The 144,179-nt window shown below is 40.0% G+C and overlaps 4 protein-coding genes and 1 non-coding gene across 5 annotated transcripts in view; 2 read left to right on the top strand and 3 right to left on the bottom strand.

Moving 5' to 3' along the window:
• Positions 1 to 1,167, top strand: part of swt1 (SWT1 RNA endoribonuclease homolog) — a 20,410-nt gene extending 19,243 nt beyond the window's left edge. Inside the window, exon 17 of the mRNA XM_062424539.1 lies at positions 1 to 1,167. This exon is cut by the window's left edge and continues 270 nt beyond it. The gene's annotated coding sequence lies outside the window, so the exon portion shown is untranslated.
• Positions 1,168 to 2,757: 1,590 nt separating this feature from the next.
• On the bottom strand, positions 2,758 to 19,609 carry ivns1abpa (influenza virus NS1A binding protein a). Its single transcript, XM_062424710.1, has 15 exons — positions 19,406 to 19,609; positions 13,350 to 13,646; positions 13,005 to 13,139; positions 12,085 to 12,254; positions 11,909 to 11,984; positions 11,614 to 11,787; positions 9,849 to 9,974; positions 8,150 to 8,260; positions 7,440 to 7,581; positions 6,482 to 6,706; positions 5,913 to 6,034; positions 4,720 to 4,846; positions 4,482 to 4,613; positions 4,203 to 4,376; positions 2,758 to 3,978 (listed from the first exon to the last, which is right to left on the bottom strand). Exons 3-15 carry the CDS (start codon positions 13,113 to 13,115, stop codon positions 3,716 to 3,718), a joined length of 1,953 nt encoding a protein of 650 aa, XP_062280694.1. The 5' UTR covers positions 13,116 to 13,139; positions 13,350 to 13,646; positions 19,406 to 19,609; the 3' UTR covers positions 2,758 to 3,715.
• A 23,457-nt stretch (positions 19,610 to 43,066) lies between these two features.
• On the top strand, positions 43,067 to 129,006 carry hmcn1 (hemicentin 1). The gene is made up of 107 exons (XM_062424708.1): positions 43,067 to 43,388; positions 60,032 to 60,102; positions 62,064 to 62,222; positions 62,302 to 62,424; positions 63,742 to 63,913; positions 64,696 to 64,802; positions 69,317 to 69,437; positions 69,580 to 69,843; positions 69,951 to 70,095; positions 70,925 to 71,046; positions 73,683 to 73,952; positions 76,960 to 77,101; positions 77,322 to 77,449; positions 77,588 to 77,701; positions 77,894 to 78,052; positions 79,293 to 79,484; positions 79,571 to 79,666; positions 81,886 to 82,013; positions 82,139 to 82,283; positions 83,898 to 84,010; positions 85,297 to 85,456; positions 85,702 to 85,873; positions 86,505 to 86,632; positions 87,036 to 87,287; positions 87,602 to 87,697; positions 87,920 to 88,114; positions 88,218 to 88,348; positions 90,042 to 90,189; positions 90,454 to 90,580; positions 90,684 to 90,838; positions 90,976 to 91,254; positions 91,561 to 91,842; positions 93,323 to 93,431; positions 93,521 to 93,690; positions 93,945 to 94,099; positions 94,666 to 94,789; positions 94,983 to 95,084; positions 95,979 to 96,155; positions 96,324 to 96,475; positions 97,185 to 97,308; positions 99,365 to 99,540; positions 99,709 to 99,805; positions 100,252 to 100,382; positions 100,540 to 100,687; positions 100,916 to 101,197; positions 101,323 to 101,490; positions 102,136 to 102,249; positions 102,506 to 102,592; positions 102,711 to 102,902; positions 103,019 to 103,192; positions 103,503 to 103,616; positions 103,738 to 103,883; positions 104,007 to 104,157; positions 104,425 to 104,619; positions 104,709 to 104,822; positions 104,939 to 105,126; positions 105,440 to 105,536; positions 105,649 to 105,810; positions 105,947 to 106,060; positions 106,166 to 106,368; positions 106,721 to 106,802; positions 106,905 to 107,036; positions 107,211 to 107,360; positions 107,545 to 107,698; positions 107,821 to 107,945; positions 108,078 to 108,261; positions 108,805 to 108,902; positions 109,290 to 109,568; positions 109,661 to 109,857; positions 110,024 to 110,105; positions 110,310 to 110,446; positions 110,533 to 110,674; positions 110,887 to 111,031; positions 115,382 to 115,509; positions 115,599 to 115,755; positions 116,018 to 116,139; positions 116,372 to 116,536; positions 116,845 to 116,952; positions 117,509 to 117,661; positions 117,748 to 117,867; positions 118,171 to 118,440; positions 118,736 to 118,926; positions 119,153 to 119,366; positions 119,620 to 119,754; positions 119,886 to 120,076; positions 120,238 to 120,319; positions 120,431 to 120,700; positions 120,844 to 121,014; positions 121,105 to 121,275; positions 121,443 to 121,613; positions 121,774 to 121,948; positions 122,102 to 122,268; positions 122,634 to 122,804; positions 122,963 to 123,109; positions 123,222 to 123,359; positions 123,489 to 123,610; positions 123,742 to 123,979; positions 124,200 to 124,262; positions 124,464 to 124,583; positions 124,705 to 124,839; positions 124,929 to 125,042; positions 125,185 to 125,310; positions 125,415 to 125,543; positions 126,746 to 127,111; positions 127,317 to 127,436; positions 127,567 to 127,693; positions 127,885 to 129,006. The coding sequence occupies exons 1-107, from the start codon at positions 43,133 to 43,135 to the stop codon at positions 128,249 to 128,251; spliced, it is 16,869 nt and encodes a 5,622-aa protein (XP_062280692.1). The 5' UTR covers positions 43,067 to 43,132; the 3' UTR covers positions 128,252 to 129,006.
• On the bottom strand, positions 92,823 to 92,904 carry trnas-aga (transfer RNA serine (anticodon AGA)). The gene has a single exon. It is a non-coding gene; the product is annotated as a tRNA-Ser (tRNA).
• A 170-nt stretch (positions 129,007 to 129,176) lies between the features above and the next one.
• Positions 129,177 to 134,837, bottom strand: arpc5b (actin related protein 2/3 complex, subunit 5B). Its single transcript, XM_062424593.1, has 4 exons — positions 134,590 to 134,837; positions 132,520 to 132,592; positions 131,971 to 132,147; positions 129,177 to 131,262 (listed from the first exon to the last, which is right to left on the bottom strand). The coding sequence occupies exons 1-4, from the start codon at positions 134,727 to 134,729 to the stop codon at positions 131,200 to 131,202; spliced, it is 453 nt and encodes a 150-aa protein (XP_062280577.1). The 5' UTR covers positions 134,730 to 134,837; the 3' UTR covers positions 129,177 to 131,199.
• Positions 134,838 to 144,179: the final 9,342 nt, after the last annotated feature.

Below are 144,179 nucleotides of genomic sequence, written 5' to 3'. Positions count from 1 at the left end.
TCAAAAAAGCTAAAAGCTAATACATTTGTTCAATGGTGCTATTAAACTATTTTCCAGTAGTTCAGGTTCATCAGGTACTGCTTTCAGTGTTTTCTAGCAGTCACTGAGCTGTTTGACACTTGGTCTTCATACCTCCCATCCAATAATCATAGTTGAACTGCTATTACAGTTCTTCTATATTTCAAGTTCGATTTAGGTTATTAAATTTGTAAATATGAATGCACATAAATGTTAAATCATAATATTTTACTATATATGATATACTTTTTTAAAATGTTATATTTACTTTTTGAAACTAAGTATGTTAAACTTTGGGCATACATAGAATTTATATATTTATTTTGTGATCTTTTTGGGCCATCTGAATGTGTCTGAAGGACCCAGACAACAGATTTAAAAAAGACTGCAATTAACTATATTTAATGTCTGTTGCACTTTCTTAAAAGGATACGTTCAATATTTTCAAATTAGACCATATTTAAAGTATCCTGTGGAATTTTTGACCACTTGTAGTGCTATGGAGCCATGTATTTAGGAGTTGGTACCAATTAGTACCAGTTTAGTTGGTTTTGTGCACACATACAAGTACACAGATGTATGCACCTAAGACACACAGAAGCGTAATAATGAACCAACAATGTAAAGCTATCTTGTAAACATGTATATAAAACATTTTTTTTTAAATGGCTTTGCAGATGTTTTGTATGGAGGAAAATACTTTCAGCTTATTTGTACTTCAAAAATACACAAATAGTTTTTGTCTGAAACATTTCATGTAAACAAAACTTTTTGTTGTTTTGTTTGTTTAAAATAATATTCCACAGGGCACCTTTAAAATATGTATTTATGTTTGTTAAACTTCACCAAAAGCTTCAGTTAGAAGAAGCTGCATGCAGAAGGCTCTCAGTGCAGTTTTTGTTTTGCCTGTTAAAAGGTCAAGTCATACTTCTAATTTCACACAACTAAATGAAGCAAAAACAGTTTGATGGACAGCGTGCTTTTACATCCTCTTTTTTTAGCAGTGGAAACTGGACATATCTGACTATGCCATGAGCTTCCTGTTTTCACAATCAGATTTTTTTTTTTTTTTAAGTCAACATTTTTAATAAGGTTGGCAAAAATGGAACTTGGATTTTCAGCTTTTCTCAGTTTTGGTTTATTTTTACAATTAAGTAAATATGTACATAATTTCAGAACTCATATATATTTGATGTAAAAGAGTTTATTGTTTACAAGAAGAAATTAAATGCTTTATCTTATTATAGATGTCTGTTTTTGATTTGCATTTCCTTCCATTGATCTCTGCATAGAGGTGAATTAAAGAGATTTCCTAACAGTTTCAGCCTGTTAGGACACATAGCAAACAAGATAAGATTCAAAACCGTACAGCTTTTATGTGTCTGGTACAACATTTTTTTAAAATTGAGTAGTACAGTAAATTTGCTGTGATCAAAACTGACAGCCTGAATGTGAATGCATGTGCCTGTGTGTGTATGGTGACTAAGGGGATTAGAGTGCAGGTGACGCCAGCAGGCAGGCTGAGATTACACCTGCTGCTCTGACACTCAGATAGGCTAAAGGATCAGACGTCATGCAGGAGGAGCCGGAGGGGGGGAGGGCGAGAGGGCAAATAACTGGGCCCAATGATGATCTGTAGTCCCTGAACTCCCTCTCATTAAATCGTTGCAGAGTTGGACAGAGTACTGTTACTGGACATTTTGTTCAGTTGTAATGTTAGACTCAGACATTGACATTTTTGTTCCAGATGCTATCTCAGAAATATCCAACTAACAATTTAAATGTATGTGCAGGGAATTTTCATTGTACTCTATATCTATGTGTATAATGGATGTAAAGGATAACATAAAACAGCAACAACCACCTGAGCATTTTCATATCTTGTTTTCAGAATGCCTTTGTCAAAATGTGGTTTGTAAACTGTGAAACAGGAAGAATCAAAGAGCTAAATATATTATAGTCCTCTCTGTGTAATTGCGTATCCATGTTAATAGATCATGCCTTTGGTTTTGTTAATGTATAATTTCTTTTGTTTTGTGTCATGCTCTGAGTTGTACAAATCAAAAGCAAAAAGAAGATGCAAATTTAGTCACCGTTTCCAGTAGCACGGAGCCCACATGCTGCCTTTTTTTTTTTTGGGCCATGACTGTCAGGTGTGTCAACAGAGATTAGCTAATTTGTGAATGAGCTGAATGTGACTAAGCGCAGGGTGGGGGGATTTAGCAGATTCTGACTGCCGGTGATGTCTGAGGTCATGCAGATGCAGCCTGCTCAGCTGGTTCCGGTTCAACCCTTTCCAGAGCCCAGAATGATTGTAGTCGTCCCTTCCTGCTGAGGTCTGTTAGCCAGCTTAGTATAATCTCCCTTGAAAGACACTTACAGGAGCAGGAAAAAAACCTGGTTTAGCGTGGTAGTCCCAGAGGAAACTGGTGGCAATGGAAGCTTAGACAGCATAGACCAGGACACCGTAACTATTCAACACTACGAGCAGTAAAAGAGTGAGACAAGGTGGCAGTCATTTCTAAATTTAGCATCGGTGTTTCAGCTGTTAGTAATTTAGTCCAAACTTGTGGCAGTTAGTTGAGCTGCTGATTTACTTCTGCATAGAGCCACAACCCTGAATATTAACTGTAAAAGCCTGCAGGCAGTGCACAATTTTAAATAATACTATCATCATACTTTCATTTGCATATTATTCACTTGATATATTGAAGAAAAGTGCTGGAGACAAAAAAAAAATCAGATTTAAATGATTTATTAATTAAGAAATGTTACAAATGTGATAATTTTCTCACTAACATTCCTTCCAGAAGAATCTGCCAATGCCTGACACTTTAAAAACACAAAAGAGAAAAAAAAAGGATTCTCAGTAAACTGCATCTCTACATACATCAATTCGTTAAATCACAATAACAAAAGTTAGATTAGCAGAAGCATGGTTGTGCGTGTGTGGTGTGTGCACAAAAAGGTAACTAAAACTGGCACTGGTTAGATTCATTGACTTAAGCTGTCTGCTACTATTTTTTTTAAATTTTATTGGTAAATCAGCAGTGTATAAAAAATATAAAAAAGGCCATCATTTAAGATTCAAAAAGCAATCCAGCTTGTTTAAATGACACAAAAAGCCATGACAGGTGTTTTTTTTTTTTCAACTCGCACTCTGAATAAGGCTTCAAACCACTGACCTTTAAATATGTGAGCAAAAATTACATTTCCACAACAGAAATATTCTTAAATAAACTTTGAACTTCCAAAAGTCACTCGTCAATACCCCATACTGCTACCTTCCAACTGACGAATAGTAGCTAGCTCATCTGAAAACCCTCAATGAAAAGTGACAAACCTTTCAACTAAGAAAAAGAAAAGCACTAAATGTGTATTAAATGTTGGCATATGACAAAAAATGAGGAAGAAACAAAATATGTACAGCACGTAAAACATTGTATGCAATATGCAAAGGCGTCATGTTGTTTTGGGCAACAACCCCACCCACCCCTCCCACCCGCAAAATATAAGCCAGTCTTCACTGAAGACCCCTCATCCCTGTCAACCCCCCCTTCCCCACCAGCTCATACACACGGAACATCACGAAACACGATTACGTCACTAAGCCTGTTAGTTTGGAAATAGGTGAAGCACTGTGAAACTCCGCGACCCCTCGTCCCTCCCGCCGACCTCCTCCCCGTCTCCCCCCTCTTCAGTCAGAGAGGGGAGACAGGGCCTTGGTGCAGTCGTTCCACTCGTCCGTCTCTGGGTTGTACACCTCCAGCGTGTTGAGAAACTCGTTTCCGTCGAAGCCGCCCACGGCGTAGATGGTGTCGCCCAGCATGGCCACACCTGCATTGCTGCGTGAAGATGTCATGCTGCCCAGCATCCTCCACTCGTTGCGGGCGGGGTCGTACATCTCCACGCAGCGGAGTGCATGGGAGCCGTCAAAGCCGCCGACGACAAACAGTTTGCCTGGACAGAGATATAGAGAGAGAGAGACATCAGCATCAACACAATGTGACAAATCATTGTGTGAATCACCTTCATTAAATTATTATGCATGTTTTTGTCTCGAGGCGACATCACGACTGTCTACACATGTTTGTGCACTGTTTATACGTTACAGAAGCTGCCACTTCCAAAACAAATATCTGGCTCCACTGTTCCCACACTATACCAGGTGACTGTTGGCTTACCAGCATGGACAGCAACGCCGGCCCCCCTGCGAGCCACGTTCATGGAGGCTATCAGGGTCCAGGTGTTGTTCTCAGGGTTGTAGCGTTCCACAGTGTTCAGGCAGTTCCACGACTCAGCTCCTCCGATCACGTACATGAAGCCATCCAAATCACACAGTGCTGCCTGATGTCTCCCTGAAAACAAAGTTACTTTATAAGTACAACTTTTCACTTCCTTTTTGCCTCCGACAAAACATTTGAGTTTTATTCTGAAGGTTAAATAACTGTGTGCACACATACTGATGTTGAGGGAGGCACAGTTGGACCAGATTTTGGTCACAGGGTCAAAAGCATCGCAGTTCTTCAGGCCCTTCTGCCCACAGGGGTCTGATCCACCAACAACGTACAGTTTGTTGTTCAAGGAGCAGACACCTTAAAACAGAGATGAAAGGAGGAATGAGTTAAAGCAGCCTGACTTCCTAATTTAAACATTTTCCTTGTTAGAGATGCTGTAAGTCAATCTTTACAGAAGGCTGACCTGCATTGCAGCGGTTTGTCCTGAGCTCTGGCACCTGAACCCACTCATCAGCGTGTGGATCGTATTTCTCCCCACAGCTCAGCTCGTCAGAATGTCCATTTGAACCTCCAATCACATAGAGTTGACCCTGTGTGGGTATAAATAGAAAAATCATTAGATAATCAACCAACATCAACCAGCTACTTAACACTTACATTTTAATTTTGGTTGCCTTGTGGACGCAAAGACTTACAGATATTCAGTTAAAGGGGACCTGTTATGCTCATTTATCTCTTTATCTATATTTTCATTTATGCAGTCCCTAAGTTCAGCCTCTCCCTGAAACAGAACGTTTTGGATTCCCCTCCCCTCTGCCCCCTCCCTAAAAAGCTTCCCCCCCTTGTGTTCAGCTCTCAGTACTTTTATGATAGCAGCACATATCAAGAGTAGTGTTTAGTTACTGCTGATGAAACCCAACATTTCCTGCTTCAAATTAAAGTTTTTATATGACAAAATTACAGGAGACTTTTATTGTTGAGTATTTACAATAAAAGAATGGGGCTTTATCGACCATTTTAGTGGCGCTTCATTAGCAGTGCTATTCTTCCAATAAAACCGGTTGACACAACAAGATCTAAAGATTTCGGCAACTCAGTTAAAATTAATGCAGGGAGGAAAAGTACGAGCAGCAATAGTCCAACCGCCACAGAAATGCCATAATGTTAGCGGAGCAGAGCAGTGAACTCCACCCAGAGCAGCTGCAGCTGCAGCAGATAACCATATAAAGAAATCTGTCACAAGTTTATTTCAGCTCGGTTTGAAAGTAGAAAAAAACTGTTGGAAACCGAATGTTCAGAGAGTCTGAAGCCGGTGCTTTTTGCTGAAAGGGATTACTTCTACATACGTTTACTTCATTATCTGAAACCGTGGCCACATTTAATATGAACATCTGACATTGTAACATTGTATATATGTCAGAAAATAAGGAAAAGCATAATAGGTCTCTTAACTAAATTTAGAAACAAAACTTATATAAAACCTCACACAACCTCCACAAAATGACTCACTTCACAATCAGAATGCGATCCAATTAATAAATAATACTTTCATAGATTGTTTTTTTAGCGTTCTTGATATTATAAATTGTTGATTTAAAACAACCCAGATATTTTTTAGTAAGTACATTTGAGATCAAGGCAAAAAGGAAAGCCTACCATAAGCACAGCCATCTGGAAGCGAGCCCTTGGAGTTCGCATGGGAGCGATGAAAGTCCAGCGGTCCTCTTTGGGGTCGTAACACTCCACAGTCCTCAGACATTCCTCTCTGTTGTAACCTCCTGCACAACATCAACATCCATCAAGGTTACACTGGAGCTCTGAGGTCCATCTGATGATATAGTGTTTTCCTTTATACCAACCACCACCACCACCACCACCACCACCACCACCACCACCACCACCACCACCCCCCCCCCCCCCCCCTTTAAAAAACAAAACAAAAAACATAATCCCCACATTAAATGGCAAAAATTAAAGACACTTACACACAGATTAAATTGTTCATCCATGGTTTATCCATGCTTCACTAAAGACTAAGGCTTTGGCTTTTTAATGGGTCTACGCAACAAGAGGTGCAACTAAAGGTCAGTCTGTTGCTGTAAATTGAGCTGAGAGAAAACAATGTAACCTCCATGTTTGTGAACCTCCATGTATGTCTACCAATTATACGTCTTACACATGATATATTAGTTTACTGTAATCTTGTAACCCTCTTGAGGACTAACCTGCCGCAATGAGTTTTCCGTTCAGGGCCGCGGTGCCCAGGCCGGAGCGAGCGTACTGCATGGGTGAGAGCGGGTGCTCCTCCAGCTCCTCAGGCTGGGCCTCGAAGCTGAGGCTCTTCATCAGGCAGGGGGTGGCAGAGGGAGAGGTCTGAGGGCTGCTGCGGCCATGCAAGAAGATCACACACAACATCCCGTCCAGCACAGCCAAACACAGGTAGGTGTTGTCTGAGAGAAGAATGAAAGTTGTTATTAGACATCATGAGAAAATAAACTTTAAAAAAAAAAAAGGTACACTATGCAGGATATTCCTATAAAACAATGTATAGACTCACTCATAAAAACCTGTCAATCACTTATGACCCACTAGAAATGTGTGGTGGTGTATGCATCATCAGAGAACCTGTCCTCTGTTTGTACTTTCTTATTAGGGGCCCAAAGGACTGAAACCATATTATTTTTGTGCCGTTTTATTACTTTTCTTGTTCAGAGATGTTTGCACCAATTCCCATGAGAATACCAAGCTTATCAAAAGCTGCATAAAGCTTGTTGATTTATTACTTAGTTTTCAAGTTATCGACCAATGAACTTCAAAAGGGCATGGCCCAGAACATAAATAGACCAAAGTTAACAACTGTTATCACAAAACTTGTAGCACAGGTTCACACAAGTACCTGAAACATACCCTGAAAGTTTCATTTAAATCGAAAAACTGCAAACATTGGGCATGTTGTTACACATACTATTAACCAACAATTGTCCAATCATTACAAAACAGCAAATCACAAAGTAGGACACATTTCACAACAATGTTAAACCATATGTGTGAAAATATTTTGAAATGGCTCAGTAGTAACACTGCTATCTCTCTCTCTCTCTCTGTGTTTACAAATACTGACAAGTCCTCTGCCCTTGTGATTGTGCTGTAACAAATAACATGCAGTTAATAAAACACACTTACTTGTAGTCTTTTCAGAGGCAATGTACTTCCACTCTCTCCTGGCGGTCTGTTTAGGGGCATTTGCTGCTGGGTTGGAGGGCGACAGGCTTCCTGAGGAGCTGCAGCTCATCTGTCTCTGGGTGCTCTCCCGTACGGGTTTCTTCTGCAAGAGCACAGTGCAGCTACAGAAGCCAAGCTTGCACCACAGGCCCACCATTGGCCAACACCAGGTAATCATACCCCCTTCCTACACTTTATCAAGCTGGTCTGATGTAGACCTGACATTACAGGCCTACATTAACTTTGTCCGAGTAGAAGCCAACAACACAGCACTGCAAAGTAAAGTCCAAGACCAGTCTGCATCAAAATCTAACAGCACACAGTTCAGTCACAACTCAAAATCGAGAAGAAAAAGCTAAGACAGTCATCACTGCCCATTTTCCTGCTGGTTTGAGATTAGCTTAAAGTCAAAATATGGTTTAATATATGCTCGAAGGCATAGGCAGGTAGGCATTATAGCTAATTTCTTCCTAATCCTCTGAAATTTGCCGTTATGTTCATTGTGGCTAAATTATGGCATTAAATGAGCCATATCTACTTCTAGCCAGGCGCAAGCCGTGTAGTATTTGTATGCATGGCCAGGCACAAGCTCTACAATAAAGCTACACACTGCCAAGCACTATGTGGTAGAGACTTCATTACGGTGAAGCCAGGCACAAGCTGTTGAGTACCTGCACAAACTGAAGGTGGTCCTCCTCGCCACCAAACACCTCACTGTGCCCCTCAATCACCAGCCCTCCATCCACCAGCTTATGGTCAGGTGAGTAGTACAGCGTTTGCACCTGCAAGACAAACAGGAACAACACCCATGTGGCTGTCTCCATAGCAACACACTGAGAGCCCCTGCATAAGGGGTAGAGGAAGGAGGAGGAGGAGGAGGAGGGAGGGCAGTGCTGTGAAGAGGAAGAAGGGGGAAGGGATGAAGGACTGGATCTTCAGTCGCTTGGATGCAAAGCTTCCTTTAAAAAGACACACACGCTGCTGCCACCACACAGAGTGGGTTAAATGTTTGCGCTCAAGAAGGTATCTGCCATGCGTGTGACAGTGGCTCCCCTTAATTTCCATCTAAAAAAAAAGAGGGGGCTGGTGAAGAATGAGAGGCTGCATCTGGAAAGATCTTCTGTGAAGAATGAAGAAGAGAAAAAGGAAGGGCCTGCCCTCTTTTCACCTCTGCTGCTTGGAAACTGGTCCTCTAGCTGAAGAAGTTGGTCATTGTGATGGCAGCCACAATAGGCAGTCAAGTCCAGATGACAAAACAGAAGTGCTAACTATCAAGCTAATGCGTGAACATTTTCCAATTATAGATTACATCCGACAGGAAATAAAAACAAACCCACATTTGTCTGTTCTGTTGAGGCCGGGGGAAAAAACATATATCATCTGAAACTATTTGTCAGACAGTTGACCATCTCTGGGGAAAATTATGCAAAAAAAAACGGAAAAAAGACTTCTCATTTTAGAAAAATATTTGCTCAATATTTAAATTTCATTTCGAGGGTTAATATTTAATTTGTGGGCCAGTGAAATATAATTTTTGTCAGAGAAAATCCCTGCGCTTATGTGCAATGCTGTTTTCTGTCCAATGCCTAATTTGAGTGGTTGTTGAATGTGGTATTTGGATAAGTAGGTATTTGTATGAGCACGTATTGTTATGTGCAGTAAAGGGGGCTTTCAATTAGATGTATTTATTGCTAAAATGTGTTGTAAATGCAAAATTGGGAAGCATCTGTATAAATGGCATGGACAGATGGGAGCACTGTGTTGCTTGGCTGCAAAGAGAGGCTGCTGAGAGGCAGTAGTGCTCCTCTCCGCTCTCCCTCTCTTTTCTCTGACTCATTACCCTGGTGGCTCAGTCCTGGCTCCTCAGTCGGGTCTCCTGCTGCTGCTAATAAACCTACAGGAGAGATAAATCAATGGGGAGGAGGGCCTGTTAGTGCTGGAGCAACAAACACGCAGCTGTTCAGATAGTAAAGTGGCAGTGAGACAGCAGAATCAAGGGTCAGACCTTAGAGAACCTGTTTTTGTGTTTCAGAGGAGAAGAGCACTGTCATACTCAAGATGGGGTTGTATGTAAAAATCAACCACAATAACCCAAAAGGAGAACAGCTGAAACAAAAAAACATGAGCAAACAGCAGCTCTTTTTTGGCTCACCTCTAATTTGTAGTATGGTTCAGGGGTACAGTTTCTTACTGCAAAACTCAACAAATCACAGGAAAACAAAGAACAATCCTGACATGGCAGCATGACAGTGGCATGCTATTTCTATTTCAGCCCCCTTAATGACTTCTTAACGTCAAAAACAGGAGGAGCCAGAAGAAGGGGAAGGGGAAGGGTAAGAATGTGTTTAGACGGAACGCCCTGGTACTGACCTCCTCCATCAGTCGTTCCAGTTGGTCTCCGTTCTCCCAAAGGCTACGCTGCACCCAGTTGAGCACCTTGGAGTAAAGCTTGCCATTGCTGGGCAGTGTCAGGTTGTCTTCTAGCATTACTTCTAACTGTAAACACACAAAGCGGGCGAAACAAGTGTTACAATCACACATAGTAGGAATAAAGTGCATAACTGAGGAAATTAATACAGTAGCTTTTATTGCTCATTGGAAACCTTAATCTTAGTGGCTAGGGCTGTTCAATAGAAAAACATTTATCATTACAGATTATATTCCTTCTTTTATTTCATTGTGTCATAAATCACACTCTTTACTGCAATATCTTTTGTCACTGAAGTACTCTTCTTGGCTTTTTACTCGCAAAGCTTTTCCCGCACTTACATTAACATTATGAGTGTAGTTGTCATCAACTCTAGTGCTTCATTGTCTCTGCTCTGCCGTGTGCGTACACACACGGAAGTACTAATTTACCTAAGCTTTGGACACATTTGTTTGTTTTGTCTGTATATAATTGCTCAATTTTGACAAGATTCATCTTAGTATTATGGTAAACTGCTGGGGAATCACCCACACCACATATTAAACCAGTACGCTCCAGGTGCAAACTTTAACCAAAGCTGAATTCATCACTGGGTTAATTGTATTTCAAACGTCTCAACAGGAATTTTGTTTACATTCGCCAAATTGTTTGGCTCAGGTTGGGTTTACAAATTCATGTCTAGTCTTACCTTAAATTCTTAAATCTCTCAATAGAGACAGCACCAAATTGGCTAAGTGGTCAAAAAACTCAGAGCTATCAGTGTCTCCCATAATGATCAATACAGTTCAGATTTGTCTTACAAATAAGGAGAATTTCAACATTAACAGTTATATTTTTAGTTGCCAACTAGGAGATTACTGATAAATTACACAGATAACCGACGAATGAATACGTTTTCAATTAAGTATTTTTTGTCAGTGTCAGAAGCCACAGGGATTTTTAATATCCAACAATCAAAAAACCTTAATATTTATTTATTTTTTTTAATTAAAAAAGGGTATTCAATGAGATTATGTGAACCCCAAAAAGCAGCAAATCCATAACCTACAAAAGTCAGGTTATTTTAGTAAATAAATTAATAAAAATCCCTGATGAATTTCTGTCAATTGACTTACATTTCAGTACTGTGCCCAACTCCTATAGAACTCTGAATCATGGGTCTAAAACCTGAAAGGGAGGCCCATTAGGATACTGTTTTACACAACATCAACCAGAGATGGATCAGGGGAAACAACCAGATGAAGTCCTAAGGTTGAACTTAAAGCTGACACACATTGTAACCCAACCACGCAAGGCCCTTTATTGCACATGTTCTAAGTCCCCTGCCATAAATCCACCTCAGTAGGCTTTAGCTGTAGGAAAATCTATAAGGAGGCACACCTTCATAAGTATTGAGCTTATCATGTCAAAGTCAGAAAGTTAAAAATATAAAGCTTTAATCCAGTGTCATTCAATCTAAAAAAAAAATCCACTACTGCCTAGTTTAAGTGTGAAAAGCAAATGGGGACGAGAATAGGGAACTCCCTGCAATAGATATCACCAGTTTGTGTATGCATGTATTTTTGATTGGATTGTTTAGTCATGCCTACAAAAACCTCTCTACTTTGCAGCCTCTGGCAACACTGATAACATACTTGTACAGACTTCTTGATTTAAGAGTAAACAACCTAGCGTGCATGCAAGTTAAAAAAAATAGTCAAGTTTTACCTTGAGGCGGGGAAGTTTGAGGAAGTCATCCTGTTCAGACACTTCCAGTAGATGGTCCTGGATGTAGGCGTCCACCTTGGACAAAACTCTGGCGTCTCCCATAGAGCTGGCAAAGTTACGGAAGGAGATGGCGTTCTGGGAATCCATCTTAGACAGCAGGTAGTCACCACAAATCTGAGGAGTGAGTAGGAGATATGACAGTTATTTACAACAGGCATCATCAAGTCAATACTCCTCAAAAGTCTCCCAGGATTTCTGAAGGCAATTAAATGAAGGCAGATGACAGAAAACAAACCTGTTTGACTCGCTCCATCTTGAACCGTTTGGCTGCAGAGTAAACTTCCTTGACACGTTCCTTGTCTGCCTTTAGCCTGGGTTACACACACAAAACAGAAAAGGAGGTTGTCAATCATTTTCAAAAGTTTCTGTGTGAAACACTGCAAAAGGTCAAAGGCCATAAAGGTTACTAACTGGGCAGTATAGGCGTAGTTGAGCAAGATCTCCACAGCCTCTGGATCCAAGTCCTCAAAAGTGACATGAGAGACTCCATGAGGCTCAATGTCACTATTGAAGATCTCAAACAAGTAGGGACTGCAGCAAGCCAGCACAGCACGATGAGCCATCAGCTCATGACCACACACCTGGTAAAATAAAGAAAAACAATAATTATTTTAGGCTCACAGGAACATAAAGAAATAAACTCAGGATAATGATTTAATTCAGAGACAACAGGCCTTTTTCACACCAGACATTTTGACTTTAAATCGTAGGAAAAGCACAGATGTTACTAGTAAAATTAAAGATGGCCGTTATATTCAAGTGTCCCAGCATGCCTCGACAGTATGACCCTGAGCCAACATGTACTATACCAGGAACCATAAACCGAAGCAGCTAAATGGAATTCAGCTATCATATTTTATTACCTGCACCTGTGCTTTTCCCATTACAACATGTCAAAATGTCCTTAAAAGCCATGTCTACTGAAAAAGTAACATGATCAATAACTAAAAAATGACAACTAAAAGTTCAAAGCTCCCAGGTTTCCTGTCTCAGAAGCAACGTCAAAGCCTGATAGGTTGCACAAATGTGTTACACAAATGTGTTACAACAGGAAACACAGAAAATACTCATGTCGTTTTCTTATTTCCAAGTTTGATGTGACTCACATGGGTTTTGAACAAAATACATACCATTCATCCCTTAGACCCAGTTAACTGTGCTCTATATGTTCAAAACTCGATATATAAAATACATTCAACCCCCAGTTTGAACTGATATCTTATGCATTTCAAACTGTATTGTACTCTTTATACCAAAACAAGTTTGTTATTTTAGCCCCTACTGTACCCTTCGCTGTCTCTATGTGTGTGTGTGTATGTATTGCATCATACCTGCAGTCTAACATCGCAGAACTGACCACTCTTTCTCAGAGCGTTCATTTTGGCCACGGTGGAATCCAGGAAACTTTCATCCTCGAAGATAAGATAACCATTTGGAATCATCTTGGGTAAATTTTGTTGGTATGTCTGGAGAAAAGACAGATAAAAATGAATAAATCTATACCAAGTCAGGTCAGGCTATAACACCCAGCATAATCTGTCCAACATGCTTTCAGCTGTGCAACATAGTAACAGCTAGCATTATTAATTGATGACCAGAGAGAGAGGATTAGGATTAGGTGCCTTTAATGTGCATTGTGCATTATAATCTGTCGTATGCATTAGTCGTGGCTTTACCTAATAGAGAATAATGCAAATCCAGGGGAGCACCACTGCTGAGAGTAGAACCGAAGGTAGGCAATAGGCAAAGTAGACAGAGATCACAGGGAAACTCTGGTCTTCTTCACCCGAGTAGAGGGATTGGGGGGGGGGGTTGTCAGAAGAAATGCCAGTTGACTAGACGGGCGTGAGCGGAAGGGAGAGGGAAAGCAGTCGCACCGACAAACTATCAGGCTTGAAGCGACTGTAATCAAGTCCTCGGGAACCCGTTGGCTATAGAGTTGTACTTATTCTCTGTTGGTCATACATTATAACCTGAAAGAAAAAAGAAGAGACAAAAAACACATTAATTTTGTTTCATATACGAGGAAAGAGGACAAACGGCTCATTTTGAAACAGATGCTGCCTGTTCTTGGCACTACTGCGTTGCTAGCATGAGTCAGTTCCACGTGGTAAGTCGAGGACACTTGCACACGGAATAAGAAAAGGACAACACCGCCTTCCCTCCTCCTCTTCCAACTTGTTTGGCAGTCATTTTCCAACAATGCAGTAGAGCTCACAATGTTTCCACACTCCCAACATGATCACAAAATTCAAGAAAAAAGGCGATCCGACTCAGGATACAAAAATCACTTCAGCTGATTAAATAATCCTTGTTGAATTCAGCATTTTATCCCAATATACTGGGCGCCAAAAATACACACAGTGGTATAACTTAGTGGCTAAGCACGCACACACACGCGCTCATCTTTTACGATACCCTCCATTTAGCGCTTTAAATCTCCACACCTGCTGCTACGTTCCAGAGGGCCACACAAGACCGTTTAATCTGTCTTATGCCTTCAGCTCCGTCTCCACTCTCTCTGAAGCCAGCCACTCCAGCTAAACCTTATGGACAAGCCCCTCCAACTGGCTCCACCCTATACGAACCGTTTCATACTAGCGTTGACCTATAAGGAAAGCGCAGAAGGGAACAATTTGAGACTGCGTTTCACCAGCCAGTTAAATGTGCCATTTCTCCCTGGTGCACAAATGCCACCCAACACAACCATGAAACATGATCCAATAGAGATCATCCCCATGCTGTATCTCTCTATCTCACGTTATTTCATTCTGCTATTTAAAAAGTTTGAATTTTACCATCTGTTTCCAGCTCTTTTATCACTATCCCATGTGGAGAGATAGCGAGGACGAGACAGACAGACAGCAGCTGCCCCAGTCTGAAATCATATCCACACTCCATGTGGCAGAGCTTTCCTGGGTATTCCAGCTTTGTGTGAGTGTTCAGAGACACAAACAGATAAAGGCTAAAAACCCTTACATACTGTTCAGGGTCAAATTTGACCCATTGTTAAATTTGAGAGCCGTACAAATACCCTATAAACATACGATACGTACATGTCTTTTAGGTGGACTTTTCCCAATGTGACCCCAAAAATACAAAAAAATGGAAATACAATGCAGCAGCTGATACACATTTGCGTATATGCAGATGACCAAATTTGACCTGCGTTCATGAAAAAAATGTAATAACCAGAATACACTCGGTTTGCTCTCTGACAGCTTCACTAAGGATTAATCAACCATTTATTAATGACTGATGGGGAATTTATGAATGTGAATTGGTATAGAGACTAATTATGAGTCAGAATATGAACAGTATGTAAAGGTTAATGGACTGAGAAAACCCACTACAAATAAAGGGTCTAGGGACATTCCCTTTACATGCTCATTTCTAGATACTTTTAGGTTTATTTTCATCTGCCTGAAAACTAACTCTGACAGCCATTATTGGGTAAAACAACCTTAAATAAAAACAATGTCATTTTAGTTTATGTGTTAAAAGAGGAAAAGAAAAAAAAGTATATCCTTCCTTATATCTGCATTTAGACTGTAGGAGCACGAAAATATAAATGTTTTGGCAGATACGGATGCTTCAAATGGCCTCCCACCCACCCGATCACCCATCCATCTGTCTCTCTAACAGGCACGGTGAGCTGAAGCAGAATAGGCAAAAAAAAAATAGTGTGGGTTTTTATAATATACAACACATCTAATCTAAAAAATAAAAAAAACGTCAAAACCATTATTATAGCAGATACAGTAAATGTATCTGCATCTGTCATTAGGGCTGCAGCTATGAAATGATCTGATGATTATATTCATGATTAATCAATTACTTTTTTTTTTTTAAATGTCTGTTATATTTTGAACTTTCTAAGCTGTGACTGAGAGACTGACGTTAGTGGAGCGGAGCTGTGAACTCCAGCAGTAACAAAAGGAGACCAGCTGATCGACAAACACTGCAGCATTAAACAACTTAAACAAACTCTGAGGTGAAAGAAAATAACTTGTCGATCTGTTTCACCCCAATTAACCAATAACTCCCCAATAACTATTCATGAAACTTGTAGGTGACTAATTTTGGCGTCAAAATGACGAATTTCACCAAAAAATTGAGGAGTTTGCCTCTCTGGAGTGTGTAACTGACTCATGTGTGATTATTCATTCATTCATTTTAGATTGCTATGTTTTCTTTTTCTTACACTATTTTTTGTCTTTTAAAGGAAACAATAATAAAGAAATGTGACAAATTATTTTTAGACAGCTGTTACTCAACTGGTGAGCACATAACGCATTTGTTGCTTCACTTGCTTTAAGGCTGCGTGGCAGATTTTAGATAACATTCAAATAACTTGTCAATGCTGAAGCACGAAAGTCCTGCAACAAATAACTGCAAGATACCTTGTAGGAGCTTTATATATACACACAGTTTTGTTTTTTTTTAGATCTGTTTGAACTCTGCAGAAACCACATGTACAATGCAGACTAAAGTTATCTGCTAGCCCAATACTGCAAGACTGCAAATCCACAGCCATGTGCGAAAGCTGCTTTAATAAGATATTTCGGGGAAGTGTGTCTTTGGCTAAAGAAAAAAAAAAGTGCTTGCAGTATAAGAGATCCGAGCACTTAGAAATGAACTGCCCTCAGCTACACCCATTCAATAAATTAGCCCTATAAAAACATTTAAATTCATGATGCCAGACTGGTTCAACAACACAAGGGGCCAAAAGCAAGCAAGCAAAACAGACTACCATTTCCACATTGAACAAATTAATTTGAGGCAACTGTATTATTTGCCTGTAGTGTGAAACTACAATGTACATTTAAGCATTTAAAAATAACCCACAGAGCACAAATATAATTGTGCACTTAGCCAGCTCAACAAAACAAACAACACTCAACCACGTATCAGATAAAAAAAAAAAAAAGAGGAATTATGTTGAGATCCGGTTACTTAGTGCCAGGCTGCATTTGACTCAATTTTCTAATTTTTACCCTTTTTTTCTCTTCTTAAAAGCATGATCTGCATAGTATGACGCAAAAGAGAGAAAGAGGACAAACTGTACGCATACTATATCAGTCTGATGGTGGAGATGGAATAAGAGGAACTATGAAAAATGTATTGTTTTGGATCAGGCAGTCAGTCGTGATGTTTCAGAGCCAGTTGTTGTTGTCTTTTTAAATCTCAAAAGATGCTAATCGTGTGCAGTATCAAACGCACACACACAAATATGCATATATGCTGTGAAAGGCGGATGTGTAAAAGTACTAAGCGTAGCACTGCTGGAGATTTGCCAGAGATTTTTTTTTATGGGTAAATGCTCGACCACAATGGCACATGCTAGAATATAGCCTTTGTATTGCACTGAGCCACATTTTCAAACCAGGGTTTGGCAACGAAGGCTATAATTCACCCTGTATGTGTAGTCTGTAGTGTGTGTATGTGTGTGTGTATGGACGGAGGAAACACTGACCCACTTTTATGTTATGCAACATCTGGCAGAAGACCCTCCTTGTGTAGCTCAACTCCTCCACATGGCCTGATCCAACTCGCTCGCCTGTTGCCTCGATCCCCCCCTTTCTCTCCTCTCATTTTCTCCACCTTAGCGGTAGCATTTTAACTCACTGCTCAGGCATGCCACGCCCTCAGCTTTCCAGATAATTCTGCCTTAATATACACACAAACGCACACATTTGCCCGCCTTTAATCGTAGCTGCGATTTAAACAACAATTTTCTGGAAACTGATAAACATCTTACACCATTAGGGCTCTGGAAACTAGCAAATGGCAATCAAGCAATTAAGTTTGGCTCCATAAAAGTGCAAAACAAAACTGTGATGTTAAGCATAACACACTGTTATTATGTATTGTCTTCTAGAGATACGGTTGCCCTAAACTGACACACAATAAAACTACAGTGATGTTGCAGAAATAACAAGTGCCCACATTAAGAATATAGAGATTTATTAAGTAAAACAACAAAAAACAGAATTTGTGAGCGTAAATGTAGATAGATACATGTGCATATGCTTGACAACCAGGGAACAAAGACGACTGAACAAAGGCCTGACAGAGAAAGAGTGAGATTATTCCCAATTTTGTCACAGAGGACAGCTCTTAATGTATTCTCCCTCTCTCTCAATTTTTTCCTCCGATTAGTCTGACACAAAAGTGCAGGCCTGACACTGAACAATCAATGCTTGTTAGACACCCCTCCGGTGGCGAAAAAGAGACACTGCAGAATATTTAACCCAGCCTATAACTGTGTGGAAATTTACTGCTTTAAATTTAGTCCTGAGCAAAGGAAATCTCTGTAAGGGTGCGACAATAACAACAACAAAAACGTGTGCTTTGATAATGTGTCTATTATAAATTCACACATAAAATCAGAAGCACTGACACGCAATAATATCTCAAATGAAGCGAGATTAAATTAAAATTAAAATGAGGAATATTGAAGATAATTTATGCGAAATAAGACAACCAAGAGCGGTTCGTTTCTACACCATATAAGGAAGTACAAAGGAGAATAGCTAAAAAAAAAAAAAAAGCATGATGAACCGGCAGTAAGGCTATTAATAATCTACAGAAACATTAAAAGCGCCTGCATAATGTTTCATTCTTTATACAACTATCAATCTGGATTATTTGGGGTATTTTCCACGTGGTTGTCAGGCTTCAAAACCGGATTAACAGCACAGTAGGTCAAATACTATGTGGCATGACACAACCTGCAGCCGACACACATTATATATTACACCCTATAATAAAGACATTTAAGAATTGGCTTGGACAATTTCCTTCAACAAGACAATCGATACAAGCAGAGCCAATAATGCGCAACAGCGAGGCATCAATATTAAGCCAAAAAGCCCCTAAAATCTGAGACAATATGGCACTATAAATCGTGAGTAGAGGACAGGATGTACCAATAGTATATTACCCCCCCTCCTGTCATTGCCATTCCCCCTCAAGTGGGCAAGTCTTTTGCACGATTGGACACCAGAAGTATATGTGTGCCTATTCATCCGCCTGTCTCCTCCTCTGACTACTAGTGGGGTTATGCGCCAGGGCCATGACGGCTGGCGGTGTGCCAAACAAGTCATATAGTCTGTGTGCATACATCCCGCCATCAGAAAGTGGGTCACGAAACAACAAGAGCCCACCCGCCTGCCTGCAAATTGACTTTTACACGGATTATTACGCACACTTTAGCTTCACAAATCAGAGGATTGGTCTGGCTTGCTCAGTGCATGTTAGCCTGCAAAGCTACGGTAACACAACCTGCTGCTTAGACACGATGGTGGAGACATGAGAGCGCCATGCCGGGGGTTAAATTGATTCAACTGGACCATGCTAGCCCCTTGACTGCACTCAACACAAGAAGCTGCTTCACTATTGAGTTATAATAGCCAAATACCAGCGACATTAGATATGCTATGTAATGCGGAAAGCCTCGGTTCATATGTGTGTGTGTGTGTGTGTGTATGACATTGTCCGCGCCACATGGATGTGGAGCCATTTCCAGGCGTTGCCACTAAAGACATCTTCTACCATTCATTTTATAAGTGCCAAAAATAAATGTCCCAACTCTATCTAAAGAATGACGACCACCATTATCATCCGCTTTGAACTAGAACTGACAACAGATTTAACCCATTACAATGTCCAAAAAAAGACGTCATTATTTTTCAAATATCAATAGAGAGGACACAAAAAAAGGTCTTACCTGGGGCGTTTGACAACAAATGATATTAGACATATTTAATGCGAATTCAGAGTCGGTTGGTTCTGGTTAAAGAGCAAACGACGCAACGCAGCTACAGGCACGGTTTGTGGAGCTGGCAGTAGTGTGTCTGTTCCCCCTCTCTTTCTCTCTTTCTCTCTCTCTCTTCACACACACACACGAGATGCACGTCCGCTCCCGGTTTAGTCTGAGCTCTGACTGAAAGAAGCGCGCTCCCGAGAAAAGCTCTGAGTCTGCCACGCCGTGTGACGTAGTCGACGTGGGCGTTCCCTTATTCCGCCTACTTTTCTTTTCTTTTTTTTAAACTACAGTGGAAATGATGAAATCCAGGATGTGATACAGTAAATGTGGGTGAATCACATCCACGATCACACAGGCCGCTGGGAAACTGTATTGTTTGGATTGTGTCGGTATGACAGAAATGTCTGTTCGCAGTTCTATTGAATTTATTTGCCTACTTTTTATTTTTATTTTGCAATAGCAATTCGTTGAACTGAAAATTAAACTGACAATCAAATTATTTTTTCAAAGTGGACATTGTCTTATTGAACATATTCTGGTTTTGTTTTATTTTGAGAAAGAAAAAAAACAAAGTGGTGTTTTGGTTTGTTCATTTTTGTGTTAAGGTTGTATGAAGTTTGGGTTACATATACATCCTGTGTGTTGGTTTTCTTTTGGAGTAACTAATCAAAATTGTCAGGCAAACACCTTACTGGCAACCCAAATATAAAAAATAAATAAATAAAATAAAATAGTTACACATAAAACGTGAAAAGGTATACACTCACTGGCCTCTTTTATTAGGTACACGTGTGCAATCTAATGCAATCCAATACAACAGCTCTGCTTTTAATTCTACATTTATGAAGCTTATACATTTTCAGTTTTTGTTGGCACTGTCAGGAAATATATAATAATAATGATAATTCTGCCTTATGTTTATTATTGAGGTTGAAGTGGGTGATGTTGATGTATTAGGGTGCATTATATTGAATAGTTTTCCTAATATTTTGTCCAGTGAGACCATTAACATAATAATAATGATAATAACTTTATTTGTATAGCACCTTTCATACAATAAATGCAGGTCAAAGTGCTTTACAACAAAACGAAATTACATACACCAAGTGCTTCACATAAAAGGAGCATAGAGCAAATTTAAAAAAAATAAAAGAACAGAAAAGAAAGAGGAACATTAATGTAATATAAGATGGAATATATGAATAAAAATAATCAATATATAAAATCTATTAAAAGAAGTGCAGTAGTGACTGATAGAAAAGGTAGTTAAAAGCTAAAGGGGAGAAATTCTAGTTTTTAGCTTTCTCTTTTAAAATATACATATATGAGGAGGGTAGAATATTAGTAACACCAGTCAATATAATTCATCCCAGTACGCCACCACCACGTAGTGCGACCTTAGTTATAAACATAAAGTTAAATTATCACCTTTTTGACAATGTCAGCATAAACAGAAAATGTATAAACTATAAAAAAGAAGAATTTAAAGCAGAGCTGTTGTATTAGATTGAATTAGATGGCACATGTGTACCTAATGAAGTGGCCGGTGACTGTATATTCCTTTAAAAACACATTATACAGCGTACAAAGACTGAGAAAACAAAAATAAATTCAACCATAAACAAACACACACAAAATACATCAGTCTGTTCATTGTATACTGTGTTAGTCATAAAGCCCTAATAGTCAGTACAGCAGCATGTCACCCACGCCTGCCCCTCCACACTACTACTGCTTCAATCAGGAATGATTCTTAACGAATTGGAAGAATGGACTGTATTTTCCTAAATATATTTCCTAAATATATTGGAGGAACCATTTGATAAAAGTTTATCTCAGAAGTTTAACTGCTGGACACAGGATGTTTCCTACTTCAATGAAAAATCAGTTCCTACTGCACTGGAGGCTTCAAGTTTCAACATGTGCAACGGTGCATTTACATTTTAATTGAAATGTTCATGAATGTACACTATCTCTTTTTAAATAAACAAACAAATATAAATACATTTTTAAAAAACCATCACACTTGGAGAAGGTGCATATTGGACCAGAACTGGATTCGAAATTAGTTGTGATGTCACATATCCTGCTCATATAGGCCTACCCCTTAAAATTAGATTTTCAATGAGCACAGAGGAACTTTCCACTTTCAGTAGATGAACATGAAAAAAGCCTTCCAGCACCAGACTCTGCACATCATTATGCACAGACATTCAACTGTAGGAGCAAGAAGAAAAACATATTTTTCATGGAGGGGAACTTTAAGCATAAAGCCAAAGTTTTAAGAGCTGACTGTTTGTTTGTGATTGCAGACACAAGTTATAAGTAATGTGAACTTGTTATATACTTGTTGCTCAAATAAAGAAACAAATGTACAACAGGAGAAAGAAAAAGATGGCCCTATGGTACCTAATATTACACAGTTTGATATAAATAGACATAGCTTGTGACAGTGGAGCTCATTGTAAACTAAACTTTAAATACTGCTGGGTAGTTTAATCTATCACGGTGCGTCACATACGATGAGCTCATCATTCGTTTGGGATAAAATGTTATTCTGCTGGTAGGCCTGATTTATAACTACATGTAGCTGCATTACTACTCAATCAATAGCTATTCTGATAATTGATTAATCATTTTGAGTTATTTTTTAAGCAAAAATACAAACAATGTCTTGTTGCAGCTTCTTGAATGTGACTATTGTCTGATTCTTTTGTCTTCTGTGCTAGTAAACTGATTTTCCTTGGGGGTGTGGACTGTTTGTCAGGAAAAAACAAGACATTTGAAGATGAGTGATTTGCATTTTTCACCATTTTCCAACTAATTGAATAATCGAGAAGATAGGCAGTTTAATCTATAATAAAAAGAATAGTTAGTTTAATAGTTAGCTAGATATACCCTTAATAACAAATGGCACGATCACCCCTTCAATACATTATCTGGTTGTCGATACTTTATAATGGAGAAGAGCTCACTTTGGAAGGAGCGTTTTTTCTTCTGCGTAGCAGTCATGAACTGCGTCATTGATACTGTTTATATACTAAGGGGGTATGAATGTATGTATGTATATCTGTATTTTATTTTATTTTTTGAAGAATATGTACAGGCTGTGAGAATAAATCTTGAAAGAAGAAGAAACAACAAATGTCAGGAGGACATAAATTATTAAAAGGGAAAAAGGGAAGCACATAAGAAAAGGTGATTTTAGATCATTTTAATAAGTGGATTGCCTCAAAGTTGTCCGTAAATACAGAAGCTAATATTAGTAAATGCACTTAATTCCCCTTTCAACAAGGAGGTCAGATTATAGCTCAGCCACAGAGCAGCGCCCCTGTCTGCCTAGTAGGATTTACCAGCTTGCTTAAGTAAACTCCAGCAGCGTGGGTGCTTGCTGAGTTTAATCTGTGTCCACTTGGTCCGTGGTCTAGCCTGGGATTAGCATTGCTCCTCTGCCCTTTTCTTTTCACCTCTTCATGGAACTCTCTTTCACAGGTTGTGTCCTCTGTCCTGACTGCATTTGTCATTTAATTTATTTTCTCACTGGAGCCAAATTTACATGCCATTTTTCATATTTTCTTCTAAATTTGACTGTGGGTCATGACAGCACACTGGGACGAGCACCACTGTATAAATCGTTTGATGTCCATTAAGAAGGACATCCGGGCTAAGCCCTGCACGCTACTGCACCGACGTCATCGTAGGGGAAGAAGAACCCATTCACCTGCCTTGAATGAATAGAGATTAGTACTACCTCAGCGCGTCATTAATTAGATTAGAGGATAAGAATCACTTCTGTACCAATGTATCAGCCAACCTTTAGGCCTGCATGAATGGTGAGTGAGTGTGTGTGTGTATTTGTCTGCATGTGAAAGCCTGACACTGTATGTAAGTCAGTGACAGCAGGACAAGATCATTTAGCACAGCCTTAGCCGCACACTGACCATTGTGTTGAAAACCACAGTGATAACAACCAAAGCCAGGGGGCCAGTCAACACAGATTAGGTTTATCAACACAAAGTAATCTCTTCATAACAGCTCTTGTGGTGGAATTACAACCAGGACACGTTGCACTTCCACCCATGTGGGGGTGACATTCCTGACAAGGTGAAAGAAGTTATTGCTGGCCCATGGTTAAGAAAATGAATGGCTGGCGGTCAAACCTGTATCATATTCCACCTCTATTTCTTCTGTGTTGCTGTATCTATGTGTGCCGGGACTGTAGAAGAGGTACCTCCATACAGGCGGGCCAGGACACCAGCCAGCTTTAAGGTCATTTCAGTTTTGACAAAACAGTTAGAGGAAAATTCAGTATATGTCATCATTGATGCATCATTGTAACTTCCACGTGATGTGCCTAACACATCCCTTTGAAAATTTAAATCTGAAAACCCAAAAGCTTATATGATTCTGCTGACTGAAAACTCCATATAAGCACAACTTCTTTATCTCAAGGACTCTTTCACTTCTTAGAGTAAGTTTTGTCTTTGCAAAAGCCCCTTTGGGCTATCTGACTTCAATATTCCCCTGATAGTCTGCAGAGGTGAATGAGAATCCCCTGCCAAGCAGTCGGTCTATCTTCCTAGCACAGCGCCTGAAACATCAGACAGAGACATGGTGATTTCAGCTGATGGAGTTCAGCCAACCAATCCAACTTGATTAATTAGTTTTTAAGGGGATGATTTTAGGAATTGGCTCTGGACCAAAAAGTGGGAAAGATGAAAAAGAAGAACTGGCTGCTATTTATAGTGCCTTTATTAGGATTAATTCTGTAGGCAGATGCAGAAGGTGGACTCAGTGGTCTTGCAAGTAATTCTACTTTTGTAAAAGTGTATAATGTTTAGTTTTTGTTGAGAATTTACCAGAAAGATGTTGATTCAACCCTGGCACTGTAATTTCTATATAATGGTCTTAGTTAATGTCTTGTAATAGTTTGCTATAGTTAAGGTGTTCATTCCGGCAACTTTTCTCTGTATGACCTTAAAATATAATGCAGTCTTGTACAGCAACGTAGCTAAAAACAACGTTGACTGTAAAATGTAATAAATATTTCAGATGTAGCCTCAAAATATTTTGAATATTGTAAACTTCAAAAAGATATATGGGATCTATAGCTGTTACATCAACTTGCATTTGACTGCATGTGTTCATTTTTCTCTGTTCTCCCCTGTATGTACTATCACACAGAATATGAAAATGTGTGCTTGAGAACTTATCCAATAATACTACAAAATTTGTTGTGAAAGATCATTATGAATATACCAACTCAACAGAGAAAAAGTGTGAAAGACAAATAAGCATCAGCTCCAACTTACTGCATTTACTGTAAATGCTACTCTTTATTACTACACAAACAGTTTGGCAAAAAGCATTAGGCATTTAGCTGATACACCTGTCAGTACATTGAAATTCATAATCTGTCCTAAAAGGTACACACTTCATCAGTGACCATGGTAGAAAAAAATCCATCATAAGCAGAAACTAACAAAAGCAGGTATGTACAGGTATCATTATTTTTATTTGTTTGGCTGAGGTTGAATTTAATAATTATCTGTCATAACGTAACTTATATTCAGTGTGCATTAGGCTGCATTCACACCAAACCCAGCAATGTGGGAAAAACGGCAGCCATTCTATTCATTGAGTCCAGGCAGTGCATTTACACTACAGGAGGGGTGACTGCACATAGACATATATACCTATATATACGTATATATGTCTATGTGACTGCATAGGACTCAGCAAGAAATCGTAGTGGCCATCCAGCAAGAAGCTGTACCGGAATCAACTTTTGCTGAAACACAACCCAACGTCACACAGCAATCATGTATGCCAGCGATCAGACCAAAGACACTTAAGGGAAGAAGAACTTTCTTTACAATGTTGCATTGCATTATTCCACTTTTTACAGAGCAAATGTGAAGAGGTCAGGGGGTTATTTGGAGTTCTCAGATTTGATGTCTTTGCTTGGCTTGAAGTCTACGCTGCAAAATAGCAATAGCAAGAAGCTTTCTTTGGTTTGTGTCCATTTTTTGAGTTTGCAGGCAGGAAATGGAGGAAAAAGCACAGGTTGGGGGTTAAAATTCACAGCATGATGTCACACAAATGTACCTTGTAGTGACATGCCCAGACCTCTGCACGACACTGGGCAGAAGTGTTTCTCCTACTTTCTCCTTATCCACATCAGCTAGTATGGCTCTGTTTTGTCATGCTTGCATGACAGTAAACCAACAGAGATGTCAGTTTAACATCCTCTGTGACATACAGTATCTTAGCCATTATTTTTGAACTGTTATTATTACATATTGAATAAACTATCAAAAAACTGTGGATGTATGTTGCTTTTGTCTAATTCCAACACAAAGGACCCAGCCTTCATTTTGCTGATTCATCTTGTAGACTCTGTCGCCCCCATCATTCTTTCGGTCTACACAGATTTGTTCAGTGAGGCTGCATAAATCTGTTCTGACAAGGACACTATGAATATTTTAGGTATCCGGGCCCAGCAGTAACACGTGTCCAATACTGCTGTGTGGGTGGTGTTGGAGACAAGCAAGAGGTTTAAGTTTTGTCAAGAATTTAGAGTGACACTGCAGTGTTCAAACGTTTTTAAAACAATTCTCCATTAATTAATACAGAAGTGAACATTTTGATGGTCTTACAAGCTATTTACTGATTTATTGTTCAGTATATGCTACTGTGCACAGGTAGTCTTTTTTTTAGTCTGCGTTAATCCGATAGAGTTTCCATTCCTTTGACACCTAGTTCTCATTTTTATGTCAGTGTGGGAATATGAGGAGACCTTGGTACATATACCTCTTGGAGTTGTGTGTGGATAATGAAGAATTTTGTTGCTATCACCTCCCCACCACTCACCTCCTGTGGCACTGAGGAATGAGAACAGCACCACGTGAGTGTGGAGTTACACAGTCCCCTGATAAGATACTGATAAACTGTGAAACTCATTAAGTTAACCTTCTCATGTCAGACCAATGACACTGACAAAATTGGGGCAGTGGGTTTTTAGTGAGGCCAGCTCAAAGGTTGCTGCCAGGTTGTGCTCTACTTTATGGTGAAGTCAGAAAGATTGCTTTACTCACTGCTTATGTGATGGGAAGGCCAGATCTGAATGAATGTGGATTATTTCCTAAGAACCCATCCTGCATAGTTCTTTAACAAAGATATGATCTGTGCTCCTCCTGTTTGCTTTGGGCTCAAAGGGCTTGCTTAAAGGAGAAAGAAATCAGTAAACATGAGTAGTTTGTCCGAACTGGTGATTTAATTTGCAAGTTAAACTCCATGCTGTGGCACTTGCAGCCAAATGAGGTTGGGATTATAATTCTGTTAGTCATCAACATCCTCATCTACAAACTCATTTTATCCCCAGTCAATTTATCATTCAGTCGAAACACCTACTTGTTATGATATATGTAAAGACAACCAAGTTGACAATTTTCTCACAGTTAACATAACTTTAGTTGGAGTTTAGAGGATTTTTTAAACTCCAACCAGCCAGATTTGCCCAGCTCCATTTTACCACATTAGCCCCAATTTAAAAAATGAAAAAAATGTTAGTCACATTTTGACAAGAATTAAAGACTTTTTCCTATATCTATTTTTATCTCACTATTTTATTTTACTTTTTCTCTTTTTTTTACTGTTTCTGAAAATAACAGTGTTATAGCCTTTTTAAAGTTCCATGGAACAAAATGTGAAACATTTAACTGTTAATTTGAGGATATACCTCTTCACTATCTGCAACAAATGAAACATAAACAGGCAACAATGTGAGCCATGAGTTACATTACACGATAATATACAGCTAACACCTTTTGCTGTGACTGTCCCACAAAGGCACTCAAACACTCGGTGTAATCTTTCCCACAGAACTGTGCCAGGCTCTCCTCTGGTCCCCGCAGGAAGAAGAGGAGTCACAAGAGAGTCACAAGAGTCATAAGAGTCTAACTTTCTGTCCCATGGAAGAACACAAAAATCCTCTCATATGGCCATGTGGCACAAGAGACTCTCTTTTCAAACCTTCCATTCTCCTGTCGTCTCGTACTTAGGAAGTGGGTCAGTTCAGTGAGAATCTAACACACACGCGCACACACACACACCCACACTCACACACACACAGACACACACACACACACAGGGTAGTTTTCTTTTTTTTCTGGAAGAAAAGATTTGATTAGGCCTGCACTGAGCTTCTGTCTTGACCTAGTGTTAGATTGATCTCCCCAGAGGCTGCACTGCTCTCCCTGTAAATGTACTTTGTGCTCTAATTAACTCAGAAACAACAGTGTGTGGGTTTTGATTAAAATTATGTTTAAGTCCTACTCTCTCTTTCTCTTTCTTTCGTCAGAAAGTGCCCACCTGTTTCAGATTCAAGGTATCTTTTCTAAAATAGAAGGATTTACACTTCTTCACTACTAAATAGCAACATTTCTGAGTAAGCTGGCATGCTTTTTATTAAGATAAATCCACAGCCTTGAATGTATAAAATTTACACTGAATTTCAACAAAAAAAATAACGTGCCCCATGTGCTTGCACAACCTTTTGGAGTGGAACAAATTAGCCAAGAGACTACATAACACCCTTCAGACATTCACGTGTAACTGTGGTTAGACCTGTTTGTTACAGACAGGTTAAGAGGTCATGCTCCTTGAACCCCTCTTGCATCATGTCTTGCCTTCAGACCACTGTGTTCAATCAGTGATGTAACAGCACGAGCCCTCCGACATCTGCTTGTATTACTTCAATACATGTGAAATATGACGACAAATCCAATCACAGTGACCATAGCTTGCTCAGTGTTAGACTAACACGTTCATCTTTTGAGATTCCTATAAGTTATATCAGTTTTAATAGACCACAAAAAGACTAAATCAGGACAAATATTTACATCAAAGCACAAATAGTCACATTTTACTCATTCCAAGAGGTTTCAGGTTCATTTGGAAATGTCAAGTTAGTCAAGAAACAGCCTCCAGGGCTCAGGGCTGCTGTTTAAGAGCAACATGAAAACAAAGCAGATAAATATTTAGCTCATTGTCAGTTATCAGTGACTTTAATGATTATCATCACCAACTAATGATTGATTGGGATGTATGCATCTGTTAGGTTCTGTATGAATGTGTGTGTGTGTGTGTGTGTGTGTGTGTGTGTGTGTGTGTGTGTGTGTGTGTGTGTGTGTGTGTGTGTGTGTGTGTGTGTGTGTGTGTGTGTGTGTGTGTGTGTGTGTGTGTGTGTGTGTGTGTGTGTGTGTGTGTGTGTGTGTGTGTGTGTGTGTGTGTGTGTGTGTGTGTGTGTGTGTAAAAGACAACACATAACCTCTCATACTGATCATGGTGGCCTTAGATGGCACCAGTTTAAAAAGCTTGTTTGGTCCCATATAATTCTGGTCATTGGCAGCTCCTATCTGTTTTACTGGTTATTTTTTACTGTCCGTCTCTCTTGTTTGGTCTTTTCATTAGCCAATGAATATTCCTGTGTTTGGGGATAAAGCTGATGCTTGAAGTACTAAAGATTTGTCATATGCTCATTTTTATTTCTTAGAATAACATCAGTCATCCTTTTTGCTCTTAGTATTTTAATCTGATACTGTCTCTCAGTGACTTCTCTTCTCTTCTCCACGTAGCTGTTAAGACAGGATTATCTCAGCTGAATTCATAAAAACTCATACATATTACAGAATGCCAGGAGCAAGTGTTACTGCGTTCCGGGGAATTTTACAAGAAATAAGTATGAATTTAAAAAAGCTCAACATCAGTATTAGTGACAATCCTCAAGTCAATACTGGAGGGAACACACCCAACATTTTGTCAAAACACAAGAAATTAATCTGTAGATATAAATTATTTATAATTTATATCTACTCTATTTTAATTCTTTATATTCCTTCATTCACAGAAGATTTCTCTTCCTGTGGGATTTTTGTTTACTCCAGGTCAAGTAGCTGGTTTGAAAGGGGACATAAACTGTGACAAACACAGCAACGTCCTTCTGCTTCTTAAAATGGAAACTCTTGCTTTAATGCAGCCTTAAGGCTTTAATCATCTCTTCATCTTTTCCTTTTATGCCTATAATGCATTTTAGTCATTTTAGACTATTGTGTGAATGGTTAAGTGACTCTGCCTCACTGCTTTGGCAAAGATATAACCATTTTTCTCTAAAACCCTCACTCACTGAGCTCTATTAATCTGGATTTAGTGTTTTATTTGCTTGTGTTTGATTTATATTTAAAGCCTTGAACCGCACTATGATGTGTTGAATTAAACTCCACCTATAGCTTGTCCAGTGTCCCCTTTGTTTTTTTAATTGCTCTGCGTCTTTCTTAATGAGGTTTTAATATTCTCTTTCTCTTAACACGGCGAAAAGCTGCCCGCAATATCTAATTAGCTGTGTACCAACGGCCAGCTCTCCCATAATGAGCTAGTTAGCATCATGTTACCTTTGAGGAATACTACAGTGATACACATTAGTGTTGTGCACTACTGGCAATAATAGCCAGAAATCTGTTTTTAAGGCCATGATGATCAGACAGCTTTATCAGCATTAGTTAGCTGTTTTATCATCCTTTTACATTTTTGCTGTGTCATTAGCATTTATCATTGAGCTTTTATCAGTCTTTACCATCTTATTTGAATGAATCAGGAGCCAACATGGGCCAACATGCCCACTTCATGTACTTGAATAACTATTATGATCATATGACTATTATGTCACTGTTGTATAAGGAACTATTATGCTTAACATGTGGAGAGAGAATCTGGATTGCCATTGCGTACACAGTTAATCATTATTCTGTTCACACTCGGTATTGTTCAAAGGGCATTTTCCAATGTTTAAGTGAGTATTCTCCTCAGAGTGCTAACAACGAAGGCTTAAAGCAGAGCTGCTGATGTTGAAATAGGATTTTTCTGTGTTTGACCTGCTGAGGGGGTTATCCCTTAAACTGGTGGACATAAAATGTGACCCAGATAACGTCATAGGTCAAACTTCAGTAGGCATAGACGTGCACACACACAAATCAAGCACATGATGTGTGCACATGATGTGTGCACATGCATGTGTGCAAACACACGCAAATACAATCACACACATCTGCGCACACACACACACACACTCACACACTCACACACTTGCAGTTGCTGTTGGCTATCAGTAATATTCTCTATAAGTGGTTTAACTTTTAACCAGTGTGCCTCCTGACAGGATGCCTTACATCACTTTGACCCGGTTCGCATTTATCCAGTTATTGTCAACTTTCACTGCCAGGGTCATATAGCAGCAGGACTCTATTAATTCCTGAAAGGCAACTACTTTACACAGAATCCATCACCAGAAACACAGTGAAATCCCAAGTATTGTTTACACAGACTGATTGTAGCACAGACACAGTACAGTTTACAATCTCATGATACTAGAAAAAGTTGTATCAAAGAGCTGGAACGGCACATTAGAGATTCAAGCCTGTAAGCTCAGCTGTCTGGGTCGAGGAGCTTAACTCAGAATTAATCAAAGGCACCATGATAAACTGGAACATTTTAGATTTTGTACTGATTAACAAGGGAAACAATTTGACATTTTGGGGAACAATTTTGAGTTACAATTGTAGTTAAATGGTGAGAGCTTCAGAATCGAGTGACAGTATAAGTAGGTCTGTGCAGTCTGTGCATGTCCTTTTCCAGACATTTGACCTTGTTTCTATAAGCACTCAAACTGAAGAGTGTGAAAACTCAGTCATGTAAAAGTCCAAGTTGTGTTATGTTGTCGTAATATTGGGCACAGCTTTTATACCTGGAATGACTTACAACCATGCTTCATGCCTGCTGAAATGCTTCACAGTGCTGCAGTAACTCATAGACAGGTTGCCTCTTAGATGTTTAATGTACTTTTTATTACTTACTAGTCTTTTTCAATGTCAGTATCTGCGTTTGTCAGTGTAAATGGGATATCACCTGAGCATAAAATCATATATCCAAGTTAGTATTGCTGTAGGAGGGGAGGCCATGACATTTACAGTTCAGGCTACAGAGTGTGAATTAGTTGTGAAGAGAGAGTGCTAATGCACATAGATGGATATGTGGGGCTTTGTGATCTGTCACGTACTGTACAGCATAACACACACAATATGTTTTTAGAGCTCTAGAGAGCTATAGCTTTATATAATTGAACAGATGTTTACTGTTGTGTTGATAACCATATCCAATTATATGTACATTTTTTTTAAATTCAGGAGTCCCAACAGAAATAGATACACTGGCCTTGATCATATGTTTGCCTTTTCAGCTCATTCCAGTATACAATGACTGGACCATGTTGTGGAAAATTTTGAGATTACTTTCGGTACTGTTGTTATTCAAGCAGCTTCTTTTTTTTATCATTGTTGCCTATGATGTGTTTTGTTATGGCACCAACAGAAAATGTCAGGCATGGCAGACCATAATATTTGCTTTAGAGGTAGGATAATAACATACCCGTGACTGTCTTGCTCTATATACCGTAGCAAACAATATAAAAATACATAATTGGACATGGTGCAACAATATACAATAAAATTGCATCCAGGAAAATCACATATTCATGAATAATTATATAATGATGTGCACAAGTGGCTATTCTAGCATGAAAAATGCATATATTATAGGCATGGTAATTATATAATTTTGTATTTGAGAGAAACTGTAAACAAGGACATGTGGGAAAACTGAAATTAAGACAGTTAGCTCCCTCACTGACAAAGAAAACATTTTATTTGTGTTTCCCACATTTATGTTTTTATTGCTGTAAATAAATTATCCACTTGCCTCTTAAATTTTCAAATTTGTTTGTTTGTTTGTTTTAATGTTGTACCTTTTAAAACTACCACAAGTAATTACCATGATTACCTACATAAAAATATATATGATTTATAATGTCAGAATTACTGATTTGATTTCCCTGAAAAATACAACAGACATTTTAAACTAAAAGTCTCTGCTTTTAATCATGAGCTAAAGAAAGCAAAATAAGTGATGTTTTCTTTATAGCAATCAGAAAGATGAGGAAAGTGAATAAAATGCATGAGATGATGACATGAAGTGCTTCTTTACATGGATCTATAGCCTTTTTGTAGATGTGTTAATAATGCAAGAACTTCAAATGGAGTGACCTGTTTTAAAGTATTCTGGTACTGTGGCTTGGATCCACGTGCACTTTGCATTTTTCCTCAATGTCACATTCCAGCAGTGAAGAGCTGTGTTTATATTTTGACCACAATCTTGTGTTTTGGTCAATCAGTCACTTTTTCACAGTTCTTTCTTTTGCCTTCCTAAAGGTCTTAACAGGTTGTTTTTTTATGTTGAAGCCAAACACTGCTCCCTGTGAGGCTGTGGAAGGGTTGCATGTTCTGAATTGAGGTCAACTGGAACTATTTTGTTTTTGTACGTCACAGTTGCCATCACTTCCTCTTAAATTCAGGGAAAGTGGATTAATAAAATAGTATTTGTTTTTCCGTTAGTGCTAGTGAGTCGTACATTTCGGTGCTTAGGGTAAGAGAAATCAAGAAACCCCCTTTTTGCACCAGCTTGGCTAAAATGGAATTTTCTAACCTCTAACTGCACAACGGATGCTGCAGAATTGATGACCGCAGCCCACAGGGTAAACAGCTTAGCTGCCCAGTCTGTTGTGTGTGTTCTCTTAAGAGAGTTTGCTCTCAAAATTTTAATTTTGACCTGATAATGTCACTAGATGAAAATTCAGGGATCACCAAAGTTATTACAACTCATCCTGGGGGGGACTCAATACCTCAACTCCTAGAAATGACATTCATACACAACATTGCATGTTCTGAAGTCACAGTCTCAACAGAGACTCAAGTTTGCATCCTGAACCCTGCAAGTGATTAGGTTTAGGCAAATGAAGGACAGACCGACAGATTAACATTGCCATTCCTAGGGTCACGGCATGGCTAATAAATTCTAGTTTGTGTAGAGGAAGATGGTGTTAAGAGGAGAGGGGGTGAGATGACAGCAGTGTAGCTGATAGAGGACAAAATTATACTAATGTATAATCATAGACATAAGTTGTCCGTAAGTGACAGATAAATGATAGGAGCAAAAGAAATAGTGTCACAGAAAGGAAGAATAATACATTAAATACATTGCTGTGATATGATGCTCTCATCACATGCCTTTCCCAGGTGAGTGCACATGCACTGTGTTCACAGTACAGCATAGGCACAGACCCAGTTCAGAAATAAATCCTTAAGTTTCATTGATGACCAAGGTCACAGTGCTGATATACAGTATAGCACCTCTATACCATGGAGGGGAAGGCTGAATATGTTGGTACCACTGTATGAATGTTATTGCTGTAACAATCCCCTCCAGTGTAGTCAGCGCTTTGTACTACTACAATAACGACTTCTTTTTTTTGTCAGATTATCTGCATTTAGAAAAGAAAACAGCAGATATCATAGGTTACCTGTGTCACTAGGATATGAGGCAATCTGTCACACACATTCAGCATACACACATTCAGTATACAGTGGCCCACTAGCACACACACTCACATGCAGCAGTCAGTCTGATTAAGAAAACCTGCAGTGACCTTGTCAATATGCCTCTCCCTACAGATAAATCTGCACTTGCCTACATCACTGTTACCATGGTGAAGTATATTAGTAATCTGAAACCTGTACCTTTACACGTGAGTTTCTGTGGTACCACAAGGTCGGAATATAAATTTGTCTTACAAATACAGAATGTTCAAGTATGTGTGGGCTTTATTTTACAGCATGTTTATTTAATGTATGATAGTGTTTAAGCGTGCTTCTGTGAGTATGTGTCTGTGTCTGTGGTGAATTTTTGCATGTTTGTTTTTCCAAGAAACTGATTTGATTGGCCTATTTCTCAGGAACTGATGGATTATTCAACAACCAGATGACCTGAAAGAATGACCAATTAGATGGGTGTCAAGCCCCATGGTATAAATAACACAGAATCATTATATTGCATTATAAACTATATCAAGAAAAATAAAGTTATTTATGTATTTATCTCCCTGTACACCATTGAGATAAATGTTACATACTTTATGGCTAGACTTGAGACCATCAGGTGTAAACAAGGTGAAACCATTGAAGTTTTCCCTTTTTTCCCCTCAGAACTATTAAGGCCAATCATCCTAGTTTTCCATTAACTTTATGGATTTTTCTTACACATTTGTCAAAACAGTCTAGAGCAGCAATCTTTAACAGCCACCAAGGTTAATGGGTTCCTCGTGAAAACTCACAAGCAGGTGTGCTATTTAAAAACACACATGATAGGACAGCCCCAAGAGAAATAGAATTTCACATGGTGTTTTTGGTCACATTTTATTCCTATCCCAACCATCTGATGTGAATAACTGACAACAATTAACAGTAGAAGTTGCTTTCAGTGGAGCAGTTTTGATCCAGTTAACTCATTAGCATAGGCTAGCAGATGCAGGTAGCTTACATTTTTGGCTTTAAAAGATTTCAACTGAAATTATGACGTTTAATGTTGGCATATACCTTCACTAAAAATTACAGTTGTTAATTCTGACACCTAATGATACACAGATTGACAAGTAACCTCATGTAGTTTTATCCTATGATTTTGACTTTTGTGGATAACTGTGGTCACCAACCAATTTTTCGGTTTTAAAACCTTTAAATGTCATTGGCATTAACTGTACGTACAGATATTCTGCACAGCATTACATGGTAAATGTTTGTTATACTTTCCAGATCATAGACTTGTGTCTTTCTCTGTCTTTGCTGGGGGAGTCTATTCTTGAATCTATAATGAATCTTAGTTACTGGTAATGTCGTTTGGGCCTGTCAGACATGGTAAATGCTGGGTGAGGTATGCAAAAATCCTGAAAAAGACTCTACTTTAACATAAGATTCTTTTCTTTTTTTCCCCCTAGTGAATGTGTATGATGTTCATGATCAATTTCATGAATAGTAATTTAAAACAATTTGTTCATTAGATACCTGAATGTAGAGAATTATTCAAACAGATACACATTAAATTGGACAGCTTGTTCATTTTGCTTTGTTCCTATCGACACTACAGTTGAGAGGCTGCAGGAAAATATGTGGTGGGAACTCCACATAACTAGAGGAACAATGTACACATATTATATGGACTACTTCCTGACTTTGCTCACAGTCAAACTTTAAAGGATGTTATTAAAAGACTGAACTAACAATATTTTCCACAAGTAATATCAACCTTTTGTTTCACTTGTATTATCTACAGACCATGTGTTGCATGCTCAGTTGTTTATTATGTTTCTGTTCAACTGCAAAAAATAAAATAAAATAAAAAGCCAGAATTTTCAAACATGCAGGCCTGACATTTTTTCTCCATGCTCTTATGTAAGAGTCATCCACGAGTCAGCTTCCTCAAGGCCATGGGAAGTGAGATTTTCTGATGAAATGTGTCTATTTTTTGACCGATGCTTCCCTGTGTTGGGAAACAGAGTGAAGACATAATGTCCCTCAGCACACAAACATACACAAATGCATACACACACACTCAAGATGCCTGATTCACACACAGGTGCCCTCTGTCAGGAGAAAACATGAGTCTGAGTCTTTATTTGCAGAAAATCAACTGTGATTATAAGAGTTCCTTCAGCTGGATAAGGTCAAGGCAGTGTTTTGAGAAAAGGGCTGCATGGGAGGAGATAAAGTCATCTTTCCCATAATATTCTTGCATGTGCGTGTTTGTCTAATTTTTGTTTTGTGTATTTGTGTGTGTGAATTGAATTTGACTGCTTATGTTCTTGAGTGTATGTTTGCATGAAAAGAAGAGGAAAAGACAAGCGTGAAACAATACACACTGTGTATATTCATTGCGTAATACACTCATCTGTCGTATACGCCCTCCTTCTCCCGATTCTCTAAGCTATTATTTTATTCTCTTCAACTTAAATCTGTTCCCATTCTGCATCATCCCTCCATCCATCCCACCATTCCTCTCTCATTTAATTATTTATGGCACGTCCCTTCATTGTTATCATCATTGCCCAGTCTTGCATAATGCTTCACTGTTCTTCTGTCCCCTGACGAAGTTCTCACTAAACACACACACACACACACACACACACACACACACACACACACACACACACACACACACACACACACACACACACACACACACACACACACACATACATTGGATGGAAAAGAAGAAGAATGAAGACATGAAAATGACATGTGCTTGACAGAAAGAGTGACGTCAAAAACCATGTTAAGAAGGATACAAGAGGCAGAGAGAACATGAATGGACTAGACTAAAAAAAAACAGACAATTCAGTAGAGTCGTCTGTTTTTTTCTTCTGTTTTCTACCCTGGTTTATCGGGTGCTGCAGACAGACAATAGCCAGTTGCCACAGTTCAATTGGTCCTTTTTGCAGTAGTAAAGTGGGGATGCTGTAATTACCCAGATAGAAAGTCATATGACAGACCCAAATTCCCCTACACACGTAAATGTTACAGTAGTATGGAACACAGACAGTATCACATCCTCCTAACAGCTTTGGTATTACTGTGTATGCATTTGTAGTGGGATTATAGTAGGTGGATTTGTCTGCGATTTTTCTGACAAACACTGTCCTCAGAAAGCTGCACTGACTGAGCATCCTCAGTTAGCCAGCTGCCTTGGCTCTACTTTACTTCAATGTGTAACTGTTGCTTTTGTGAAACCACATATCTCCAGTTTTGGAAATATATTGTGATTTTTTTGAGCAAGATGGTAGTGCTTATTGGTTATTTTTATTGCTAAATCAATTAATCAATCAATTAAACATACCTTTTAAAGTTTAACCTAGATTTAAGTCATTTAATGAGACCAAGGGAAGAAAATAAATAAAAAAGGGAAAACAAAACATACATTTTTTTAAAAACAACATATTGGTGTAAGGAGAAAAAAATGTGTTGTTTGGTACACACACAAATTGTTTGGGTAGTAATGTGATTGATATGGTCAAGCAAGGAAGGATATATCCTATTTAAGATTCATTCTCCATTTATGTTGTGTGCAATTACATTGTTGTAATTTTAATAATATGTGGATTATTCAGTTGCAATTGCATTAGTCAGTTGTTGATGGAGGTCATGTTGTTCTGTTCTTCTCAAATCACTAGAGGGAGATTCACTTTATATAATCACGTACAGTAAATGGCTTAATCATCCTATTGTCTTACTTGGCCTGTTTGCAATAAACACATAATTGTGACCATGGCAACCAAATCAGCGACGGCAGCAATGAATCAGAACAAACAGGTGCATTTTCAAATGTAAATGAGCCATCAGGGGTTACCATAGGTCTCAATTCTTGTCCTTGCTAAGCTATAGTATGCTCTTCACGCTTCTCTCACCCTTGTTCTATGTGTCTCTCTTTCACTCTTTGACACACCCACAACACTCACATGCTCACAAACACACACGCAGACACACACACGTACGCACACTGTTCTCGCAAAAATCTGTGCTCCAGGACTGTAACAAACAAAGCATGAATGAGCGCTTAACTATGTGATCAGCACTAACAGTAACTTTGAAGGGGAGGAATGTGCAGACCAAATGGCACCAGAGGCCAGAGTAAAGAGAGAGACGGAGAAAGGTACAAGAAACAATGAAATGAGGTATTCAGGCAGCAGTATTTAGCCTGATCCAGTTAAATCTGAGTCTGACAGACAGAGAGAAGCTTCTTCTTTCCTCGTCTGTCTGTTTCATTATCACCCAACTACACAGAGTGAAGAACAACTGCAGTCTGTCTGCAGTTTTCAGAAGTCAGACGTCCTCAGTTCTCATTGTGTAAGGTTGGTAGTGTTTTGTGCCTTCAAAGTCACAGACGATTGAAGCAATCAATTTTGAAGTGTGTTACATTTCCACTGAATTAAATTCAGTTTTTAATGTTGTTTTCCTTGATGCACATGTCTGCTGTTTCTTCTTCATTTCATTCTCATTTTTCAATCGTTTTTTAATATTTATAAAGTCTTGATAAAAATAGCCAAAGAACAAAGACATCTTTTCATCACAGCTTCTGTGTTACTTTGGGGTGGGTGAGAGGGAAGAGAGTGAGAGAATAGGGACAATTGTTTGTGTACACAAATGCGGGTATTCGCGTGGTTACCCTCGTCTTTACTGTACAGTACGTGTTTATGAAAGCGAGAGACCCAGAGTGTCAGGGAGAGAGAAAAAGAAAGAATGGAGAGGGATTACAAAGGGTATGTTGGTGTGTATGGGCACAACCAATGAGCTTCATTGGCCAGATGAGTTGTATTCACCACAAAAGATGGACTTTACAGAGATGAGAGGCAGTAAGCCCGGGGATTAGGTCTGTTGGGCAACAGAGCACCAGGCCCCAGGGCGGGCTTTCTGGTTGGCTTACTGGAGGGATGGAGTCCATGTGTCATGTGGATCTTGTTTGGGAGACAGAGAGGCTGGTGTTTATATGCGACAGTCATGCCTGTCCTGTGAGCCTGCACTCAGCAGCTAATAATTTGCACTTTACCAGCTATAGAAAAATACAACACAAGCAGAAACACACACACAGAAAAAGACACCCTTTCATGTGGCTCAAATGGTTTGTAGAAATGACTTTTAGCACCTTCTAGTCGGTTTCCCCTGGGTATTTTTAAAAACTATTGAGTGAAAGAAAGCAGAGAACAAACAAAGACGTGACTGACTGCTAGAAGCAATGCAGGCAGGAGAAAGTTAGTGATGTGAAACTGTTTATTCTGGCCTGATTTTCAAACTCTTTCCATCCTGTCATTACCTCAGCTCTCCTCTCACTTCTTTTGTTTACAGTGACAGACGACTCAGTTAATTACCAATAAATACTGTATAACAGCATTTTTCTGACTTCCACAGCTTTTGTGTATGTGACATCAAATATGGCAGTGTCATTGATATGTCTTGATATCCTCTCCTTTCCATAATGGTTCTATGACTTTGTCTTTTATGCCAGTACATCATCTTTATTTTGCAAGACTGTTATTTAATTAGAACATTTAAAAGGAAAGGGCAACAAAATGTAATTTTCACATTTCTAGAAGTTAGTAGTCACAAGACAAGTGCATATGACTGAAAAAGTAACTGTAAGAGCATGTACTATTCTGGTTTTAGATATGGTTTTCTTTTCTTCCTTCTAGCCTAAAAACGAATGAAATCCTCAGGGAGATTGAACTTTGTTTAGCGAAAGAAAACTTCTAACATCTCACCTCAAGTTTTCTATTTTTTTTTCACAATGTAGAGAGGCTGTATTATATATACTATCCATTTACCAGTGCATGTTAAAGTATGTGTCATAACTCATTATTAGCCACAGAAGAAATATCCTCCCACCATCTTTCTATAACTTGTACTGCAGCATTTCAAGTCTTGCAGCTATGTAGCAGCTGCGCTGTTGCTTCATTGTTGCTCTGAAAACAAGTGTGCAGTTAAAGTAGGATTACAATTATATTGAATTCTCCTCCCTGTCCTCCATTTCTCATCGTTTCACCTAGAAACTGCTGGTATACTAAAGCTAAATGTCAGTTTGTGAAAGTTGTGTCTTGACTATTCACGTTTGTGCAATGGAAAGTGAAATTGTGCAAGACTAATTGGGTTATTTGGTTTTGTCAGTTAACCTGCTTGCCAAAACACGGGTATTTTTGATTTTTGCATTAAAACATTAACAGACACTGGAGGACAAACAGCAGCTTTGAACAACAAAAGGAAAACCCATAGGAAACATAATCAACAGACTATACTGTGGATTTACAGAAAATGAAACCAATGAAACCTGTCAAACAAGGTAATCTGTAAAGTCAATAATAACGCAAGATGTGGAGCTGGTGGAATAACACAAGATCAATGCCTATACATGTCAACTAAGTGAATCACTGTCTTTGGATCAGAGCTGTTGTTGCCTTTGTACAGTGTTGTGCCAAGTGTCCAAATACTCTGTTGGTACAAACTGTTCAAATTCCACTGTAGTATTTATACTGTCTTTTAAATTTAATTGGTGACACTTTATAGTCAAAAGGTCATAAAAGTTAATTAAAATTTTAAGTCTATCTGCTGAACTGGGTAGTGATGTGTAAACACATGTACCAACTCCTGATGAACTCAAACAATGTTCAGTTAGCATGTGATAGTGTGCATGTGTGCATGTGTAGATACACTTCTTGTACAGATTATCTACAGTACGCCTCCACCTTATTTCCAGGGAAGCACGCAGGAGCAAGTGTGAATTCACAGTATTTCAGCATATCCACTTCCTCAGATTGCTTTGAGATGAGTCAATCATAATGTTAACCTGCCCAAAGAGTTGTGAGAAATGACACACAGGCAATTAGCTTGTAAGCCAGCGTGTTACTAATCCATCTAATATATATTTTTTCCATGTATAAGCTTGTTAGGAACATGTTGTACCTCTAACCCCTGTTATTTCAGCTTTGAAGAGATGTGATTTATTTATGTTCAGAAATCTATTGCGTAATCACTGCCTGCATGCTTGATTTGTTATGGTGCATTTCGACAAAGCTTTATTTGTTTGCCATGCAAAAGTCTCAGCAGCAGATGCTCTCTTCCTACATCATTTGAATGTATCTTGGTTAATAAGGTTTGGATTCTTATTTGAATATTTCCATGCAACTTTCCATCCACATCCTCCAGTAAAACCATAGTAAAATTCCCTTTAAAAATTCCTACACTTCACTTCTCAACCAAAAATCACAAGTATTTTGATATAGGCTACTGCTATGATTTTTATGTTCTCTATCGCTTCACTTTTACTTGTCTTTGTTTATTCATGAGTCATCTTTGTTCAAAGTCTGTTTCTGGTCCCTATGTTCTAATCCATTCTTAATAGACCTGCTCTTATTCTGTATGAGATGTCAATGGTGTAGTAGCTCCCCCTAGCGCCAGAGTAGGATAATTGTTTGCAGTTTAGTATTGAAAAGAACTGAGAACAAAATATGCATGTAGAGGAATCAACCACTGAAAACATTTTCAGGGAAAAAATATTATACTCTAAAACCATATGAATAGATATTATGGATATGGTTTTAGAGTATAATATTTTTTCACACAGTGCTTATATAAAAATGTATGAGGTCTAATGGCCCAGGATATATAAACTAGAAATTAAAACTAAAAAACACAAATAACATATAGATGCTTCTCCTTGGAGTGGTCTTCATAATCAGGCAGTACCATCATTTCCAAACAAATCATCCTGTGTATCTAATGTTACTTTCTCCCTAATTCTTATTCTTTGTTTCTATCAAATAGAACTTAATCGAAGCAAGTTGTGAAACAGCAAAAACTGAATGGCTAATGCTCCCAAAACGCTTTAAGATAATCCATGATGTAGTAGTTTCATTATTTTATAATAATAGAATATGCATATGATCAATGACAACTCTAATCTCATATTGCAACACAAAACATACAGTATGTTTGTGGGTTGTTGTTTTTTTGTCAAATTAGAGAAATTTGACATTTGTCATAATATAAAGTGCTAAAACACTGACAACAAATTAAACATGAAATCCCTTTATTAATTGATATTTACTTAAATATTTGTGTCAGCATTTTTTCTGTTTTTTATATTATAGTTTGTACATTTGCAAACCCCTTTGCTAGTGTTATGCTGTCATTGTTCTTGCTGGTGGCTTTGAGTGATTTTGCTTTTGCCACATTTATATCAAACTTACAGCATGTCTACTGCTATTTTGCAATAAGGAGTGGTGTTGAAATGTATCCCAGTTAAGACTGTTTATCACATTATAATTTGTACACAGTATGAATAAAAGTTCCAAAATGTGAATTAGTGGAAAAATGGTGTAGGGTCATATTACATCCCCTAGATGGCAATAGAGAGCTCAAAATAAGTGGATAAGTACTTTCTGATTATTCTGGTCTCATTCTTGTTTGATTCATGCATTGTAATTGTATTGTTCAGTATTTCAAACTATTTATTACTTTCTATGTTAGTATTTTAGGGTATACATTGATTTCTCTCCCAATAATTTGCGTGTAATTTGCTCAGATTCAACAGTATTTCTCTGATAATGTAGTGTCTGCAGCAAGTGGGTTATTGGCATTTCAACCCCTCAAAGTTACACATTTATGTTCGATAATGGGATACATGATGATGTGTATAGCATTGCAGCTGTTTGTGATTCGCTGTAATTACTGATAAAACTATTTATGCTTGGGGGTCTCTCGAAGTCATCTCAAAAAATCTCAGCCAATCAGAGCCCCTCTTCTCTGTATGGGGTAGTTTGTGCCTTGGAGACTTTCTACCCAGCTGAGAGGTGGTCTTTGTGTGACAGAGCTGAACAAGGGCTCTTGACTGCAGATCCCTCACATAGGAGAACAGACACTGAGCTGCTGGGACCTCAGAAAGCGAGCTGAAGGAGAGGTGAAAGGCTGCAACTCCTGCGCGCAGAAACTGCAGAAGAAACCAGAGAGGTGCATGAAAACAGCAGCAGCACCAACGAGCAATTCCTTCTGAGGGCTAATGCTGTGAAATTTGTAGACATTTCTAAATAGTTTTAGTCAATTTTGAGAGCCCGATGTCTCTGCCTATGTATCGAGATTCACCCTGAGGTTCCGACTGGCGAGAAAAAAGTACCCAAAAACTTTTCTTGAGTAGATTCTTGGATCTGAAATGGGCACCAGATTGATGTGGCTGTCCCTTGCGTTGTCAGTGGCGTTTTCCACTGGGCAAGACGCAGGGACCACAGTCTCAAAGGAGGACATCCCAGAGGGCGCATCCACCCTGGCATTTGTCTTTGATGTGACCGGCTCCATGTACGACGACCTGGTCCAGGTCATCGAGGGTGCTTCCAAGATTTTGGAAACATCCCTGAGTAGACCGAAGAGACCTTTGTATAACTTTGCCCTGGTCCCCTTCCATGACCCAGGTAATGAAATTAACCTATGAGAAATTGGAAGTCAAATTCATTTCTTGATTTCCTCTTTATGCATGACAGTTTTAGGTTTTCTGTTTAATTTCTGCACACTTTTTTTTTATTATTAATTGGAATTTTCTTTCTACTGTGGAAACAAAAGCACACAGAAAAGTGAGAAATGTGATAGTTTGCTCACAATCCGCCCTTTGAATGCCTAATGTTCCTCACACCTCCAGAGGAGGGACTCTGGGGGATTTTGTCTCTGCACACAGATGTTCAGCCTGGCGGTCACTATCATTAGCATTCCGCCAGGGTTAGTGTGTGGCTTTAGGTTTGCAATGCAGCTTGATGATTATCATCACCCATGGGTGCTCTCTCATTCTGAGCAGCTAATGTTGAGACAATATGTCATTGGGCTTATTTAACAGGAACCTTGGCTTGTAGGTCAGATGAGCAGGTACATAATCATGAAGAATAAAATCCAAATAATTTGCCCCAAATAATCAGGACTCACCACAGGACTGACCTTTACTAAAATGTAAGTTCAGGATAGTGGTATGGCAAGCACACAAAGCTACTGGAGAGCATACATTCAATGTGTGTAGTGACTTAGATTAGTTATATCACTTTCTTGTTTACCATCACAACCACAGCTTTACTTTGGTTGTTTTAGAGATGGAGAGACTTTCTGTGAGGATTTAAAGTCCCTGTAATTACTATTTTCTGACAGGGGGGAGAACTCACTTCGCTGCTTGCAAAAACACCATCAAAGGCTGCGGTCATGCCATGTCATGGGGGTTTGTGTGCTGATCTGGAGATGAGAAGTGGAAGGTGTCCGCCTGCGAAAACGTTCCATCAACATGGTCATATAATGTGTGTGCTCAGCATCAACTTTTTTTATTTTATTTTAAAGGAATTTTTCAAGCCACACTATACTACAAAACACCCTTTTCAGTATAGACAACACCAACCAAGACAATCTTTAAATATTCCTATAGGGATCCAAAGTTTGTCTATCACTAAGAAGTGATCTTCAAGTAGTACTGATTTTGCTTTCATGCCACTATACTATTGTCATGCATTTTGATTTGTGTAATAATCGACTAAAGTGTGCTGCAGGATTTCTGTTCTTATGATTGGAGATTCTTACTCACTCGATTATATATTTTTTTTAAATTGTCAGTTAATGGGCTTAACAGGTGTAAAGTCAGACTGATCCAAAAGATCTGAGAGACAGATGAACAGACAGAGGTGATCTGTGTAGTGAGGAGATAGATTCCTATTCCAGATGTTTGTTCTCCTCTGCTAAATTTCAGCGTGTCACAAATTCTTACGGCGCTCGATTCCTCAATAATAGATACAAGTACCCAACTCTGTGCCTAGAATAATACTTATATTCAAGGAAGAAATATGGTCAGTGTACCCAAATGGAACAAATGATGAATTCATTATCATATGCCTCTGGGGATTGGGGTGGGGTCATCATTAACAGATGATGAAAGAGCTGCAATCCATTGTGTCTTGGACAAAACCAACAGTAGTGAAATATCACTGATTGTAACCTGTATCTGATTTCAAGGCTTAATTCCTAGCAAATGTTACCCTTACTAGAAAGTAATTACAGAATTATTATATTAATCTTATATAGTATCTATAGTATCTCTTACTAATCTTATAGTAAAATGAGACGACAGCAGCTTCAGTGTTGTCTTTTCTTTACAAACTTCCATGTCTTTGTGTTTGTCCCTCACCACCTAGTGACGTTCGTTTGCTCCTTAAAATGTTTACGAGGATGTCAGAATGTGTTCTCCAAACCCCCCAGGGGAATAGAGGAATGATTAGCACAGCAAACTGCAAGCCGGTGTAGCTGAACATTTCCCCAAATGTTGTTCTGCCCTTGTCTCTTTTTTTGTCCTCCTTCGACTATGTCCCAGACCCATGGATCAGTTTTGTTTTCCTAAGGACCTTTATTTAAAGTTTGTTTCAATTTGATACAGATCCCTTTTCTCCACCAGTGTGATAATGCAGTCCCTCCTGTTTGATTTGGCTCCTTTTAAATCAGAGGCCGGAGCTTCCTCTTTATTTACACTGCAATCTGACACGGTAAACATTAGAGTGTGTGTCTGTGTTTCTGTCACTCTGTACTGTGTGCTTGCCTTTGTGTGTGTGTGTGTGTGTGTGTGTGTGTGTGTGTGTCAAGCGAGAGTGTCAAGAGGATGCCTGGATATTGGGGTCAGGCATGTGTGGGAAGATCAGTCAGGAAGCCTCCCCCTTTCCTCCATCCTGCAGGGAGAGAAAGAACGAAAGCAAGAGGATACTTGACAAGTCATTTTACTGAGGCACAGGGGTTGTGTATTTAACACCACAGTCTGAGAACACTCCAATGAAACAGTTGTAGGGTAGAATTTCAGCTACCCTGTTGCGTTACCATTTCAGTTACTTTTGAAAATGGGGTTCTACATTCAAATAACTGCAAACATGAACATCACTCATTCTGTAGCTACAGTCCAGGAATCCTTAGTTTCAGGCTGAGAAATCAAAGGTATATTGCAAACAGACTCTCCGGCCTCATGGAACGTTTTTTTTCTCGAATTTACAGCCAAATAAACTTGATTTCACAACACTCCAACCATTCCCAAGCCAGGAAATGTGGCTTTTATCCCAGGAATAATGTCAAACGTTGCTTTTTTCTTTTTCAATTAACCATAAATTAGGCCTTTCTGCAATGTATAAAAGAGCACTCTAAGGAGTTGAGATGATATGAAATATGTAGAGTATGTCTGTGTGTTTGTGCATGTGTCCACAAATTTGCTTCGCGAGTCCACTAAGATTTTACATTGTTGTCTTCATGGTTTTGCTGATGTTCTTACACACACATGCTCACCCTTGTAAATACTACCTTGCTGCGAGAGGCTGTGCCTTCATGCGTGTGTCTTGTAGGTGGTTGTTTGAGTGTTTAATTGGCTGAGGTTGAGATGGGTCAGAGTCTAGTGCCGTGGGACAGTGGGGAACTTACCATGCATGCCTCATTCATACACATTCAATGCAGCCAGAGAATATTAAAGGGGACTTCCATTGCCAGCTACCAGGGAGTACTACTCTTTGTGAAAAAAAGTGGTATAAAGCCTTTTTTGGAGCCAGAGGGAGCTGCACAAAGTCTAAAAAAAAATGCCTCAAATGATGTCATTTCAGTCAGTGTTGGTTGGGGCTGAAGAATACAGGTTTGAAAATGAAAAAAAAAAATGAAAAAAACTGGGAATGTGGAGTTAGAAAGAAGTGACGTTACCAGACCTCTGTAACCCGTTCCTCATCTCTGCAAGCGGCTCAAGTATTTGTTGGCTGCTAATAGCATAACACACAGGAATATGTACAGTTGAGTTGCATTATGGGTCATGTAGGCACTAGGTTTTGACAAGGAAGAAGAATGCATGGAATAAAAAAGACAATATCTTTGGTTTTGCTGATCTTTTAAATGTCCATTGTGTGTCCAACACCAATGTTACAGGAGTTTAATACTACATTGGCTGAGTACTCTTTTAAAACTGTGATGTGTTTTGTTTTGTTAGCTATGCATCCCAGCACACAAAGATTATAAAGTCAAAGTTTTGACAAAGTGGTTAGTTAGTAATCCACTTACTCCAATGTATAGAACGATAATTCCAGTGCTTGAGTTCCGTCTGGAACATTTTGGCAGTGAAAATATGTCATGCCCCTGGCCATTATCGGAGATCCATCTTCTAATTGAACACCGTCTTATTTTCGAGAAAATGTGGTAGTTGCAAAGTCCTTGCAGCAAGTGACTGTCTAAAGTCTACGTATGACCCATTTAGTATCTTCACTGTTGATCCTTTGCCTTCACTTTGGTCTCCAGCTAGTGAAACACATTTGACTAATGTCAGTGACTGCCACTCCTTGGTTGCCCAGGCTTTATGTTTAGGGTCATATATTTATGAAACTTGATGGCATTTTATGAAAAAGAGTTACAATTCATATTCCAAACACCCTCAAACACATTTAAAGTCAGCACTAAACCTCATAGTGATAGACTGATTGCCTTGCTGAGTCATGTCTGTCTACTCTAAACTGGCTCTCATCAATCGGCTCAGACTCAGCATTCTGACATTACAAAATGAAATAAGTCATGGTTACTTTAGAGGCTTGCATTGCTAACCTTTTCCTGCCAGTTACAGTATCTTTAGTTAAAGGCTGATGGAGCAAGGCTGGGGCACAGATTGATGAGGGGAGATGACGGGTACCTTCTACCTCCTCTGCATGATCAAAGGCACTCACCTCAGAAGCTCCCTTTGTTGGTGTTCAGCGTCCTTTTCCACCGTCCCCTTTTCCCTTTGTTTTCTTCTTTTCAGAGCAGTAGTTTTTTGTCTGAACCACCCCGCCCGTGTGAGATTACAAGGAGCCTGTGTTTAGCTGGACAGAGTCAATAATGATCCTATTAGGCAGGAATGTCAAAAGAGAGAGAGGTGGAGATTTTTGAGAATTAGAGGAGGAGAGGAGTGCGGCAGACTGCAATGTGTATCTGTGTGTAATACACCTAACCTGGAATATTAAAATGGCCTTTAATTTTTAGGACTGTACAGGCACCTTCTGAAGTACCCTGGGGTGCTCTTAGCATAATCGGTTTCAACTCCATTTGGCTTTGTAAACGGTGCTCAGGAAGTTACCTTTCATCTTGGAAGGCAGCACATACCTGAGGGCTGCTTTAGGAACACTTTAAAACATTGTCCATTCTGCTTTCCTGTTTGCAGGTTTATCTACGACAGTTTAGGAGATTTGAAGGCAAATTATAGATAAAGGATGTTGGCAGTGTTTAGAAAAGTCACAGGTAGTTGCCCTTTAGATGCACTGGTTGACATGAATCCATTTGGAATAAATGACCCATTGAAAAGGCATTTGTCAAGCATTTCTGTTACTTTGTACTCTCGATTAAGTCTGGTTTGTTTCCCTTTAAGCCTTAGATTTGTTTTCCAAACTCTGTTGAATTCCAAGCCTCATACTGAGGTCCCGAAGGTTCAGCTGACCTAGTTGTGACCTTCGGGGATCTTTGACATCACTGTCTGGGCTCTCACCGATATCCTCTCGACCTTTTGTGGCTGGATTTTTGTTTGTTTTGCAGCATCATTTGGATAACTGTGTGAGCATGAAGGAGAACATGGGAGACACTGCTTTATTGAAACAGTGAGAAACACAGTGAGAACATGGTTATGGGGTAGGAAATAAAGATTAATCTCAGGAAGTGTGCTAAGGTTTAAATAAAAACGAAAGGGAAAAAAGGAGTTTAAGAAGTTAAACTGAACATTTGTTCATCTTGGCAGAATTAGGAAATTAATTAAGGAACAAGTTGATTAAATGCTTTAAAGCCTTAGGAATAGTACACAATTGCTGGTTGTTTCAAGAAGAAGGTCATCTGCCTTATAAAACGTATACAGATGTTGAATTAGATCTGAGAAGTTTAGCCTGTGTTGTTGTTGTAGGCAGTTCACGTCACACAGGAATCTGACCACTGCCTGTTTATGGATTTCAATGTGTCACAAATGCGTTTGCTGCATGTCAGAGATGTGTTTTTCTTGTTCTGTGGCAGACATGTTTACCTGACCTGTCTCTAACTCTTACCATGTGTCCACAGCATAAGCAACTAGTCACTCCAATCCATTTATTTGAGAGAGCAGAACACCCGAGGAAAGTCAGGTGATTTTGATAACTGCCACTGGTTGCCTTTTTGCTGGTGGGGAGCTGTTTTTTGGGTTTTTTTTTAATACTGTTTCTTACAGTTTGTCATGTCCACCGCTTTAACAATGCAGTGTATGGAGAAGGTTTGGACCACATCCAGATTTTTAAGATATAGTTATTATTTTTATACTGAACCATTTTTATGCCTCTACAACAAACGCTTGGGTCTCAAACCAAATAGTCACTGCCCTGGAATCCAAGTGGATAATTTCCAGCTGCTCGTTGCCAACGATACCAGCTGCAGACGTACAGTGGGGTCCAAAAGTCTGAGGCCACTTTCTTATTCAAGTGAATGGGAAAGTAGTCTCAGACTTTAGTACCCCACTGCATGTACACTATGTTGTATATTAGTATTTGCCAGTCAGCATGTTTAGTACTTTATTACCCATAATAATAAGCAGCAACCTCAGCATTTTTACTGTTGCCCCTTCAACAAGGGCTTTTCTCAAATCAGCATTTTTATAGTCAATTTAGACCACGCAGATCAATGTCTAGACATTATTATTAAGGTAGCCTTTTTTTCTAGATTCATTTGATTTCATTGTTTTACATCATATTTTTAGTGTCTGGATGACTAATTTGGAACACATTAGATTTATATCTATACAGATCATGTGCCAAACTTGAACATTCCCATGATTTGGTGTGGCATGACCTCATGTTGGCTGTGTTTTTTCACTTTACTGTGTAAGCTGTTCATGTACATTTTAGTTGAAACACATGTAAGGTTTCAGCAGTGGAGCTGGAGTGCAAACTATTAATTGCCAAGCTATATTTCTTTTCCTTTGTTTATTCAAAAGTTGTTTGCTTCTTTCTTTCTTTTATACAGATTAGAATCCTTAAAGCTGGAGTAATCAGCGTCTTCATATTGACATTGGATCAAACGACTGTGTGTAATGTGACCGAAGTTGCTCAGTGTGACAAATCACAGAGAATTGTTTTCTTTTCCCGGTGACTCTGCAGTATCCCTCAGCTCTATGTAGCGTTTTACAGTAGCATCAAGTAAATACCAACTGGTAAAGCATTCTGCTATTGGTGGAGACCAAAACAGAGCTAAAAAGAGAATACATTTGCTAATGTTGCTCTGTCTTGATATGTAAATAGGGAACTGTTTGTGAGCATGTTTGCCACAACAACTTTATGAGGTGTTAATATGTCAGTGTTGTGTTTACACCTTATTACTCTGCCTCAAAGTGGCCAAAAACATAAATTATTGCTACTTTAATTAAATTCTGTCTACTTGGCAAGATTTACCAAAAAAGACCAAGTGGGGAATTACATGCTTGTAAAAGGTTAATGATCTTATTATCGCAGACCACAGGTTTACACCCATGAATGAGCAGGAAGTTTTCAGCGACCGTATGAACTCTGAAATGAGAATGCATGCATTGTTTACGAAAATAGATGAGCTCATGGGTCACAATAGAAGAAGACTTGCCAATTTTTTAGACCCAGCTGAACAATTTTAACAGTTTTGTTGTTCTGTCTGGAAGGACATAATTTGATGCAAAGCATTTGGTTGTGAAATTGTCGACCAGTGTGCAGTGTTTTGTGCTTGATGCATTTTTGTTTTCCTTCCTCATTGCATCTTGCAGGTATATTCTTTTCCTTTTTTAGGTGTCCTCATTCCTCTCTCTCTCTCTCTCTCTCTCTCTCTCTCTCTCTCTCTCTCTCTCTCTCTCTCTCTCTCTCTCTCTCTCTCTCTCTCTCTCTCTCTCTCTCTCTCTCTCTCTCTCTCTCTTCCCCCACCCCTTGCCTAGCGTCTCATCCACCTCCACAGAAACATGGTATGTAGTGCTGAAGCATTCTCTGAAAGGCTGCAAAACTAGTGACATGTTAATGTGTCTGGACCAGAGACAGAACAAAAGGTTAAAGGCAGTGGAAAGAAGTTGAGTCGCCTAAAGATTTTGATTGACATGAAGGCCGGTGTGGTTTTCTGACTGTGAGAAATGTGTCTGAATCTGACAAATGTTGAGGGAGTTACGCGCTGCAAGGCTGAAGGTCAGGCTGTTAGTGCCCTCTGACCCCATGCTTCTGAGGGGTATGTGTAGGGGAAGTCGTGTATCATGACATCCTATCTCCATGGCTCAGTGGTGAAGACCACCTCAGACCAAGATACTTTATGCCATAGCACTATTTTTGCGTTCTGTACCTTAAGGTGATGAGACATTACAGAATTGAACACTCACACTAGTGCTTATGAATGCAGTATCATTTTTACATTTGAAACTGAGTGTGTTTTGATGAAGCTGGCATTCTGCGTAAAACTGATGACAAGCACATGCTGACCCTCTGTCAGCTGTCTTGACAACCTTGAAGGGCCAAAATAATTTAGTTTTCCACAACATACCCTAGGCCAAGCTGAGGCCCTTCCTAGTGTGCTGTGGCACCCAGGCTGAAAATCACTGCCTCAGACATCTGAGTGCGTCTGTGTGTGGTCTACAGTGCTGATTTGCTGCATCTGAGGTTTCCCTGTCTGCTTCAGTATGCATAATTAGAATTTTCTCGGTAAAACAGAAAAAGTACACCAAATAGAAAACACCTCTCAGTAACCTTTTAGGACTCTGGGATTACACCATCAGTCATAAAACACTTGGTCATGTGTTTTGCAGTTATGCGGTTGTAATATTGTGGTTGTTGCCATTTATTTTCAAACTGTCTACTTGTCTTTTAAGGTAAATTAATGGATTTTTTTGGAAATTAAAAGGCCACATTTAACTCTGAAGTACTTTACTTTTCAGAGTGAATCATAGAATCAGGCCAAGCCAAGTCTTAGGGTTTTGGCTTTTTTGCAATGGAGACCATATGTAGAAACATCACAAACAGCACATTTCTCAGTGTGTTTCCTACCTGTGCCAGTTTTGTGCCCTTTCAGTGAGAAGCATTTAGATGCCTGATGCCTCTCTAAGCTGCAGCTTTGTCTTTTTTCATCCTCTTCTCCAGCCCTCCCAGTCATTCTTAATATGTTGTCAAGGCAATGAAGAGAGCATCTTTACAATGATGCATTGTGTGTAAGGGAGATGTTGCACAACATAGCCCATCAGGGGTGGGGTTGGTTCTGTAAGCAGATGGCTTTTGTAAGATGTTGTTTTAACCATGCAAAGGTGTCACCTGCACGTTTTTTGTTTTTTTTTGTAGTTCACATTTATCAAGATTCATTACAACTTGACCTAGAAACCCCACAATCAATCAATATTGATAGAAACAGCAAAAGGTTAAGTGAAGTTAGACAAATTAGTTCCCTGATGTAAAAAGGTGGGGCGGAGCGGAGCAGAGGATTAGCAACACAGTTTAGACAACATGTGTTGGCCCTCAGTCTCATTACTCTAAGCAGCATTGTTTGTGTTTACACCGTTTGCTTTTACATGTCTTGGACTTTTAAATGATTGCAAATAATGGACCTGAGCCACCAAGTTGGTGGTTACATAGGACTATGAGGACTGTGGGGTATAATATTAATACAAACCAGATTCTGGCAGTTTGTTTTGAGGCATTCATTAACAATTCTGACTAATCTCAACATATACCCTCATTGCCTGTATAAAATTAGATTCAAAGATGTCATAGACCAATAAGCTCTAACTATAACCAACAGTGCCTGACACAGCATAACTTATAAAGCTGTAAACAAAACAGACTACAGTGTTGTGGTTTGATAAAGCTTCTATGGTCAGAAGAGTCTGCGGAGTATACTGAGAGGCAAAGACATTATTTGTTGAATTGGGGTGGTCTGTTCTGTGGAACATCTGCTCCAGAAAGTCACAAATTCAAAATGCTCAGTGTAGTTTTTTGTACAGTACTGGGAGCTAAAACTAAAGTTAAATGTCCCTCTAAAGTAAAAATGTAGCTAAATAAGTCAAATGGGAAACAAATGCTGACTAAAATGAAATACTGAAACAGGAAAGTGAGTTAAATTGATGTGCTCCAGATGGATTTATGTATTGGTTACCCTGTTCAGACCATGTCCAGAGTTCAAGAGCACAACTGACAAACTGTTCAGGTCAAAAGTGAACCATGAAGACACAGGGTCAGACGGGGTCAGAGAAAATTCTAACTCATTCCTCTATGTGGTGCTTTTCTTTGAATCCTCTACAGGAGCACATATATCTAATCTCTACCCAGGTCACGTCAAATATTTTGTATTTATGCAGCCACAAATCACAAATTTGGCTCTAGGGCTTTAAAATCTGCAAAGCATATGATGCTCTCTACTCTCTACAGGTTCCTTTTGAATGCTAACTATGGATACATCAATTGTTTCTTACAGAGTATAAACTGTTAATATATAGTATTGACAAATAAAGCAAACATTTTATGCTCCAACATTCAAAAATCTATCTCAACATCACTCTTGCTGGATGAAGACATAATGTACTAGATTGAATGTAGTCCTCATGGAGGCAATGTAGAAGACAGTTAAAGTCATAAATCTTGCCAAATGGTCTTCAGTCTTGTTTCAAGCAATAAATTATTCACTTACATTTGCCCTCGCTCCCCTCCATATTCATCTGCATTCTTCTTTTGTGGCTGGTATTCAGACGCAGAGTCTGGGCAGTGACCCAACCACACAGACAGATCACATTCAACTCGTTCTTTTAAGTTTTTCTTTGTAGAAATTCACAAATCCACACGTCACATTCACTCATAAACATTTTCGGTGAGAAATTAGACTAAAGGTTTTGACTGCCAACACGTGATGTGGATCTCAAACAAAAGAGATCTATGAAGGGTCCACTGTGATCATTGCCTCTGACCCCACCACTTCCCAGACCAGATGTAAATGGAGCATCAGAAAGTATGCAGTAACAAGCCGACATCAGTTCCTTATTCAGTTCTTTAACACTGCCTGTTATGCATTTATGACTTTCAGATAATGACTATAAAGACCACTAAGCGATAATAGTTTACAGATGGCCTGTGTTGACAGATAGCCTGCATCTTTATTCAATCTTCATTTGAGCGTGACAGTCATTTCCTCAGATAATTTTTGTGAGATGCATCTGTCAAGAGTTTTACATCTACCGACTGTTGCATTACAGTAGAATATCATTTTATGAAGTATTATGACTTTAGTTTGAACTTTAACAGAGAAGAGCACAAGCGGAGCAGACCGCGTCAAGAACACAGCTCAACAGTTTGCATTCAACATTAGATATTGCATTATCAGGTAATTTTACATTATATAGTATTTCATATAAAATGTATCAAACTGATTTTAACCATTAACTTTATTTGTGAGAATATTTCTCCCTTACTGGAAAGAGGAGAGGGACAGGAAAGATATGAGAATACACTATAAGAAACTTATTAATTAACTTACTATCATTGATATCAACAGCAGCATTTCTTCTTATTAATTCCATCACACCTTCAGATTAATATGCACTGACGCACTCAAACATAGATTAGGGGATTTCCCTTTGCAGAGAGGTGGACCTTTTTCTATGGCTGCATGAATAGCCACGCCACAGAACCACATGTCCCCATAAATTAACTATTTTAAATTTACAGGCACGCACACACAGCAAAAACGGCACACACTTAATTAAGACTTCACCAGGGTTACATCCTCTTCTGTGTTCTGTCTCCAGCACCAGTTATCCTGTCGAATTGATGACTAGTGGAGGGTTCAAAGCTGTCATCTGTCTCTGGAACACGCTCGCCATCAGGCATTGCAGCTGGCAGGGATTACATGCCTGTGTGGGGTGTGTTCATCAGTTTTGTCCCAGTATGCGTGTGTTTGTGTTTGTGTGTGCGAATGGCCGTGAGTGTCATTAATGGAGATCTGTGGGTTTGTGGCCCATCATCTTGAGACACATCCAATTGTATCGTATGAAGTGAAACAAGAGCGGCAGCGCTGCAACTATCAGAGTTTAACTGCCTGGTGGTCCTCCTCTCTGTTGGTTGTTGGAAGTAGTTTCCATCACGAGTTCAGTCTTTGGTGGTTTGAAATCAAGCCTGTAGTCAGCTCAGTCCCTCAGGGTTAAACCTCAGTCATTATTTGGCTGCTGGTGACATCTTACAGGGAGAGAGGGTGCCAGGAGAAAGAGTGGGGGTGAGAAAGAAAACAGTGAAAAGGAAAGAATAGAGAGACACAAAGAAAGGTGAAAGGGGAAAGAAAAGAAAACAGTGATGGAAAACAAAGGCAAAATAGGAAAACAGAAAAGCGAAAGCAAGATTAGGCTTGTATTGTGCAGCATGTGGACTTCAAACGTTTTAGACCAAAATAACCAATTAGTACAAGAGGTATTGAATCAATCCAAAGTATGTACTGAGGCTATGTTGGCTGTTGATTTCTGGGGTTGCAATATTAAGAGTCGATAAATAGAAGTAGTCATTGGTTATCAGATAGCTGTTTTGCAATGCTAAATTTCAATTGTTTAGTCTGAAAAGTTTTCTCTGACATCATACTGACTGGAAATGGGGACAAATAGCAAAATAAGTGACTCATAATTGCGTGCTGCTTTGTTTTTTTGTGACTCAGTGTGCTGAAAGAACACATTTCTGATTATGTAACTGTAAACTGCAAACTGCTGCAATTGTGGTTATTCTGTAATAGTAACGACTTAGTTGTGTCATTGTCAATGCCAGAAATAATGAGACTTTATTTGAAGTAAATGGACATTATTATCCTGTCAGAGGGTCTAGCCACTTTCTCTACACCATGCTTTCCCATTTCAAATAGGCAACACATATGATCTCGGTCAAGCAGGAATTAATCTTCCATAAGGCTGCAATTTCCTGTTTGGGGAAATATTTCAGTCTGATTTCACCAATGGTGTCCAAGTGAAGCTGGCCAATTTGAACAAATTTAATTAGGGATTTAGATGTGTGTCAAAAAGAAAGAGAGAGAAAAAGATAACGAGGGGCTATTTTCCCTGGTGTCTTTCCCTTGACTGAAAGAAACAATTCATAAAAAAGTAAGAAAGAATGTGAACAATTAAATACAGCACATTGTTTCTTGGATGCAGTATACTTATTCAGTTTTGTGTTCCCAAGAGATACATAATATATGTTTACAATCTATTAGTAGTGATGGGCACTCATACAGAGGTAATTACAGAACACAATGTTGATGACATTTTGAACTACACTATATTATTGTGTTTGTGTGTGCATATGTGTGTCAGGTGTGTAAATTCACTCATGTTATTTAACACATATGTCTGCAAACCTGTGTGCTCTTTTGTGCTGCATGTTTAGGGTTGGATACTGATTGCACGGTGTGCTGTTTCACATGTGTTTTCTCAGTGGGGCTGATTAAGTGAATTATGCCCCATAGCTGACGGTCAGGATGACAGCCACTCTCATTCTGGCAAATTTTTACCCTGACTCAGCAGAATGACAGAAAGCAGTGTGTGTGTGTTTACAGCCTCTGTTGCTATTAAGTGTTGTAACAGCTACATGTTGTGCAACTTTACAGAATGCATGAATGCATGTGAATGCATGAAAAAGAAAGAAAGAGGGATTTGTTTGTTAGGATTTCCTCTGCTTAACAAACATCAAATAACCTGTTGTCTTTTGTTGGATGAGGAAAGGCACACAACCTACTTCACCTGACTGTTATTCGATTAAAGATCTCACACTAGTCCAACACACGCTGGCTCATTAAATAAATCTGAAAATAATGATTGCACATTTTGTTCATAAAAATCTTGAACCATGAAAGAACCGGTGACTGTAAATAGGAAAAATAACCCAACCCTTTTTGACTGCAATACTGCTGGTATTGATTAAATTTCAGTTTACTTGCTGTTCATCTGGTTGCTGTTGGTCCGTCTTGTCACAGCACTAAGGCTTTTATAAACTGAAGTAATTGTGAGTTAGGAACATCCAGTTTTTTGTCTTTCGGGATGAAAAAATGGAAACAAACGCTGTAGACTGTATATGTGATGGCTACCACTCCTTTGTAAACTCTTGCATTAGAAGGTCTTGGAGGATGCGGGCTTCAGGGGATATAAAGAGCGAAACTTTCTCAAACTGTCAAATCATATCACAGTCACAACTTTGCGGAAATAGCAGTGATACATAATACGCATTTGACAATGTTTCTGTCAATTGCGTGTCATGTAGCAGCTTGTGAAACTCTCGTGTCTTATGCGCTCCTGCCAAAGCTCAGAATTTATTTTCTTTGAAGACATTAACGGCTGTGACCTTTCAATGCATCAGCCTTTGAATTCCTCGCTGCTGATGTTGTAAGGAAAGAGAAACTCACTCCACAGTGAATGCTCGTGTGATACCCAGCAAATTAGCTTTAGTCTGGATGTCAGAGGAGGTGAAACTGAGATTGCATTTGGACAACTGCCCAGTTTGTTCCATCCCATTAGACTTTCTTTCTGTGTCTAAGCTCAAACGGGATTTGCAGATGCATGCTTTACAACCGGCATTACAGATGAATGCTGTAAGAATACCAAGGTGGAGCCTGGAGTCATTTGTTTGGATGATTTACTTCTAGTCAGCATGTGTCAACAACTTGCACTTCTAACAGATTAAGAAAACAGGAAGACATACAGATCTTCATTTTGATTTGTTTGTGGTGATCATTTTCTCCCTTTTGTTTTGTTCTTCTTGTCAGACTTGCAAGCATTCTTTCTCTCTGAGTTCATTTACTTGGCCTTGTTCATGCCACTTATGTGTTCCTTGTCATCACAGAGAAAGCATTAAAACTATTTCCTTTGCAGCAGTCACATGTTTTATCCAAAACAAATGTATCAATTTACCTCATTGTATAGGTATTTAATGAAACAAGGTACTAGTGGACTGTTACCACTGTGAAGCTCCCAGACATTAACTATTTGATAAGATAGGTGGTACTGAAAAGGAGCATGCTGTTTTTAGGTCTCCAGATGTGGATAAATACACATTTAAAGAGGAAAGTAACAGCAGTTGAATCAATATCTTAATATGTCAGAGTCAGAGATCATTACACAAGTAGAGTTTGAATGGTTAGATTCATTTGATCTGATACTCTTTAGAGGTCATGAGTATTAGCTATGGTTTTCCACAGTGCTGGTGCAAGGAGGGTGGCTCTGGTTAGGGGCACCGTAGCCAAAATAGTCTAAAGAATACTTACAACAGCCATGGGAACTTATCCCATAAGGAAAGAGATGTCAGCTTTTCCATCTCTGCAAAGTTTGGCTTGAGATCCGTGTTCCGCTCAGAGCAGCCAGACACATTTCCATGTTAGTTTTAAAAAGCGTCTCTGATCGCTGCAAATGTTCCTTCTCTCCACCTTGAGGATTTACAAGGATGCCAAAATCTGCGTCACTTGGAAAAAAAAAGAAGACTTCTTGTGTATGTAATTATAGAAAGTATGACCTGAGTATTTCTCAGGAAGAAATGTAAAGAAAATGCCTCTGATTCCTTATTGCATACAGTGCAAAGTTATGTCAAATTCAACAACCTTAAATGATTTTTATTATATGCGAGAGAAGCGGAATAAAAAGTTGTCCACGTTAATGCTACTAGTATGTTTAAGCAGCCTCAGCACTCCACTTAACATCTTAATTTCTCATTTGGGTCCTGGCCTCTAACAAAGTTGAAGACTGTTGTAAAATAGTTCAAACTGTATCCTTTTTCAAAAGTCAGGGATCCTTTGTAATTGCCCTCTCTTCAACAAGGGAACCCTTGTTTTCCAATCTGCTGCATGTGCAGAACTGTAGTGTGTGTGTAGTATGTGTAGTGCATGTGTGCGCTTTTGCAGCCCCTCATCAGGCTCATTCCACAACACAGCTGCAGTGGCTGAAGTCACACAGTTTGACTCGAGAAGGGGCTTAGCAGCTCATTAACGGATAGAACAAAGAAAGCCGAGAAACAGCAGTGACTACCATCGCTGGCAGAGGTACAGAGCAAAGGCCATGTTGTAGCTGTGTGGTGGTTGTGCGAGGCAGGAGTAGAGAGGAAAAACAGCTGAGGAAACTTTGCTTTTGTGCAGCATTAATGTCTAAGGTGAAAAGTTGAATGGATAGGTGAAGAAGAGGAACACAAGATGTATTAGATGTAGACATATTGTATGGCTACAGACACCCAGCTGGTCTGCCATGCTTCATATATACTGTATAGTTTGGTTCATTCTGTTTGTTTGTTTGTTTACGAAAATCATTGATTTACCAAAAAGTGGGTGATTGAGTAATCTCAGTAAAATGTTAAAGGGGTCAGTATGCTTCACACAAAGTGCTTGATTGATCGTCGAACAGCAAATCTCCTTCCACACTTTCCAATGTTTTAATTGGGTGTGATTGACTTTTTTTGTGATTTGTTTTTTTCCGCAGCTGTCAATCTAACATTTAATTCAATTCAGTCCAAATCTTCCACTATCACATAATCTGTGTTTTATTTACTGCAGCTTTAAATAATTCTTTTTTATTCCCAGTCAGCATGGGCTTTACCAATTGGGCCATTTGTCTACTTTGTTCAGTATTATATATCTTATCTACATTCTTTTTCAAGCTGTAGACAATAACAGCTTATGAACATCAATAACACGAGGGATTGAAGTCTTTCCAGAGCTCAATTTTCTTATCAGTCCAAAAGCAGCTTGTAGTATAACTCATGTATTAACAGGAGTGGGAAATACAGACCAAGACATCTTCAAAGTCATTATATCTCATGTGTATTTAAAAATATTTCATCATTGCTTTCATATTTTCCTTTATCACTTGTTTGATGGCTCTCTCTCACATTTCCTTCTCTCCTACTCTGTGTTTATTAAATATATCTATTTTCCTGAGGCTCTCTTTACCACAGTTCATATTGTGACATTTTAATCTGGACATCCGTAAGCATTTGCCAAAACTAATATTTGGCTCATGAGAATTTAGGCTACAAAAGTGCTTTCAGTTTTTCATCTGATGCAGACTTCAGCCTGTGGCCTATTAATCACAGAGCTTCTTTCTGTTGTTTCTTTTCAGAAATTGGACCTGTAACAATCACAACAGACCCAAAGAAGTTCCAGTATGAGCTGAGAGAGTTGTATGTTCAGGTGGGTTCAGCACATCACATTCATCAAACTGAGGGAACAGCAGCAGCAGCAGCAGCAGCATTGACACCAAGATCATCTGGCAGTGATAAAAGCAGCAGATTGTGGCCATGCCAGTCAGTTGTATATGTCAGCTGATTGAGATGGAGGGATCAGTCAGTCTTAAATGGATGATGAAAGACGCCTCAAGCAATAGTTACTTTTTCTCAACTTTAACAAGAGACTTAAAATTACTGGTCCCATTTAGAGTGGAATTGTATCCTCCATACATTGTAACCAAGGCGTCTACTGTTCATCATATGTTGACCTCAGTGTTACGCAATCAAAATACCCTTCTGCATCCCATGTTTATTTGACTTCCTGCACCATAAAAAACAAATGTATAAACAAAAACACACAATGACCACTAAACAAAGCATGGCAAGTTCAGATTTCTGTGTAATCACGCAAGAGAAAGGAAGTTGTTCGGGACTCTTATTGTATACCACATCAGCAAAGCAGAACCACTACAAAACAAGTACTCTTCCTGTGTAAATATGACAAAGAGACAGACAGAGACAAAAATCCTTCAGAGGTCTGCGCTTTGAAGAAAGACTTTGGCAAGTGTCTGTGCATCCTTGGCATGTGCTCCTGTTAATCTGGTGTGTAGCATGGAGGAGATCCAGTTTCCTCTCACTTGCTGCTTCATTCCTGAGTCTGTTTTTCCTCACCTCACCTCCTCACCTGCACAACTCCTAGAGAGGTTTTGGCCAGAGTAGATGGAAAAGATTCTCATTTGACATGAAGGCCATTGTGTTTAAGGGAGGTGCTGTTAAGCAACACTTCATATTTTTAAGCCCCAAGAACAAAAGTGCACAGGGGAGTTATCAGGGTTAGTATTGGGGGCAATAGGGGAATGAGGGGGGGATTTTTGGCAAAAGCAGAGATGATGGGGTACAAAAAGAGTTAGAGGATTCCTGTCTCTTCACTTTCTGCCCCTCCTGGCCTAAAATCATGGGTCACTCCATTCCAGATGTTTCTCTTGATGCATCCAAGTTAAGTATTGAACCACTCAGATGGACAGACATGTGCCTGCTGGAATGCTTCAGAAGACATTGCTCTTTGACCTCACCAGCACAACCCTATCTCAACATAATGTGAAATGTTGTAAATTATATGTATTTAGCAAGCAGCAAAAATGTCGACACTGAAAGTATGAGTGAAATGTTCAGTGTAGTTCTTTGTTTCTTATCGAAATATTCTATCTTGTTTTCCAAATGGGATCTTTATCCACTAGCAGAAACTACGGCGTCAACTTTTTATGGTTATGTTTAGGCACTGGCAGCACTTGGTGAAGCTGAGGGAAAGATCTCTTGGTTTTTTACAGATCTCTTTGTTTAATACAGAAAAAGTCCACAATGAAAGCACAGTACGTTAATTAAAATCTAAATGAAACAGTCTTTATAAACAATCTTTAGCTGTCCTTAACCAAAGTGTTTTTGTCACTTATAACAACTGCATCTTGTACACCCAACTTTCTTCATGCGGTTTTGGAGCAATATTTTCTGTAGTGTTTTCTGTAGTGTAATTAAAAAAAAATAAAAAATACCTGTGAACTTAATCCAGGCATCAATTGCCAAAGCAATGCAGAGTACTGGACAAAAAAAGTCATACTGTCAGACACGCTTTCTTTAACCTTTTACGTTGGTTTCCCTGTCAGCATTGTTGGAACAAATTTTGTGTCAAATTTTGAGGTTCACTAGGTGTTGAAAGTCTCCTGTATTTCGTATTTCCACCACTAGCCAGGTCATTTTTTTCAACTTCAAAGTATCAGTAACATTTACTGGAACATTCAGAAAACTGTGGCTCACACACACACACACACACACGCACGCACGCACGCACGCACGCACACACACACACACACACACACACTCTACATGTAAATGCACACCATTTGCTCATGATGCCATTCTCATTCCTAGGGAGGTGGGGACTGTCCAGAGATGAGCATTGGCGCCATTAAAATTGCTCTGGAGATCTCCTTGCCAGGATCCTTTATTTACGTCTTCACCGACGCCCGTTCCAAAGATTACAAGCTAACCCATGAAGTCCTTCAGCTCATTCAGCAGAAACAGTCACAGGTTTGGATATTACTTTCTGCAATAGATATTGCACACAAATTCAGTGTCAAAGAGATCACATTTTTATGTATGTGTGTAGGTGGTGTTTGTGCTGACGGGAGACTGTGATGATAGGAGTCATGTCGGTTACAAGGCCTATGAGGAGATCGCCTCCACCAGCTCTGGACAAGTCTTCCATCTAGACAAGAAACAGGTCAATGAGGTAAGAGCAAACTGAAGAGAAATTTGGAGCTACACTTCTACGCTTTTCAAGTACAAGTTCTCTAGTTTCAGAGTGAGGAGAAAAACATTTTTATTCCAAAACATACGATTTGTTCACAGTGATGAAATCATTTGAACTTGGGCAGGGCTTTACCCCTAAGCTGTGTAAATAAAATGGTAGTTGAAAGCTTTACAGCGTCTCTCTTGTCTTTTGCCGTGCGCAAGTTTCAAATCCATTGCGCAGGAAACATTTAATTGTTCATTGTTTTACGTATACTCTTTTTAAACCTTTCCAAAAAATGTAAATCAGTCATGAAGCAGTATTGAATAGGCAGAGAGTCAAAGCTTGAATAGTATTGCTATTTTTGCTACTGTTTTCTTGCTAAAAAAAACAGAAATTGTAGCTTTTATTGTATCCAGTTTTCTATTAAGACCAAGTCAGAGTTGTTTGCTCTTTCTGCCTCTTTTTAGAAATATTTCAATATTTCTCACTACATCATCAGCATAATTTTTTTTATCACAAACATTGTCAGCATTAGTTGTATGAATCCTTGTGTCTGTGACAACAGTACAAATTTTAAGAGGGAGCAAGGAAATGTAGTTTTTTAAGTAGTTTTCAGAACTACCAATAAACTGAACTCTGGTTTGTTTGAGGTGCTTATTCAAAAAAAATTTAAATGACTGTAAATTGAAACTGATATACTGTATTCATGTAAAAAAAATGCTAATGGTTTTATAGAAGAGACGAATGAAAATTCATGACATATGAAGGAATTATGCACTTCAATTTCACTATGGCACTTCTCAGCACAAAGCGACTTACTTTATTTGAGTGCAGCTATTCCTTTTACCTGAAACTTTTTGAGATTAATTCAAAGTATCATATTACTCTCATGTCACTCTTTCAAAGCATCTGGCTCTGAAACAGTAGCTGTTAGATTCTCCATATTGACAGGGGTCGGGGGACAGGGGTTCAGGACACAGGGGGACTGTTAGAAACTTCCTGATGAAAACTTTTCACCTGCTGAGGGGATGACCTTGTATGCAGCTGAGGGGGTAAATGTGTGTGTGTGTGTGTGTGTGTGTGTGTGTGTGTGTGTGTGTGTGTGTGTGTGTGTGTGTGTGTGTGTGTGTGTGTGTGTGTGTGTCTGTCTCTGTATATTATTGATGTTTAATGGGCTTATTGTGAAAATGTTGTTTTAATCTTTAAACATGTAAAATGATTGGAATACAGCACCTTATCTATCTCTTTTGCAAAGAGTAGATTTTTCCACAAAGTAATTTCAGCATTCTTTACATTTCTTTCACATCGCGGTAGGTCCTGAAATGGGTGGAGGAGGCCGTACAGTCCTCGAAGGTCCACCTGTTGTCCACTGATCACTTCAGTGGGGTCAGCAACACTTGGCAGATGCCCTTTGACCCCAGCCTCAAGGAAGTCACTGTGGCCCTCAGCGGCCCAGCACCAAACATTGAGATTATAAATGCCCAAGGTATGATAAGTGTGACCATACGTCAACAGAATTGTCAGTGGGTTTATCATCTATGTATTGATTACATTGGCATTTTTAATATTGGGGGGGGGGGTCAGATATGTAAGAGATAAAACACTTAATCTGTGACTGTTGAATTAAATGAAGAAACTAGCGTCTCTATTTTGGTAATTTTATGTTGTTTTCACACATGAAAGGAGAGACCACAAATTATTACACCACACTATGACACCATAAAACATACCTATATGTTTATTTACCATTTACTGGGTATTTCTGGGCCTTTTTGAGTTTGCATTGACAATGGCAAAACATGATTCAACATAAACAGCATATATACAGTGCCGCTGTATGTTGTTTCATATAAAAGCTGACAAGTTATAGACTAATCTAAACATCTACATCATAAACATCAGGTTTTAGTGTCTTTCTCTTTCTGATATTCTGAATCAAGGTTCCACAATCCTACCTGAAGAAAGTTATGATTGAAAATCAGCTGACTGTAACATTCAAATACAATACAAAGGATTAGAGATAAATTATAGTCATATATCATAGGACTTTGATTCCATTATCATCTGGAATCCATACAGTAAGCATATGTTGTCTGTTCGCCTAAAGTATACTGGTTGGTGCTCATATCCTGCATCTTTGTATTTTGGCAATTTGCCATTTTTTAAATTTACAACCATGCAAATTTGTGTTAAGTGCTTAGTGCTTTGTTTCAGTCAAAGCTAGAGAGAAGGTGAATAATTACCTAAGTGTTTGTGTTTTGCCCCCAGGGAAGGTCGTGGGGAAGAGTGAGGGTCTGACTGAGCTCTTAAATATTCCCAACTCTGCCAAGGTTCTCAACATCAAGGACCCACAGCCTGGGATGTGGACTATCAAGGTAAACAATTCATGCTTTACCTGGAAAGCGGTGTGAAATCACAGGTTTTCCCAAAAAATCCCCAGAGCCTAGCTGTCTTTTGAAAAGAATTATTGCAAACAGTTCAGTAGTATAACTTTGGAATGAGGTCTCAAATCACACCCCAGGAGGGAGTTCTGCCCTTGAGGAAGGTCCTTAAGTTGAATTACAGCAGTAATATATCAGCATGCTCAGATACAGTGATAAGTAATCAATTTAGCATGTGTGTTGTCTGCTTAAAGCATCTCAGGTCTTGTCTGGTTAAAACATGATCAGAAAGACAAAGGACTTTAATTATTCTATTCAAGGCGACTACTGTCAGTACAAAGTGCTGCATTTTTGTTTGGGCTGTTATGTTTCCCTTTGACTTGAAACTGCTGGCACCCTGCTATCAAGGTAATACAAAAAAGGTCACACATTTGACTGGCCACACTGTCAGTGCCAGATGTTGGAAAATGACAAGCATTTTTACCTGAGTGATTTGTTGAAGGGCCTATGATGGCCCCTGTATTCTCTGTAGGCCCCTACTGGGACACTTTCCCTCATCTCCGCATAGCTGTGTTATGTGTTAGCGCCCAGTTGATTTACAGGGGGAAGATGTTAGATGAAAAATCTGTCATCTCTGTGTTTCCTCTCTAAGGACTGTACCCCATTGAGCAGATGAGCATGAAAATAGAGGGCGAGTTTGTGGTAGATTCTCATAAAGATTTGATTTCCTTGATTTCTGCTCCTGCATTTATACATGCTCTTTTTATTCTTTTGTATTTTGTTGCCTATAAACTTATTGCATATCACTATAGTTGCTCTTTCTTATTGTGCCTCTTCTTATCTTATTTTTATGATGCCTTTTCATTCCACTCTAATCCTCTTCCTAGTAGGCATTAATGATATTACGGGCCATTATTATACTTTGAATGCATTATTGTGTATTCAAAATGTAAATCTTGATTGAAGATAAATCTGTTTTTCATTTTTGTAACTTGTATGTGGGACATACAATCTACCAGTAATACTTTTTTTTTACTGAGTTTGATTTACAGAAACAAGGTCTTTCCAGCTATGCCTGCACTTAACCCTCAGGTTAATCTCTTGCTGTGCTCTGTCACTAAACACCAGGAAAGCTAGCAGGCGCTCAGTATATTGAACTTTTCCATAGAAAAAGTTAAAGACTAGAAAACACTCCCCCATTATGCTGTGTTACCCCTGGCAGACCTTTTTCAACTTTTGATTGATTGTTTAAATGTGATTTCTTTTTTTGGCTGCATAACACTGTTTTCTCTACTGGGGCTACTTGTTGAATTAAACTTCATTTTAAAGTGATGCTCCAAGTTGAATAGTTTTGCATCTCTTCATCTTCTGTTTAATATCAACTTAATCACCATATCAGAAGGCTTTCTATGAGCACTTTCCATAGAAGTGATGAGGGATATCAAACAGACATAATAAGAGAGGGGCTATATCCTTCTGTGTTATTTCTGTCCTGTGGTTGGTTTCTCCCTCTCAGTCTGTCTTCTTTAATTTCTTTCTTTCACTTATTGTATTATATCTTGTTTTCTATTTCCTCATACATCGTTCTCCTAACACACATACTTCTTTAATTCTCTCCCTCTGTGAAGCACAGCAGGATGATGTATTGCGGTCCCAATACAGTACATCTTGCTTTCCCATTTCTTCTCTTGGCCACCGCCTTTTCCAACCTCAGTCCCCCACACCATTCTATACGGCTCACAAACTAAAAATATCTCCATCTCATCTGTAACTGTGTTTCCCAGGACATCCAAAGAAATGTGGATAAATACTTCAGGGGGATTTTGCTGTTCTGCCATGCTGGGTTTCAGTAACGCTAATGGCCCGTGATGCCCCAGTGTAGGGACCAGGCCATAGATTGTGTGTGAATAGGAATTTGATCCTTTTTAATCTGCCTTTAATTGGATATTGTGGTGGTGTGTAGAAGGTGGGTTCACCCCACTATCACCTTCTGCTTCTTCAGTTTGGCATTCTTGCTACACACTGTGTACAGTGTGTACTTGTCCAATAATGTATTGCTCTATTACCTTGCTCAAGGTGTGAAATGAACAGCTGCTTCATTTGTGTTTTGCTGGAGAATAGTGTCAGTCAACAACAGATTGAAATGTCTAATGAAGGATTTAGTGGCATGTAGCAATGAATGAATACCCCTGAATGCCCCTACCCCGTCCCTTTCCAAGCATGTAGAGGAACCTACACGAAAAATGGGCATGGCCCTCTCTAGAGCAAGTGTTTGATACGGCTAACTTGAATTAAAACAATTCAATCGTGCAGCTCTTTTAGATTTTCCAAATGTGACCGGACCAAATGAATCATATTCTGATAGTGAGATGAGTCATTTCGCTGGGGTTGTGACGCACAACAAAATTGATCTCTTTCATCTCTTTCACATTGTAATTCTGTGAGGAAAAGTCTTTTTGAGCGCAATAGCATCACATGATGTTATAATTACACAGTTTGACCACTATGTTAAATTGGGTTGAAAGCCCTTTGCTGTTCCTGGGGTGCTTGGTCACCTCCCCCTGTGTCTTCTTGTTTCCTGTGTGTCTCCACTATCTCTATCAATAAAGGCAAAAAAGTAATCTTGAAAGAATAAGAAAGAATACATGTATGTCTTTCATTTTTAATTTACTCTGTCAAATCCACCTTGTGCGTGTATGAATCTGTGTGTGCATTTGTGCTGTACAGAGAGTCATCCAGGTGAGACTCCTTTGTGCTGCACTGACCCTCATATTGATGAGTGCATTTAAGCATAATTCCGAATTTTGTAGCCCATAATGACACTTTCGGAAGGTATTAATTTTAAAAGCATCTCTCTACATATTTTATGTTTGTTCTACTGTCATTGATTGATTTCATTGATGTGCATACAATAGCCACACAACGGCAAAACACATCAAAGGATTTGAATATTGAGAAGCAGCAGGGATTACGTTAAAGAGCTTTCCCCTGCCAAACGAACTGAAATGTTTCTGACTTTTTATAACACTTATAGTGTACATCTTCTCCTGTTATTCAAGTCCTGCTGTGGTTCAGCTTTACTGGCCCACATTAGAGTCAATCCAACCACAAACAATGTAACCACTCAATATTAGGATATAACATAGGCTTTGAAAAGTCTGTTTTGGAGATCAAAAATATCTTTGCTTGAATCATATGTTAATTGTACAATACATCTATGTCAGCTATCATTAAATTAAGTAAATCAAACAATGGCCTATTAGAGACTAATCTGTTTGTTCTCAGCATGACATCTGAAGAAGCACATCAGTTGATCTTCAGTTTAAAAATCTGTATCACGTTTCTCTCCACTGCCACCCAAGAGCTAAATCAGCTGAGTGAGGGTGTTTCCCTGAGCTGGTCAATCTGTGTGGGTGGGTGTGAAATTGGGAATTGAGTTGCTTTAATGACAGGGGCTTTTCTTGTCTTTGCTAAGAACGTGACCTTTAAAGGACCTCTCCCCCAATTATGGCCTAATTTACAACCAACTAAAGTCCGGAGATCATTCTATTGCAGCTATTGGAGCAGGTTTGATGGCCACAACATGTATTGTGTTTCATGATAACGGACATTAGCATTTAAGGCTGTGCCGCATCCCCTTTGTCTTTCTGTTACCTCATTGTTCTAGAAATTTCACCTCTAGTCCAACAGTTGCTACCCTTCACCTGCCTCTATGGATATGCTTCTCTTCACATGAAATTTAAGTTTATGTTAGGTACAGTACAACTTAGTAATTGTAAAATACAGTAAATCCACACATTCTCTTTCATTTCAGTCAATTACAAATGACAGTTTAGGCTGGCATGCCTCATGAGTCAATGTCTGTGACCTTAAGTGAGGAGTTTCCATCTCTCACCAACCTATACTTCATTGTAATTACTCTGTCTCTTATTTTGTGCCAGACTTCAAAGGACCTGCACAAGATGAAGACCACATGAGACATTAGCTAGTCTCTGATTATAATGGTTTTGTTTGTTTAATTAAAGTATAAATGTCAGACTGAAAGGGTCATTTCTGATTTGTGGATGTTTTATAAGCTGAGGTGTAAGATATTTGACTACTCAAACTGGCTTGTCTATACTTGTCAGCATTACAAAACATTACACAACAAACCCAGAATCATGTCTGTTATTTGAAGCACTTTAAGCTGCCTTTGATGCATCAACTCTTCTTTCTTTTGTTCTCATGAGTTAGATAAAATCATCATCACCTATCAGCCAGGGTTTTGTACCGAATCGACGCAGACAAAAGATTTAATACTATTTATCAAACAACAGTTTTAATTTGATAAATGGTTAAAAAGGTTTTACAATGAAAAGTCTCGCACAGCATATTAAGACAAAACGTTATCATTAAGAAAAAGCCACAAGTACACATTTGCTCACCAGTCACTCTGAGTCACATTAGCAGACATACAATATAAGTTCTGGACATTAATTTCTGTGTAATATCTCTTCTTTTTATTGCAGACCTCTAGTGAAGGAAGACACTCAGTCCGTATCTCAGGTCTCAGTACAATTGACTTCCGTGCCGGGTTTTCCAGGAAACCCACCCTGGACTTCAAAAAGACCATCAGTCGGCCAGTTCAAGGTCAGTGAGGTCAACCTTTCCAGACTGTAAAAAAAAGGACAGCACAGCTGTTGTATGTTTTCACTTTCACCTGTTGCCTTCTCTTATACATCTTGTAGCCTTGGAACTGCAGTGTAGACGATATTAAGTTATATCTTTCCAGGTATACCCACCCACATCCTGCTGAATACCACCGGGCTTTCTCCTCCTGCTCGGGCAGACAGGCTAGAGCTCCTGTCAATTTCGGGGAATGTGATCAAAACTTTGCCAATCCGCTACTACCCCGATCGTCAGCCATATGGCCTCTGGAACATCACAGAATTTATTCCACCAAATGAAGCTTTCTTCCTGCGGGTGACAGGATATGATCGGGATGGATTTGTTTTCCAGAGAGTCTCCAGCGTTTCGTACTCCAGTATAGTACCTGGTCAGTGATGCAGCTTGCCTTCGATATTTAGATGAAGGGATTGCTTACTTATTTGGCTTTATCTTGACTGACTAACTGCAACTAACTTGCAATTTCTTTCTCGCTAGATGCCCCCAAAGTGCTGATGCCAGCCACCAGTCATGGTTACTACCTCCAGAGAGGGGCTGTTATCTGCCAGGTAGAGAGCCTGATCCCCTTCACTCTGCGCTTCAGTAGAGATGGGAGACGACTTGGGGTGGATCAGCTGTTCAGGTAAGCAGGGCTGCACAGGAGTAGCAGGGTCTGTTGCATAAAAGTCCCAAAAGAAAATATGAGGAAATGACATGCAGTAAAGTGCACGCTTCGACCAAAACCTGTCAATATATATGCCTGATCCAAATTCTTCATCAAAAGGTTATTTCATTCATGTCCCATTACCAACCCGTTAAAAATATATTTTATATTTCTTTGTGTCGGACAAAAACTTTCTCCATCTTGTTGAATGGTTGATGGTGTGTGTAGACATCAGGGACAATGATGATACTACATCTAGGACTTAATCTTTCTATCCCTGACAAATATTGTGTTGTGAAATACATTGGAGTGTCATCAATGAACCTAAATCCAAAATATCTTATGACTTCACCTGACATGAGATGTGTTTATTAAGGTCTTGGACATATTTTATGCATTTGAACAGATTATTTTAGCGACAAGTGGCCATTCATAACTGTATTTGCTCAGTGTCCATATGAGCTATATCAGATTAATTCCACTGATGCACTATGTTTTTGGATAGGGCCCTTCTTCCTCAACTAATACATACACAAAGTTTGATGATGTTACATGAGTCTGTTCAGTCATTATATGCTTATGCCTCATTGTGGCAAACTAGACCAATTACACTTATAGCCAATTGGCATGAATCTATTCATCATTAGCCCAAGCATTTACAGAAAACCACTGCAGTCATGATTTTCCTAAGATTAAGGAATAAGTTTTTTAGTTTGATTAAATTGTTTCAACATTTGTCTAACCAGTGCGGATAATAGTATTGAATTATCTCTCCTCTCCTGATATCCTGTGAATCTTTTAATCCCAGCGAGTCTGACAAGGCATCATGGGAAATTGCCCAGGTGACTTTGAAGGATGAAGGCTACTACGAGTGTATTGCTATCAATAGTGCTGGGACAGGACGAGCTCGCACCTTCCTGGATGTATCAGGTAAGGACAGATCTCACTCACTATGTCATTTTGATGACAGGCCATTTTCACAACATACTTATATATTTATTTGATTACTTTTAATGCAAGAATCCCACTAGAAGTGTACTTCGGAGCAGTAATATCACTATTATTAACAATGTAAACAGAATTAAAAAGGAACTTGCAGTATATGTGATATGATGGATTAAAATGCTATTACAACATGTCAGAAGCTTTGTTTGTCCGTGGTCTGTAATAGTGGTTTATATTCATTAGCAGTGTATGGTGAGCTAGTCTCCATCACTGTGTGTAATGAGCCAAGACTGTCAGACAGGAATGCGTAAAGGCTGAGGGACTGGCAAGCATTAAACTGTCAACAAGTGTAATTGCTGTGTGATGAATCTACTTACAGGGCAGTGAGCCATTTAAAGTATCATGTCTTTAATGTCCTGTTTCATGACATAGACAGCAACACCTAAAACACACACACATACACATAAAGACACAAAATACCTTCAGTTAAATGGTGCAGCAAGATGAAGTTTATGTCATGCTCAATAGTTTAACACAAACACACACACACAAATGCACATGCACATGCACACTTCTTATATACATACAGTTTGAATCGAAGCACCCGTCGATGTGGGTTTGTATTTTATAGGGGTCAAGGTCTCTTGCTGTTGAGCCCATGCAGAGAACCTGCATGATGGCAGAATTAATATAACATTATGGAAAATTTGACCCGAGTTTACAGCATGATGTTGTAATCCATGCCTCACAGCGATCATGTCATGGGGTTTATGGCATGGTTGTGTGGCTGGTTTGAAAAGCAATGTACTGTAGCTATAGTGTAACATGAGAGAGTACATACGAAGTTGTAAATATGTTTTAGGCTGTATGGTTAGTATATAAAGCAGTAAAGTGAAAGTTTTGGTTGGTATAATTACTACAAAAGTGGACTGTAAAATAGAAGAGCAGCAATAAGAAAAAGAATTAGAACAAGAAATAATAAGTACAAAAAACAATCATCATCATCATAATCTTAAAGCAATGAGCCCAGACCAAACCAGAGGGATCATATGATTATTTATACCTTGAGTTTCACCCCGAGGCAAAACAATAGATAAAATAAATGATACCTATTCAGAAATCATCTGTAGGGTATTTTATTTTCAATCTGCACCCTTTCCATTATGGGAGACTGGACAGAACTAACACTGCATGAGTCCCAGTGCAGTCAGTAAAAGCTTCCTTGCTGAAATTTTGTTTTCCAAGCAACTTCCTGCTTCATGAAAGTCACTGGAGCTTCATCAGTATGATGAATGCTAAGCAGAGGGGACGAAAGTGGAGTGCGCAGAAGAATGAGAGGTAGTTAAAAGACTCTTTGTGAAACAGAACAAGGAAAGAGGGAGCCAGCCAGGGATCTGTGTAATATATGATCGTAACTCATTACTGTTACTCACCCACTATGTTCACTGTCCAATAGTGCCGAGGGGACTGAGTTTGTCCAACTGTTACCTCTTATGACATCTCCAAAATTAGGTGAAATTAATCCTCCTCATCCACAGCTCCAACCTTTGCTACTGGGCCAGTTATATTCTTAACAGGGTGAACAGGATGATAGGCCACTGCATTTTTCACTTGTGTACACACACACACACACACACACACACACACACACACACACACACACACACACACACACACACACACACACACACACACACACACACACACACCCACACCCATACATAATAGCAATTCAGTTGCCAAATTTATGTCATCCTAATCCCAAGGAGCTGGGCTAAAATCCCCAGCATCCACCCTCTATCAGAGCCAAAGCCTCCGCTACCTCTCCCTCATCTTCCCTCTCCCTCCCTCTTTCTTCCCCTCTCCCCTTTTCTCTGTTTAGCTTACCTCAGAAAAAATATGATTGATGACACACCGAGGCTCAAGAGATAAGTGTTTTCAAAATGGTGATGGAAGAAAAGACAGAGATAGAGGAGGAGAAATATGATAGGAAAAGGAGACCTCCATGTCTCTGATGAATAGTGAACGTCATGTTGATAGGTGGTGTTTCAAGATACCATTTCTGTGGCACACCTAAACTAAGCTACATGGGATATCTTCATAAAATGCTTAGAAACACACAAAAACACATACTTTATTTCAACATTTCAGTGTCTTAGAGTTTGCCCTCCTACTGAAAACGTTATCATTGTAAGTGTTAGTGGAGAGTCCGTGGTCTAAATCAATCAAATAAATAAATTTTTGGCTTGCAATCGTTGAAAGCCAGGCAATGTCAACACACAACCCTTTGTCAAAAGTTGCTTATGTCCATGAGGTGTGAGCAGTTCAATCAAAGATCTTTCTTTCAGAATAGTTTATAGACACTTGAAGAGATAAAACTAGACCTTACAATAAAGAAGAAAAGAGAAAAATGAGAAAAAATAAACTTAATTTGTGAGAAAAATTTAGCTTTTTCTCATTATCTATGTTGTTAATCATCTCACAAACCCTCACATTTAACTTGGGTGTTGACACACAAATCAAGGTTAAAAATAAAAAAAAACCCTCCATCTAAAACTCTTATTTCTTCATGATGTAAAGTTCCTGACAGCTGCCAACAACATTATGCCCTCATCCTGCAGAGCCGCCTCCTGCCATCACAGTCAGTGGCAATGTAACCGTTTCTCCTGGCTCCAGCGCTGTCCTCACCTGCCATGTTGTCAGCACAGTCAGCTTCAACCTGACCTGGCTGAGAGGAGGCCACGATGCCCGTCTAGACCCACAGGTGCAAGTCTTGACCAACCTCTCGCTACAGCTGTCGGCCGTGACTCCAGATCACTCTGGCTGGTATGAGTGCCACGCCATAAATGAAGGAGGGGTGACAGCAGAGCGAGTCTACCTGGTTGTGCAAGGTGAGGACTTTGTTTATAAATATATTTGTTCAGTATGAGTCTGTATTATAATAACTCAGGCTCATTGGAAGTGACATTGGAAAGAAATAGTTGCCATGTGTTGGAATACGAATAGAAACGCACTGAATACTGTATGTTTCCATAAGCAGATGCTGTAATTAGTTTTTATTTGTGTGTTAATTTTTGTCACTGGTGTTTGCGTGAGTGAGACTTTTTCTTTGTTATGTATGCCTGTTTTCTTGTGTGATTTACTCTGTGGGGGAACACAACTTTTGGCACATACAACTTCCTTCCCAAATACACGATTGTCTCCCAAGTGCTCCCGCCCTTCTTCCCTCTCCTACTTTCCATAATTCACCCTAATGCTTTATGGGACGTGTGAAAATTATTTATGCCTGACCTACAAGCAATGCTAAAGTAGAGTTTTCCATCTCCGGACAGCTCTTATAGTTCTGTTCCTAACACTTCACTGACATTGAATCAGGAGCACATTGTTGCGCAGATGGAAGAGAGTAACGCTGGCTGTCTGGCTAGCACCACTGAGCATGAGCCTGTGCCTGGCCAGGAAATGGTGATTTAATACAGCTGCTTAGAGCTGCCATTAGCAGATGATCTCAAGCAGAACCTGTTAAGGAGGAGAATCCAGGAGGTTTAGTCAGAAGAGAGCGAGAGAGCAAGAGAGAGAAGCAAAGAACTTTGTTTTACATAATCCAATCTGTCCAAACTAACATCCTGTATTCGCTTTGTTATACAACCATCAATCTCAAGAGAAGTTAATTCAAAGGCCATATGCTGCTTACTGTAGCCTAAATTCCCCCTTGTATGTGTCCTGCCAGGTCTTGATGCTTTAAAGTAAAAAAAAAAAAAAAAGAGGATTCTTTGTCTTTAAAATCAAAAGCAATTTCTCCATTTTACCATAAACTGAATTGTCTCTGAAAGGTAAGGCTCTGTGACGTATTGCTGAAGGTTTAATACCAGTGTTGCAGATGAGTTCGGAGGGGAATTCTGTCATTTCACTCATCTCACTGAATGATAAGTTGCTGAGTTGACAGTTGACCCTAAAGCATTTTTTTCTTTGGCACACTGTTCAGCTGTGTGTCTTCTTTCATATTTTCTTATTCTTTTAAAAAAAACCTATTTATTACTGCTTCTTTGCTTCTTTTTTGCTGCTCATTTTTCTCTCAAACAGCTGTCAGCAAGCCCTGGGGGTTTCCTAATTACCCCTTGGTCAGTCCCATCCTAGTTATTAGCTGCACTTTGAAGTCAAGTCTGACTTCTTACAACACTTGGATGGAACACAATGGGACTGATAGCATCCAGCTGTATTCATGTTGATTTTGTTAGACAACTCTGCAATCATAAAAAAGGGATTTGATTGACGTCTCAGCACAGCAGCGCAGTCATTATCTTCTCCTCTTTCGGTTGTCGGACACAGAAATTGAAAAAATATGTGTAAATATGTGAATAAGAACAAATTGTGAGTTCAGCTGTAATAAAACGTTGCAAAGAGCACTAAGGGACAGAACTTTTTTATTTTGCTAAGACTCAACAGAGTAACCAGGGTTTTTGTCCCATTGCTCACCAGATTTTGCCTGTGATGCACATTGTTGCTGTTTGCCAATGAAAGTATAACAAAAAAGAGATTTAACTGTTTGAAGTTTTAGTGTGGATAGAAGTCCAAAACATAATTTAGCCAGCTTAATATGGATGAATGATGGAAAAGGAGAAGAGGTTGAAAAGTGGGGCAGTCGAGATAGAAGGAGGATGCAATGTGAGAGGGAGTGAAGGTGGATGAGCAAGGGAGGAAGAAAGAAAGAGAGCAGGTGATGAAGGGTCTGCTAAAGATAGGCTTCTTCCTGACATATAAAGGCTGCTGCTGAGTCAGAGGAGAAGAATGTAGTCTTCCCTCTGAGGAACCTCCTAGTTCCTGAACTCAGAGGTGTCCCCACCCCCCTCCAGGCAGGGTGACCTTGCACATTGAAAGAATCAAGTGAGGAGAGAGCCTGGCTAGGCTGTAAACACTGAGAAAGGGCCCACTCTGACGCCCTTACTTCTGACCTTGTCTGGTCATACAATACAGATTACAGCCACAGGCGCCGCTAAGATTAAGATCAATATGATGGCAGGTTGAGGTATTTCAATTTGTTTCAAGTCAAGGTTGTAATATATCAAAAGCATTGCCTGTAAATTTATTGGGAGCATCTGGTAAATATGCAGTATATCTGTCAAAACATGGCATCGCTGATGATTGAAGTTGAAGCATCAGTAACAAACATGCATTCCTTCACACCTACTGTACTCATTTGTGGTCAACCTTTTGAACTTGTGACTGCTTGTCTTCTATCAACCCTGTGCTTTCCCTCAGCCAACGCAATGACGCTGGCACACAACAGTTTATTGACGGCACGCAAGGCATGACAAGTACTGTTTTGCTTCAGACTGCAGAAAAAGAATAAATCCCTCATTGGCATCTTGGATGGACACGTGAATTTGAATTTTGTTGTTTTGGAATTGTAACCCCATGTTCTCGCTCACCATTGAGACGATGATGATTTCTCACACTGCTCTTTCTACAAGCTGGAAAGTTCATGGACTCTGGAGATGATTCTGGCAGTGGGAATAAAATAGAGAAAACACGCCCTTAAAGGGATGAGTTACACATCATGAATCAATTGGAAAATCTCTCCAGATTCCAGTGCTTCTCCGGGTCTGGATTCAATATTTCTCCCTGTTCTACTAATAAAGGGGAAATGAGGGTGAAAGATACGCCGTGAAACATTATTAGTTGTTGTAGAAGTCATCACTCTTCCTTCTACAGTGACAGTAAAAGTTAATGCTCTGTTACATCTTATGGCAAAGCTCAAACTCATTCAAATTCCTGACTTGACACATAGAAGTCAGAAACACCAACAGTATATAGTCTAGAACAATATACAACTATATGTATCCACATGTATGATTGATTTGTTGCTTTTTACATGTTTTATCAACATCTCTTCTCCTCTAGAGGTGCCCAGGGTTTCAGTGGAGCCTCGGAATCAGACTTTTACAACAGGAGAAGAAGTGAAGATCAGATGCTCAGCTAGTGGCTACCCTCCACCCCGCCTGGTCTGGACTCACAACGACATGTTTATCATGGCATCAAGCAGGTGAATTCACCCCCTTTCATATGGAGAAATATGGGAACTTTAATTTTTAAAGGCTTATGGATGTTAAACTTGGAACTTAAATCTGTAATTTACACATACTGTAATGTGAAAATGCATCAGTCAATCAGAAATCTCACATCTTCCCTCCAGTTTTTCTAGCCATTCTTTAATGTACATAAAATGCTATGAAAATATTGAATTGTGTATCTTGTGTGTTCAGACATAGGATGACTCCTGATGGCACGCTGTTTATAAGAAACATGGAGAAGAAGGACGGAGGGGTGTATGGCTGCCTGGCCAGCAATCAGGCTGGAACAGACACAATGACCTCCATCCTCACTTACATCGGTGAGTGTCACAGTGCACACACAGACACACACATGGAAAAGAATAACACAAGCAAAAATACAGACATTTAGATACAATATGCACATACATTATCCACATACTGATGTTCTGTCTATCCTTCAATAACTCCCTCCCTAGAGTCTCCTGTGGTGACAGTGGCTTTGAGTGAGATTCTCATCGGCATTGGAGAAACCACTGTGATGGCCTGTTCTGCATCTGGAATCCCTCAGCCTGAGATCTGGTGGTACAAAGGTAACACTTCAGAAGCAGAAGAAAAGCCAACACACATTAAAAAAAAATCAATATTTGAACAATTTGGCAAAACAAAAAGTCGAAAACATATTAAAAAGCTCAGTGCGGAGCTAAAACACACGCCTGAACATACCACATATCCTGTTAACTGTTCACACTCACACTGCTGAATTTCTCATTTCTCATTACAAGGGGATGTTCAGCTGCATTCATCGTCATTGTTGGACACAGACACATTAGGAGGGACACTGACCATCAAAAGGACCCAGGAAGTTGATGCTGGAGACTACACCTGTGTGGCTGTCAACGATGCCGGCACCTCGTCAGGAAAGATCTCTCTCGATGTAGGAGGTAAGAGTTTAGTCAACTTTGTAAGAGTTTAGTCAACCTTGTAAGAGCGAAAATGTAAAAGCAAAATGAACCCAGAATGAGAGCAAAATTGAAAGCAGGAATACTACATGTGTAGCTTTACCATAGCTTTGAATGTGCAGACCACTAAATTATCCACATTGGCAGGAAATTAAACGAGGTGATGTAGCCTCATTAGGCAAGGCTCGTGTCTTGTGTTGTAAAGCTGCAGCTGTTTTAGGTAATCGTTGTGGTTTCATGGTATGCAGTTTTGATGCTTAGCCCAGCAGGATATCCCAACACTTTATTCTAAACACTTTTCATTCTAAATAAAATAGGTACTACTGTACTGAACAATATCACTTGGTTTTGACAAACTGCTCAGTTTTCACTGTCCAGTCAAGCAGGAGATACTGAGAGTTTCTAGCTTGGATCATAGATAGAAAACCCCAATATTATTTTTAAGCTTTTCAGAAGAAGTAAGCCCTTTATGAGAAAATACATTATGAATTGATGGGTGGTAAACATAAGCTAACCCAGAAGTGCAATGGGATTTTAGTTCTTTGTAGTAGCTTTTAAGTCCCTGATAAAGACTTTTGTTTCACTGTCAGCATCTCAATCTACATCTCTGTGAAACCTCATTAAGGGGCCAGATGAATAAATCATACATGTCCATGTCCACTAAATCATCTAAACTATGCATACCTTTCTATGAGTGAGCCAAACTGAGTGAGAGAAAAATAGAAGACGAAATATAGACACTATTTGGAGCCTTACACCTTAAACCATCAATGACTTAACTGTTGTGGCTCACAGCACATACCAGTGTGTGGTGGCTGTGCATAAAGATACAAAGACTGCTTTGGTCCTGTTATTGAACAATGCCTTTGTCAGACCAAGGACAAAACATGTCTGGTTTACATCAAAAGACGAGTGTGTCAATATCTATTAATGGATGAATGCACAAGCTGGAGTTTTGCACATGCACGCAATTTAAAAATGATTGACATGCCTAACAGAGAACAGTGCATATCCAGAGGTCAATAAATCTGGTATGAAGTCTGCATTTTCACATTTTTGCTGTTGTTCAAATACATTCTTTTATACATCTGGTCCTAGAATGAGTAGTGAACAACCTACGCTTACATGATGGACAGCTTGATTGTTTAAAGAATGCAATACAGATGGTTGGGTGTCCCCTAAACCTTATGACCCTTGCCATCTTCATCCATGACCACTCCAGCCGCACCCAAGTTCACACGTGAGCCATCAGATGTGGCAGTGGACATCGGCTCCAATGTGACCCTGCTGTGCCACGCCCAAGGTTACCCAGAACCACAGGTCACCTGGAGGAGAGAGGACGGTTCACCCATTTTCAACAAGCCCAATCGACATAGCACTATCACCCAGAGTAGAGGAGGTCTACATATCACCAGTGAGTTTATTAGTATATGTGCATACACATTACCCATATACAGTAAATGATCTGGGTTTAATCTTTAGTGTTTCTCTTTCTGTCAGACCTGTGGGTTGAGGATGAGGCGGTATATGTCTGTGAAGCTTTCAATCATTTTGGCAAGATCCAGACCCAGGCCAGCATCACTGTGACTGGACTAGGTAGGTGTAACATTTAATATGAAATGTTTTGTCTCTCTGGATGTTTACTTTTTTTCTCTCCCTCTAAGAACAAAAAGCAAGCAAAGCAAGTATTCACAGCTTGATTAGGATGGACATGGAGCTGGCATTGTAATATTATTTGTGTATTACTAACTGATTAGATTTAGAATCTCTGGAGGGGATTTGATAATGGTGTGCATGCATTAAGTTTAGTGAAGCGTGAAGGAATACAAGTGTAGCTGAACAGAAAGAGGGCTGAAATAGCTCTCCTTCCTTTGAAGTTCTTTTTCACTTCAAAGACCTGTGGATCACAAAATGCACACACACTCACGCATGCTTGCATTCCTTTGTGTAAAATATGCGTTTTTCTGAGGTTTTCATTCATTGACATAGATCATATCTCCTTTCCATGTCCAGAACATTTTCTAAAACAATACCTATGAGTGCCTGTATCCATCTGTAGGGCTTTGTGCATGTGTGTGGGTTTCTGTTTCAGTCTTTACACGTGAGTGTAAGTTCATTAGCACATTTCAATGGGTGTGTTTGAACACATGTGCCTTGTTAACCACTGTTTCTGTTTCACTGTTTCTCTACAGTGGAAACACTCTGAGCTCTTATATGTGGGCCAAAGGTTAAAAAGTACAGACCCACCCAGATGTCATATATTACTGCCCCACTGCCCCAAATCCCTACTGACAGTGTTGTCTCATAAGACGCACACACCCAATGCAGAAGCACATGAACAGTAGTTTCTTTTGGACAGTAATGGAAGTAGAGTGCAGTAAAGTTTGGCGGATCCACAGCATGCATGTGTATGGGTGTCTGTGTGTTTGTGTGTTATGTGTTTGTGTGTTTGTGCGTGAGCATGTAATCCCAGGGTGGTCAGGGTGGTCATCAGATTTCCTGGGCCAACACCCTGTTGTCTGTCACATCCCCCACAGATGACATCACCATTGTCCATGTGAACACAGCGAAACCATTTAGGCAAATGTGTTGTCCAAATGTAATTGGGTCAATGACGTATAAGGATTTTCAACAACTCAATTTTAGAATAAAAAAACAAGCATATCTAATGCAGTAGTTCAAACATTCAGAATGTTGTGTACCTGACAATTCATATTACAATTTGAAAGTGATTTTAGTGGGGTTTTTTCAAGATTAATTGGCACTGGCCTGAAAAAAAAGTCATTTGGTGCGACCATGATTCATCTTGAAATATCTTATCTAATTAAAAGATCATCATTTACAAACATTTAAAAAAAATTCAAATACTTTGTTTCCAAACACTTTATATTACTGAAAACTTGTAAAAAAAAAAAGATGTGAAGCATGTTAAGTAAATTGATTTATTTCAAGATGAATCATGGTCGCACCACATGACTCTTTTTAAGGCCAGTGCCAATTAATCTTGAAAAACCCCCACTAAAATCACTTAATTTCAAATGTATAATATGGATCTTCAGTTACACAACATTCTGAATGTTTGAACTACTGCATTAGATATGCTTGTTTTTTATTATTCTACAATTGAGTTGTTGCAATTCCTTATACGTCATTGACCCAATTGTGTGTGTGTGTGTGTGTGTGTGTGTGTGTGTGTGTGTGTGTGTGTGTGTGTGTGTGTGTGTGTGTGTGTGTGTGTGTGTGTGTGTGTGTGTGTGTGTGTGTGTGTGTAAATATGCATATGCTAGGGGAGAAAGGGGTGTCCACACTTTAAACAGCTGTGAAAATATATACTGTATATGTTGCATTATTAATGTGTTTATTACAATCAAGCATTCCCTATTCATCTCACTGTACACACACATATGTGCTTCTTGAGGTAAAAGCCTTTGCACCAGTCTGTTGACTAAATGTTCTGTATTTTTTCATTCATCAAAATGCAGAACTGAGGATGTTTTGCATTTTATAAGAAAAAATCAGCAAGACAGAACTCTAGTTTAAGTATGATGTGTGTTTGTGTGAAGGAAGAACTGGATTGCAGTAATTGCTTGGGTTGTGCTCTCAGACACTCAGAGGTACTTGATCTCTGTGTGCTTTTTTTCATTTCTGTGCACAGAGCAGGCTGCTACCCACATGCTGTAATTTTCAACTGTATCAAATCACAGGATCTTGAACTTCACTGCTGACATGAACACACTTAATCATTTTCTTGAATACTTTTCTATCGTACTCTCAGCCTTTTTTTCTCTGTATAATTCTTTGCATGGCATCTTCAGTCTCGCCTGTCATTGCGATGAGTCCGACTGTGCTCAGTGTGATCGAGGACCAGCAGGTGACTTTGCCCTGTGTGCTGCTGGCTGGAAATCCACTGCCTGAGAGGCAGTGGCTACACAACTATGGCATTGTAAGAACACAGACACGCAATAAATAGAAGTCACAGTTTTTAGATGTCCTGCAATGACTTTACTCCTGCCTTTGAGTTAAATAGCCATGACTTAATTTAAATTTATTTAATCTACAATCTGTCAGGTGACTTCCGACCAGTATCTGACTGTGAGGAGGGATGGTAGTCTGCACATTGAGAGAGTTCGGCTGGACGATGCGGGTGACTACACCTGCCTGGCTGAGAATGTTGTTGGGGCCACCAACCATACCACCACTGTCAGCGTCTATGGTAATGCACAATACATCCATAACACTACAAACAGACATGAACAGTGTATGCACAGATTTAAGGAGTAGTTTTTAAATGTTTTTTAAGTTTTTGTTATTTTTTAAAAGTTTTTTAACAGCTGTTGGACCCATATGTTTCATGTTCCAGTACAAACACACACACGCACACACGCACGCACACACACACACACGCACACACACACACATACAAAGATGTACACACTACAAGCTTTGGCAAGTTGTGCGTGTATGGGGCATTGGTGCAAATGTGGAGGACATGCTAGTGTTAGGTTGGAATAGCAAAGCTAATAATCTAAGCCATCATTTTAGGACATTTTTACTTCTGAATGGAAACATTTCATCAGTTGGAAGTGAGGCTTTCACATCTAATTGCCCAATGTATTGGTAAATTAAACTCAAGGCCTTTTCAAAGACTGGCCTTGTCTGTCAGATTAAAGGTGTAGAAAGAATATTTATGACATCCCATGGTTTTACATAATTCCACATATTGGCAATTGAAGGCAGTAATTTGCCTTTAAAAAGCTGCAGTATTACGCCAAAAAAAAGAAGAGAAGCAGAAAATCCCAAGCTTATGCTTTTGTTGAAACAATCCCAGTTAAAATGACATTAAAAAGCTATAAACCCTTTTCACAGCAGACATTTTGACATGTAATAGTAGGAAAATAACAGGTGCAATTCATAACATTAATGATGGCTGCATTACACTTCGGGGAGCCATTTCCAGGGTCTTGGTATTGTGCATGTCATCTCAATGGGACACTACTACTGAGCCATCGTTAATGTTATTGATTACATCTATGCTTTTCCTGCTATGACAATACAAAATGTCTGTAGTGTTTTATGGGATATGAAATGCCTCCTCTCCCTTTTCTATCTCTCTTTGGCTCCTAACCTCATGAACAGGATTATATTTGAGGTTGCATTAAAACCAGGAGCAGCTGAGGGTAATGACAGAGTTTGGAGCACTCTGAGAGGGAAAAATGTGTTCTCCATTTATTCTAAACTCAGTCATTGCCAGATTCTACCAACACGAATAGGAATCGTCCGTAGCATTTATGTAAAAGGCAGCGGCCCCCTCGGTTCTAGAAATTAGGCCAGTTCTTTTTAGATGTACATACACTGAACACTAGACATTTACACTATGTAGGTCAATGTAGAGTAAACTATAAACAATTACAAATACTTTGCATGGAGGCTACCTAATGTGAAGCACATGCAGAGAGAGCAGATAGGAGACCACCTTGCAACAATAACTTGAATATTCAAACCCCTTTTTCAGTAATGTCTGTCATAGTTCACCATGTGATTTTCAGTTAAATCAATTTTCTTTTTCTTTTCCACAAAGATGCTCCAAGCCTTAAAGGGCTGATCTTTTCTGCAGAGACAGAGGTCACAACAAAGCAAAAACAAGACAGATAATGAATAAAAGAGAGAAAGAACAAGAGAGGGAAGAGTAAGATAAATGCAATACCTGTGCAGAATACTATATGTTTAGTTATACAGGCAATACAAAAAGAGGCAGATTGTGTAAATACTGAATGAGTGTATGAACGTACAAAAATATTGTTCTGTTCTGTTTTTGGTATGATTTCAGTGATTCCTACCATCCAGTATGGTCCGCAAGTGTTCAGCACTATTGAGGGAAGACCCATCTCTCTGGCCTGCCGAGCCAGTGGAGTGCCCACCCCTGAGATCACCTGGTCTAAGGTCTGTATTGGCTTTACCCTGTCAAGTATAAAGTATGCCAATGTAAGAGCCAGTACTGCGGTTGAAGTGGTGTACTGTTTTCCTATTCCTGAAGACTTTATTTTTCCTCTCATCAACCTAGAAATAATAAAAAGGGAATAGAAGGAAAACCACATGAAATGAGGATGTAAGAAAATCAACGAAAAAAATGCAGGTCGAAAGTATAACAGCCAAGACCTCGGGCCATTTGAGATGAGACTCCACATTAAGTAGCATTAGAAAATCTCTATCGCCAAAGTAAGCAACGTCATGCCATTCCAAAATCATGATTTTTCTCTGAGATGTTCACAAATCCAAGAACATTTCACGAAAACTTGACTCTACTCATACACAGATACACCTCTTGACTCCCATTTGGGTTAGTGAATGCTCTTATTAAGCTCATTCAGACAAGCAATGTACAATATGTGTACAGTATTAATGTTGCAGGTTTGGGCACTGATTGAAAGACTGCAGATGTGGATTCAGTATTTCTATGTTCCAGCCTACATGTCCTTATATTGCTTTGTGTCAAAGGTCAGGTAGCTATATATATTTTAGTACAATGCTTACTCCATTGAGCGGGTCTGGGAAGACAATATCATACGATAGGAAAATACCTGTGTGAGGGCACATGTGTGTTCTTTATGTGCTGCTCCATGAAATCAGCTCTACCTGTGTCCATTGGCTTATACAGTGTGCTCAGCATTTACGTGAGCAGTTTTGTGTGTTAGTGTGTAGTATAAGCCAGTGTGTTTATGTGTATGCTCCCTCCCTCTTTTCCATCTTTTACACTAGTTTTTCTGAGTTGTAAAAGCGATGCTGTTAAAGTGAACAGGGCTACTGGGACACATGAAACTAGACCCTGCTAAGTTCTGCACCAGCTGTTAAAATGTGATTCCCTCTGATTTCTTTTCTGTTCTCTCTAACATCAATCATGTCAAGTCAAGTTAGTCATGTCATATCCAAAACAAGAGTTCAGAGATGACACATTCCTGGTGTCATGGTTCATGATTTCAACATTCCTGATGCACCATTAGCATCACATTGCTTTGTGTTCTGGTTCATGCGATGCGTTTGGTTCACAGCCTTTTCATTTAACGGCAAAGGGAAAATTCAAATCATACATTTGAGCACAGTTAATAGGCCAAACCACACATCCTTTTAGGTCTTAACTCTGTCCTGGACACCTTGTCAAGTGTTAATAAAGCTAAGTTAATGAATTGAGCTTTGGCCCCTGCCCTTTACCCGATGTGATTTGTTTGTAGGGTGGGGAGCTGCTGTACATGGGTGGTCCGGCCTTTTCCCTGGATTCTGACGGCAGCTTGCTCATCACCTCGCCCTCTGGAAATGAGACTGGAGAGTTCATCTGCACGGCTACCAATGCTGCCGGCTACGCCTCCAGGAAGGTTCAGCTCACTGTCTATGGTAAAGACACAGGCTGGACAAAATTTGTAGAAAGTAGCGATATTTTGACACATGGTTTTAACTGAATTTTGGTTGATCTCATCCATATACAGAAGCACTTTTTTCAATGACTGTTATTTATTCTCATATTCACAGATAAGCTCTATATTGGCAAAGATGGAGTAGTGTGTTTTCATAAAAATCTTTTTTTTTCTTTCTTTTTGTCTTTAACTCATTATCTGGCCTGCCCACATATGTAAATCCAGTCCGTCCTAGATCTGGTACAAATATTGGTGGTCCTAGAGGCACCACAGAGCCATCCAAGATGTCAGTGATTGAGGGTGAAGATGCTATTTTGCCATGTGAGGTCCACAGTGTCCCCCCGCCCACCATCAGCTGGGCCAAAGAGAGGCAGCTCATCTCACCTTACTCCCCGAGGTAAAACACACAAACTCAACCACACGCAATAATAATATTTTTCTGTGACAATCTCACAACCCCTTGTACACTGCTGGGATATTTGAGCCATTGTTTTCACTAAAGTTGGCACTAAATTTTCTCATTCTTAATTAACTGCAGCACATATACATACACACTATAACTCAAGCTGAGAGCCCCAGCGCAGACAAAATACCCCCTGTGAAAATGATTATATTAACTTTCAATAAACATTTAGCCAAATCTTATAATCTTGTCTGCAACCTCAACATGACAGCTACTTTAGGTAGTTCTGAAAGGGAGTCTCTGTGTTGTCTATGCCGTGACTGTTATGCTCTGTTCATTACCTCAGGATATAGTTTGTGGTTTTATAAGATGACTGGGTAATCATTCTCTTCCCTGTGATCTGTTGTACCTACTGTGCGTCTGCCACAGAAGCTATAAATGTGGATGATGGTGGATTAGTAGGAATTACCGGAGTATCTGTTTACAGTGATGACTGAATAAGTTATTGAGTGGAAAAAATCCAGGAGTGTGTGTGTGCTTGTTTTTGCGTTTCCAAGAATGATTGCCAGTCACACTATATCACTTTAGGGTTTAATTTATTTCTGTGTGTGTGTGTTCTTCCCAGGCACACTCAGCTTCCCTCTGGCTCAATGAAGATCTTGGAGACCAGAGTGTCAGACAGTGGGCTGTATGTGTGTGTTGCCTCCAACATTGCTGGCAACCTGACACAATCCATTCAGCTGAGTGTTTTGGGTAAGTTCAAAAGATCACAAATACTAACAGAGCAACGAACATTTCATAATGATATCATTGGTGACTGGTCGGGAATGTAAGAACTCCAAAACTGGCAACAAAATAATGCCTAAGTAGATTTTGAGGTACTAGCAAAAGATCACATTATTTGGATCAAAATTGCTGACTGAATGCATACAGTTTGTGATTTTCATCCATTAGCTTTTATGTAATTGACTCTGATGTAGCTTGCACATTACCAAAATGAGATATGCAGCCCACATATATTCTCATTTGGGATAAGATAGTTGACAGCAGCACACAGTTTCTATTGTAATTTAATTTACAAGCTGAAGCCCTGTGTGATGAATAACATGCAGGTACTGATAAGGCACTGAAGGCGCAGTAAATCTTATCTTCTCAGTGCCACCTAGTATCCAGGCCGGCCCCAGGGTCATGAAGGTACAGGTGGGTCACCATGTGGAGCTGCCATGTGTAGTGCGAGGAGTCCCAGAGCCCACCATCACCTGGACAAAGGACGGTAAGAGGTATCCAGTGTCATCTGACGGCAGCCTAGCATTTAGCCACGTGCAGCTGGAAGATGGAGGAACTTACACCTGTAATGCAACCAACACTGCAGGCAAAGACGAAGCTCGGATTCAGCTTCAAGTGCAAGGTTGGTTTCAGTTTATTTCTGAGGAACCGTGTGTTTATTGCACTCATTTTGTGAGACTGTTTGATTTGTATATGTCTGATTAAGAAAAATAAATAAGTGTCCCACTCTAACTACCTTGTTCATTTAGTTTCTGGTAGTGTTTAGTGTGTAATGATTTTAAATTATTCAAAAGTCACCTGTATGGATTGGATATTTGCATTTGAATGAAGAGCAGTACAATGCAGTGGAACTATTTTTAAGATGCATAATAAATCTGTTACAGTTGCATTGTAGTGTGTATTCATCATTGATTATTCATGTATGTTGATTTTCAGTGCCTCCTGTGGTCGAGGTACTTGAGCCTCCTTTCAATAGTCCTCTGCAGGAGAGAGTTGCAAACCAACGTATTGCCTTCCCCTGCCCTGCTAAAGGTTAGGTCATTTACGTTTTATATCATGAAGAACAATTCACTGATTTAATTATCCTGTTAAGGCTAAGGCTGTCGAAAGATATGCTGAATATTCTGCTACAAACAAGCACATTCTATACTTTGACAACCAATGCTGATCATATAAAGTACAATACAGTTTTTTCTCATTGCTTATGGTTTTGGTTTCTTTTTTCTCTTTTCCCTGCCTTTTTCTCTGCTCCAGGTCTTCCCAAACCAGTGATTCGGTGGTCGCGTAATGGCCAGGAGCTGACTGGTAATGAGCCGGGTGTGTCCATCCTGGAGGATGGTACACTGCTGATTTTGGCCTCTGTGTCACCACTGGACAATGGAGAGTATGTCTGTGCTGCTGTCAATGATGCTGGATCCACTGAGAGGAAGTACCAGCTCAAAGTCAATGGTGATTGACCTGTTTAATGTGTAATTTTCTGATACATATGTGCGTCTCTACTAAAACACCACCTGATAACATTATATAATCGTCACATTCGATGTCTCCACAGTACCCCCAGATTTCCGTGGCGGTGAAACGTCAGGCAACGTTACCGTGGTACTGAGCCAGCCTACCACCTTGGTGTGTGATGTCACAGGAAGTCCAACCCCAGTCATCACCTGGTACAAGGATGGGACTCCTGTAGGTGAACTCACATATGACTGCTGCTCATGATATAAAATGTGACAGTTTTTTGTCATTTTTATAGCTGAGTGGATCATATTTGTTCTATTTTTAGTATTTGTTGAAATGTTTGTCCTTTTAAATGTAAATACATCAAAGAAATAGGGAGATTTAATAACAGCCTGCCTTATATTATGCACAACATATACTTAAACTGTGGTCTAATAGGTCATCGACAAGAATTGGATCTCCACTATGGTGTATGGACATGCAATGCAAAAAAGTAATGAGAAATTATATTGATCTTTCCGTTCGTTAATGGAACTGCTCATAAAGCTTGAATGAGCTCTGATCACAGGGTACGCTGTCCAAGAGAACCGACTTCAAACCACTATGGATCCTGTGTTTTAGTGGGTGTGTGTGTGTGTGTGTGTGTGTGTGTGTGTGTGTGTGTGTGTGTGTGTGTGTGTGTGTGTGTGTGTGTGTGTGTGTGTGTGTGTGTGTGTGTGTGTGTGTACTCTCTTAACAAAGACCAACTTAATAGAAGGCCAGCCATGATGGCATGATGCTAAAGACTGTAATGACAGAATATGATGAATTGATATGAGAACAGACCATTAAAACACACTTTGTATCTCAGTTAACTGGCTGCTTTTTGGTCATGCTAGTGGTTTTAGGGTTGGCAACTAAAGTCGGTTGGTGAATCCTCTCCTGTAGCGCCACCTGGAGGTTCAGATTTTTGTTTTTTTGTGAAATATCTCAACAATAATAGGATGGATTGCCATGAAATTCGGTACAGATATCCATTGTTCCTTTACAAAAAATCCTAATTACTTTGGTGACCCCAGTGATATATCTCACTATCTCCTGGATGGAGTGCCACAAAATGTTGTACAGCTATTCATGGTCACCAGTGGATGAATCCCACTGACTTTGGTGACCCCCTGACTTTAACTCTTGCATTCATGATTTGAAGTGAAACTATTGGATGGATTTCCCTGACATTTGGCATTTTCATGCCCCCTCAGGAATAATTGTAATAACTCCGACCTTTTCATCTAGCACCACCATTAGATGAACATTTAAAATTGTCTGATAGCTTTATTTATGACCAAAAAACAGTTAAACTAATTCCTATCAGCATTAGGGAGGATTTGTGTTTATGGTTTGTTAGCAATTGTAAATATCCTAACACACTCAAGTAAGATGAACATTATACCTATTTAGTCTCAGTATGTTGTCATTGTAAACATGTCTGCATGCTGATGTAAGTATTCAGCTCAAAGCACTGTTGGGCTAAAGTTAAGCCTCACAGAGCTGCTAGCATGTCTCTGGACTGTTCTTGTTCTCTTGGCCGCCTAAGTAATTGTTCCTGTGAGGCACAGATGGCAGAATCAGACCACTTAGTTTAATCTGCTAATTATGAGCAATCTAACTCAAGATTTTCTGCTCCCCGAATGTTTTTGACTCTAAGCAACAATTGGAAATGTTTCATGTTTTGTTCACTTTTTTAATTTTATTTCTCAGCTGAATACACTTTTTTGGCCAGTAAATGGTTGTTTATCAACTCTGTTTGAATTTTGATTTTTAGATAACGATACATTTATTGTGTCTTACTTGTCTTACATAATAACTGCCATGCAGCATTTCCAAAACGGTGTTGTTGTTTTTGCTTCTGTGTTTGATGTCATTTATTTATGTTGATCGACAGGTAGTTGCTAGTAACAGTGTCCAAATTCTTGATATGGGGAAAACCTTGAAACTACTGAACGCAGCCACAGCAGACGCAGGCAGCTACAGTTGTAAAGCCATCAATATTGCTGGCAGCACAGAAAAAGACTTCTACCTGGATGTACTGAGTGAGTAATGGCAGTGAGCAATCATCTATGGTAATTCAAGAAATTAGAGGGAAAGAGCTTTGTGGAGCCTTGTGGACACAAAGAACCTTAAATGAATTCCACATTTATGGAAAACACATTTACTGAATGAAAGAAGCCAAATAAATAGGATTTTGTAATCTAGAGACATTTGTGTTATTATTATGGGAAAGAGTTTACAGTGTTTTCATTATATTGTTTGATAAGCTCTCTGATTAATGACAATTGTCTTCTTCTGTGCCTCAGTTCCACCAACCATTGAAGGGTCAGGCTCTCCCCAAGATGTTTCAGCTATTCTCAAACAGAAGATCAGTCTAGAGTGCAAGGTGCAAGGAGTGCCCTTTCCCACAATCCAGTGGTACAAGGACAGGAAGTTAGTACCTTATTACATTGTAATGATCAAATTAAATGAAACAACAGGGTAAACATTAATCCCTCAATTTTTCTATCTGTTAATCATTCTGATTTCTTTCTAGACTGGTGTTTCTTGGTGATCCTAATCTGGAGGTCATTAATAAGGGTCAAGTTTTGAGGATAAAAAGTGCTCGTCTCGGGGACCAGGCCAGGTACCAATGTAGTGTCATGAATACAGCTGGAAAACAGTCCAAAGACTTCATCCTCAGTGTCTATGGTGAGTGTGGATTTTGACAGAGCCTTTTACTGTAAATATATAGTATGAAAACATGTTCACACACCTAACATGACCAAATACTACTTGACTGCAAATTTCAGCCACAAGTTGTTAATATTTTTTTACTGCTGTTCCAGTTCCCCCCTCCATCAAAGGTGGTAACTTAACTACAGAGGTCACAGCGCTACTGGACACAATGGTGACACTGGAGTGTGAGGTACGTGGAGTGCCACTTCCCACCATCACCTGGTACCGAAAAGGAGAGGCCATCCTGTCCAACCGACAGGCTCAGTACGTAGAGCGAGGCCATTACCTGAAGATCCCTCGGGCTCAGGCATCAGATGCAGGCCAGTACACCTGCAAGGTGACCAGTGTGGCTGGAAGTGCTGAGAAGAACTATGAGCTGGACGTCTACTGTAAGAACCAGATATCACATCGCACACATTTTTCACTCACAAAGCTTAAATACATTTGTAACTTCAAGAATAATTTCAAAAAGTTGTCGATAGTCAGCAAACAATTGATTTAAAAAAATCCTCAATCATTGAAAAGCACCAAAAGTACAGACTTGAGGAATTGGAGTGTAAAATAATTTTACATTTTGTGAACAATGACAGGTTTAAGTGTTAGATGTAAAAAAAGATATTCATCAACCAGAAAAGTCCTCGAAGCTTCAACTCTGCTTTTTTTCTGTTTCTTTTTTATGCATCTTTCTCCTCCAGTGCCTCCTAGCATTGCAGGGGGAGATGACGGACCCACAGAGAGGAAAGTGGTCCTCAGTAAGCCTCTGATCCTGGAGTGTGAAGCTGGCGGCTACCCTACCCCTTCTCTCACTTGGCTGAAGGATGGAGTTCCTGTGCGTGATGGTGAAAGTGTCCGAGTCATCGATCAAGGGAAGAAAATTGAAATTCTCTCAGCCACAGTCTCAGACTCGGGACGTTACGTCTGCGTGGCAACCAGCATTGCTGGGGAGAAGGAGGTCAAGTACGACGTCAGAGTTTTAGGTATAGAAAAACACAAAAATAACTGTTAAAATAACTATGAAGTAAAATAACTAAACTGACACTTAAATGTACAGCAAACATGCCTCATCAGGGATTATTTTTATTTTTACATTGTCACTGTAAACAGATCCAAATTAATGAGATATATTGGAAAACAAGTGGACTATCGAAGCATAGTAAAGCATATATAAGCAAATATAACTTTTCAAGGTTGGGCTGCTTGTGTGCTTGCATGTTTTGGCAATTAACAATTCTAATTCCTTGGAATGACTTTGCTATTATTTCTACATTGATTTATTTTCATTATTGCTCAGATGCCACGCTTCCCTGTTCTGCTTTGGTGAACCTCAATTTGTTTTTGATTCAAACTGCTCTCTGTAATGAACATAAAATAATATGAGTTTTCCTACATAGTTTACGCACAGCAGTTCAGCATTTAGTTTATCACTAAACAGAGCAAGTTCAAAATAAATGAAGCCAAACACTTGATTCAGCCCTTGCCAGTTAGAATGACATAAGAGAGGAAAGACTTCATAGGAAGTTGTTACCTGAAGTGCCCCCCGCCCCCTGTTAAAAATGCTTTAATAGCTGTTTAGAGCCAAGATATTTGTTTAGAGCTGAGCCAAACTGTAAAATGTAGCACCATGTGACTTGAGCAGTCATCCTAAATCAGACACTATCCTAGTACTCTGAATATGGCTCCAAGTTGGATTAATGTGATACTTTGAGTATTTTTCTTTATATATATATACACACCTCTAACTCTTTCAGGAAGAAGCAGCCCTTTTTTTGTATGAAACAGGCTGTGTTTTCTGAATTTATCTGATATGGCACAGTGGTTATGTAACACTGAGTGCAAGTAGGAAGTACTGGCTCTGGTATTTTAGTCCCTTTGAGCACAGCTAATCACTCTGACAGCTACAGCCAGCATGTGCAGGTCATTCTTTTTACAATTTGTGACAGCTGGGAAAACATTGTGCCGTTGTCGGCAGGATTCGAACCTGCGCGGGGAGACCCCAATGGATTTCTAGTCCATCGCCTTAACCACTCGGCCACGACAACTCATGTGTAACAGGAGCTGATAGTGTTGCTGTCTGCTTGTGCTATTGCTATCCACACCATGTGTGCATTCCACATGGGAAACTGACACCTGTCATTTCCCTGTTGCTCTGCATATCTGACTGCTATACTCACATGTAGAGTAAGACCTCTTCACAAATACCAGAGAATTTAGTTATATACATTTGAGAGCAATAAGAGGCCCTACAGACAGGATTTTGTCGTTAAATCCTCATTTTTACTGATGTCTGAGACTGATATTCTGATATTATCTGCAGCAGAAATAGAGGGATTATAGAAAAGTTATTGAAAACTTATGGGGTGAGAAAAAGCAGCCTTCACTGCATTGTGATGTGTTTTTTCAGTCTTAATTATATGGAAATATAACTTCAAAATAACACAGATTATTTTTCATACCTAGTGCCTCCTTTTATTGACGGGGGAGGTGATGTGACAGACAGCACAGTGATAATCAACAGTCCTCTGGAGCTGGAGTGTCACGCCACGGGAACACCTGCACCTTCAATCACGTAAGACCTGTCTCCTGTTCGCCTGCAAACACACATAAACATTATGCAGGCACACAAGCAGAGTCTTTGTAACAATATCTAAATTGCAGGTGGTATAAGGATGGAAAACCAGTCAGGCAGGGTGAAGGGTTGCGTGTTGCATCCAACGGGCGGCGACTGGTCGTTTCCCGTGCTCAGGTCTCTGACACAGCTCGGTTTCAGTGTGTGGCCACCAATGAAGCAGGAGACCACGAGAGGGACTTCAATGTGGTTGTCCACGGTAATGCTTTGTCATCTACTTTGTAGTTAAATGAAGCAATTGTTCTCTTGCTACAAATGGGGATCTCAGTAGTTTTCATATGTTCTAATTGTAATACATGGAATTTATACTCTCTAAATGCAAGCCAAAGAGAAGTTCCCACTTTGGGTAAATATTGCTCTCTGCCTTTTTGTAATTTGCTTTTTTTTTTTACTTATTTCCTTATGTAAAGGGTTTATAAGAAAATAATAAATCTATCTTCTGCACCTTTGCAGTTCCTCCATCCATTCGCACCACTGGGCCTGCTGAGCGTGCAGTGGTCCTTCACAAACCCATCAGTCTGGAGTGTATCTCCAGTGGCATCCCCCCTCCCAGCATTACCTGGCTTAAAGATGGCCGACCTGTTGACACAACACAGGAGCACCTTAAGGTTTGTTTACTCATTGGCTGAGTATTAATTCATTATTTCAGTTATTTTATTTTTAGTATTTTAGCCATAATTTGACAATTTAAAGTGTAAAGCGACAGGAAACACGCTAGAGAGAAGAGTAAAACACACATTAAGGGTCTGCAAAAAGAAATTGAAACACAGATGTTGCAGTTATGCTTTATGTTTCCTAAAGAAGACAACCCAATAATTCATTATTTTGTATATTGAGTATCCATAGCTTCAGTGCCATACATACAGACACTGCTGCTGAAATGCACAACAAACGGTCCCTGAATTTCACCTAAATTGATTTTTAAAAAATTGCAGGATGGGCCAATTGGTTAGTTGTGTTGTTACAACACAACACAGAAATAAAAAATAGGGCACTGTTTGACTTTGTATGTAGCAGAGCAATGTTACAATATGTTTACAATGACAATGCAAACCAGATAGCTTCAGATATGTTGATTATACTTTTATACTCACATTTTAACATGAAAAGTTGTCATCAGTCTGTATTACATGTTTTTTCTGTTTGTGTGTCCATGTGCTTGTGTTTGTCACAGCTGGAGTCTGCAGGCAGAATGCTAAAGGTCACTGAAGCAAGACTAGAGGATTCTGGGAGATACACCTGTCTGGCCACCAATGCAGCTGGTGAAGCTCAACAGCACATACGGCTCAGTGTCCATGGTAACTAACAGATGCACACAGTACTCTCTCTGTCTCCCTGACTTAATTATCTTAATCTCTCCACTGTTCTGTTTCCCTTCTGATTTCTGTCAGGTGTCAGCCTTCTTTCTGAATCAAGGGACTAAGGAAACATATGAGAATATAGGCAGATGAGTAATTGTTCTTGTGTATACTACTATGTGTGTTCCCTCAGAGCCTCCCACTATTCGCAACTCTGGAGAGATTATTAACCAGACCATCCTGTCAGGCTTTCCCACTGAGCTTGAATGCAAGGCCACAGGCAGCCCATTACCTGGTAAGACAGCTCACAAACATCCTCCACTGTCCTGCTGTGCTCACTCATAAGCTCCAGTGTGTAGTTTCCTCTGACTGCTGAGTTGAAATTGGCTTTGCCGCCACTTTTCTTATCTTTACCCATTAATGGAACGGCAGAAAATTGATCTCAGATGACTCCCTATAGGCAACTTCACTCTCCTCCCGCAGCTTTTTCTTTTCAGTTGGATTGACTGTAGCGTGTACAAGTTCAGTGGAGAGAAGCGGTCACATTCCAGTGTAATTGAACACTTTTCTTGGGATGTTATTTTGTTTTTACAGCAGGTGTTTCACTCCAACAGTCTGAAATGTGTGAAATCACGTTACATGTGAAAATATTTTACTAGGAATTTATTTAAATCTTATTTAAACTGCTGCAGGTCTTGTTTGCCAGCAATTTTCATGATTTAACAATAAAAAACAAAAACGTTATTGTAACCATTACTGTGTCCTTTTACAATAATTTTACAATCCCAAATACAAAATATTATGACTTGTGTATGGTGAACGAAATGGTAAAATAGGGCAAAATACATCTCTGTGATCCGCTTTCCTCCAGGGAATGATTTGCTTTGCTTCTTCCATGGTTAAAACCAAACATTGTGATGCAGCTTTTAGTTTTTATTCACACATATCTGGAACAAATGTCCAAAAAGTCTGACATCTGCTGTAACTTTTAATTATTTTTAGATCAAAGCTAACAACATTTTTGTTTTTGCTGCTAAATTTGGTGTTGCATCTGCGCTGTAACCACGCAACCTGTATTCCTTTGTCCATTATTTTCCCCTTCAATTACCTGTCGAAATTTTGATTTGTTTTATTTTTCCTTGTAATACTTTCTGCATTATGAAAAGCACTAAATACTTTTGTGCCTCAGCTATTACTTGGTACAAAGATGGCCGGCCTCTTACAAGTGCAGCTGGGGTGACTATACTGAAGCGAGGTCAGGTGCTGGAGATTGAACGGGCTCAACTGTCAGATGCTGGGATGTACAGATGTGTAGCCGTCAACATGGCTGGAGTTGCAGAGATATTCCACAGCCTGCAGGTGTTCGGTGGGTGACTTTTTTCTTTTTTCACACACAAATATATGATAGCTTAGCCATGATCACTCAGCTGCAAGCAGGTCATGCACATGCGTGTGAGGATTGGTGTGAGTGTGTCTGTTGGTGTCAGTGAGAGCAATAGATCTTGACCATTTCCTTCTTTATTGTGCCTCGCAGTGCCTCCGGTCATCTCCAGCCGAGGTGGGACAGTAACAGTGGTGGTGAATGAGGCTGGCAAGCTGGAATGTGAGGCCACTGGTGTTCCCTTACCCAGCCTCACATGGCTCAAAGATGGCAGCCCTGTGGCAAGTGTATCCCATGGCATACAGGTTTGTTTTTCACACAGTTTTTCTCTGTGCCATACGACTTACAAGTGCCTGAGCTCAAACCTGAGCTGTGTCCAAAATCATTCCCTCATTTACTCATTTATTCCTCCCTTAATATTAAACACCCCATAGCTTACACAATAGTGTGTAATAAAATCGCTTGTGAATCCTAATCATTTTGTGTCATCAGTTGCAGTTGTAGAGGCACACAACAGTAATTTTTGCATATTAAATTAAAGGTGGAACATTGCATTGTGTGATTTTTAGCAGAAAATAGCTTCATAGGTTCAGTATCTTCAGTCTATTGTAGGAATAACTGTGGGCACAACATAATATTTACATTTCACACTCAGAATTCAGACACTCAAATGAAATGGTGGAGAGTAAATATAGTGTACATGTATAGTATATTAAATAGGAAGTGAATTGAGACACAGCCCCAGTATTACAAAGTTATATCATTATCATTATGCAGGTTTGTGATGAGGTGTAATCTGGTAAATGTCTTCTCAAGTTGTGTTATTTGAGGTTTAATTACATTACATTACATTTGGGGTTGTTTTTTTGTTTGTTTTTTTTTGGGGGGGAGGGTTGCAATATATCAAACTTTATACAAAAACATTACTGTATATTCCTTCAGTTTTATGGAACAAAAAAGCAATGAGTAATCTGTAGGTCTTTTGAAAGCTGTGTTTGTGTGTTTCCCTCTCAGGTGTTGTCTGGTGGCAGAGTGCTCTCTCTGAGCAGTGCACAGGTTAGCGATACAGGCAGGTACACCTGTGTGGCCGTCAACGCCGGTGGAGAGCAACACAGAGAATACGACCTGAGGGTTTATGGTGAGTCAATCACCATTTGTCAGTTGTTGTTACTAACATGTACTGCATGTCCCCTGTAGTGTTGCCCTTCTTTTACCCACATCTCTGCAAATCTCCAAGCAGGGAAGCAGGAAACACCAGCAAATCAGACCCTGCATATACAACATATACATCACAAACAGCTGCATACTTTACTTTGTGAAAGCCATTTTAAAAAATTAAAAAAACAATTCCTAGTACTATTCTTCCTAGTAGTAGTGTTTAATTCAGCCTCTGATGTAGTTTGTGCTGCAGAATTTTGCATATTAGCAAATTTAGCACAAGGCCCAATCACCTTTATAAAAATAGAAATATGAGATATTCGAAAAACATAATAAGAGTTTGAATTGTATTATAGGATATGGATCATGACCAAGGCTTGAAAAAAATCCAGCACTGCTTAACAATCAAAGGCAGGCCTCGGATGAAGTGGGTCTGTTAAAGATTGTGATGTTTTGGAATGAATCTGAATTTAAGTATTACAATAGTAGTAAAGCATTGGTTTCATCATGCAAGTTTTTGGCAGGCAGTGATGTAAAAGCAGTATTTGTATCAAATTCCTCTCCTTAGGACAAAATCTTCCCGTTCATTACTTTAATGTCTTTTCCTGTTTCCCTCCTTGTTTTACTAACTAAAGGTTATTGCCAGCTGACTGCATCATGTCATTCAACTGAGCAGCAGATCTAGCACGAAACGTGTATTAAAACAATGGAATGATATTTGAAAGAGGCCTTGAGCAAAACATGTGCATGTAGAGGAAGCATGGTTTGAATTAGTTTAGCATTTCAATAAACCTTGTCAGTTTCCTGCACAGAGCTGAGCTTGATGGCAAATCATTTGTTATACAAGTCTAATCAAAGCTAATGTCACTAGTAGTTTACATATAGAAAACTGTTGCTGCGTGTGTGTGTCTGACTCTGCATGTCTGTCTAAACATACACTCTATATGTGCAGAATAGAAACATCCACATGGTGTGCGTTTCCTAAGAAAGATCAAGAAGAGCTTGTCCAAAGAAATAAAGGCAGATTTGCTGTGGTAATTGCTACCATTCTTTGTCAGCTTCCTGTGTCTGGCCACATACTGAGCTGAGGGCCTGGTTCCGTCCTTCCCCGATGACTTGCACCTTGTCTGTCCAAAAACTAAAATGCAGAAGAATTTGGCCAGTGGTCTTCTGTTAAACCAGGCCTGATTCACCAAAAAGTCAATAACTTAAATGTCTCATGACACAAATACAAGACTGCTTGACTGACTTTAAGTTAAAGTAGAATAAAATTGCAGCTGGAATTAGATCATTTATTTATATTGCTGTTAGAACAGAGACATTGTCATTCACAGGGTGGAGACCTCCAGACATTTCCTGAGCTGTTGCAACAAAGTTGTAAATTAACGTTTTCCCACAGCTTCCTTTTCTTAGGCTCAGTGGTGTGTGTTTATCTCCCAGCCTGTCCAGCGCCAAATGCAAATCATGCCCCAAACTTATTCAAATTGTAGGAAATCTAGTTCGCTGGTCTCACCAACACCCATCCTAAGTTATGTTGATGTGTAGGTAATCACAAGGGGGGGAAAACTGCGGTCACTTCTTTACTCTCAAGTCATTATGCATGTGAATGCGTGTTTCATGGAGATTAGGTTTCATGAAATTCTTTGAAGTGAAACTTCTCTGATTGTTAATACCACAAGCAAATGTTGAGCTGGTTGAATGGTTCTGTCATAGCCCAAGATAGAATTAGCACTTAAAGAGCAACAGATGCCCAATTTAACAGAGCCTGTGCATCATAGGAAGCAATTATTCTGCTCACTTATGAGGTAATATGAAGAGTTTATTTTAGAATGGCACAGCGGGCTAACTTTCACGGTCAATTACTATAAAAGAGCATCTAAATACATTATAGAGTAATCAAATGTATGTGTAAATGTTTAATGGTTTCATGTGTCATTTAGTGTCTCATTTGTTTACATAACTCCCTTTCAGAAGAGATGCTTGATGATGTAATCTGTTAGAGAAACATTTTTAGTAGCTTTTCATGTTTTCCACAGTGCCGCCTAACATCAAGGGTGAGGAGGTGAATGCCACAGTAATGCTCGGCCGTCCAGTGGAGTTGCACTGCCAGAGTGATGCAATCCCTCCACCCACCCTGTCCTGGCGCAAAGACGGTCGCCCGCTGTTCAGGAAACCTGGCCTGACTGTGTCAGAAAATGGGAGTCTGCTCAAGGTATAGCCATAGAGTTAAATATTATACAGCAAAACTTTTTTATCATAACCTCCTCATTTTCACTATTCTCCACTATTTCTATAATGTGCCCTCCCTCATGGCTTCAGAGTTAATAGGATAGCGTCTTAATATCACATCTCATGATTTGTCTATGAATCTGATTGAAAGATCGACAGTGCCCAGGTGCAGGATTCAGGCAGGTACACATGTGAAGCCACCAATGTTGCTGGCAAGACAGACAAAAACTACAACCTGAATGTCTGGGGTGAGTTTATCTTTATATTTTTGTCTGTATTTATTTGTAAACCATTCTGTTTATGCTTAAAAAAATGTTAATTACATCAAAGGTAAAACATTTTAAATGTCAGTGTTTTTTATTAGTTGTATGCAGACCCACTGATGAAGCTAAAACAACTCTTTCTGAAAGACTACATACGTCTGTTACCGTAGTTACTAGTCTTTAAACTGACCTGAAACCAATGTTTATAATGATCTGCAGTCACATCAGAGTGGTCTTCCTTGATAACATTAATGAGTCTTACATGTCTGTGGACCTATAAACGTATTTTTATCTCACATTACATTATCACAAACAGGGATGTGACAACATGTCTTTGCTGTGGTAGCTTTTTTGAGACCTCAGTGAAATTGCACCAGTTTAGCTTGAATGAAATGTGAGCGCCTCCTGTTGGTGTCCTGTCATTATTACAGTTTATCCCAGTATCCGTGGCTCAGAGGAGGTGTCTCCACTCACAGTGACTGAAGGAAGTCTCATCAGTCTGGTGTGTGAATCCAGTGGCATACCGCCACCCAGTCTTACCTGGATGAAGGATGGTAAGTCTGTATGAAAATGTGTGTGTGAAACTAACAACATGAGCAAAGGAAATAAGCTGTATCGTGCTATCTTAAAAACCATGACGTACTGAGTACTTTGTGGGTAATATGTTTGAACAACATGCCCATTTGCGTTTCATGTGTACTTCTATTCCAGGTGTGGAGTTGAAATCTGACCAACGGCTCAGGGTTTTGTCAGGAGGTCGCCAGCTGCAGATCTCCAGTGCAGAAAGGACAGATACAGCCTCCTACACCTGCACAGCCTCCAGTGCAGCTGGCACCACATCCAAGGAGTACAGCCTGCAAGTTTATGGTACCTATAAACCAGTTCCGGGGCATCTATTGATCAAAGCCATTTTATTTATTACTTTGCATTTTATTACTGAAAAGCAAAATAATCAGAGTGGGGGTTCCACTGTGACTCAGTCTCAGGGTGTGAAAATCAATAAAAATATGCTTTAAATAGATGAGAGAGGTCATCTCCTGTTTAAAAAGTGATGTATTTCTCACCCATATTACTCACCTGCTTTTCTCACTTCAGTCCACCCTTCCATCAGACGCAGCGAGGGTGACACAAATGACATCATTGTGACAAAGGGAGGTGATGTGACGCTGCATTGTGCTGCGGAGGGCGTGCCCCGACCAGCGATCAGCTGGCTGAAAGATGGACGGCCTATCACAGGCCAGCATGGAGCTAAGGTTCTGAATGAGGGGAGGCTGTTACAGATTAAAGATGCTAAGGTGTCGGACACAGGACGCTACACCTGTATTGCTGTTAATGTGGCAGGGCAGGCTGACAGCAAGCATGACATCAGTGTACACGGTATGAATATCAACAGTTTTATAAGTTGTTTTTTGTTTACATCTCTGTATCATTTCTTTAACAATGTCAATGTTATGTCATGTTTTCTAATGGTCTTATGCCCTTATGTCCTCTCCTTTGTCCAGTCCCACCTAATATCATTGGTCAGATACAGTTTCCAGAAAATGTGAGTGTTGTTGTGAAGAACCCAGTTGCTCTGAGCTGTGAGGCTTCCGGCATCCCTCTTCCTGCTATCACCTGGCTGAAGGATGGTCGGCCAATCAAAGGGACCAGCTCAGTGCGAGTCCTCTCAGGTGAGCTCTCATTGGACTTTCTGGACTGTCGTTGATGTTAGTGATGGAGGAGGATTTCTTATAAATCACATTTACACAAAATGTAGTTTGGGTTGTGTGTCAAATCCGATGTTTTCAAAAGTAATATAAAATTCTTTCTTATGGTCTAACTCATTATGGAACAGACTTGAGGAAAGCAAACCTCCTACTGAAGGATTTGAATGAAAGAGGAATCACCTCAACTGTTTTGTTTCCCAGTTGGATTTCAAAGGCCAAGCCTTTGTAATACATCACTAGTAATACGATGTAATAGGATCATTGTAACTGGAGCCAAACTAAACAGTTGAACAGGCAGACATCTGTGAAAGAAGACAAACCTCTTAGCAAGAGGAGCAATTGCTTTAAATTTGTGTTTTTAAGCATTTAACTGAATTGGTGGGTGCTTCCAAATTAAACTGGCTCGGGAACTTTGGACTGAACATCCAAATTCTTTCTGATAATTGATGCTGTATTGCAAGGAGAGGTTATTTACTTTCAGTAAGCTACCATTTTTTAATGTTGGTTACACATCTTTGGGGTGTTTTCTGTGGAAAAGGGCCTGTGAAAACATTCCACAATGACAACTGAAAAATGATGATAATTGAGTTAAATTAAATTAATTTCCAGGGGGACGCAGCCTGCGTCTAATGCATGCTGCAGTAGAGGATTCTGGGAGGTACACCTGCATTGTGTCTAACAGCGCTGGAGAAAAAAGGAAGAACTTTGACCTTGATGTCCTCGGTAAATGACTACTATCTTAATATTTTGTTAAATGTGTGTATACTGACTGAAAATGAACATTAACAACATTAAAACCACATGTATTACTGCAATATCTATGTTAGGAGTGAAAACTAGTTTACTCTTGTAGTATAGGTCAATCAATTTCAATTAACATCAATATGGAGAGATGAACATGGATCCTACTGTGAAAGTTTTTCTTAGGAATGGGGAGACAGTGAGAACCATTTCATTGATTTTCAATTTAATTTGACAGTTCCACCAACCATCATGGGCGAGGGAACTGTGGTCGATACTAAAGTCAAGGAGAAACACAACATTACTCTCACCTGTGAGACCTCAGGTAATTGATATACACTTATACTCAAATCACATGCTCTACTAATGAATAGTCTCTCCTGAATCTAGATTACATTAAAGATTATCTCTGTGTCACTCTATCACCCTCAATGATTTCCCAGGTAACCCCGTACCAGAGATTAAATGGCTGAAAGATGGACAGCAACTGGTGCCTGACAGGCGACACCAAGTGTTGTCTCATGGTCGTTTCCTCCAAATTTCTGGTGCCCAAGTTGCAGACACCGGCAGGTACAGCTGCTTGGCATCTAACAGTGCAGGGGACCGCAGCCGTCATTTCAACCTCAATGTCCTGGGTACAAACACAGCTGTTACTCTTTTTAATCCACTAAGGATCATTTTATAACTGCATCAAAATGTTTCAGGTGGATTACAATCATTGCTCTGATTTGATTCCTGCTTTCCTTGCCAGTTTCTCCTACCATTGCTGGGTCGGGTCCTGACGGTTCTGCAGAGGAGGTGACAGTAACCCTGAGCAGCCCTACCTCCCTGGTGTGTGAAGTCCAGTCTTACCCTCCTGCCTTGATCACCTGGCTCAAAGACGGCACTCCGTTTGAGTCCAGCCGCAACGTCCGAGTCCTTCCAGGTTCGAGGTCTATTTAAAGTCTAACTTTACATCAGGATAATAAATAAGGTTTTATTGCTGTCTGTGGTTAGTTTTACCTCTGACAACAGCCAGCATTGCTGATGAGTGTGGTCAGAAGTGCCCTGTTGCATCTGTAACCCAACAGTGATGTCATGGGGTGCTTGAGTATAGCTGGACATCCCTGCAACAAAGTGAACAAGTAAACCACTGTAGGTCAGCAAAAACAGGATTTTTCAGGGCTGTGAAGCTGCTCTTAAAACATAGAATAGTATGTTACATCATTTGTCATTCATCATCCATACTTTCACAGGTGGGCGAACCCTGCAGATCCTCAATGCTAAAAAAGAGGATGCTGGGAGGTATACCTGTGTGGCCACTAATGAGGCTGGAGAGACACTGAAGCACTATGAGGTCAAAGTTTACGGTGAGATCATTTGGTTTATTTCTTGTTTGTTACCTCATGCATGCATCCATGAAGCATGCTGGATCTTCCTGATGCATCACTAAAGTCACTTATAACTTATGTATGTGTTTCTTGACCTCAGTTCCCCCACAAATCAATAAGAATGATATCCCAGGGGAAGGACTGGCCCCCAAAGAGGTCAAGATTAAGGTCAACAGCACACTGACTTTGGAGTGTGCAGCTCAGGCCTTTCCTACCCCAGCACTGCAGTGGTACAAGGATGGACAGGTAGAAATTCTTCATCTGTCACCAGTAGAGCACTATTAATTTCACACCTGTCTCCTAGTAGTAGGATATTTTCTGTTGGAATTAAAGTCTTTTCACGCCTCTGATGCCTTTTCTCCTCCACAGATCCTGCGGGCAGATGACCACGTGTCTATCACAGCTAATGGTCGCATCATACAGATCAAACATGCTCAGGTGTCAGACACCGGCCGATACACCTGCGTAGCCACTAACATAGCTGGAGAGGATGAGAAGGACTTTGATGTAAATATACAAGGTGAACTGGGTTGACTGATGATAATGTACCTGAGACAATTTGGGCTCAGAAATAATTCCTATGCTGTTTTTTAATTGTGATACTAAAACTGCTTGATCTTAATAACTGCAGATATAGCATTGAGTTAAGCATCAATCAACAGCCTTAGAGATAAATTCTGAAACATACCCTTGCTTATGTTTCCCACCACTGATATAAATGCTCCAGAAATGCTCAAAGATGGGCTTCAGATGTCTTTTCTTTTCTTTTTCTTATCACCCTGTTTAGTTCCACCTAATTTCAACAGACCTGGTGGAGTTGGTGACACGTCTCCCCCAGGCTTCGGAGGAGATGTTCGTGATGTGATACTCAATAATCCCATCTCTCTGTACTGTGAGACCAATGCTGTCCCCCCTCCAACACTCACCTGGTACAAAGATGGACAGCCACTGGCCTCCAATGACAAAGTTCTGATCCTTCCAGGTGAGACAGTCAAAGAAATCAGAGTGAATGGGAGAGAGAGAGAAAGATAGAAAATGAGTTCTGTTAATCTGTTAGTGTTTTATTCTCAGGGGGGCGAGTGTTACAGATTCCCAGGGCCCAGGCTGAGGACACAGGCAGATACACATGTGTGGCTGTCAACGAAGCAGGAGAGGACTCCATTCAGTATGATGTCAGAGTATTATGTAAGTACTTTACATTTGTGGTACATATAAAGGTAATTTTAACAGAGCTGGAAAATCATATTTTTGCTTTGCCATATTTGCCCTTTTTCTTTATCTGTATTTCTGTCCTGCACCAGTGCCCCCGATCATACGGGGATCAGACAACGACTTGCCTGATGAGGTAACAGTCCTGGTCAATAAAACTACACAACTGGAATGTCACGTGGATGGAAACCCCGCACCCAAGATTACCTGGTTTAAGGACAACCAGCCAATCAACTCTGATGGTCCACACAGAATCCTGTCCAATGGTAGAACACTTCAGGTAAGAGTCAGGAATAACAGACAATGGCCTATTGTGCATATTCATTCATTCATTTGCAGGAAACTAATCATAAAACTATAAATCCCTGTACCCTTCTATAAATACTACCTTGAATTTTAAACCTTTTTCTTGAAACTAGGTCCACCACAATATGCAATATAAATATTCTCATTATTAAATATTTTGCTCTCTAACTTATCTGTGAACTTCAGATCTGATTGGAAACTGATGATTGATCTCTTATCTGCACATATAGTACATGTACAGTTGATCTATATTCTTACTTGCTATACACTGTGTGTTTAATCATCAGGTGTTGACGGCTCAAGTACCTGATACAGGACGCTATGTGTGTGTGGCTGACAATGTAGCTGGAAGTGCAGAAAAATCCTTTAATCTTAATGTTCATGGTGAGTCACACAGGCAGAGTGATTTGTAAAAAAAAAAATTCTTATTTTTTTCTGTTAAAAAAAACCCAAAACCTTTTGCCATATTGAATGTTGATTTTCTTTTTCCTTTCAGTGCCTCCTGTGATTATAGGCCTGAGTCCTGAGAATGTGACAGTGGTGGTGAACAACTTTGTGTCTCTGTCTTGTGAGGCTATTGGCTTCCCCCCGCCCACCTTGAGCTGGCTAAATGACAAGGGCCCCATTCAGGCCAACACCAATGCACTCATCCTGCCAGGTACTGCAAGCTTGGAATGGTCTAAACCCACAGGCTCACATTTAAGAGAGTAATAATTTAGCAAAGCGAAAATGTGAAAGTGATATGTAATATAAATGCCTAATTAATGCGTCTGTGTCTGCATTTGTGCCTCCAGGCGGTCGTACTTTACAGATCCTTAAAGCAAAAGTATCTGATGGTGGAAAGTACAGCTGTGTGGCCATGAACGCAGCAGGAGAAGCTTACAAACACATCTACCTCACAGTTTTCGGTAAGTCCACATCCACATTTTATGTACTTTACATAGGCACCTGACTTTGGCCTCTAGTTTTATATTGTAAAGTGTCAATATTTTCCTCTTTTCTTCTCTTCCCAGTTCCTCCCAGTATCCGAGACAGTAGTGGGGACTCTCCTGTGGTTGTGAATGTGCTGGTTGGAAGATCAGTAACTCTGGAGTGTGAGTCCAACGCTGTACCTCCTCCCACCATCACCTGGTACAAGAATGGCAGGATGGTGACAGAATCAGACAACCTGCGCATCCTGGCAGAGGGGCAGATGCTGGAGATCAAAGGCTCAGAGGTGATCGAAGGATGAATGCAATGTTGTCTGCTCCTGCCAGTACTATAATGTCTTTTTGTCTCTGATTTTCTGTTGATTGAAGAATGAGTTTATGTAGGACCCAGCCTTGTTTTTGTTTCTTCAGCTATACTGACTGTTATTTCTCAAACTAATTACTCAGTTCTGCTGGGGGGGGGGGGGGGGGGGGGGTTTGCAAACCACTGTGCTTTCTGGCTAAAACTAAAATGTGACCCCTTGTATTTTTTCCAAAAATTATTTTCCAGCTGGACATAATATCTGCCATGTGGAGGGCAAAAACGTTCAATATATAAAGGCTGTATCATAACGAATAAAACTGTCTTTTGTTCTTCAGGTGTCTGATACTGGACAATATGTATGTAAGGCCACCAATGTTGCTGGTCAGGTGGACAAGAACTTCCACTTGAATATTTATGGTATTAAACTCTAGACAATCATTTATTTCAGTGAGAACTACATTTTGAAACAAAGATATTTTTATTTTAATGAGAAAATCTTTCTCTCTCCCTCTCTCTCAGTACCTCCCAGTATTGATGGACCAGCAGAGGAGAGAGTTGTGGAAACCATCAGTAACCCAGTCACCTTTGCCTGTGATGCTACTGGAATCCCTCCTCCGAGCCTCACTTGGCTGAAGAATGGACGACCTATAGGTGAGCCGGTGTGGTTAAGGCTTTACGATATGAGGGCTGTATACTGTTATTATTAATCGTACAAATCAGGAAAAACAGTTTCCTACAAAAAATTGTAGAGGTAACAGTAGATGAGTGCTTTGTCATAGTATTTTATTTCATATTAAATGTATGAATTTTTTTTTTTTTTTTTAGAGAACTCAGAGTCTCTGGAGATGCACATCTTTTCAGGAGGCAGCAAGCTTCAGATTGCACGGTCACAGCTTTCTGACAGTGGCACTTACACATGTTTGGCTTCCAATGTGGAAGGCAAAGCACGCAAGAGCTACCACCTCACCATACAAGGTACATGTAGATCTTTAGGTGTTAACCCATTATTAAAAAAATGCTAACTCGTAGAGAAATTATAAATTATTGTAGTAAGCTTAATGTGTCTTATATGTTACCACAGAAATACTTGCATATACCACTTTGTAGATTCTCATTGTATTCACTGGATTGCAGCTAACAACAGTTACTCTGTGTTAAGTCCCTCCTAGTATCTCTGGATCAGAGATGCCCAGTGAGATAGGTGTCCTGCTAAATGAAAGCCTACAGCTGGTCTGTCGTGTCCAGGGAACCCCGACTCCAACCATCCAATGGCTGAAGGATGGGGAAGTCATAACCAATACGGGGAGCACAGGGTACAGCTACAGTAATACCTGCCAAAAAATAATAACAAAATGGGATTTCATGTGTAATGTTTGAGATTGTTCAGTGATGTTACGATCATAACAGCGACTATGTGATGCTGCTTTCCTTTCAGAATCAGTCCAGATGGCAGCACACTCTCTGTGACTAGAGCTCACACCACAGACAGCGGCAAATACACCTGTGTAGCCACCAACAGTGCAGGAGAGGAAGACAGGATATTCAATCTAAATGTCTATGGTGGGTTTAAAACACTTTCAAATACATACTACATATACTGTGAAGTACAAACAGTTTCCCCCAGTTGTATTTCTCCTTGATGTTTGAGCTTGTTTTCACATCACTGACCTCGTTCTCCATCTGCTCCTCCAGTGCCTCCTGTGATTGAGGGCAAAGGTGAGACAGTTGAGGAGTTGATCACAGTCCTGGACAACTCTGTCAACATTGAGTGTGTTGCTGCTGGCTCTCCTCCACCGCAGCTTAACTGGCTGAGAAATGGCCTGCCTCTGCCAGTGTTTTCCCACATACGACTCCTCTCTGCCGGACAGGTGCTCCGGTAGGTCAGTGGATGACAGATGAGAAGACAATGCTGCGTTATGTCCTCTTGTGTCTCTTGTGTAGGGCAAATTTTGATCTGAGACGTTGGTATATTTACTATATTATATGGGATGATTGCAAAATATTGCAGATTGTAAGGGTAAGAAAGACATTGGTCACTTTTTGGCCATAAAGCCAGCAAGGAAACCTTAGTGTCCTTGCATCTTTTTACTTGTGCAATTCTGCTTTTATAAATGATTTCTCCATTTAAAGGCTGACTATATCCTGGATTACTTCATTTGGATCAATGTGGTTTGATCTGCCTAAAAACTCCTCATAATGATGATCATCAAATCATTCTCACAAAAAGAACGTCACATCTAGAGATGAATATTTAAACATTGATCAGAAATGTCCATCTACAGTAACAATTAGTCTAATAAATGTTATCTGCCCTAAGAAACTGTGTTGGAAAAATAAAATATGGAGCATTGTTTTACAGCTTTAGTGAGAGTTCAAAGGTATCAGGATACTTAAATGTTGTACCTTTTGTATCTGCCAGGATCACACGCACCCAGGTGTCCGATGGTGGCACCTACACCTGCGTGGCATCAAACAGGGCAGGAGTGGACAACAGACATTATAACCTGCAGGTGTACGGTGAGTCTGGAAACTTGAATTGCTGATTTGTAAGATATGAATATGTCAGAAGGCAAATGAAGCAGGTGGACCCAAATGTATGAGTCAGAAACAATTTATTGAAAATCCAGACACGCCTGTGACACAGGAATTGGCATGGGGAGTAGATAACTCAACAATTTCAAATCATGCCAGTTTTAGAGAAACAACTTAAATCAGCCTTAACATAACATAAAGAAAAGGCTGAGGTGAGCGTAAGAGTCCAAAAAACATGAGTCCATGACAGAATAATCAAATCAACAATAAAAAATTAACTTTCGATTGTATACAGTGTTCCTGTGCTTTGAGATGTCTCCAGTCAAACTGAGAAACAAAAGCTAACAAATTGTTCTACATTACTCTTTTCAGTCCCTCCTGGTCTGGATGGAGCAGGGAGCACAGAGGATGTGACTGTAGTAAAAGGAAACTTGGCTTCTCTGCTCTGTATTGCTGATGGGACCCCGACTCCTACTATGTCCTGGCTCAGGGAGGGGCTGAGTCTAATTCCTGACCCCCACCTCAGATTCCTCAACCTGAACACCACTCTACAGATCACCCGGGCCCAGGTCAATGATACAGGACGCTACACTTGCGTAGCTAACAACACCGCTGGTCAAGCCAGTCGTCACTTCAACCTGAAAGTGCTGGGTGAGTAAAAGAGCAGATCGTGGCTTTGAACCCCAGGGTTTCATTCACAGATGTGAAAAGAAGTATTTCTTAGTTTTATTTTTCTTTATCAGACCCTCCACGCATCAAAGGCTCTGGTGTACCAGCAGAAGTATCTGTGGTGGTGAATATTGTACTGGAGCTCCAGTGTGAAGCTTCAGGTATCCCTACACCCTCCCTGACCTGGTTGAAGGATGGACGCCCTCTCCCCCAAACAGACAGCCTGCGCCTCCTCCGCGGAGGAGAGGTGCTCCGTGTGGCCTCGGCACAGGTCAGAGTGACCATTGTGATTTCCCATAATTTTTTCCCATGCTTTTTCTATAAAGCATGAGAACCATACACTACATTGCACACTATATATATGATAACATAAAAAACAGTGCAGCGGTTTTTGCATCTTTTTTCATTGTTCTCACACTTTTTCCACATTTACTCAGTTGGAGGACACAGGCAGATACAGCTGCTTAGCCAACAGTCCAGCAGGAGATGATGACAAGGAGTTCCTGGTTCGAGTGCATGGTGGGTAACATATAAACAGTGAGCACTGTACATAATATTTTTAAAACAATAAATGGCTCGCAGGCCATTTACACGTTACAAAAATGTAGTTAATGTTTTTTTGTTTTTTTTTTAGTAATTATCATCTTTTATCAGAAAACTGATTTTGTTCTTGAAAATGAGACTGGGCTATGAAATTCATGTCATTGCCATTTGCTGTACCAGTTCCCCCTAACATTGCGGGGGAGAGCACACCTCAGGATGTTTCAGTGCTGCAGAACAGACAGGTGACTCTGGAGTGCAAATCTGATGCTGTTCCACCTCCGACTCTGACCTGGCTCAAAGATGGTCAGCCACTGAAGGTGAGAAATCAAACTAACATCTATCTATACATTGCCATGTATGTACAACATGTTCATCATTTTATATTTGTTTTCTCTCTGTGTAGGCCTCTGCCCGTGTGCGTATTCTGTCCGGTGGCCGCTACTTACAGATCAACATGGCTGAGCTCAGCGACAGAGCTCAGTATACTTGTGTAGCCAGCAACGTCGCTGGAAAAACCACCCGAGAGTTCAACCTGGCTGTCAATGGTACAGTTACATCTTGTACTGACAAATATATATAGAGAGAATCTACATTAAAGTTTCTTGAATCTTGACATATTCCTTCCTAATGTTGATGAGAGGGTCATTTGTTTTTTGTACAATTTCCTCCTTAAATAGTTATAGAACTAAAATCATCATCAAGATACAAAAGAATAAATATAACATGTGTCTGTCAATCTGTCCATGTGTCTGTTAAGTGGCCCCAACTATCCAGGATGGCTCCCAGACAGTCTCAGTCCACATCAACAAGCCAGTAGTGCTTGAATGTATCGTAAGTGGAGTGCCTCCTCCTCGTGTAACCTGGAGGAAACATGGTGCCATATTGGCAGGAAACAACCCCAGGTAAACCCAAACATCCCAAAATATTGTTATTGTCTATTATTATCATGATTTTTAAAAAATTATTATTATTATTATTAGGGCCCGAGCACTGACAAGTCAGTGAGGGACCTATTGCTTTTGCCAAGATTCTTATTAGGGCCCGAGCACTGACAAGTCAGTGAGGGACCTATTGCTTTTGCCAAGATTCTTATTAGGGCCCGAGCACTGACAAGTCAGTGAGGGACCTATTGCTTTTGCCAGGATTTTTCTGTTTTATTATTATTTTCGCTCTTATGCCGCCAAATGAATCGCATTTTTGGCGGCTTGAACATGCATGAAAACTCATGAAATTCTGCACACACATCGCAGCTGGTGAAAATTTATTTAATTCAACGTGATTGGACGCAAGCGTGGTAAGGGGGCCTCGCTAGCGCCCCCACACGACGGGTCATGTGACCACAAATACTGACAAAGTTTGGGATTTTTAAGTGAGAAGATGACTCCACAGCGGCCCAAAATCTTGATGCTTTTTTGGCCCTTCACTCACATTCCTTTATGCTGAAAAGTCACCCAGACTCATTTGTGGTCTTAGTTTGCCATCTAGTGGAGACATTAACCCCATCACACAATGTTCACTTAAAGGCACAGGAGCAAAGACATCTACATGCCAGTTTTGATAGCCCTGCGACTGCCGCACGCACCGACGTGCACGTACGGCGTTACAGTTGGGGGGAAACCGGGGGGGTGCGAGGGCCCTTCGACACTGCTTGCAGTTTTAATTATTTTTCACGTTCTTATGCCGCCACTTTAGGCACATTTTTGGTGGCCTGAACATGCATGAAAACTCATGAAATTCTGCACACACGTCGCAGCTGGTGAAAATGTATTTAATTTAACGTGATTGGACGCAAGCGTGGTAAGGGGACTCGCTAGCGCCCCCACACGTCGGGTCATGTGACCACAAATCTTCTCGGATCTGCATGAAATTTACATATGTCATAGGTCTCATCTGATCATTGGGAAATTTATTTTGTGGAATTTTTTTACCAAACAGGAAGTCGCCCACGCGGCGTGGCGTGCACCGATTTTCATTTTTCGAACACCGCTTTGAGGACTTTATGATGTTCACAGAATCATGAAACCTGCCACGTAGGTTTAAAATCATGAGCTCTTTCATCTGATACCACATTTGCCCAACATTTTGCCCCAACAGCTCAGTAGCGCCCCCTAATGCCTTTTCCCAATTAGGATGTACTGACAAACTATAAAACTAACCAAATTGGACACACTCGTCAAGACTCACGAATATTATTTTTTGGTATGACCGCAACCTTTTAAGTGCCAAAATGACTCTACAGCGCCCCCTAGAACATTAAAAGTTGAAGCCCCGCCTTCTACATGCATGTACATGAACGAAATTTAGGATTCATATATATCATGACCAGACGCACAAAAAAGCCTCTTGGACCCATACCCTAAGTCCAACAGGAAGTCGGCCATTTTGGATCACAGGTGCATTTTTGACGCCATTTTCCCCATTTCCAGGCCTCGCACTTTAACGAACTCCTCCTGCAGTTTTGAGTCCACAGACTTCAGATTGGAACTGTATCATCCTCAGACCTTGATGATGTAAACTTGACAACAGATTTTACCTACATTATACCAGGTGGGCGTGGCAGTCGTTTGTTTGTATAAACAAACAACTCCTTATAACTCCTCCATACATTGTCGGATGTTTATACATGCAGTGCGTGAATTGTCACACCTGGTGACGCCGTTTCAATTTCAACATCATTGGGAGTGGGTGTGGCAAGGGGGCTCCATAGCGCCCCCTAACAGCAGGTCATGTGACCACAAACTTTGTCTGATCTTAGTGAAATTTACAGGACTCATAGCACTCATTGGTAAACCCCCAAATTATTTTTTTCAAAATTTTCACTCTAACAGGAAGTGAGTTATTGTGCATTTCCTGTGTCAATTTTCCGTTTTTCCCTCTGCATTTAAAGGACTTTCCCGTCTTCACAGAATCACCAAATTTCCCACATAGGTTCACACTCAGGCGCACTTTAATTTGAGACCATAACTGCCCCTGGGCGTGGCACAACAGCTCAATAGCGCCCCCTAATGCCTTTATCCATTTTGTACATTTTCACAAACTCCTACACTCACCAAATTGTACACATACGTCAACAGTCACACATATTGACTACTGACAAAGTTTGGGATTTTTAAGTGAGAAGATGACTTCACAGCGCCCCCTGGAAGATTTCAAAGTTTAAGCCCTGCCTTCCAAATTGACATAGAGAAATGAAATCGACAAGGCCTATGTATCGTGTAAAGACGCACAAAAAAGCCTCTTGGACCCATACCCTAACTCCAACAGAAAGTCGGCCATCCAGGCTAAAATTTTCAATCTGGATGATTTTTATTATTATTATATTTTTACGCCTTTTTGACAGCCTAAACATGCCCCAAAACTCACCAAAACTTGTAATCATGTACAATCCGGTGAAAATTTGATATTTTAAGGATCGCGGAAATGGCCGAAGCAAAATGGATTAATAGCGCCCCCTGGAAGATTTCAAAGTTTAAGCCCCGCCTTCCACATTGACATAGAGAAATGAAATCGATAACGCCTATGTATCATGTCCAGATGCACAAAAAAGCCTCTTGGACCCATACCCTAACTCCAACAGAAAGTCGACCATTATATGAATAACTAATCCAGTTTCATTTATGCTCTTGGTTTGCCATCTAGTGGACACATTAACCCCATCACACAATGTTCCATTGAAGCAGCAGGAGCAAAGACCTTTACATGGCTGCTGTCAATGCACTGCGACTGCGACAAGCACTCACATTCCTGCGTATGAAGACCTCTACCTGCGCGCCCTCCGACTGCGCCACAGCCCGACGTGCATAGGATGTGTGAGGGCCCTTCGACACTGCTTGCAGTTTTTAATTAATTAGTTTTTAATAAATATTGGTCAAACACTCAGCTGCTTTTCCTATGGGATCAAACTAGGGCCATAAAGATTGTGTACCTGTAGAAATAATTTGTGCGTCTGTAAAAAAGTTTTGTACCTGTAGAAATAATTTGTGCCTGTGCAAGCATTTCTTCGACAGACAATCAAATGTCCTACCTTCCACGTGCGACATTGAAGTTAAAAGACACAACACTGAAGTTACAAAACACAAAACGAAAATCTTTTTGGCCCTGTATTTACGCCCGAGTGAACAACCAATCAGCACCTAGCTTATTGACCTGCTAATCAACCCATGCCACCTACCATCCAATCAAGGCAACGGACTGGTATCATCACACACAAATTATTTCTACAGTTACAAAACTTTTTTTAAAGATGCACACATTATTTCTACAGGTGCAGTTATTGTGCATTTCCTGTGTCAATTTTCCGTTTTTCCCACATAGTTTAGACGACTTTCCCGTCTTCACAGAATCACCAAATTGCCCACATAGGTTCACACTCAGGAGCACTTTCATTTGAGACCATAATTGCCCCTGGGCGTGGCACAACAACTCAATAGCGCCCCCTAATGCCTTTATCCATTTTTTACATTTTACCAAACTCCTACACTCACCAAATTGTACACATACGTCAACAGTCACACATATTGACTACTGACAAAGTTTGGGATTTTTAAGTGAGAAGATGACTCCACAGCGCCCCCTGGAAGATTTCAAAGTTTAAGCCCCGCCTTCTACATTGACATAGAACAATGAAATCAACAACGCCTATGTATTATGTCCAGACGCACAAAAAAGCCTCTTGGACCCATACCATAAGTCCAACAGGAAGTCGGCAATCCAGGCAAAATGCTCAATCTTGATGATTTTTTGGCCCTTCACCCACATTCCTTTGTGCTGAGAAGTCACCCAGACTCATTTGTGGTCTTAGTTTGCCATCTAGTGGAGACATTAACCGCATCACACAATGTTCAATTAAAGGCACAGGAGCAAAGACATCTACATGCCAGTTTTGACAGCCCTGCCACTGCCGCACGCACCTAGTGCACGTACGGCGCGCGTTACAGTTGGGGGGAAACCTGGGGGGTGCGAGGGCCCCTTGGACACTGCTTGCAGTTTTAATTATTATTATTATTATTATTATTATTATTATTATTATTATTATTATTATTATTATTATTATTATTATCAGTAGTAGTAGTAGTAGTAGTAGTGGTATTTTACAACTATTACATTCATGTATTTTGTGGATAACATACTTTAATAATCCCAAATCTGCATACTTCAAATATGTTGTATGTAATCACTTTGAGTATTTTTGCACAACTCTATTACTTGGCCAGACACTATATCTAACTCGGTTTGTATGAACATGTGTGCAGGTACACGTTTGTAGAGGATGGGTCATTACACATCCAGTCTGCTCAGGTGACCGACACAGGTCGCTATCTCTGTATGGCAACAAATCAAGCTGGGACGCAACGCAAGAAAGTGGATCTGCAAGTATATGGTGAGTAATAATATAAATACAAAGACTTTGATTACTTTCACAAACACAGTCCCCAAATGATTTTATAATTTCTGGTTCGCATCTTTTAGTTTCTCCCTCCATCGCTCATGGCCGAACCAACGTGACAGTTACAGTCAATGTTCAGACTACCCTGTCCTGTGAGGCCACTGGCATACCCAAGCCCACGGTCCGCTGGATGAAAAACGGTCGAACCATCAATACTGACCAGAACCAGAATATGTACAGGTTGATCCAGGTTTTCTCCCTCTCTGTTTCCTTATCCAAGATCATAAAAGTCCTCAGGGCAAGGTTTTACTGAGAATACAATACCTGAATATTTTAGACATTTTATAATAATTTAACATACTTAACACACTATATACTGTATATTTTATGAGTATTCATTTAGTAAGATAACAATTTTACTTGACTACACTGTCCAATTTTTTGAATTGTCATATAAAGATACTCCAAATACTAACTTCACCTCTTTTTTTATTATTTGCAGATTACTATCATCAGGCTCCGTGGTAGTTATAGCGCCCACAGTTGAGGACACAGCAGTGTATGAGTGTGTTGCCTCTAATGAGGCGGGGGTAGACTCCAAATCCATTAACCTCACTGTTCATGGTGAGTGGCCAAATGATACAGAATGTCGATCAATAATGCATGTCTGATTGAACTAATCTATCTATTGTTAACATTTTGGTGCAAACTTGAACTTTTACAATTTAAACATAGCTGGAATTTGTTCTAAAACTTCCTCTTTTTTCTCTGTCTTCATGTATTTTAAGATCATACATCAATGTAAAGTATACATATTAGGATTCCACCTTTTAACTGCTGTCATTTGTCCTCTTAGTTCCTCCATCTATAGCAGATGAACCCACAGAGCTAGTTGTAACCAGACAGTCCCCATTTGTCATTGCCTGTACTGCATCTGGCGTCCCAGAGCCCACAATCCACTGGAACAAAGATGGCATGAAGCTGCCCAATCAGGGACAAGGATTCACCGTCCTGTCTGCAGGTCAGAATCATACCCATTGATAAATAAATATCTAAAAGTACACGAGGGTTACATGGTATACCAGCCTCAAAATACTTAAGTCACTTGAAAAATATTTAGTGCCAGTATTTAAAGTTTAATAGTTTTCAGTCAAATCTTACACTGTTTTGCTAAAACAACCTACAATTACGTGTTAGTTAATAGAGTAATTACTGTGAGATTAGTGAGTCATAATACATGTTTATAGAGAACATGTTTTATAACGTAATTGTCATAACTGCTAATAATCATTAATTATGTTGGTCTGGTTTGTGATGCTCTGTGCTCAGGTGCAGTAGAGATCACTTCAGCTGAGCTCAGTCATGCAGGACTATACATATGCACGGCCAAGAATGCTGCAGGCTCCACCCAGCGTCGTGTGCAGCTCACAGTGCAAGGTAAGAACAAAACTACATATAGAGACTTTCTGCTGTTTTGAGGCTGTACAATCAACACAAGGCAAAAATATTAAGTGTTCAGGACTTAATTACTTTTCTTAGAAGGCTCATGTCCATTTAGCATTTACAGAAAGAGCATTTTCTACTGCGCTCACTCTCGTTCAACAAATGTAACCTGCAAATTTGCCAAGTTGAATCACGCAGATTTAACAGGCAACAGACAAGTTTTTGTTATCCACACATAGGTCTCCTACAGATACTCAGATGACATGACTGTTGAAGATAAAAGAGGCAATTATAATTAAACAATTCAGGATGTCACCTACTAAAAAAAACTTTATGCAGTTACTTTATTTTCCACTGAAGGTTTACAGGGACCATATTAAGTCCTGAGCAAAACTGACAAAATATCAGTATCTTGATTTAATAATGCATTTCCTGTCAAATCTTGCCATGAATGAATTTTACATCCTGCATTTTTCTTTTATTTGATATCTGTTTCATTTTGCTCTTGAGACCTTTCTGGGCATCACTCTTTTTCCATCCGTCTCCCCAGAGCTCCCAGTGATCCAGTTCCACCCGGCCACCTTGGATGTGATCCTCAATAATCCCATTACGCTGCCTTGCAGGGCCACAGGCTCACCCAGGCCTACTATCACCTGGCAGAAAGAGGGCATCAATATACCCACTACAGGTAATCATCCTGTGTGTGTGTCAGTGATCTGTAGTAGTAGTAGTAGTAGTAGTAGTAGTAGTGACACATCTCTTGGTTCCTGATAGGTGGAATCTTCACAGTACTGCCTAATGGAAGTCTGCAGATCTCTAAGGCTTCTGTGTCGGACTCTGGTACATACATATGTGTGGCTCAAAATCCTGCTGGCACTGCTCTGGGCAAGACCAAACTCAGAGTACAAGGTAAGCCATACACTCAGGTAGTGGTAAAAATATTAACATTTCATATAATAATAATTAGTTATCAGCAGGGGTTGGACAAAATGACTGGAACACAATCTAAAGCAATCTTATATAATCTAATCTAATCCATTAAAACACAACATGCAAAACCTTAGTTTTTCCATGTTGCATTCCTTCCAATCATCTAAATTTGTTTTAGCCAGGTAAACACACTTGCTGAGTCCTTCTTTTGCTACTAATGCTAATGAATATTCTAAATACGCTGACTACATGTGGTGTTTCCTCTGGCATTGTGTCTGGCAGTCCCTCCAGTGATCAGCTCAGAGACTCAAGAGTACCTGGCACCTGTGGACTCCTCTGTGACGCTGCAGTGCCAAGCTGACGGCTCCCCTTCCCCTTCTGTCACATGGCATAAAGACGGGCAGCCGTTGAGTGAATCTGTGCGCCAGCGTGTGCTCAGTTCAGGTTCCCTACAGATCGCCTTCATCCAGCCAAGTGATACTGGACGATACACTTGCATTGCTGCCAATGTGGCGGGCACTGTCAGCCTGGAGATGAGCCTTACTGTACAGAGTAGGTTTCATTAAATACACTAAAAATGAGCAACCTGCTTTGCCCATACTGCTTCATTTGTTTTCTCTGTAATTTTACTGAAGGGGAAACATCCCTTTTGTGCCATTAAGTGGCTCAAATGTGTTCATGGCATTAGAGGCAACAGATACTCTGTCTGAGTGTATTTTTATGTAACTCTAACTATACTAATGTTTTAGAAATTAATATTATACTGAAAAATGAAATCATAACAACAGCTCACAACTAATTTAAGCGCAACCTTAACCTTTACTGCCATCCTTCTTCACTTCTATAGTCCCTCCCTCAATACGTGGCACAGAGCAGGATGTAGCAGTGGTGGAAAACAGTCAGGCCCAGCTGGTGTGTGTGGCAGACGGGGTCCCTCAACCAACCCTGTCCTGGGAGAAGGATGGTAATCATCTCAGTGAAAGCTCAGGGGAGTACACCATCCTGCCCTCTGGGGAGCTGGTTATTGATATTGCTCAGGTGAGAAGCAAACAGGGCAAACAACAGATTATATGTAGGTTTATTAATGTCTTCAGATTGCTGTTTTGTTACCTTACTGTTTATCTTAGTTGGCTATGATTCCCAGTGTTACAGTATTTATAGTTCTGTATGCATATTGAATGATATGTAAACTTTTTTTTGCATGCTCCTTTTCTCTTATTCCTCTCCCCTTTCCTCATCTCCCTTCCCTTACCCTCTGTACCAGCTGGATGATGCAGGCAGTTACACTTGTGTTGCCATTAATGCAGTCGGGCAGGACAGTCAGACAGTGGCGCTGACTGTTTATACGCACCCTGTCTTCACTGAGCTGCTTGGAGATGTGGCCCTCAACAAGGGTGAGCGCCTCTTGCTGACCTGTGGGGTCAGTGGCATCCCCCCACCCAAGATCACATGGGCCTTCAACAACAACATCATCCCAGGTACGGAAACATTAGAAAAGATAAGAAATATAATTTATATGAAAGAGTATTCAATGGGAAATGAAACGTAGCACAAAATCCACATCATAGTCAGCTTTTCTGTCCATTTATTTTTAGAATAAAGTAATATAGTAATGGTTTCACATGAGAAACAAGAACATGAATCAATGATACATTTAAACTTATTTCACTTTTTGTTTGTCACGTTTCACCTGTATTTTTCTCTTACTGTCTTCTATCATTGACGCTGTAGTGCACTACGATCATATGAACGGCCACAGTGAGCTGGTAATAGAGAGAGTCAGTAAAGACGATTCTGGCACCTACACCTGTGTGGCAGAGAACAGCGTAGGAACCATCAAGTCACTGGGCTTTGTTTATGTGAAAGGTAAAACATATTGCCAGGAAGCTATTTGACTCAGCTTCATTTCACATTTTTAATTGGATCTCAATCAAGACATGTTTCTGTAACATCAAGGCAAACGTTTCTCATTTCCTATCTTCTCTGTGTGTCACCAGAGCCTCCTATCATTGATGGGGACCTCCACTCCAACCGTATTGAACCTCTGGGTGGCAATGCCATTCTGAATTGTGAGGTGCGGGGAGACCCCCTGCCCACCATCCAGTGGATCAAAAGTGGAATAAACATCCACATCAGCAACCGCATCCGTCAACTGGACAACGGCTCTCTGGCTATTTATGGCACAGTGGTAGGAAAGCATATAAGACTTACTGTTGTATACTCCTATACTGTGTATGGTGTTTAAGTCTGGGAGCTGTTGTGGTTCAGTGACTTGGTGCATATCAAGTGAACAGAGCTTTTTTTGTTTTTACCATTGTGATAAGTGTGTCTTTATTGAATCTTATTTAGAGTGAAGATGCAGGCAACTACATGTGTGTGGCAACAAACGATGCTGGGGTGGTGGAAAGAAGTGTCACACTTACCTTGCAGAGTAAGTGTCCGTGTCAAATCTAAATATAGTACTAAATCTACATTAACGCTGTAAACAAATTGTGAGAGCTATGAGAGCTTCAGATTACATGGCTCTGGTCTCTTCTTCCAGGTGCACCCTCCATCATAATAGAGCCAGTGAATACAGTGGTGGATGCCGGCACCACAGTAGTGCTCAACTGCCAGGCGGAGGGGGAACCTACTCCTGTCATAGAGTGGTCCCGCCAAGGACGCCCTCTGCTGGGCAACAACCACTTCTCAACCTTGTCAAACAGCTCCCTCAGGGTCAGCAGTGCCCAAAAGGAAGACACAGCTGAATATGAATGTGTGGCCAGAAACCTGCTCGGATCCGTGCTGGTCAGAGTAACTCTCACTGTACGAGGTGAGCTGCACATTGTGGGGATTTTTTGCTGTAACATATCCATTTTTCTTTCTTCTTTCTTCTCCTCAGTAAAGGAAAAAGAAAGCAAAAGTCATCCACTTTGGTCAACATGCTGTGTTTATATGCATTTATTTGTTTTTCAGTTCATGGGGGATACTCAGAGTGGGCGGAGTGGGGTCCTTGCAGTGTGTCCTGTGGTGTTGGTTCCCAGAAGAAGCTGAGGCAGTGTAACAATCCTCTACCTGCCAATGGAGGGCACCACTGTGTAGGATCAGACATAGAGACGCGCAATTGTTGGGGAAAGCCTTGTCCAGGTGAGAGATGGATTCTACATGTGCTTGTAAAGAAGACTGTGTACAAACCATTTTAACTGTACTAAGGTCTGTGACTTTGTCCATCTACAGTGGATGGTAACTGGTCAGAGTGGTCTCTCTGGGAAGAATGTTCACATACCTGCGGTCAGGGAAACAGAACCAGGGTCCGGACCTGCAGTAATCCTCCAGCTCAGCATGGAGGCAGGCCGTGTGAGGGGAAGGCAGTCGAGGTCATCATGTGTAGTGTCCGACCTTGTCCAGGTGAACAAACACATTTATTTTCTCTAAATGCAGCACCAGACCGTCCTTTGTATGAAAAGGTGATATGAGGAGGTGCAGACATAAGTTTCTAATCTCTATTGGATGTGCCAATCTAAATGTATGACTTAAGGCCTATATGTATTGACCTTCTGTTTATACTCCTGCAGTGGAAGGTAACTGGGGATCTTGGCTACCATGGACCCCATGCAGTGAGACCTGTGGTAAGGGTATGCAGTCCAGAATCCGGCTGTGCAACAACCCCCCTCCAGCATTTGATGGGCCGCAGTGTGAGGGCACAGACACCCAAATACAAGTTTGCAAGGAGAGACCTTGTCCTGGTGAGGTTTCAGTGATTTCTGAGAGATTTCATTTATATGTCTGTAGAAGGAAGAGCCGCTGCTTTTAAGCTCAGTTGGAGAAACAATGATTACATGTAAAAATATTTCAGGTTTCACTGAACACTACCCCTTCTGTTTCTCCTTTTCTTGTGCTCACCAGTGGATGGAAAGTGGTCATCATGGGTGAGCTGGGGAGCCTGCAGCGTTTCCTGTGGAGGTGGGACAAGACAGAGGACACGCCTCTGTGCGAGTCCCAGTCCACAGCATGGTGGCAGGCAGTGTGAAGGCAACGACGTGCACATTGATTTCTGTAACAGTGACCCCTGCCCCAGTGAGTTATGAGTTACACTTCCCAAATGAAACTGAAAACTGAGAGGCTTGTTCAAGCAAACATGATGATTTTTTAACTTTACAGCAAGAACATTATTTTCTTTTATATCTTTATCTCTATTACTATTTGACATTTTGTATTTCTTTCTGTCAGTCAGCGGGAACTGGGGTCCATGGAGTAGCTGGGGCAGCTGCAGCAAGTCATGTAACGGAGGTCAGATGAGACGTTACAGGACGTGTGACAACCCCAGACCTGCCAATGGTGGGAGACAATGTGCGGGTACAGATACACAGATACAGAGATGCAGCACAGCCAATTGTCCAGGTGAGTCACGTCAGGGTCAGGGGTCAACAAGTCTCAGGGTTGATGCACCTTCATGGGCTAAAAAAATGCGTTTTGAAATAGAGTAACTATAAATTCCCTTGATAAACAGTTTTCAAACATTCTGCAATTTAAGGAAGACCTTGTACAGTATGTGATACATTTCTAAGTGTTCAAGGTAATGAACATAATGAACTACTTTGTCCACAAAGATGAAAGAAAACAAATATTCTTTTCAACAGAAGGGGAAAACAAATGGGATCTGTATTATTTGGTTTTGATGAAAAAAGTGATACAAAATTAGTTTTTCATAATTCTCATAGTTCTAAGTGACTAAATGTTTAAATTAAATGAATTTATCATTGCAGTTGAGGGTAATTGGGGATCATGGCAGCCATGGGGAGACTGCTCTGCTTCCTGTGGGGGTGGACAGAGGACACGTGTCCGACTCTGTAATAGCCCGTCTCCTAGTAGCGGTGGCCGGCCGTGTCCAGGTGACACCTCCCAGCTGTCCAGGTGTAACTCTCAAGCCTGCCCAGGTAAGATGTGGGAATATGTGTGTAATGTGTGTGTGTGTGTGTGTGTGTGTGTGTGTGTGTGTGTGTGTGTGTGTGTGTGTGTGTGTGTGTGTGTGTGTGTGTGTGTGCATACACTTAGAAGACTAAAAGCACTCTTGAATACCTTCTTTCTTTGTCAGGTGGACCACAGAAGGCACGAGGTACCATCATTGGGAACATCAATGATATGGATTTTGGCATCGCCATACTCAATGCCACCATTACTGACAGCAAGTCTGGCACCAAAGTCATCAAGGCTTTTATTAGTAACGTACCAAGGACATTAGGTCAGTTTGCCAGACATTTTCTTCCATAGCTTCTACTTTTACTTTTTCTTCCACTTGTACACATAAGTTGATCTTTTGAACGCAGTGAGACTCATTAAAAAATGTGTTCAAGGCCCTGCAATGAGGAAGCTCATTTCCATCCTGAACCCCATCTACTGGACCACGGCACAGGAAGTAGGAGAGGCAGTAAACGGATACACGTTAACAGGAGGCATCTTCAGGCGAGAGACACAGGTGGAGTTTGCCACAGGTAAGAAGGGACAGGCCTGGGTGTGTCTGTATGGTTATTACCCATATCCTTACCTAATGATTGTAAATGTAGATAATGTCAGGATTTGGAAACCTGACAACTATCTGAGATGAATCTGGATGTCATTAGGTGAGATCTTGAGGATGACCCACATCGCCAGGGGCTTGGACTCAGATGGAGCGTTGTTATTAGACATTGTAGTGAACGGACACATCCTGCAGCTGCCCTCACATTCTGACCTCAGCATCAAGGTACAGAAATAAGCACTGTAGACGATTAGATTCTAGTGTTTTAGATATGATACAATGATTTACATTTAACACAAGCTAAAATATTCCAAAGTTCCTTAAAAGCTGCCTCACACGTACTGTGTACATTTCAGGACTACACAGAGGACTACATCCAGACAGGCCCAGGCCAGCTGTATGCTTTGTCCACTCGCATGTTCACCATCGACAGGGAGAGTGTGCCCTACTCCTGGAACCACACAATCTCCTACGACCTGTCCAAGGGCAAGATGCCATACCTGGTAGAGATGCTGCATGCCACAGCCATCAGTGCTCAATACCACCCCCTGGAGGAGGTGTTGGAGTATAGCATCCAAGCTAGTATTTCTAAGGGTAAGAATACTGGCCTCTAAAAAGGCCTGAATGTAGGAATATTTTTACTATCGGTGAGAAATGGACTGAAGCAAGCTACTGGCTTAGTAACACTGTATTTTCGGTCTTTTCTGATGCTCAGCTGTCTAATAAATCACCTCGATCTGATTTCCTTTTCTATGCATGTTTCTGTCTTAAAAAGTCATTCAAATTAAAAGATTACATTTTTACATGCTTCCAGGTGATCGCAGTAACCAGTGTCCTCGCGGCTTCACTTTGGTGTCTGCTGGGCCCTACTGTGCAGGTAATGATTATTACTATGCTGCTCCTGGCATAATGCGTCAACTATGGCTAGTTAATAATAATGAAACATTTAACTGAAAAGGTAAGATAATAAGCTGTAGGTTATTTAAAAGCACTCAATACATAGCAGAGTTTACTCGCTATAGGCTTTAGTTCACTCAGATTTTGATGATATTTTTAACATGTTGTTTATGTGCTGCAGATGAGAATGAGTGTGAAGTTGGGAACCCCTGTTCTCATGCCTGTCACAACGCCATGGGCACCTACTACTGCTCTTGTCCCCGAGGCCTTACTATCTCAGCTGACGGCAGGACCTGTCAGGGTATGTAAAACACACACATATCAAGATAAGTTTAAAAAAGCACACAGTTGTTCTGTATCAGTGATATTAGCATTGCTTTCACAGCCTCAGTTTTCTAATTCAGTGTTCTCCATTTTCTTAGACATTGATGAGTGTTCACTCGGTGGGAACGTGTGCCGTGATGGACAGGACTGTGAGAACACTATTGGCTCATACCGATGTGTTATGCGGTGTGGCCGCGGCTTCAGGAGAACAGTTGATGGTCACAGTTGCACAGGTACATCAACAAGCTTGGATTTGTGAATTAATTTGCTTTAAGTGCTGCTGATCTGCAACTTTTTACAACTCTCTTCCTTTGTTGCTCAGATGTAAACGAGTGTCAGGAGTCCAATCCATGCAATCAACACTGTCTCAACACTATTGGTAGTTATCGCTGTGCCTGTGAGCCGGGCTTTCAACTCAGAAACCGACGCTGTATAGGTGAGACAGCATAAAAACAGTTACTATATTTGAGCTACAATACATTCAGAATTTCATTTCTTTAATCAGTAACATCACATGCTCTCACCTAAAACTATTTGTTGGGATTTGACCTCTTCTTTTCTCCCTGATGTCATCCCAGATATAAATGAGTGCAGACAGCGGGTTTGTCGATCAGATCAGCAGTGTAAAAATACCCGTGGAGGTTACACCTGTATTGACCTGTGCCCCAATGGTATGACCAAAGGTGCCAATGGGACATGTGTAGGTCAGTACTCACCATCATATTGCATCTCTTAAATTAAAAATACTGTATTAAAAAACAGTACAGACATTTCAGTTTTGCAGCCTGACTTACTTTACACTCTGCAGATATCGATGAGTGCAGAGATGGCACCCATCAGTGCAGATACAACCAGATCTGTGAGAATACCAGAGGCAGCTACCACTGCACCTGCCCACGTGGCTACCGATCTCAGGGAGTGGGACGTCCCTGTGTTGGTACGTACATCTCTTATCTCTTACACCCTGCCACTTTCTCATTAGCAATTGACACAACAGAAGTTTAACACATTATGACATACAGAGGGTGTTATTTGCATACATTAGGCAGGTGGTACCTCTAGTTTCTAGTGTGTAATTCTGTTAAGCTGATGGCATTTGTCTAAGCATACAGTATGTTCAAATATTTGAATGCTTTTTGGCCTGCTCTGTGCTTACACTTCCCTTCAGCTTTCTTACTTTTGCCAGCATACTTCTCTCTCTTTGTGTCAGTGACTCACTGCTGTAAAAACTCATAATCATCTGCAATGTTGTTCAGACATCATATTCTGCCTCTGCTTGCTTATGTTACTAAAATGCTGCAATAAAAACTGACTAACTTATAACATTTAAACGCAAAGACTCTTCTTTTTGCAGAGATGCACTGCATGGTATCAGGTTCTTTTAACGTCTCTTTGTCTACACTGTCAGATAGGAGTAAGAGAAAGGGTAAGAAAGGACTACAGAGGAAGGGAAACTGAAAATAAATGGTTCCTCCTTTGACACATCGACCATAAAAAGACCAGCACCATCACCTCACATCTGTCACTCTGTTTCCTTTCATTCTCTTCCATTTCTTTCGTTTCAAACTGTTACGTTCATGTGCGGATCTGGCTTTGTAATGGCATACATTCATGGTTCTGCCTGTGACATCATTAACATTGGACGCTGATCTCTGTCTTTGTGAAAACTGTACAGTATTCGAATCTTTCATGAATTGGGTTTTGTACCTGATATCAAATATGAATTGTATTTGATATCATTGCGTGAACTAGATCCTGAATTTAATATTTCACTCATTTGAAGTAATTCAAACTGGCATTTTTATTTGATATGAGAATAAATAATCTCATTCAAAACAGACAAATGTGCTTATAGTCTCAATACATTTGTGTCTTAGGGACATGAAAATGTATTGTTGTACATTGGGGTAATTGTCATATCCCCTTTTTCCCCCTCATCCTCATCTCCCCCCTCTATTTTCATGGCCCGCACCTCCTCATGTCTTTCATTCATATATCTCTTCTTATTTCATCCATTCAACCATCACCTATTTTCTTTTCTGCATTATATTTGCACTTTTCTTTCCTTTCTTCCTTCTTCTCTATCACTCTGTCGTTCTGTCTTTTCCTGGTGCTGGTCTTTCTTTGTGCTGAGGGCAGATATAAATGAGTGTGAGCGGGTCCCTCAGCCCTGTGCCCACCAGTGTGTCAACAGTCCTGGCAGCTTCAAGTGCACCTGCCCGCCGGGGCACCACCTGCTGGGCGATGGCAAATCCTGCGCTGGGCTGGAGCGGTTGCCCAGTTATGAGAGTTACTCATACGGCTACCGAACATCACAGTCCTCTCCTCAGCGCAACTACCAGCGCCTCTACCACAACTTAGCCTCTCAGAGCTACAACTCCTTCACCGGCACTACACGAGTGCGCAACAGGAGCCGTAGCCGCAGAGAGGCCCGCTTACATTCTTCACAGCGGGGCTTCCCCACTTGTCAGGAGGGGTTTGTGTCCAGGGGTGGCCGCTGCTTAGGTAACTATGGAGGACAGGCAGGGTTGAGTGAGGGGGAGGAAAGCTGCTAGCTGAGAAACTATCTCTCCTGAAGACAGTATGTCGCTGCTGCTTGAATATGGACTGTGAAAACTACTATTTGGTAACTTAAGGATGCATTGTTTATGTTCTCTTATTCTCTGTCGTTCTGTGGTGTTTTGTTTGTTTACATGTGTGACACGAACAGATATCAATGAGTGTGAGGTGAGGGATGCCTGTCAACATGAGTGTATGAACACACCAGGGAGCCACAGGTGTCTCTGTCCTGCTGGTTACCGCCTCATGGCCAACGGCAAGACCTGCCAAGGTGAGAAACTCTGAGCGGGATCCTGCATCTATTCATCCATCATCATTTCTTTTGCTGATTTTACAACCTGAACTACTACTGATTTCTCTGACGTCCGAGTCATGTGATGAATTGTTTGCTGTATCTACAGATATAGACGAGTGCCTGGAACAGAACATCCAGTGTGGAGCCAACCGAATGTGCTTCAACATGAGAGGAAGTTACCAGTGCATTGACACACCATGTCCACCGAACTACCAGAGAGACCCGGCCACAGGGTAAATGTTAGCTGATTGCCAGCACCTCCCTCCAACCACATCAAACCTCCTCCTTATTTGATAAGCTTTTGGCTTTGTTGATTTATGTTTATAAAGGCGGGTTATTGCAACCAGGAGTATTTTCTTTGCATTTACTCTATTACCTACAGTATTTCTCAGCTTTCTCCTCTAAAATATGCTGTCTGTTGCAGGTTCTGCCTAAAAAACTGCCCACCAAATGACCTGGAGTGTGCACTGAGCCCTTACGCCTTGGAGTACAAGCTGCTGTCTCTTCCCTTTGGCATCGCAGCCAACCAGGACCTCATCAGGCTGGTGGCCTACACACAGGACGGAGTGATGCACCCTAGAACCAGCTTCCTAGTGGTGGACGAGGACGTCACGTTACCTTTTGCCCTGAGAGATGAGAACCTGAAGGGAGTGCTGTTCACAACACAGGCGCTACGAGAGCCCCGCACATACCGCATGAAGGTCCGAGCCCTCTCCTACAGTGAAGACGGAGGCATTGAGTATCAGACTACCTTCATCGTTTACATCGCTGTCTCTGCCTACCCCTACTGAGAGCACTTTAAATGACATGAGACAGAAGGTGCAGGGATAATTTGTGTCCTCCACAGGTGGCACCAATGAGATCAATGATTGAGTGGGTGTGGTTTGGAAAAGCAGCCGCATCAGTAAATAGACTGAAAAAAAAAGACTTGTTCAGAGTGTGTGAGAGAGGCCAGTGAGTGCTTACAGCACTAGAGACAGAAGTAAGTTGATTTAAAGCGGATGCAGCACAGGCCACTGGGAAACCTGACAGAAAAACTGGCTATTTATTGGCTAAAATTCCTGGAATCTTTACTTCAGTTTGTCAGGACTCTTGTTATTCAAATGTTTGATATTTTGTCTTGTCATTTTCCCCGTCCTATCAGATTTATTTATATCAGCAAGATTTGACTCCTTAAGCTGAAACCTCCACTGAAGACTCAGAAAGTAGGCTTCAACCTAACTCTTACCAACACTAAAACAAATCTTAGCTAGTCGTTTATTTACATCTACCTATTTTTAACTTATTGGGAAGTGCTTGAACGTGGAAAATGGGCAATTCCCACCTTTTGTTTAGCCCTCGTGTAATAGGTCACCGAAGTAGAGTTGTGACTGTGCAGATATGGCGCTCCTTTTGGCGTTAGAAAACTTGACTGTCACATATACATCCTCAGGTAGTGGCCCATCATATCCACACGTGCATCAGATTGAAACCCTGGATGTTGCTACACTGATTACATCATCAATGTGCCATAACGCTCCATCCAATAGTTGATACCAAGATGTATTTTATTTTTATGACTTGTACATAAGTGTTGTTTTTCTCATAATGTATTGCTATACTGTACTTATTTTATCCTTTTTGTAATAAAAATGTAATAACATATACAATGAAAATAAGCTGAATGTCAATAATATGTCACTCAATCAAGACAAGAAAATCATCACAAAGTTATGATCAGCATTTATACCATTTATTTATTTTGTCAAAAAAGCACAAACATAAAAAAGGAATATTTGAGTAAGGCAGTTTTGTACATCAGGTTAGTACGTTCCCTGGTCTTCTTGCCATCGGCCAGAAGAGCATCTTTGACTAGAAATACCACTCTCCTTTTTATTCTCATGTAAATCTAGCGGTTACTGCATTAGAAAAGGTATCTAATGTCTGGATGCATCATCACTGATGACAATATTTAAACATGGCAAACTCATGTCTAAATACAAACTGGTGGAAACTGTGATAATGCTTTTGTGTTTTTATGAAAAGCACCATCCCTTAAGAAACTCCACCTTCACTCAGTGCTTGATTGGAAAATAGCAGAAACAAAACATTATGCTGGAACTGAATTCCTTGTATCACTATCTCTACATAAGAAGCAAAGCTATGGTTGCTTATTTTCAAAGAGCAACTTTTTGAACTGCAACACTTTGCTTTTATGTTCATTTATACTGAATATTGTAAAAACTCCACAACTCTGTCTGTAAGTCATCACTAATACACAAGGGCAACTAAATTATCTACATTAGTCCCATGAAAGCAAAATAATTCATTTGGCAACAGACACAATCCACCTCATAAGGCAGACAGGTATGGGAATTACAGATGTATGTGGTAATAACTGTATGTCTTTCTACTGCAAGACAATACAACATGTGTAGGATTCATTTTAAATACATAAATTTAACCTCAGATTCATTACAAAAATGTTTTTTTCCCCCCCAGGAGACACCAAACGTACAAAAGACAGGTATGAAATGCTTGAGAGAATACTCGAAACCATCAAAGTGGGATCATGCAAACAATATATTTTATAATCCACTGATAGTCCCTCTCCATTTACAAATACACCAAATATTTAGTATCTAATCTTGGTCTCTTCTGCAAAGCAAGCATGCTTATTTTGTCAAACCTCTCAGTCGTGGGAAAAAAAAAATGATTACTATAAAACAATAACAAAAACAAAGAGGAAAATAGATAATCCTAGATTATTTTTCTGTTAAATAACAAAATAAGAAAAACAATCTGAGAAAGTACTCTCAGCGTGTCATTTTGCTGAAAGTACAGAGAGAAAAAATGCAGCTCCTATAAACAGTACCAGCAGAGCCACATAATGCCCTGTGCAGCAGAGGAGAGTGCATGAGAAAGTCCAAGACAGACAGACATAAACAGGATGTGAGGAATAGTAAAGTGGGATTAATATGAGTGGTAGTGGAGCTGCATCGTGGGTCATAATCCTTAACTCGGGCAGCAGGGAGCGTGAAAGGATGGATGGATGAAAAACAACACCACCACCACCCCTCCTCTTCCACCTCCCGCTCCCCGGGGTGAATATCAACCCCCATTCGCAAATCCACCACCCTCCATCTGTGACTGTGCTTTTCAGGAGACTCCCACTGTTAAAGTGTTATCAGGAGAGGCAATGATAGGATTTACTGAGAGAATCAGACTTTTTTTTTTTCTATCAGGAAGCCTCGACTAAGCACACATCAGCAGAGAAAACAAAAGAGAGAGGTGGAAAACAAATACTGAGAGAGTTTTCCTGAGAGAAACAAAGCTGAAATCAGTGTTATAGTGAATTTATACATCATTCCCGTGATTCAACACAAGTACGTGTGAAACTGTTGTTCATACGAGCTGTAGATACTGTGTATAGCATGAGCACATACTGTATGGTAAAAACATAGATCAGGGAAGCAGAACAGACGCATACGGTGTGACGTTATCTGTAGCAGGAATACAATTTAGTAGGCTTAGATCATGCATGGGAAGAAACAAGAAACTCATTTCTTTTTAACCTAATGTGACCCGGATTATTATTATTTTTTTAGTCTAGCGTTAAAAGCAATAGGATCTCCTTGGGTTAAAAAAAATCTAGTGTTCCTTTTTCTTCCCTTTGCGATCTGTTAGATTACATGTAAAGTGCAGTGCACCCCCTGTATCTGTCAGCGATGTGGAGTGAACTGCTCCTCCGCTCTTCGTTTTAAACCGTCTTCCTCGCTGTAAGTACCCTGACGATGCTGCCCACTCCTCCAGCTGCAAGTGCCTGAGGACACAGAGGAGAAATAATGTCAGGTTGCTTTTTTAGGACTGAAAATGAGTCACAGTGAAGCTCTAGCTGCTTGTTCTGTATTCAGAGTTATGGCATCTTTTAAGGCTCTGACATCTGCAGCTACAACCTTTTAAAGACTTATTGTATTATTTTTGTTGCCATTTAAAAAACAACAACTAACTTTCCTTTGACAAATTGGACTGAATACATTTCTAAAGATAAATCTAACAGAAAAGAACATCTCACACATAAGTTTGAGCCGCATTGCATTTCGAACATCTTTAAAAAACAATACAAATGTAACAAATGTTAACAGGCAGAGAGTTAAGAGCACAGGGCAACACCATCCTAAAAGAGCTGTAATGATTGATTGAATGACAGCAAATCTATGAGCAATTATATTAATAATCTGTAGTTTCAGTCGTTTTTCAATCAAAAAATTCCAGCTTCCCAAATGTCTACTTTCCTTATTATATGACAGTAAATTAAATATCTTAACATTTTAAGCCCTTACTCAGACAAACAAGAAAACTGAAAACGTCACTGTGGCCTCTGAGCAATTGTGAACAATCATAAGTTACAGCTCTACATCCTAGACTCAAGCTTAGTTAGAAGGTTTGAATCCTGCTCGTCGCCATAATTCTCAAAAGTAATGTCATCAATCTATCTACTGTCACTCTACTAGTACATCTTAGTATCTACCTTTTCATGCCACTGCAGGAGGACGGCGCTGCCGTTTTCCGACGGCCTCTCGAAGCCTTTGTAGATGTATTTCATCAGCAGGTCGACGCCATTCTTGTCGAGGGACTGCACCCCTTTCTCGATGTCACTGCTCTTGAAGGCGCTGAGTACCTTCAGCACCAGACTCTCTGCACGATCCTAATAAGTCATGGAAGACAGAAAACATCTTAATCTCTGTCCACATCTGAGATTTTCAGCGATTCAAATAATAAATATATTAATGAAATTGTGGTTTAGTCTAATTATCAGGAAAACGAATAACTCCCATATGTATTAATGACCTGAACTGCCTCAAAACTTAAGCTGCATTTACTAGAGATTTACTACAATTAAGTGAATGAACAGACGATCAATAGCTTGACTGCACGTGCAAAAAAACACTTTTCACTTGACAGAGGGTTAAAGATATATTGTTAATTATCCAAAAGTCCAAAGGCCAACAAAGTAATGCATCAGAAAAACTAAAATCTGGTGAATGCTCTAAGCATCGACAGAGTAGTCCAAACCTACCTTGACGTTCTGGTTCTTTGTGTTGATTGGTGGGTTCTTCAGTACTGCATGTAAAGCCTCCATGAGATTTCCTGTGCATGGGAGGTTAAGGATGCAACACAGCAAAGCAAAACCCATGATCACAGTCTTTTGAAAACACTGAATATTGATATAAACCCTAAATATGATTTGAAAGAAGATCTCAGTGTCTAGCCATCACAATTCTCTTTGTTAATTAAAATAAACTTCTGACCAGATGATTTTCTACATGTGCCAAAATAAGATCCAGATCTGGTTAATTTTGGTCCTGACATATAATATGCTATTTAAAAAAATGACTGCTTTAAAGGATAGTTTATTTTCCAAGTCTGTCATAAAAGAACAATCTAATTGGACATGTTTTTTTTTTAGGTTTATAGTGTTAAGTGTTTAAGTTTTATCAACTATTCTGATATTTAAAGCAAAAAACAAAAAAAACACATGGCCACAAGCACTATAGTTTTGGGTTAGTGGCACAAATTAATTCTGTACTAAGAAGACTAACTTTGGAAGATACCCACGTGATCTGGCTAAATGCATTTTTTTGCACAGAACCAGTGGATTTTGCCTCCATCTCTCTACATTACAGACATGACAGTATGGATAGGAGGAATAATTACACCAACCAATACCTCTTTGAATGTCCATAAGTACATTTCAACCACGTGAACATTGTTTTAGGACAGATCAGAAAAATGTGAATCAATGCCCAGCAGTGGAAGACATACTAAGACCATTTACTTGAGTGAAAGTACCAATACAGCAATGTAAATGAAAAAGAACATGAGTATTAGCAGCAAAATGTACTTCAAGCATTAAAGTAAAAGTACTCATCTTAAATCCTCTGACTGATATATTATTATCTATGACCTCATTAGATTATTAATACTGAAGCATAAGTGTTAGAGGTGGCTAGTTTAAACTACTTGTACTATATACAGTTAACTGATTTAGTCCAGTTTGGTAGTTTCCAATCTAGGGGCTGGGGCCCCCAATGGGTCACCAGATAATTATGAGATTCTTAATGGGAAACGAAAGTTTAAAAAATAAATCTGTTTTCAGGTTTTGAACTTTTTCTCTAAACTTTGATTGCTGAAATATTGGATCATTTGGTTAAATGAAACCATGTGAGAAGTTTAGCAGGAAAAATCACTATTTGGTGGAGCTGTTAACAACTCAGACATCTGAAATGTGACACTGACTACACACTGATGTTTGTAAGACGTCAAAAGACAAAAAGGTTGGAAGCCACTGGTTTCATCTTTAACAATGTGTTGTACTTTAAAAGCTTGTTATATTATCTATTGTGTACAATAAATATAGTGGAGTAGAAAGCACAATTCTTCCCTCTGAAATGTAGTGGAGTGGAAGTACAAAGTTGCATAAGATGGAAATACTCATAGTGCAAAGTACCTCAAAACTGTACTTAGGTAATAGTACTTTGTTACATTCCAGCAATGTCAGCTGCTCACTTCTGCACTGTAACATGAAGTGGGAGGTTCCTGCCTCACTAAATGAGGAAGTGTTGCACTTTCATGCCTTATAAGGCCTACAAGCCTAAAACTTAAAAGCTCAGCTGGCTGCTGTGCTGACTTTGCAGCAACACTTGTAACAACACAGCAAAAGCAACTCTGCAGACACTTAAACCACAAGTTAAATCTCTGCAATACAGAGATAACAGAAACTCTGCAGCACTCGTCATCACACAGTGGTACACTACAAAAATCTGCACGATCAATCAAAGCTATTTCATTCAATTTCTCAACTCATTATGGGATAACTTGTGGTTATATAAATGTAAAGTAGCTTGCATTGACTATAGATAGACAGTGTTCTCTGTTTGGGGTAGAAATCCCAGGAATGTGACTGTCAGGCAAGTCTGGACAGTGACTGGCCTACATGCAAAACACCCATTCATACATTTCACAGCAGCAAACACATACAGAAGATGTCTTTCAAAGATTACACAGCAGCACTGAAAACACACAACTCTGCAACATGCGGTTGTTTTCTGCAGCAGATTTTTGGCTAGCTGATCATGTGAAAGGATATTGTCTGATGAGGGAGTCCACCTCTGCCTCGTCGGGACCCAGCTGGTTTTCTCCTCCGTCCTCCTCGTCCACAAATTTATTCTCGTCGTACTCGTCCACGTCCACTCGCCTGAAGCGTGCGGACACTGTGTTCTTCGACATTTCGCTCTTATATTCGGACCGAAAACGACAAAAGTTCAAGCTAAAGCCAGGCCTGTTTTTCCCCCGTTACAGTGCTTCTTTTCCCTCCCCTTTGAAACGGCGGCTGTCTGTCTGTCAGCAGGCTGGCAGCTTCCTGACTTCCTCCCTTTTCCTCTGTGTGGTTTTGGTTTCCGTGTGCACTTCATCGCCGCCTGGTGGCTGAAATATGAAGTGTCTGTAATTCACATCTGAGCCACTAGAGGGCAATCACACATAAGAAAAAGGACCACTGTCCATCTACCATTACTTACTCCAACCACCACAAGACAAAAAAATTACACATTTTCAAACTTTATTCATTTATTTAGCCCTTACATGCTGTTCAGGGTCAGATTTGACCCATTTTTACATTTGAAAGTAAATACACTATAAATACCTGAAGTGTGATGACTTCTCCTTAAAACATTGAGGTGCCAAGACAGCTGATGCATATTATTTTTGAGAGTTTTTGATTTATTAAAAAAAACAATTTTTAAATTACTGTTGCATTCTTCACATTTAATATAGTTCATGTTTTGTTTTTTTCTCCATAAACGAGAAGTGTAAAAAATGAATAACCGGCGATACTGTGAAGAGTCTGAATATGAACAGTATATGTGGGGTAACTGTTCAGTTATATTTTCTGTCAAATTCACCTACCCTGTGGTCTAAATGTCAAGAGTACCAAACAGCAGATAAAATGGCAGACATAGACCCAGACATTTAGTCAATTTACTCTTTTAAAGACTTACATACAATAAGTACAACTGAGAAGTTAGCAATTGGAAGATATAAAGGTATACAAGTCTTTGGAAAGTTGCCAGTTCTTTTTAATGTGTCATTTAATGTTTTAAATCAATCTGTTGTCAGAATTGAATTAATTCAACTTTTTCCGTCTGCTACTGTACACACGAAGAAGACGAACATGCGCGGCGAATGTCACAAGTCAGTTGCAAAGACAGAGGTAAAGATGTCTGCGTCTATGTCCGCCATTTTGTCTGCAGTTTGGTCCTTCTCCTAAATGTTGGCTCACAGTCTTTAAAAGGGTTAACGTGTAATTTCTGTTTATTATTATTATTATTATTACATTTTATTTTATTTTTTCTTCAATTTTTCCATTTTGTATTATCTTTAACTCTTTTACTATTTGTTTCACCGCAGTCCTGGGATGTCCATAAATTAAATGTATCATTATTTTCTACACTGCCATATAAGATAAGATAAGATGAGATAAGATAATATATTCCTTTATTAGTCCCACAATGGGGATATTTACATTATTGCAGCAGCAAAGTATATAAGTATAGGTATGTAGAAATAATATGTCATCCCTCCTATTTTAATTTATCTTTTTTTGGTATGTAAACTGTTATTTTAGTCTAAAAATATTAGGAGTCAGCCTTTTATAGCTGCAGTATGTAGTTATTAGAAAAAATTAGCAAGAAAATTTGAACAGTACAACTTCCAGGTCCCTCCTTCTTCCTCTCCACTGCACTGCAGCCCTGCCTTCAAAGCCCTTCCCCAAAGGGGAACCAGCTGTGCACGCTGCACGCAAATGAATGCTCGTAATCACAATAACAGAGGGGGCAGGGCTGCAGCATAGCAGAGAGGAAGAAGGAGGGACCTGGAATTTATACTTATTCAAATTTTCTGGCCAAGCTACTGAATTTTTGTTTACATGTTCCGTATTTCTGTATTTTCAACTGTTTCACTCAATTCAAATTTCATAAGACACCACATCCATAACTGACACTGCATGTGTAGGATGGTCTATAATACATTTTCCACTCCTCACATTGTCAAAACACGCTTGTTACTTTCAACCTCTGTGACATTATAAAAACAAGACATGACGTGCAAATAAGCGATAGAAAACCACTCCGCTCTGTGTTGCCCCTGGTAAGATGCCGCCACATCAAAAAACCCACACCCACTGAACCCACAAACATTTGTTTGGTTTGCCTGTCCCAGTGTTTCCCATTAATTGTATAGACTGTGGTGTACACTCTCCAAAATGTTACATTGTTATAGGGCTGGTTGGTATATATACTTTCAAACGAGATATAGGGAGAGACGTTATCTTCTTTTGTGTGGAGTATATTGTTAAATTACTGAGTTACGTTGTGACAACTTTCCTCTATCTCTGATGCACACGGAGGGTTCAGCTCCGCCCCCACTGAGACAGAGCAGAGGACAAGAAGCTAACGTTAGCCTCTGCTATAGTTTGCTGTCATTTCTCGTCGCTGCTCTCCGGTTGCTACTTTATTCCGCCTCGCTGTTCTGTGTAAATGGTCCAGACACTGAACGGGGGGACAGAGTTGCCCCGTCAGTAGCCTAAGCGGTTACAGAGATAGTCACAGAGCCGGTGTTTCAGTTTCATTGTGACCGTGTTAAATGGTGACTTTCACGTAGGTGTTCTCTTAGTAATTTAATCTTTTTTAAAGATATACTCATCTGTGTTTCATATCTTAGTTACGCTAATGTTAGATTTGGCTCAGAAGACTCATTCGCCTCTCGTAACGTATCTTGTAATGTAAGAAAGTCATCACTTAACACGGTCACCAGTTAAACCGAAACACCAGATCGAATGATGCTGCGGTCGAGTGAGCTAGAGAATGAATAAAGCGCGGGAACGCTGACAGTAAGAACAGCGGTTACGTTCAACAGCACAAATAAACTTCCCCACACACCTCCACTGAACCCTGCAGCTCAGCCTCAAACTCTGAATCTGAAACACTGGCATGCTGTGTAAAACACAGCAGCAGCTTTGTTCAATTTAAAAAAGCAACTTCTTAATGAGAGATGTTGTTTATTTCCATTGGTACAATAAATCAACTCTGATCCTGATCCACTTCTAAGTCATCTGGAAGTCTAGTCTTTTGATAAGCAAAGACAGTTTGGTTTAAAAAGTCCAATAATGGCTTAAAGGACAACATTTATTTAATAGTTATAACCTCTTAATGTTGTTGTCAGAATGCACCAGAATGATGTATTTTACTTTAAAATGTACAAAAAACATTTTCCAGGGGAGCACGCCTACGGACCACTCTAAAGGGTCGGATTGAGGTCCACCCCACCAGTCTCTCAAAATTCTGTAGTAAACACTGCCTGTCCTGTCAGGTGCTCAGCACTTAATCGCATCACAATTAACGTGTTAATGCTGACAGCTCTAATATTTATATATATTCTATCTGAAATTTGGCTTGCAGTAAAACCAGATTGTGTCCAGTGATTTCTTTCTGTGCAGGTTGTTAACAAAAGAGGAAAACTATCCTATTTCGTGTGCCGAAAACTTTTTTCTTTGAGCTATCGAAAGAGGTATTGTGTATCATTGACGGTAAAAATTCATTTTTACTTTTTACTTTTGTACTTAAGTACATTTTAGAGCCTGTACTTTTACAACACAAGTATCTGTACTTTTACGTACAGAATGGGCCTATTTCACTAATAAATGTGCAGAAATGTTCTTACTCTCCGCAAAAAATAACTGTTGAGCAAAATCACAGGATTCAAGACAGGTGCGTACCGGCTAATTTTGTTCTCAGCACCATAGATTAGCTCAGCACCGTGCATATGATAGTGAATCAGATCCGCTTTCTGCAATCAGGAAACGCCACGTCATGCCTTTTATTTTCACTATATAAAGAGATGTATCATGAGGAGAGCAATGTGCTGAACAGAGGATGAGATGATCCCGAAAGGGTTAAAGAATTTCACGACAGCAGAAATTGAAATAATTGTGTGTGGACACTTTTCTGTAGCGTGCCCTCTGGAGTTACGATGTTAAAAACAACAAAAACCCGAAGCCTGGGCCGCAATAACTGAGGCGGCGAATGCGGTGCCCCCTGGGGTTCAGACAGTAGCACAAGTAAAAAAAAAAAAAAAAGGTTTGACATTGGCAGACCAGAAAAAAGGGGAGAAGGACAGGGAGCATCGGATCTGAATGAGAGACTGGCAGCAATTATTGGACAGTTATCATAAAAAGGAATTTTTTCAAGGAATAAGAGAGAATGTGATGACATCCGCCGAGAGCCGACACCCAGGTCAGTTATGTAATTGTTAAGATGATATTTGCAATTTCTTATGTCTTTTGTAATTAACGAATGCAATTCAATCAGAACAAAAGTTTTATTTAAATGAAAGTAGCATTGCTGCTTGTAAAAGTGAATTAAGATGCATTTAGGGTAGAGAACTGCAGCCATGCCGTCATTTGTGCGTATGCATGATCTGAGGAAGTTCTACATTTAGGTAAGAACATATTGATGAATCCCAGATTTGTGCGTCTGAGTCAAATGTGCGTATGCACAGTTCAAGCACAGATTTGTGCTTAGGTACTGTTTGTGAATGAGGCCCAATGTGAGTAGTTTTGCCACCGATATTATCTTGTTGATTACATAAACATAGTTATGAAAAATAATTACCTAAATAGTAGGTTTCAGTGTCATAGTTTGTGACAGTGATACAATTCCAAACTGTACATTAAAACCATTTTGTGCTGTAAGAACAAAGTTATTGTTTTTTAAATTGAGTGTTTAACTTACCCAGAAAAACAGAAGGCAGTGTTCCTCTGACTTGTGAAAAAATGTGCTAAAAAAGCATGCCCATGAAGCCGTATAATAATCCAGACAGTTTATGTTGATGCAAATAACTCTTTCAAGTTTCAAAGCAGTTTTCAGCAGTGTTTTTGACCAGCAATGAATCAGTGGAGTAACTATCTCTCTCATGCCAAATCGTCAACATTTTGGCAGTAAGGACAACAACTAGCCACTGATTATACTGTTAAATTGAAAGTCTAGATATAATCCCCACTATGTTAATCCTTTATTTCAACAGTTTGTCTCTTTGAGTTCAAAATTGCTTTTTCAAGACAGACTCGACAAGAGAAAACATACACAATATACAAATGTAAAACAAACAGTGGTTTCCATAACAGGTTTTAAGTTTTCAGATGGGATAATAGATTATGATGCACAATACAGGAAGGGCAGATAGCAGCTTCCTGCCACAGATTAAACTGTAAGTGTGTGGCAACCTTAATTCACTTTGCAAGACTCCCGACCCAGATGCTGCTATACTAGTTATGAAATTCAGGCTTTATCTTCTGAAATCCAAAAAGATGATCCACACAACCTGTATGGTTGTGTGTGTGTGTGTGTGTGGGTGTGTGCTGATTCACTGTTTCTACCCATTTCATTGCTGTGGTGGAAGTATTTATTTTACTGGCATGCTAATGAGTGGTTAGCGGTCATTCCAGAGACCACCACGTCAGTTCTGTGATGTCAAAGTCCCCCTGCGTCACATAAAAAACTGCGTTTTTCTACCGGCAGGATGTAAAACAAACTTTCCATGTTGCACATAATGGGCTTTATATAAATCTTAATGACAATTTAGCATAAACACAAAGATACTCCTCTGCTTATCACAAAAATAAGTAAGTTTTAGTGCCTTAATGTTTTTATTCACAAGAGTTCAAATTCTGGCTGGGAATTCTATGATGTTGCTGTGGGCAACAGACATGCAAGTCAATGATGTTGGTTTTGACCAATAGAAACTCTCCTGAGCCGGCCAACAAGTTCACAATACACATGCCTTTTCTGGGAAGTGGAGAAAGCAGGACACACCTATATGTCATTGATGCCTTTTTTGTTAGAAGTGGAAATTTTAATTTTGCTTATCTGCCAGCTCTGGCCCTTTTCCCCTGGAGGAGAAAGGATAACACTGTCTAATGTATTTCCCATCACGAACCTCCCATTCCTGCTGACAGTCAGACACAAACACAGACACAGACACACACACACACACACACACACACACACACACACACACACACACACATACACCATATCTGACCCAGGAAGGCAGTTATTGTTTCAGAAGTGTGAGAAACATTTGCTCACTATTACGAGACTTCTACACTGTCTACATAAGTGTGCGAGAAGCTGAATAACACAACCAGAATGGTAGGATTGTGAAACAGAGGAGTCTCATTCACCCCCACCCCTCCCAACACCATCATCACCACCATTACAAACACACACACACACACACATAGACCTGCTCTCCTGTAGACAGGTAATACTCACTCATGCAAACCCATTTCCTTTCCTTCGTACCCTCTAAGTCTTTCCTCCACTCCCTCTCTTTCACACATACACACACACACACACTGTTGCGTGCATTGGTCATATCCTCATTGCGGGCTTTGTGGAGCGCCCCAACCCGTCTGTGCTATGTGAATGACTCAGCACATCAAAAGGTGAGCGTACAGGCACATACATGACCTTCACGTGAATGTGCAAATTAACAAGCCCTGGAGAATTTCAACATGGAGGCCATTTCCCCTCCAGTGCAGCACATGCTGAGATAGACAGACTCTGCAAAGGAGATGAAAAATGAAAAGGCTTTCAAAAATTGTCTGCCTTGTCTGCGAGGCAGCGCAGCTCTACAGCTTTCAATGCCAGAGCAAATCTGCAGGGCAATGGGCCAGGTGCTTCCGTGCCAGAGAATAGGACTAACACCAAAGCAAAGTGTCCTAAGCACATAATTATTACTCTCACATGATGAGAATATTGCTCTTGGATGATGCTTTAATTGGGGAATGTAATGATTTAGTAGGTGCCGCGTTGGAGCAGGTCTTCAGGCTGGGAGAGACTGTGGGTGGTTTCATCCTATTGGGAGGTGAAAATGGTTGTGATGTTTTGTAACATCAGATTCAAGATAGCCAGAGAATTTTGGCTAGCTTGACCCTCAAGTTATCCAGATGGTGCTGAGAGTTTTATTACAGTGACGTGAATGTTTTTGGCTTTGAGATTTCGTGAATAATGCATCAGTCATCATGAGACTTTTTATGAGGCAAGCTGGAAATTATTATTAGCACAACACTGACAATAAGGGATAGAAAGTGATATCCATATTGCTCAGAATGCGTCATATAAAGTTCATTTAAAGGGTAAATTTACTAAAATGACAACACTCAATTAGGCCTCCTTCTAGTGGTATTTCGCTATGCAGATAGTTGTGGCTTTATTTGTCCAGGTTTTGAGATGTCTGTGTCAGATAAGCATGTATGGGCTCCCCATGATTCACAAAGCAGGACACCCCCTCAGGTCCATTATCATCAGCATCAACTCAGCTACTTACAACACTGCCAAACACACATCTACCAGCATTCTCCCCTTGAATGGTAAAATTCCTCACCATATTCAAAAGAATTGAAATTGGACCCAGATGAAACCGTGTGACCTCAATGTTGACATGCATCCCAACTATGGAGGTGGAAACCACAATGACACCCTCAAAAAAAAACACCCATAAAAATAGAACCAACCTCAGTTCAGATCAGATTTGCAAACAGCTGGATCTCTGTCTGAACACCATATATTTCCAGTACAGCAGGGAGTTAACAGACAAAAGCATGCCTGTGCCATGGTCTCATCAGTATCTCCAATTGTGGTAATCCTCTACATGGAAGAAGTAGAAAGCAGAGCCATGAACCCATTCAGAGGAACAGCACCGAGCCACTGGTTTAGATATATGGATGACGCATGGGGCACAATAAAGGAAGTGCGAGCCTTTACAGAACACATTAACTCAGTGGACAATATCATCAAGTTTACATGAGAGGATGTCAGGAACTTGGGCTATTTGGACTATGCAGTATACATTGAAGAGGAGAGGAGCCTCTACATTCGAGTATAGAGGAAACCCACTTCTTTCTCTTTGACTGCCCCACTCACTGGAGCATAAGCTAGGTAATCAGAACCCTGCACCACCAAGCTAATAATGTACCAAAAAGTGCCCAGTCCCAAGAGAAGGAGCACAAACACCTGAAGGATGCACTTAAAGCCTGTGGTTGCCCAATCTTGACCTTTGTGAAAACAGCCACATTGCAGGGGGTGAACAAAAAAATTAGGAAAGAAAAAGAAATGCAAGATCGAGTACCTTAGAAACCACATCTCTGTGTATTCCAAACCCAGCAACACACTAAAAAAGAAACTGGTTCACCTGAAAAACCGCACACCATAGCGAAAGAAAAGCAATCTAGTGTATGCAGTCCAATGCAGTGAGGAATGGCTTGTATATGGAAACTAAACAACCATTAAACAAACACATGGCTCGATACAGAAGGGGAACCTCTCAGGTCAAGGATCAGCAGTTTACCTGAAAGATTAGGGAAACTCTTTCAAAGACAACATACATATTTTAGATAGGGAGCACAGATGGTTTCAAAGAGGAGTGAAGGAGGCTTTTTACGTCAAAGTAGAGAAATCATCTCATAACAGTCTACAACACCACTTATCCCCCACCTGCAATGCTGTCCTTTCAATCCTTCCCAAGAAACTTAACAGCCATTTACATTTGGCCTCATTGACTAATGAAGCTTAGCGAAAGTTCAGACAGGAACACCACCTGTTTTGTATGCTCACGTCATAGTTTTATTTCTCATTCTTTAGTCATCCTGATCCTTCTCACAGCTCATACTGATCTCTGTCAAAGCTCATATTTTCCTTGCTGTTATTTCAGGAGCATCAATTGACACATCAGCTGTTCACATAACCTGGTCAAGTCTAACCAATAGCACGGTGACACACCTTCATTGTCAGCCTATCATATTGCAGCTGTCTTTTTAAATGTTCTCCCTCTCTGCTCAGGTGCTTTCTCGTCATCATCATCATCATCGTCTTCATCATCTGCATAATAAACATTATTTTACTTCATTCTCTGGTCTCTCCTGATTGAACTACTAGTAATGACTGAGAATTACTGCGAATCTGTACAGACATCAGTGTAATCCGTGAGCACCCCACCACTTGAGCCCCATTGACATTTTAAGCACTTTGCATATTGTTGCGCTACTTGTTTGTTGTTCATGTTTTTTATGGTATTTGTTATGCACTTGTGGTTAGGCAACTGTAGCTCAGGAGGTAAAGCAAGTTGTCCACTAATCTGAAGGTGGGTGGTTTGATCCCCGGCTCCTCCAGTCAGCATGTTGAGGTGTCTTTGGGTAGGGTTGGGAAGGTTACTTTGGAAATGTAATAGGTTACATTGTAATAGGTTTTGTAATTGGTTAGGTTTCCTAACCAATGTTTTCAACTGTTAGGGTCAGTGTACCCATTAAGGCCACCAAAATCTGAGTTCAGGTGTTTTTCATGGATACTGACATGATTTATAAGGGAGATCATTTCTTATAAAGCAAGATTTATCACTCATTTTAAAATATAAATAAAAATATTTTATGAAAAAAGTCAAAAGTCTGGCAAGGGATTAATTGGTAATGTGACACCATTTAAGACCACGTCATGATTTATTTACAAAATATAAAAATATATATTTTTGCCTTCAATGGCAGCTTCTCCAATTGGTGTATGAATGTGTGTGTGGATGAATGAATGTTGACATGTATTGTTAAGTGCTTTCAGTGGTTGATAAGAC

Source organism: Scomber scombrus, chromosome 8 (assembly GCF_963691925.1).
Source record: "Scomber scombrus chromosome 8, fScoSco1.1, whole genome shotgun sequence".
Lineage (NCBI taxonomy): Eukaryota > Metazoa > Chordata > Actinopteri > Scombriformes > Scombridae > Scomber > Scomber scombrus.
Note: the sequence above shows the minus strand (reverse complement) of the source record. Positions and strands in the feature narration are given on the sequence as shown.

Coding starts and splice junctions, on each gene's coding strand:
- hmcn1 (XM_062424708.1), top strand. CDS start 43,133: ATGGGCACCAGATTGATGTGGCTGTCCCTTGCGTTGTCAGTGGCGTTT. Junction 106,803..106,904: donor CTTCCACTTGAATATTTATG/GTATTAAACTCT, acceptor CCTCTCTCTCAG/TACCTCCCAGTATTGATGGA. Junction 122,269..122,633: donor CAGCACAGCCAATTGTCCAG/GTGAGTCACGTC, acceptor TTATCATTGCAG/TTGAGGGTAATTGGGGATCA.
- arpc5b (XM_062424593.1), bottom strand. CDS start 134,729: ATGTCGAAGAACACAGTGTCCGCACGCTTCAGGCGAGTGGACGTGGAC. Junction 132,148..132,519: donor CAAAGAACCAGAACGTCAAG/GTAGGTTTGGAC, acceptor ATGACTTATTAG/GATCGTGCAGAGAGTCTGGT. Junction 131,263..131,970: donor TCCTGCAGTGGCATGAAAAG/GTAGATACTAAG, acceptor CTGTGTCCTCAG/GCACTTGCAGCTGGAGGAGT.
- ivns1abpa (XM_062424710.1), bottom strand. CDS start 13,115: ATGATTCCAAATGGTTATCTTATCTTCGAGGATGAAAGTTTCCTGGAT. Junction 11,788..11,908: donor AGATGGAGCGAGTCAAACAG/GTTTGTTTTCTG, acceptor CTCACTCCTCAG/ATTTGTGGTGACTACCTGCT. Junction 6,707..7,439: donor TGCCTCTGAAAAGACTACAA/GTAAGTGTGTTT, acceptor TTCTTCTCTCAG/ACAACACCTACCTGTGTTTG.